The sequence below is a fragment of the Mustelus asterias genome, chromosome 24 (genome assembly GCF_964213995.1).
Source record: "Mustelus asterias chromosome 24, sMusAst1.hap1.1, whole genome shotgun sequence".
Classification (NCBI taxonomy): domain Eukaryota; kingdom Metazoa; phylum Chordata; class Chondrichthyes; order Carcharhiniformes; family Triakidae; genus Mustelus; species Mustelus asterias.
Window position 1 is genome coordinate 16,287,732 of NC_135824.1, and position 114,132 is coordinate 16,401,863.

General features: G+C 43.2%; 2 protein-coding genes across 3 annotated transcripts; both read right to left on the reverse strand.

The window, feature by feature from the left end:
* Positions 1-33,757: 33,757 nt before the first annotated feature.
* pdcd7 (programmed cell death 7) lies at positions 33,758-50,354 on the reverse strand. The gene is made up of 5 exons (XM_078241325.1): positions 48,472-50,354; positions 46,124-46,262; positions 43,150-43,386; positions 37,470-37,554; positions 33,758-33,972 (listed from the first exon to the last, which is right to left on the reverse strand). The coding sequence occupies exons 1-5, from the start codon at positions 50,317-50,319 to the stop codon at positions 33,843-33,845; spliced, it is 2,439 nt and encodes an 812-aa protein (XP_078097451.1). The 5' UTR covers positions 50,320-50,354; the 3' UTR covers positions 33,758-33,842.
* Positions 50,355-60,814: 10,460 nt separating this feature from the next.
* clpxa (caseinolytic mitochondrial matrix peptidase chaperone subunit Xa) lies at positions 60,815-108,331 on the reverse strand. 2 transcript variants are annotated; one of them, XM_078241328.1, is made up of 14 exons: positions 108,002-108,331; positions 101,015-101,175; positions 100,656-100,776; positions 95,064-95,218; positions 92,058-92,217; positions 82,653-82,694; positions 76,528-76,704; positions 75,845-76,009; positions 72,002-72,090; positions 67,037-67,201; positions 66,263-66,562; positions 64,128-64,220; positions 63,399-63,505; positions 60,815-61,254 (listed from the first exon to the last, which is right to left on the reverse strand). In XM_078241328.1, exons 1-14 carry the CDS (start codon positions 108,072-108,074, stop codon positions 61,164-61,166), a joined length of 1,899 nt encoding a protein of 632 aa, XP_078097454.1. In that variant the 5' UTR covers positions 108,075-108,331; the 3' UTR covers positions 60,815-61,163. The 2 variants fall into 2 exon arrangements, with proteins under 2 accessions (XP_078097454.1, XP_078097453.1); XM_078241327.1 differs by lacking the exon at positions 82,653-82,694 and having other exon boundaries at positions 108,002-108,330.
* Between the last annotated feature and the right edge of the window lie 5,801 nt (positions 108,332-114,132).

Below are 114,132 nucleotides of genomic sequence, written 5' to 3' on the forward strand. Positions count from 1 at the left end.
CGTTTGTATCCCTCCATTACGGGGTAGGGCACGGGTGGGATTGTTGTCGGTGCAGGCTCGATGGGCCCAACGGCCTCCGACTGCACTGTAGGGATTCGATGATTCTTAGCCTATTACTCTTCAACGTATGAAGGAGTATTTTTAAAGTTATGTTTTAAAACACTGCCTGGTTCATGGCACATGTTGTGTTCAACATGAGGCAAAAGAGATAGAGAGGATCAAAGGTTAGGGGGAAAAGGCGGGAGGATGGGATTGAGAAACATATCAGCCATAATCGAAAGGTGGAGCAGACTCAATGGGTTGAATGCCCGAATTCTGCTCCTATATCTTGTGGTTAAATGGTGTGAGCAGAAACATGTACAATTTTAGGTGCACTTTGCACTGATTGAGCCCAAAATGGAAACTCGCCCCCAATCAATTCACAGACATGTGATCACCCAATCACAACACAATCTTCCTATTTAAATTCAAATAAAATGCGCCTGATTGGCTTGGGTTCAGAAGCTAACTCGAATGCCCTGCATCTTGTTTGCACATTTACAACAATTCCAGCCTGAAGCAGATTTCCTATTCAAATTAGGCACAATATTAGATCGAGAAGTGCGTAACTTGACATGACATGTTCAAATTTCAGCACATCTGGTTTAACATCGCAGGAACCTTCTTTCTTCTTTTTGATGGAACTTAATAACTAGAAATAAAACTTTAAAGTTGGCATGGGTGAGTTGGGCCAAAGGGCCTGTTTCCATGCTGTATATCTCTATGACTCTAAGTGGGGAAGCTCAGCAGAACATCCGCACAAGCCTTAAATTAAGTGAAAGAAATTCCAAGCCATCAATCTTGACTATTCAACCCTTGACGAGTTACATTCTACAGATGGCATTCTTGTAGTCCCTGATGCAATGCTTCCGCATTGTAACGTTAAAGTGTGCCCTGTCCAAATAATCATTGATTCCTTTTATAATCAGTTATTTATTCATCCCTTTTTAAAGAAGGTAGTCAGAATTGTGACAAATTGAATAATCTTAGAATCATAGAATCCTACAGTGCAGAAGGAGGCCATTCAGTCCATCGAGTCTGTGCCGATCACAATCCCACCCTATCCCCATAACCACATGCATTTATCCTAGCTAGCCCCCCTGACGCTAAGGGGCAATTTAGCATGGCCAATCCACCTAACCCGCGCATCTTTGGACTGTGGGAGGAAACCGGAGGGCCCGGAGGAAACCCACGTAGACACGGGGAGAATGTGCAAACTCCACACAGTAAGAAGTCTCACAACACCAGGTTAAAGTCCAACAGGTTTATTTGGCAGAACAAGCCACAAGCTTTCGGAGCACTGCCCCTTCATCAGGTGAGTGGGAGTTGTGTTCACAAACAGGGCATATATAAACACAAATTCAATTTACAAGATAATGTTTGGAATGCGAGTCTTTACAGGTAATCAAGTCTTAAAGATACAGACAATGTGAGTGGAGAGAGGGCCAAGCACAGGTTAAAGAGATGTGTATTGTCTCCAGCCAGGACAGTAAGTGAGATTTTGCAAGCCCAGGCAAGTCGTGGGGTTTACAGATAATGTGACATGAACCCAAGATCCCGGTTGAGGCCGTCCTCATGTGTGCGGAACTTGGCTATCAGTCTCTGCTCAGCGATGCTGCGTTGTCTCCACACAGACAGTGACCAAAGCCGGGATTCGAATCTGGGACCCTGGCTCTGTGTCACCATGCTGCCCTTCTTCGAAAGAATTTCTGTGACCCCCATGTTCCCAGCACAGAGTCTCGAGTACAGGGAGCTTGAGTTGGCACACTGGGACTACACAATTGTAGAGCTCTCTTGGAGTGATGCACCCTGTCAGTGCAGAATCACACAACCTTTCATTCAATCTCTAATCTTTCTCGAGGTTGCCCGTTACTTTGCCTGCCATTTTAAATTAGGTTCTGCAACTAAGTTTATGGTGCATGAACATGATTTACTTCAACTTGCAATGAAATGTTCAGGTTGTATTTCACCATTTGATTATCATTGACAGCCACTTGATATTCACTGGAAGTATCCAGTCAATGATTGATAATCATTGCCATCTATTTCCTCTAACACTTTTGCCAGTAGACAACCATCGATTATGTTGATATTTCCCATTTCCTGCACTGATACGTTTTACTTCTTTTTAACTTGTTAAATGTCAGTTGTTATTCTTAAACTGACATATTTCAATTGGGTTAAATGCCATTATTACACCTACTATAGTGGTCACTTGGCCGTGTATGTCAGTAGCAAATGGGTGGCATGGGAGCACAGTGGTTAGCAGTGCTGCCTCACAGCACCAGAGACCTGGGTTCGATTCTGTCTGTGTGGAGTTTGCACGTTCTCCCCGTGTCTGAGTGGGTTTCCTCCGGGTGCTCCGGTTTCCTCCCAAAGATGTGTGGGTTAGGTTGATTGACCATGATAAATTGCCTCTTCCTGTTAGGGGGACTAGCTAGGGTAAATACGTGGGGTTCTCGGGATAGAAATCATAGAAATCATAGAAACCCTACAGTACAGAAAGAGGCCATTCGGCCCATCGAGTCTGCACCGACCACAATCCCACCCAGGCCCTACCCCCATATCCCTACATATTTTACCCACTAATCTACGCGTCCCAGGACACTAAGAGGCAATTTTAGCATGGCCAATCAACCTAACCCGCACATCTTTGGACTGTGGGAGGAAACCGGAGCACCCGGAGGAAACCCACGCAGACACGAGGAGAATGTGCAAACTCCACACAGACAGTGACCCAAGCCGGGAATCGAACCCAGGTCCCTGGAGCTGTGAAGCAGCAGTGCTAACCACTGTGCTACCGTCTCTGCTCATTTATCTTAATATTGCACATTATGCACCTATTCAACACAGTTCCCATTTTAGTCCATCACTAAAATAAGGAAAATAGTTTTCCTTTCATATATTTGTGCTTGTCTACATAGCTCCATATCAATCAAACAGCCTCTTTAAGTATTTCTGAAGCTGAATCTATGTCCAACAATGATATTAGGTTATTTCACTTGCTGAGTAAGGTGCCACTATGCGATAGGGCCTGGGTGGGATTATCATCAGTGCAGGCTTGATGGGCTGAATGGCCTCTTCCTGCACTGAAGAGATTCTATAATTCTATGAAATGTTAATAATTCAAAGACCTATTTTCCTTCACCTTAATTTTTCATTACCACAAACAAGGGATCCAGAATGAACATCTGCAGAACTGCACCATAGTCATCGATTCCTCTGTAAACCCCAGGATTGGCTTATGAGGAGAGAGTTAAGAAACTGGGCTTGTATCCGGTAGACTTTCAAAGAATGACAAGAGATCTCACTGAAACTTACAAAATCCTTACAGGGCATGAAAGGTTCAATGTGGATAGGATGTCTTCCTTGGCTGGTGAGTCTAAAACCAGGAGGCAGCTTCAGAACAAGGGGCAGGTCATTTAAGACTGAGGTGAGGATGAATTTCTTCACTCAAGAGGGTGGTGAACCTTTGCTTTCTCTACCCCAGAAGGGTCTGGAAGCTCAATCATGGAGTATATTCAGGACAGATCTCGATAGATTTCTGGATACTAGTGACATTAAGGACATTGTGATAGTGGAGAAAAATAGCACAGAGATAGATGAACAATCATAGAATCCCCACAGTGCAGTAGGAAGCCATTCGGCCCATCGTCTGCACCGACTCTCTGACAGAGCATCTTACCCAGGCCCTATTCTTGTAACCCCACGTATTTACCCCTCTAATACCCCTGACCTACACATCTTGGGACACTTAGAGGCAATTTAACATGGCCAATCCATCTAACTTGCACATCTTTGGAGTGTGGGAGGAAACTGGAGCACCCAGAGGAAACCCAGGCAGACATGGGGAGAATGTGCAGACTCCACACAGACGGTGACCCGAGGCCAGAATGGAACCCGGGTCCCTGGCGCTGTGAGGCAGCAGTTGCAACCACTGTGCCACCATGATCTGTTTAAATGGCAGAGCAGCTCGTTGGGTCTAATGGCCTGCTGTTCCTATTTTCTAAAACCGGTGCTCCGGTTTCCTCCCACCTTCTCAAAGATGGTTAGGTGCATTGACCCGAACAGGCGCCGGACCGTGGTGACCAGAGGAACTTCACAGTAACTTCACTGCAGTGTAAGTCTTACTCGTGATTAATAAATAAACTTTAACTTTAACTATGTTCCTTTGCAAGTCTAGCTTTTTATCATAACTAGCTTTTCTCTATTGCTAAAACATTTTTAAGACCCAACTAGGTTCATTACCATTAAATCCATGAGTCAACACCTTTTTACAAGGCTCAGATGCACCTCCTTTACTACGATATACATGACACCCATTTGGATATTCTTCAGCCATTAAATTAGCTTTCTGCTCAAAGACCCATGACAGATTTGTGAGGTGTGATTTATTGTTGCTGACACACTTCCCCATTATAGGTCTCTGTGTCTTAGATGAATGTTGACAGCATTCAATAAAATACCCGAGTATTCCCAATGAGCACTGCGTGTTTGATTGTTGCAAAACCTCAGAAAAATATCTCGCCCCTTTCTTTCATCATTGGTATTAAGTGTGCCTTAGGGTCAACCTTTACCTTGGCAATTCTAAACATATTAGAAATAAAATAATGTACTTTTCACTTCCGGTATAGGAACAGATACTCAAGAACTTTAATTTGTTGTTTCTCTTTCCAAATGTTTTTGCTGCAGTCCCCTTATTAAATTTATTACTAAAAATATTGGCTGGAATTCTCCAACCTCACCCATGGCTGGGATTCTCCAGTCCCGCTGCCCTGAATGGAGATTTGGCTGAATGCCAAATGTACCAGTCTCATTGGCAACGGTAGCAGGGCGTGCGAGACTGGAGAGTTCCGGCCATTATCTGGAATATCACCTAAATCTTTGGAAGTGGCATCAGGGTGGCACAGCGCCAGGGACCCAGATTCGATTCCCGGCTCGGGTCACTGTCTGTGTGGAGTTTGCCCGTTCTCCCTGTGTCTGCATGGGTTTCCTCCGGGTGCTCCGGTTTCCTCCCACAGTCCAAAGATGTGCGGGTTAGGTGGATCGGCCATGCTAAATTGCCCCTTAGTCTCAGGGGGACTAGCTAGGGTAAATGCATGGGGTTACAGGGATGGGGCCTGGGTGGGATTGTGGTCGCTGCAGACTTGATGGGGCGAATGGCCTCCTTCTGCACAGTAAAATTCTATGAAGTGGGAAAAAAAGGGCATGGGAAGGGGAGCGTAGGTAGATTTGAGTTCAATTATGTTGCTAAGGTTGCAATATGACCAGTTAAGAGTTCCACATTATTATAAATTTGTATTCATTCTTATTAGCTTATTGAACTCTGTTGTATTAATGAGTTCATGTATTCACTGGATGTGACATCTTAGTCCCTAGTGTGGGAAACAGGCAGAAAGACAGCTGCCACGTAAGAGAGCACACACCCATAAATAAAACGCAGTTGTTTTTAACCCTCAGTGCTCCCTGGCGTCATTCTCCAATGCACAACACGAATGTTCTTTGATTAGCAGGAGATTATTGGCGGCACGCTGGCACAGTGGTTAGCACTGCTGCCTCACATTGTCAGGGACCCAGGTTCAATTCCCAGCTTGGATCACTGTCTGTGTGGAGTTTGCACATTCTCCCCGTGTCTGCGTGGGTTTCCTTCGGGTGCTCTGGTTTCCTCCCACAGTCCGAAAAATGTGCTGGTTAGGTGGATTGACAATGTTAAATTCTCCCTCAATGTACCCGAACAGGTGCCGAAGTGTGGCAACTATGGGATTTTCACAGTGACTTCATTGCAGTGTTAATGTAAGCCTACTTGTGACACTAATAAATAAACTTATCATAAAAATCCATCTGGCTCACTAAAGTCCTGCATTGAAGGAAATCTGCCATCCTTACCTGGTCTGGCTTACACATGACTCCAGACTGATGGCGATCTTCCTGACTTTTAACCACCCTCTGAAATGGCCAAGGAGCTACTCAATTGTATCAAACCACAACTAGGCGCATTGTCCGTGCTTAAATTCTCCCTCAGTGTACCCGAACAGGCACCAGAGTGCGACAACTCGGGGATTTTCACAGTAACTTCATTGCCGTGTTAATGTAAGCCTACTTGTGATTAACAAATAAACTTTACAACTTTTTAAATCAGTACTGTACCTACAGTCTGGAGCCATTCAATTCTATATTTCTATTAAAGGGATCAAAGGATGTGAGGGGAATCAGGATATTGAATTCAATGATCAGCCGTGATGAATGGCGGAGCAGGCTCGAAGTGCTGAATGGCCTACTCCTCGTTCTAGTTTCTACATTTCTATGTAAAAAGACAGCTCACCACCACCTTCTGAAGGGAAATTAGGGAATGGCAATAAATGCTGCCTTTGCAAATGAGTTCCACATTCCCACGAATGAACGTATAGAAAATTCTTTGGAGTTCACATCAAGATCAGTAGGATTGTAAAGATGACTGGTTCAGGACTTTTGAAAATAGTCTAGGGTTCATTCATTCATTCGAATAGACGAGGGGACAGAACTTGGTGTGAGGTTTAAAATGGTTTTCTTTTACTGAACAAAATTTAAAAAACAATTAACATGACAGAAGCAAGAAGAGAGCAGACTTGGAGACGAGCTTCATAGCCAGGCCCTGTACAAAAACATGTGGTGAGATGAGTGAAATCTAAGAATTGAATCTCGAAAACAAACTGAAAAGTGAACACACAGTTCCAAACTATATTTCAATTCCTTTCTCGTTATTGGAACTGTTTTTCGCAGTCTGTCTCCGTCTGAAAAAACATGTCTTGCAGCTGCTGTTATGAAAAACTTGTTTTGCCTGCTGTGTACCCTTTAGGAATGCAGTCAATTTCTAGCTAACCCAGCATGCCTCCTGAGTTTTAAAATGTAGTCAAGTTAGCAATCAATTTTTTAAGCTTAGCAGAGTTAGTTACATAGGCAGAAATATCTTAAAATGAAATCTTTGCATGGATGAAGCCTTTGCATAGAGTGAAGCAAACAGGGCTAAGCGTACATAGGATCTCTCAATGTCATGTTGAAAATTGGAAGGGAATACTTTAACATGGAAACTATAGCATTCTAAATGTTGTCATGGTTTGTGCAACAATGAAACTATTCCATTAAAACAAATGCTGTGTTACACGGTTGACATTTAATCCTGTGTACTTATATCATGTTCAGTTGTAATAATTTACAAAACTATCCAGTTGTAACTGACCTGTGTTTGCATCAATATCTCAGAGTGATCGGGCAGAGGGAGAGACGGTAGGGGAGAGACTGGGTTGAGTTCTTCCGAACCAACAATCTGGAACGTCTCCGAAATTTTAAAAGGTACTTCATCCAAGAAAGTTGAGGATCCTCCTAAACAGTAAAATATTCAGGTAAATGTAAGAATAAAGCTCTGTATTACAGCAGGTTTCCCAGATACGCTGATGCTTTAGCTTATGGGACAATCGTCACCCTTGAAAAGCATGGTTGTGAAATAGAATTCGCTCTGAGAATCTCTATCCAAACTGTGTTCAGTATTTAACTGGTTTGCCAGCACCCAATTCATGGCCATGGAAATACATTTAAGTTAAAAGTAGTGCTAGTTTGACTCATTGCTGAAAGCTGGGTCAAAGCTGCGCTCGAGAACTTGATCACAAAGCAGTCCCGTTTGATTGGCACCACATCCACAAACATCCACTCCCTCCACCACCGAAGCTCAGTAGCAGCAGTGTTTACCATCGACAAGATGCACTGCAGAAATTCACCAAAGATCCTTAGACAGCACCTTCCAAACCCACAACCATTCCCATCCAGAAGGACAAGGGCAACAGATACATGGGGACATCCCTGTGGTCGGTGCAGACTCGATGGGCCGAATGGCCTCCTTCTGCACTGTAGGGTTTCTATGATTCCCCTCCAAGCCACTCACCATCCTGACTTGGAAATATATCGCCGTTCCTTCGCAGTCACTGGGTCAACATCACAGAATTCCCACAACCCACAACACGTGGACTGCAGCGTTTTAAGAAGGCAGTTCACCACCACCTTCTCAAGGGCAACTGGAGATGGGCAATAAATGCTGGCCAGCCAGCGACGCCCATGTCCCACGAATGAATAAAAAATATATCTAAGCTGACACATGTAAAACCTCAGCACACAAGATAAATACTGATCCAAAGGCATGCAAAAGAAAAAGTATTATTTGAAGATGGAGGGTGGGGAGGTGGTGGGAGCTAGTCACCATTTTCTCTCAGGTAATACCATTATAGAATCATTGAAATTTACAGCATGGAAACAGCTCTTCGGCCCAATTTGTCCATGCCACCCTTTTTCTTTAACCACAAGTTAGTCCCAATTGCCCACGTTTGGCCCATATCCCTCTATACCCATCTTACCCATGTAACTGCCTAAATTATTTTTAAAAGACAAAGTTGCACCTGCCTCTACTACTACCTCTGGCAGCTCGTTCCAGACACTCACCACCCTCTGGAAAAAATTGCCCTCTGGATTTTGTATCTCTCCCCTCTCACCTTAAACCTGTGCCCTCGAGTTTGAGACTCTCCTCCCTTTGGGAAAAGATATTGACTATCTAGCTGATCTATGCCCCTCATTATTTGATAGACCTCTATAAGATCACCCCTAGGTCTCCTACGCTCCAGGGAAAAAACTTCCAGTCTATGCAGCCTCTCCTTATAACTCAAACCATCAAGTCCCGGGAGCATCCTAGTAAATCTTTTCTGCACTCTTTCTAGTTTAATAATATCCTTTCTACCATTGGATTGGTTGAGCTGTTCACTAACCTCAGGTGCTGCTTGTGAGCTCTTGCTGTCCACTGACTGACTATTGCTTGTGGGATCTTGCTGTCCACTGACTGGCTATTGCTTGTGGGATCTTGATGTCCACTGATTGGCTATTGCTTGAGCTTATAGAACAATAATGAACACACTTCAAAACTAATTCATTGGTTGTGAAGCTATTTGGAACATGCTCAAGATATGAAAGGCATGTTATAAATGCAACTTCTTTCTTAAACAGAGCCCACAAAATGTGTGAATTTCTCCCTTAAACTAGGAGTAAAAAACACTACAAGAAACACTAACTATACAAAGATGACAAAGACTTGGGTGCTGGCCAACCAGTTCAATACTGAACAATGTTTGGACAGAGATTCTCAGAGTGAATGCTATTTCACAGCCATGCTTTTAAAGAGTGACTACAGCCTCAAAGGATAAAGCATCAGCATATCTTTGATTGATTTCATTTATTGTCACATGTATTAATATACAATGAAAAGCATTGTTTCTTACACGCTATACATACAAAGCATACCATTCATAGAGAAGGAAAGGAGAGGGTGCAGGATGTAGTGTTACAGTTATAGCTCGGGTGTAGAGAAAGATCAACTTAATATAAGGTAGGCCCATTCAAATGTCTGATGGCAGCAGGGAAGAATCTGTTCTTGGGTCGGTTGGTACGTGACCTCAGACCTTTGTATCTTTTTCCCAACAGATGAAGGTGGAAGAGAGTATGTCCGGGGTACGTGAGGTCCTTGATTATGCTGGCTGTTTTTCCGAGGCAGCAGGGAATGTAGACGGAGTCAATGGATGGGAGATTTGGCAGAACGATACAATTTGGTAGCAGGATATAGAGCTGTAGGACACAATGCCATTCAGTCCTTCTAGAGTAGTCATCCCCCTTGGATTGTCCATGAGTTCCTAGAATCCGGCAGGAATTTCCCAGCATTGTCGCTAGGAACCCACAATAATCTCATTCTTTAAATTTGTAATAACTTTATAATAGAGGGTGAGTGTAAGTTTTTTGTGAAGGGCTCATCAGGAGGGTTATTTTGCTCTACAACCACATTGCAAAGAAAGAGAAGAAGTCCATCAACCAGCGACCAATATTCCTCCCTATTGTCTATGTTTATTTCCATCCGCAGCAGCATTTTGTTTGTGGTTTTATTTTGCCGCCTTCCCCCAAACTGGCACAACATGTGCACTACAATTCTTTAATGATTGTTGCCTTGAATGGGAGACCAGTGGCTATTTTGGGGATTAAAAAAAAATTCATTCATGGGACATGGGTGTCACTGGCTGGCCAGCATTTATTGCCCATCCCTAGTTGCCCGAGAGCAGTTGAGAGTCAACCACATTGCTGTGGCTCTGGAGTCACATGTAGGCCAGTCCAGGTAAAATGGCAGATTTCCTTCCCTAAAGGACATTAGTGAACCAGATGGGTTTTTCCCAACAATCGTTTCATGGTCATCATTAGACTTTTGATTCCAGATATTTTTTATTGAATTCAAATTCTACCACCTGCTGTGGTGGGATTTGAACCCAGGTCCCCAGAACATTAGCTAGTGTCTGGATTAATAGCCCAGCAATAATACTACTAGGCCATCATCTCTACTGATGAATAATAAGCAGTGTGTTGGTGACCAGCAAACAATGCACAAACGCTGTTTTCTGAAGCTGAGAATACACAATAGAGGCAACAGCGGTCACTTCATGCAAGAGACTGCACCAAAACCCAGATACTATTCATTCAATGGTGGCCGAGTGGCATTACCGCTAGACCATTAATCCAGAAACTCAACTAATGTTCTGGGGACCCGAGTTCGAATCCCGCCACGGCAGATGGTGGAATTTGAATTCAGTAAAAAATATCTGGAATTAAGAATCTACTGATGACCATGAAACCATTGTCGATTGTCGTAAAAACCCATCTGGTTCACTAATGTCCTTTAGGGAAGGAAATCTGCCGTCATTACCAAGTCTGGCCTATATGTGACGCCAGAGCCACAGCAATGGTTGACTCTCAACTGTCCCCTGAAATGGCCTAGCAAGGCACTCAGTTGTATCGAGCAAGGGCAACTGGGGATGGGCAATAAATGCTGGCCAGCCAGTGAAGCTCACGTCCCACGAATGAATTTTAAAAAACTGTCCAATCTCCCACTGAATGAATGAAAGGATCCAAAATACACCTGACAGGTCCCAATGTAACTGCACTGACTGAGCAATAGTTCCTTCCAGTGGCATTACCTACTTGATTTGATTTGATTTATTATTGTCACATGTATTGGTATACAGTGAAAAGTATTGTTTCTTGCGCACTATACAGATAAAGTATACTGTTCATAGAGAAGGAAAAGAGAGAGTGCAGAATGTAGTGTTACAGTCATAGCTAGGGTGTAGAGAAAGATCAACTTAATGCGAGGTAAGTCCATTCAAAAGTCTGATGGCAGCAGGGACAAAGCTGTTCTTGAGTCGGTTGGTGCGTGACCTCAGACTTTTGTATCATTTTCCTGATGGAAGAAGGTGGAAGAGAGAATGTCCCAGGGTGCATGGGGTCCTTGATTATGCTGGCTGCTTTTCCGAGGCAGCGGGAAGTGTAGATAGTGTCAATGGGTGTGAGGTTGGTTTGTGTGATGGACTGGGCTTCGTTCATAACACTTTGTAGTTTCTTGCGGTCTTGGGCAGTGCAGGAGCCATACTAAGCTGTGATACAACCAGTAGGAATGGGTTCTATGATCCATCTGTAAAGGTTGGTGAGAGTTGTAGTGGACGAACCAAATTTCCTTAGCGTTCTGAAAAAGTAGAGGCATTGGTGGGCTTTCTTAACTATAGTGGGGGGACCAGGACAGGTTGCTGGTGATCTGGATACCTAAACCCTTGATGTTTTCAACCATTTCCACTTTGTCCCCATTGATGTAGGCAGGGGCATGTCCTCCACTACAGTTTCCTCATTTTAAAGCAGCATCCTCTTTTAAATTGGGATCATCAGAAATTGATTCAGAATTCTCGCCAGTTTAATGTTTAAATTGTGGTTCACATGAAACAAGTTCATTATCAATACATTGATAACAAAAGATTAGCATACAGGTACAGCAAGTAATTAGGAAAGCTAATGGAGTGGTGTCATTTACCATGAGGGGAATTGATTACAAAAGTAGGAAGGTTATGCTTCAATTGTAAGGGCGATGGTGAGACCACACCTGGAGTATTGTGTACAGTATTGGTCTCCTTATTTAAGGAAAAATGTAAATGCGTTAGAAGCAGTTCAGACAAGGTTTACTAGACTAATATCAAGGAATGGGCGGGTTGTCTTATGAGGAAAGGTTGGAGAGGTTAGGTTTGTATCCACTAGAATTTATAGAGTAAGAGGCGACTTTAAGATCCTGAAGGGTCTTCACGGGGTTATTGTGGAGAGGATGTTTCCTCTGGTAAGAGAATCTAGAACAGGGGGTCACTGTTTAAAAAGAAGGGGTCGCTCATTTAAGAGAGAGATGAGGATAAATCTTTTTTCTCAGAGGGTGGTGAATCTCTGGAACTCTCTTCCTCAAAAGGCAGTGATTTGATTTGATTTATTATTGTCACATGCATTAGTATATAGTGAAAAGTATTGTTTCTTGCGCGCTATACAGACAAAGCATACTGTTCATACAGAAGGAAAGGAGAGAGTGCAGAATGTAGTGTTACAGTCATAGATAGGGTGTAGAGAAAGATCAACTTAATGCAAGGTATGTCCATTCAAAAGTCTGACGGCAGCAGGGAAGAAGCTGTTCTTGAGTCGGTTGGTGCGTGACCTCAGGCTTTTGTATCTTTTTCCCGATGGAAGAGAGAATGTCCGGGGTGTGGGGGGTCCTTCATCATGCCGGCTGCTTTTCCAAGGCAGCGGGAAGTGTGGACAGAGTCAATGAATGGGAAGCTGGTTTACGTGATGAATTGGGCTACATTCACCACCCTTCATAGTTTCTTACGGTCTTGGACAGAGCAGGAGCCATACCAAGCTGTGATATAACCAGAAACAATGCTTCCTATGGTGCATCTGTAGTTCCCTTTTGTAGTGGGAGCACAGCCTTTGAATATGTTTAAAGCAGAGCTGGATACATTCTCGATGAACAAGGGGGTGAAAGGTTATCAGGATAGGTTATCTCATTGAGGTTACAACCAGATCAGCCATGATCTTATTGAATGGTGGAACAGGCTCGAGGGGCCGAGTGGCCTAACTCCTGCTCCTAATTCGTAAGTTTGTGCGTGTCTGCTGCAACATAGAACTCGTAACATCACCTTGCATTATTGGCCTAATTTCCTTACCGCCCTTTGATGTGGAACAAATTGTTTCAATTTCATTTCCATCTATTTCAGAATTTACAGTCTGCTACTTATCTAAATGGATGCCATGTGCTGGAGTTGGCATGGCGTTGCTGCATTGCTTTCTGGAATGTTGATACTGGCTTAGAGATTGCTTACCTTCTAACTGAGACTATGCTTGCATTGAACTAACTAATCATTGGATCAGGAGCACCAGACATGTTTTTATTATATGTGGATGCAGTTTGACATGGGATTTTTAGACTGAGTGTTTGCACAATTTGATTGGATTGCTATCAGTGCAAATTTTCCAGTGCTCCAAGATAATTAAAATAATTTACTCGCTCCTAATTTATTTATGTCCTTTGTTGCTTCGCCTTGCTAAACATTTCTCATGACATTTCAAGTAACGGTCCTTTTCCTCTGTTTAGTTGAGAAATCTAGATGAAGGCTTTCATTTGAAGATAAGATAAAAATAAATGACCTACATTTCTGAAGCACCCAGTCACATCTGAGATTACATTAGAGATACTGCACTGATGTGAAACTGATAACGCAGTGAGAATCTAATTAATCTGGGGCTGCATTTTCCAATTGGGGTCGGGATCAAATGTGCATTACCGTCCCCGCGCTGTGTTAGGAATAGCCACTTGGCGCAATTTTTACAGAATTGGCCAATCAATGTCCAGGGCGGTGGTGGGCAACCTGCCACCAGGGGGTCACATGTGGCTCATCTGGGTTCGGAGTGCCGCTTAGGAGACATTTTGTTGACCATTGCCCATCCGCCAGATTCCACTGATTTCCATCTGCGTGGGTTTTTTCGCCTGGTATGATTGAAGTGATTCACATGCAAAGCAAGGGCACACGAATCATTGAATCCCTACAGTGCAGAAGGAGGCCATTTGGCCTATCGAGTGCATACTGCCTCTCCAACCAAATCCCCCCGCCCCCCCCCCCCCCCCCCCCCCCCACTCTCGCACTCTAACCACATAACCCCATGTATTTACTATGGCTAATCCCCCCAGCCTACACATCTTGAGACACTAATGGGCAATTTAGCCTGACCCTTATCTGCACTTCTTTGGACTATGGGAGGAAACCAGAGCACCCGGGGACACAATTTAAAAATAAGAAGTCTCCCAGTTAAGACATGGATGAGAAGAATTTATTTCTTTCAGAGGTTCATAAGTCTTTGGAACTCTCTTCCCCAGAGAGCGATGACGCAGGGTCAATGAATATTTTAAAGGCAGAAGTAAATAGATTCTTGGCTGACAAGAGAGTCAGAGGGTATTGGGGGATGGGCTGGAACGTGGAGTTGAGGCACCAATCAGATCAACCATGATCTTATTGAATGGCAGAACAGGCTCGAGAGGCCTAATGGCCTACTCCAGCTCCTAATTTGTCTGTTCATATGCATGTTTGTATGAAATGCATGAGGTTAATTAAAGTTTACTTGTCAAATCATTGAATCCCTACAGTGCTGAAGCAGGCCATTCATCCCATCGGGTCTGTGCCGACCCACTCTGATTGAGTATCTTTACTAGATCCTACCCACGTAACCCTATGTATTTACACCATCAATCCACCTAACCTGCACATCTTTGGACTGTGGGAGGAAACCGGAGCATTAGGAGGAAACCCACGCAGACACGGGGAGAATGTGCAAACTCCACACAGACAGTGACCCAAGCTGGGAATCGAACCCTGGTCCCTGGTGCTGTGAGACAGCAGTGCTAACCGCTGTGCCACCGTGCCACCCAGTGAGGTACATGCTGATTGCTCACAACATTGACTGGGAGAGCTGAGCATTCCTTCTGTGCCCACGGCGGCACAGTAGCGCAGTGGTTAGCACTGCTGCTTCACAGCTCCAGGGTCCCGGGTTCGATTCCCGGCTCGGGTCACTGTCTGTGTGGAGTTTGCACATTCTCCTCGTGTCTGCGTGGGTTTCCTCCGGGTGCTCCGGTTTCCTCCCACAGTCCAAAGATGTGCGGGTTAGGTTGATTGGCCAGGTTAAAAATTGCCCCTTAGAGTCCTGAGATGCATAGGTTAGCGGGATTAGTGGGTAAATATGTGGGAGTAGGGCCTGGGTGGGATTGTGCTCGGTGCAGACTTGATGGGCCGAATGGCCTCCTTCTGCACTGTATGGTTTCTATGAAGTGTAAATAATTTTTTTCTACCATTTGAAGTTGATGACAATTCTATAAATATATACACGATTCAGCATTTTCTATAACTGGTTATGAAATGTGGATTAAATGTATTTAATCTTATTCAGGGGTCGTGGTGAGTGAACAATCTCAATTTCAATCTTGCGGCCCACTGAGATGAAGGAGGGCCACTCATGGGACCTAATCACTAGCCTAGGTTGCCTATTGCTGATCCAGCGAATGCGCTCAGTGAATTCAGGGCTGTGGATGGGTTCCCTAGAGCAGATAATGAGGCCCCACAACACAGGCTGCCATTACAGGCAAGTGAGAAGGTTTAAAATTGTTCAAATTAGAAATAGCCACAACTGCGACACTGAGGAGGAGGAACCCTTCCACAGGACGCCCTGCAGCCACAGATGGAGCAATTGGTAAGTGGAGAGTTTTGCCTCCTTTTGGTGGACAGAACATCAGCCATCACGGAGAGCCCCCTACCGCCCCCCCCCCCCCCCCCCCCACCCCACGTCTCCCACCCCTCCTCCCTTAACTAGCTACCCACGCCGCTTGATGTTGACAAATCAGCATGCGCTCCCTCCCTCTCTCACGGTGATTCTTCTGTCTGTCCATCTCTGGTCCCACCACCACCAGGTTTTGAAAATTCACCCCCTGCTGTTTTTAATTTATTAGTATCGCAAATAGGCTTACATTAACACTACAATTAAGTTACTGTGAAAATCCCCTGAGTTGCCACACTCCGGCGCCTGTTCGGATACTCTGAGGGAGAATTTTTAGCATGGTCAATGCACCTCTAACCAGCACGTCTTCCGGACTGTGGGAGGAGACCCACGCAGACATGGGGAGAACGTGCAAACTCCACACAGACAGTGACCCAAACCCGGGAATCGAACCCGGGTCCCCGGCGCTGTGAGGCAGCAGTGCTAACCACTGTGCCACCGTGTTGCCCCAGACAGCGGTCGGGATACAACTCCGAACAGAGTTTGGACTTTCGATGCTGACCTACATTCAAAAATCAACATCAGGTTGGGCCTGGAACCATTTTCTGACAATACTGAACTGAGTGTGGATGTAATGTCTTCAAGTGTTTCAGGTACAGCCAAGTACAACAGATAATTTACAATAAGCAAACACACACACCAGGAGGAGTCGATACCTCATTCCAAAGACATTTGCCCGAGTAGCACTGAAATCTCCACTGAAACCTCTCTGCATTATTTAACCCTTGGAGGCATAGGTATAGAAACATGGAACCACAAAATCCCGATAGTGCAGGAAGAGGCCATTCAGCCCATTGAGTCTGCCCCGACTCTCTGAAAGAGCCCTGCCACCCTATCCCCGTAACCCCACACATTTACCACAGCTACTTCACCTCACCGACATATCTTTTGACAATAAGGGGCATTGAAACTATTCAGTGACCCAACCTCCACTGCTCCCTGTAGAATTGAATTCCTCCTCATCCCCCCTTGGATAGGAAACCCTTTATCTTTAAACTCTGCCAGGCCGCTGGTTGGGGAGTGAGGATATCCATTCACGATGGACTGTGTGGGGCGGCACAGTGGCACAGTGGTCAGCACTGCTGCCTACACAGCGCCAGGGACCTGGGTTCGATTCCCGGCTTGGGTCACTGTCTGTGCGGAGTCTGCACGTTCTCCCCGTGTCTGCGTGGGTTTCCTCCGGGTGCTCCGGTTTCCTCCCACAGTCCAAGGATGTGAGGGTTAGGTGGATTGGCCATGGTAAATTGCCCCTTAGTGTCAGGGGGACTAGCAGGGTAAATATGTGGGTTATTGGGATAGGGCCTGAGTGGGATTGTGGTCGATGCAGACTTGATGGGTCGAGTGGCCTCATTCTGCACTGTAGGGATTCTATGGTGGACCAAATGGTTGCTATTTGTTAAAAAATTAGGTGATAGATCATTTAGAAGGGCCCACAGCTTGCAGGTCCCATCCACCAATGTTAACCAGGTACTCCGGTTTCCTCCCACAAGCCAAAGACGTGCTGGTTAGGGTGCATTGGCCATGCTAAATTCTCCCTCAGTGAATACGAACAGGAGTGTGGCAACTAGGGGATTTTCACAATAACTTCATTGCAATGTTAATGTAAACCTACTTGTGACTAATAAATAAACTTTAACTTTATTGATGGGAGCACAACTGCTAACTTTTAAATAATAGGTCTGGCCCACAATCGCCTTTCCATGCTCACATTCACCGGTGGAATTACTTACCCAAACTGCTGTAAGCCTCACTCTCGGAACTGCTCATGGTTACCGCACTCCCAGCAAGCACTCTGTAAGGAAACAATTGAGTAGCAAATTCAGCGATGAAATTGGGGAGATCCAATGTCCTGCTGGTGTACTAAAGTCACCAGGAATTTACTCAAACATCGCACATAAACATATTAAATCCTATAATAGATGGAAACCTACATGGTGATGATATCTCTTGTCAATCTGATAATTGTATTTCGGGTTTACTTCAGGTGATGTTTCAATCAGGTGAACACTTCCGATCTCCCTCTCTCTCCTGTTTGCTTTCCGTTGATGGGCTTATAGTTAAACTGGTGGGAGAACAGGTCAAACGTAGGTTAATCTCCAGAAAGATTATCCCTCATGGACATATTCCCCCCCCCAATGTGAGTACTAGTAAACAGATTTGCCCAGTATCACCATATGTTGCCACTGAAATAGGGACCAATAGGGAAATGCATATCGAAGCTTAGATCTGACACTGGTGATTAACAAGCACTAACTCCTCCCAAAACTGACCTTGACACATACACACGCACACCTACACTGACACATACACACACACACACATACACTGACACATACACACGCACACCTACACTGACACATACACACCTACACTGACACATACACACACACACACACACCTACACTGACACATACACACACACACACACCTACACTGACACATACACACACACACACACACACCTACACTGACACATACACACACACACACACCTACACTGACACATACACACACACACACACCTACACTGACACATACACACCTACACTGACACATACACACACACACACACCTACACTGACACATACACACCTACACTGACACATACACACCTATACTGACACATACACACACACACACCTACACTGACACATACACACCTACACTGACACATACACACCTATACTGACACATACACACACCTACACTGACACATACACACCTACACTGACACATACACACACACACACACACACACACACCTACACTGACACATACACACGCACACACACCTACACTGACACACACACACACACACACACATACACTGACACAAACAACCACTGGCAAATCCCTTCTCATGTCTACACATTAGGGTTGTATTTTTAACGCAGATTTGGTGTCGATAATCATGTTAATAACTTCTCTCATTGTCCCTGGAGTTAGATCCCGTTGTGTTCCTATTTCAGATGCTGTGTAAAAATAATCATCCAAACAGACACTGCCCTTGCCCAAGAACGCTGATTGGATTCTCGGGCTGTCGATCAATATTCATGGTTTTAATTCGGGTGGAAGCTCCTTGAGGAAATACCCAATTATCTGGTCTGGAAGTTAGATTTTAGAGGCAATTCTCTGCCAAATTGCAATAAGGAAAACTGATGCCACAGTTAAGGAAGGGTTGAGTTTAGTCAGAAATATAAACAGGTCCTGGAAACCCATAATGAGAAAGAGGAGGTTCCACATCCGATGTTAACTAAAACAAACATTAAAGGCAGTATTAAACATAAAGAAAAAGCATATATTTGTGCAAAGGCGAGTGGCAGGTCTGAAATCATAGAATCCCTACAGTGCAGAAGGAGGCCATTCGGCCCATCGAGCCTGCACCAACAACAATCCCACCCAGGCCTCACATATTTACCCTGCTAATCCCTCTAACCTACACATCCCAGGACACTAAGGGGCAATTTAGCATGACCAATGCATCTAACCCGCTCATCTTTGGACTGTGGGAAGAAACCAGAGCACCCGGAGGAAACCCAGGCAGGCACGGGGAGAACATGCAAACTCCACATAGACAGTGACCCAAGCCGGGAATCGAATCCAGGCCTCTGGAGCTATGAGGCAGCAGTGCTAACCACTGTGCCACCATGCTGCCATTGTAGAAGATTGGGAAGAATATAAAGCCAAAGTTTATTTATTAGTCACAAGTAAGGCTTACATTAACACTGCAATAAAGTTCATAGAAATCATAGAAACCCTACAGTACAGAAAGAGGCCATTCGGCCCATCGAGTCTGCACCGACCACAATCCCACCCAGGCCCTACCCCCATATCCCTACATATTTTACCCGCTAATCCCTCTAATCTACGCATCCCAGGACACTAAGGGGCAATTTTAGCATGGCCAATCAACCTAACCTGCACTATTATGATGAAATTCCCCTAGTCGCCACACTCCGGCGCCTGTTCAGGTCAATGCACCTAACTAGCACATCTATCAGATTGTGGGAGGGAACCGGAGCACCCGGAATAAACCCACACAGACATGGGGAGAACGTGCAAACTCCACACAGTGGATCCAAGCCAGGAATCGAACCCGGGTCCCTGGCACTGTGAGGCAGCAGTGCTAACCACTGTGCCACCGTGCCGCCCATCAAAGAACATCAAAGAATGATAAAAGGATTGGTAAGGAGGGAAAAACTAGATTGCGAGAGAAAGCTTGTTAGTAATATAAAGACAGATAGTTAGAGTTTCTATAGATATTTAAATAAGAAGAGTTAAAAGTGAGCATTGGTCCTACAGAAAGCGCGTCTGGGGAATTGGTAATGGAAAGTAAGGCTGTGGCGGATGAATTAAACAAGTATTTTGAAACGGTCTTCGCTACAGAGGACAGAAGTAACATCCCAGAAATAGCTGTAAATCAGGAGATGGAAGGGAGGGCGGAACCCAGGAAAACTACACTCACCAGGGAAGTGGCATTGAGCAAATTGTTGGGTCTGCGGGCTGACAAATTGTTGGGTCTGCGGGCTGACAAATCCCCAGGCGGCACGGTAGCACAGTGGTTAGCACTGCTGCTTCACAGCTCCAGGGTCCTGGGTTCGATTCCCGGCTCGGGTCACTGTCTGTGTGGAGTTTGCACATTCTCCTCGTGTCTGCGTGGGTTTCCTCCGGGCGCTCCGGTTTCCTCCCACAGTCCAAAGATGTGCGGGTTAGGTTGATTGGCCAGGTTAAAAATTGCCCCTTAGAGTCCTGTGATGCGTAGGTTAGTGGGATTAGTGGATAAATATGTGGTGGTAGGGCCTGGGTGGGATTGTGGTCGGTGCAGACTCGATGGGCCGAATGGCCTCCTTCTGCACTGTAGGGTTTCTATGATTTCTATGATGGACTTCACTCTAAAGTCTCGTGGCTAATGAGATAGGTGTTGATTTTAATTTTCTAAAATTCCCGAGATTCGGGGAAGGTTCCATTAGATTGGAAGATAGCAAATGTAACTCCTTTATTTAAAATGGAAGGGAGACAGAAAGCAGGAAACAACAGGCCAGTTAACCTAATATCTGTCAGAGGGAAAACGCTAGAAGTCATTATTAAAGATGTTTTGGCAAGGCACTTGGAAAAATTCAGGCAGATTCAACATGGTTTTGTGGCAAGGCAAATCATGTTTAACCAATTTATTGGAGTTCTTTGAAGGAGTCACCTGTGGTGCGGATAAAGGGGAACTGGTGGATGTACCGTATTTAGATTTCCAGAAGGCATTTGATAAGGTGCCACATCAAAGGTTGTTGGGGAAAATCAAAGCCTGTGGTAACATATTGGCATGGTTCGATGATTGGCTAACTCGCAAGAAACAGAGAGTAGGCATAAATGAGTCTTTTTCTGGTTGGCAGGATGTGATGCGTGGTGTGCCACAGGGATCAGCTCTGCAGCCTCAACTTTCTACAATTTATACAAATGACTTGGAAGAATGGATTGAAGGTATGGCTGCTAAATTTGCTGACAACATCAAGATAGGTAGGAAAATAAATTGCGAAGAGAACGTAAGGAGACTACTAAGGGACATAGATAGGTTAAGTGAATGGGCAAAACTCAAGAAATGGAGTGTTGAATGTTGAATGTTACTGTTATGCATCTTATTTTAATCCATTGCTAATGTCAGCAGTAGATGCTGTGTACTCATCAGTTGCTGCTGTTACCACCAGTGTTTATCTGTACATTCACTGCCATTAGTTCAGATTTTTTTCTGTTCCTGTTATTTAGCTGCTCCTAATTTTGAGTCTATATTTTATTTTAAACTTGGTTATTTTTATATAGTAAGTTAGATTGACTTTCACAATGCGTTACGACTACATTTCTGTGGTCAAGTTATCACAGTAGGCAAATGTGAAATTGTCCATTTTGGCAGGAACAATAAAAAAGGAGCTTATTATCTAAACGGTGAGAGATTGCAGAGCTCTGAGATTGCAGAGGGATCTGGGTACCCTAGTGCATGAGCTGGTATCCAGGTACAGCAAGTAATTAGGAACGTTAATAGAATGTCATCATTTATTGTGAGGGGAATTGATTACAAAAGTAGGGAGGTTATGCTTTAGTTGTACAGGGCATCAGTGAGACCACATCTGGAGTATTGTGTACAATATCGGTCTCCTTAGTTAAGGAAGGATGTACATGCATTGGAAGCAGTTCAGAAAAGGATCATCAAACTAATACCGAGAATGGGCAGGTTGTTTTATGAGGAAAGTTGGAGAGGTTAGGTTTATATCCACCAGAGTTTAGAAAAGTAAAAGGTGATTTGATTGAAACCTTTAAGATCATGAGGGGTATTGACAGGGTGAATGTGGAGAGGATGTTTGAGGATCTAGAATTAGGGATCTATGTTTATAAATGAGGAGTCGCTCATTTAAGACTGAAACAAGGAGAATTTATTTTCTCTCAGAGGGTCGTAGGTCTTTAGAACTCTTCCTCAAAATGCAGTGGAAGTAGGGTCTTTGAATGTTTGTAACACAGCTAGATAGATACTTGATTAACAAGGGGGTGAAATGTTATCGGGTATAGGTAGGAATGTGGGGTTGAAGTTACAATCAGGTCACTAATGTCCTTTAGCAAAGGAAATCTGCCGTCCTTACCTGGTCTGGCCTACATGTGACTCCCAGAGCCACAGAAATGTGGTTGACTCACAAATGCCCTCTGAAATGCCCTAGCAAGCCAAGGGCAGATAGGGATGGACAATAAACCCTGGCCCAGCCAGCGACACCCACATCCCATGAACGAATTTTTAAAAAGCCATGATGTGGAGATTGGACTGGACTGGACTGGACTATATCTGTATAAAGTAAGTCTCACAACACCAGGTTAAAGTCCAACAGGTTTATTTGGAATCACGAGCTTTGGGAGCACTGCTCCTTCGTCAGGCTCTGTTGGACTTTAACCTGGTGTTGTGAGACCTCTTACTGTAAAAAAGACATGATCTTATTGAATGGCGGAGCAGGCCCAAGGGTGCCAAGTGACCTACTCCTGCTCCTAATTGATATGTTCATACTATATCTGGAAAAGTGGGAACAGAACAAAATACTTTCTCAGGTCCGGACAAGATTGAGGGAGACGCCGGGTATTATATTTCTGATTTCCAGCTTTGGTATTTCCTGGTTTCTTTAGGGTTAGGTGATGTACTGTGCGGAGGGCAGCGATTAGGAATTAAAATGCTAATTAATGTGATTTCAGAACAATGTTGTGAGATTTATCCACAGATAACTATCACAAGTATTAACCTGCAGCTTAAAACATAAAACGAGAACCTTTAGTAAACTGGAGTTTCTTTAAAAAACAATGCAAGAATTAAGAATGATTTTCTGATCCGCATTACTGGAAAAGCTGACGTTTAATATTGGAAATTTGTCGCCTCAGGAGACATCTTAAAAATTCCATCGATAAAATATTTTCTGGGAAATAGTTTGGCATTTGCCCAAATGCTTTCCGTAAGACATTTAAAAAAAATACATAGCTGCTAATCTTATTTTTTTTAAATTGTAACAGGAGCAATCAGAGCAGAAATAGAGTCAGAGAGGTTTGCAGCATGAAAACAGGCCCTTCGGCCCAACTTGTCCATGCCAACCTTGTTTTTACCACTAAACTAGTCCCAATTGCCCGTGTTTGGCCCATATCCTTCTATACCCATCTTACCCATGTAACTGTCTAAATGCTTTTTAAAAGACAAAATTGTGCCTGTCTCTACTACTGCCTCTGGCAGTTCGTTCCAGACACTCACCACCCTCTGAGCGAACAAAATGCCCCTCTCTGGACCCTTTTGTCAGACATGCAAATACTCAGACACGCAAGTGATAGATACAATGGCACAGTGGTTAGCACTGCTGCCTCACAGTGCCAGGGACCTGGGTTCGATTCTGGCCTTGGGTGACTGTCTGTGCGGAGTTTGCACATTCTCCCCATGTCTGCGTGGGTTTCCTCCGGGTGCTCCGGTTTCCTCCCACACTCCAAAGATGTGCAGGTTAGGTGGATTGGCTGTACTAAATTGACCCTTACCGCAAGATTTTGCAGCCTCGCTCATTCCAAAGCCATAAAGTCCCACCCAAGGTCAACGGACCTTCCCATTGTCCACCCCTTGCCTGCTCCAATTCCTGTGGCGGGCAGGGCGGTAAAATTCTGGCTTTGGTGTCCAAAGATCTGTAGGTTAGGGGATTCAGCAGGGTAAATATGTGGAGTTATGGGAATAGGACCTGGGTGGGATGATCTGTCAGCGAGTGGGTGCAGACTTGATGGGCTGAATGGCCTCCCTCTGCATCGTAGGGATTCTACAATTCTAAGAAAGGTTTGTCCATTGGGAAACCCATTAATCACAATAGAAACACAAATACAATATGCTGGTGTGAAAAAATACTTTAGAATGGATAGCAGCTTTCTTTGTGTTTTAAACTCTAAATATTCATATCGGCCTTGGAACTTTGCCCTTCCATCCTGATGTTTTATGTCACAAAAGATCATTAAATTCTAAACTGTGGAACACTCAGATATCAAAGCGAGGCAAAAGGAACATTGTTAATTTCGATATTATTAAAATAGTGTTCCCTGTAGATAAGTATCACCTTTATAAATATCATGATTCCTGGAAGTGAATAATGTTCTACTGTGATTTTTATATCATTACTGCTGTTTCAGTTTGCTGAGTGTTGGGGTCTAGGTTTGGAAAAGGACAGCTTCCTCCCAACTAACTTCGTCACAGGTTGTTGTTGCAGAAAGTACTCTGTACATCCTGTGAGCGAGGGGTGTCACCTCGATGGTTAGCTGATGAAATCAGTGATTACCGATTAGAGTTTCTTAGCCTGGTGGACATCCTGATCCAGTGGAATATTAATAGAGCTCCTATCCCACGTCATTGTCCGACTCTTATATAATATCCAGCATTTCTATAATAAACCATAGAATCCCTAAGGGGCAGAACATAGAACATAGAACATTACAGCGCAGAACAGGCCCTTCGGCCCACGATGTTGCACCGACCAGTTAAAAAAAAAAACTGTGACCCTCCAACCTAAACCAATTTCTTTTCGTCCATGAACCTATCTACGGATCTCTTAAACGCCCTCAAACTAGGCGCATTTACTACTGATGCTGGCAGGGCATTCCAATCCCTCACCACCCTCTGGGTAAAGAACCTACCCCTGACATCGGTTCTATAACTACCCCCCCTCAATTTAAAGCCATGCCCCCTCGTGCTGGATTTCTCCATCAGAGGAAAAAGGCTATCACTATCCACCCTATCTAAACCTCTAATCATCTTATATGTTTCAATAAGATCCCCTCTTAGCCGCCGCCTTTCCAGCGAAAACAATCCCAAATCCCTCAGCCTCTCCTCATAGGATCTCCCCTCCATACCAGGCAACATCCTGGTAAACCTCCTCTGCACCCTCTCCAAAGCCTCCACATCCTTCCTGTAATGTGGGGACCAGAACTGCACACAGTACTCCAAGTGCGGCCGCACCAGAGTTGTGTACAGTTGCAACATAACGCTACGACTCCTAAATTCAATCCCCCTACCAATAAACGCCAAGACACCATATGCCTTCTTAACAACCTTATCTACTTGATTCCCAACTTTCAGGGATCTATGCACACATACACCTAGATCCCTCTGCTCCTCCACACTATTCAAAGGCCATTTGGCCCATCGAATCTACACCGACTCTCCCAGGCCCCTTCCCTGCCCGTAACCCTGCACATTTATGATAGCCAATCCACCTAACCTACACATTGTTGGACACTATGGGGCAATTTAGCATGGCCAATCCACTTAACCTGCATATCTTTGGACACTAAGGGACAATTTAGCATGGCCAATCCACCTAACCTGAACATCTTTGGACACTAAGGGACAATTTAGCACGGCCAATTCACCTAACCTGCACATTTTTGGACACTAAGGGACAATTTAGCATGGCCAATCCACCTAACCTGCACATCTCTGGACTGTGGGAGGAAACCGGAGCACCCGGAGGAAATCCACGCAGAACATGCAAACTCAACACAGACAGTCACCCAAGGCCAAAATTGAACTGGGGTCCCTGGCGCTGTGAGGCAGCAGTGCTAACCACTGTACCATTCCATATGATAAGGGACACATCCTGAGGTGCTTCACAGGAAGCAGAAGAGAACCAAAGTTGACACAGGAATATTAGGAGGACTAACTAGAAGATTGGTTAAAGATGTCGATTTGATTGGGGTCTTGCAGGAGGAAGGGGAGTTGGGGTGGCAGAGAGCTTTAGGGAAGGGATTCCAGTGTTTAAGGCAAATTAGGAAACCCACACGAGGGGAAGGAAGGCTGATTTAGAGGAAGGCAAGAGTTCTCAGAAGAGAACTGGAGGAGGGTACAGAGATGGGGAGGGGTGACGACATGGGGTAGGGGTGGGATTTGAGCACAAGGTTGGGAATTTTATGATCAAAGAGTTGTTGCACTGCGAGGAGCCAGTGTAGATCAGGGGAGATGGGTGAATGGGACTTGTTGCAGTGCAGAGTACAGGCAGCAGAGTTTTGGATGAACCTCAAGTTGATGGAAGGTGAAAGAATGGAGGCTGCACAGGAGAATGTTGGATCATTTTCGTGTGGAGGTATTGCAATTAGAAGAAGGTTTCAGATTGGCTGAGGCATGATGGAGACTGGGGATGTACAGAGGGGTCTTTGGTGATGAAGATGATATAGCCAATATGGATATAAATGTCATCAATTTAGCCAAATTAATAGTGTTAATCTGTAAACACAACAGCTCTTTAATAACACTGTTTTTACAACACCAGCCTCCTTTTGCCCACGATACAGATTCAACCCTCTCATTCATTCAAGCGATATGGGCATCATTGGTTAGTAAGAAGTTTAACAACACCAGGTTAAAGTCCAACAGGTTTATTTGGTAGCAAAAGCCACACAAGCTTTCGGAGCTGCAAGCCCCTTCTTCAGGTGAGTGGGAATTCTGTTCACAAACAGAGCATATAAAGACACAAACTCAATTTACATGAATAATGGTTGGAATGCGAATACTTACAACTAATCAAGTCTTTAAGAAACAAAACAACATGAGTGGAGAGAGCATCAAGACAGGCTAAAAAGATGTGTATTGTCTCCAGACAAGACAGCCAGTGAAACTCTGTGGGAGTTACAAATAGTGGGACATGAACCCAATATCCCGGTTGAGGCCGTCCTCGTGTGTGCGGAACTTGGCTATCAGTTTCTGCTCAGCGACTCTGCGCCATCGTGTGTCGCGAAGGCCGCCTTGGAGAACGCTTACCCGAATATCAGAGGCCGAATGCCCGTGACCGCTGAAGTGCTCCCCAACAGGAAGAGAACAGTCTTGCCTGGTGATTGTCGAGCGGTGTTCATTCATCCGTTGTCGCAGCGTCTGCATAGTTTCCCCAACCGGGATATTGGGTTCATGTCCCACTATTTGTAACTCCCACAGAGTTTCACTGGCTGTCTTGTCTGGAGACAATACACATCTTTTTAGCCTGTCTTGATGCTATCTCCACTCATGTTGTTTTGTTTCTTAAAGACTTGATTAGTTGTAAGTATTCGCATTCCAACCATTATTCATGTAAATTGAGTTTGTGTCTTTATATGCTCCGTTTGTGAACAGAACTCCCACTCACCTGAAGAAGGGGCTTGCAGCTCCGAAAGCTTGTGTGGCTTTTGCTACCAAATAAACCTGTTGGACTTTAACCTGGTGTTGTTAAACTTCTTACTGTGTTTACCCCAGTCCAACGCCGGCATCTCCACATCATCATTGGTTAGGCCAGCATTTCTCTGCCCATCCCTAATTGCCCTACAGAAAGTGGTGGTGAGTTGTCTTCTTGGACCGCTGGAATCCATATGGCGCAGGTACAACCACAGTGCTGTTAGGGAGAGAGTTGTAGGATTTTGACCCAGCAACAGTGAAAGGACGCTGATATTTTCAAATCAGGATGGTGAGTGGCTAGAAGGGAACTTGCTGGTGGTGGTAATTCCACATATCTGCTGCTCCAGTCCTAGGTTGTAGCGGTCATGGATTTGGAAGGTGCTGTCTATTGAGTCTTGCTGAGTTGCCACAGTGCATCTTGTAGATGGTATGCACTGATTCTACAGTACACTGATGGTTTTATTTATTTCATTTATTTGTGTCACAAGTAGGCTTACATTAACACTGCAATGAAATTACTGTGAAAATCCCGTAGTCGCCACACTCTGGCACCTGTTCGGGTACACCGAGGGATAATTTAGCATGGTCAATGTGCCTAACCAGCACGTTTTTCGGACTGTGGGAGGAAACTGGAGCACCCAGAGGAAACCCACGCAGACATGGGGAGAATGTGCAAACTCCGCACAGATAGTGACCCAAGCCGGGAATTGAACCCAGGTCCCTGGCGCTGAGGTAGCAGTGCTAACCACTGGATAGTTAGAAGCTTTTTTGGATAGTCAGAAGGTTTTTCCTAGGGTGGAAGAGTCAATTACTAGGGGGCATAGGTTTAAGCTGCGAGGGGCAAGGTTTCAAGGAGATGTATGAGGCAAGTTTTGTTTTTACACAGAGGGTGGTGGGTGCCTGGAACCCGCTGCCGGGGTAGGTAGTGGAAGCAGATATGATAGTGAGTTTTAAAGGGGATCTTGACAAATACATGAATAGGATGTGAATAGAAGGAATGGTCCCCGAAAGGGTAGGGTTAGTTAAGTCAGGCAGCATGGTCAGTGCAGGCTTGGAGGGCCAAAGGGCCTGTTGCTGTGCTGTAATTTTCTTTGTTCTTTGTTCACTGTATCACTGTGACACCTAACGTTTGAGTAAGGGAAAGGAAAAGAAGATTTGCATTTATGCAATGATTTACCAGGTCTTTCTGGAAAATTCTCAAGTAAAGACTTTGGAATTTCCATCCCAACGGCACTCTGGGTCTACTAACATCACATGGACAGGAGTGGTTCAAGAAGGTGACTTGCCAACACCTACTCAAGGACAATTAGGGAAGAGTAACCAATGTTGGCTCAACCAGCAAGAGAGACTTCATATGGACAAATACAAAAAAATACAATGAATGATCTTGAAGCCCAATGAGAAGTTGGCAAGCACAGCACACTAGATTCCACAAGCAACAGTCAACTGGTTGGTTAATTAATCTGCTTTGGGTGAAGGTTGGGGAAATGGTGGTCAGAAGTCTACATTGGCCTTCTTTAAATAGCGTCAGGAAATCAGTTACATCCAACTCAACCCTAGGCAAACTTGGCGCGATCCAAAGCATTCCTTCAGTACAGTGCTGGAGAGTCAGTCTAGGTGAAGCGCATGATTCCTGGCATGGAGGTTTGAGTCAGAACTAAGAATTGGAACTAACATTGGAACCAATCTGATTGGGACTAACAGCTGGAAAAAATCGGAGGGCTGGCTAAAAGAATGGAGTGAGTGATGTGCCCGAATGAACTGAGGGGTGAAGAAAGTTTGAGTGAGAGCCAGGATCAGAAACAGAAAATTGGAGAAATCTCTTTGTGAATCAAAATAGTACAGCAAAATTATAGAATCACAACAAAAAAACAAAAAGTGAAAATGGAGAAATAAAAAGCCTAAAAGGAATGAAGCAATCAGAAGTAACAGATATTAGAATTTATTATTCTATTATTTATCTTTATTAGTTTGCTATGTTAATTCAAAATGGAGATTTGGGGCAGCACGGTGGTTAGAACTGCTGCCTCACAGCGCCAGGGACCCGGGTTCGATTCCCGGCTTGGGTCACTGTCTGTGTGGAGTTTGCCCATTCTCCCTATGTCTGCATGGGTTTCCTCCCACAGTCCAAAGATGTGCAGGTTAGGTGGATTGGCTATGCTAAATTGCCCCTTAGCGTCAGGGGACTAGCTAGGGTAAATACATAGGGTATTAGGATAGGGCCTAGATGGGATTGTGGTTGGTACAGACTTGATGGGTCTCCTTCTGCACTGTAAAGATTCTATGATTACTTCAAAAGAGTTTTCATGCACTTGGTGAAAATAGGCTTCTGTGTAAAGTCTGATCAATATGTTGGGGCACTGTTTTCTTGTTAACAGACCATACAAATCAATCAGCGTTGTACTTACTGGAAGAGAGGAGGCTGAGGGGCAGTTTAATTGAGGGGAAGGAAATGAGAAGGGCTCTAGATAGGGTAGATAAGAGGAACCGAAGTTTCCTTAACAGAGGTAAATAAGAGGTGTTGTTGTTGTGTATGGGTGGGGCAGTGGGCAAAAAATTTAAAGTGATTGGTCAAAGGTGAGGAGGAGTTGAAGAGAATTTTTTTCACCCAGTGGTTGGCAGGGAACTGAAGCTCACTGTCTGAAAGCCTGGAAGAAATGCTCCTCACATACTTGGATACATTCTCAAAGTGCTGCTACCGCCCAGGCTACAAACCCAAGCGCTGGAAACTGTATTGGGCTAGGTGGCTTTTCTTTCCTCCGGATTTGACATGGTGGGCCAAAGAAGCCCCCTTTCGTGCTGAAAAATCTCCAATCTTGTTATTTTGAATCAAAACTCTGATTGTTCGAATCTGAAACGTGTTGTAATTTTCCCCTTCTCGAGTTCTCTACCCCAAGGCAGGGTGGACCCACGGGTGCTGCAACTTCCACCACGGGGAGGCCAAGGAGGCAAATCCTAGATCCACCCCGGCTGGAATGGGCGTTGTATTCAGTGCTGTTGGTGCTAATCAGATCCGCACCTCCTGTCCTGATAACTGAGTTGCACGTTGTAGTCCAGAGCAGTGGATAGTGATGGTCAAGGCGCCAAAGAATAAAATCATAGAATTCCTACTGTGTAGGAGGAGGCCATTTGGCCCATCAAGCCTGCAATAACTCTCCGACTACAGTCCCACCCAGGTCCTATCCCCGTCACCCCACAGTTTTAGGTTTTATTTATTAGTGTTACAAGTAGGCTTACATTAACACTGGAATAAAGCCACTGTGAATATCCCCTAGCCGCCACACTCCGGCACCTGTTTGGGTACACTGAGGGAGAATTTAGCATGGCCAATGCACCTAACCAGCACATCTTTGGATTGTGGGAGGAAACCGGAGCACCCGGAGGAAACCCACACAGACATGGGGAGAACACGCAGATGCCACAAAGAACTTGACCCAAGCCAGGAATCGAACCCAGGTCCCTCGTGCTGTGAGGCAGCAGTGTTAACCACTGTGCCACCCCGCTAATCCCCCTAACCTATACATCTTGGGACACTAAGGAACAATTCGGCATGGCCAATCCACCTAACCTGCCCACCTTGTGGGAGGAAGCCAGAGCGCCCGGAGGAAACCCACGCAGACACGGGGAGAACGTGCAAACTCCGCACAGTCACCTGAGGCCAGAATCAAACCGGGGTCCCACGCGCTGTGAGGTTGCAGTGCTAACCACTGTGCCACCCACATTTCTTTCCATCATGAGTTTGCTCTCTCCTCCCCTCACTGCCTGCCACTGACGTGTGTCGGAAGGATTTACGAGTTGGTACGCAAACCTGTTTGGCCACGTTACAAACCTTCCTTGGCCATTGATTTCCGATCTGCGACTCGAACCCGCAGCTTCTGGTTCAGAGGCAGGGGTGGTACCTACTGCACCATCCAATGCAATTTATCCATTTTAAACTGAAATTGTTCGATGCTACTCTCCAATGATGTGTATCTGAACGTCCCCACATCCTGCTACTCAAGTACCATACCTTTACTGAAGTATTGCAGCATCTTCATGCCCTATGTTGAAACGGATATGCACTGGTTGCAGTAAACAAAGATAATTTTCCAAGCGTTTGCATTCATTTTGAGGATAAAATCCACCAATACTGCTCGTTTCATTGCCAGAAAAATAGTAAAATATGCACAATTTTCCAGTTACTCCCTTGGATTTGCTGCCACCTGCTGGAGATCGGGAAGTTTTGCCGCAGCTTACACATATCCAAACGGATGCAGTACCAGAATCATAGAAACCCCTACAGTTCAGAAGGCCGTTTGGCCCAGCGAGTCTGCACCGACAACAATGCCACCCAGGCCATATACCCGTAATCCCACATATTTACCCTGCTAATCATTCTAACCTCCAGATCCTGGGACACTAAGGGGCAATTTAGCATGGCCAATGCACCTAACCCGCACATCTTTGGACAGTGGGAGGACATGGGGAGAACGTGCAAACTCCACACAGTGACCCAAGCTGAGAATTGAACCTGGTTCCCTGGAGCTGTGAGGCAGCAGTGCCAACCACTGTGCCACACATTGATGCAGGAGCACAATACAACATCTTCTTACTGCAAAGATATTACCTGAATTTCAGTCATCTTGATGGCACCAAAAATTTTAAATCCAAATCTATCCTTTGAAAGGAAATTCTCCCTCTCTCCGTAATCCGTCTCTCTCCAACTTGTATCAGATTCTGCCTCTCAAATCGACAGCAACCTCCTCACTCTCCCCGGCAAAGGCAACTTCAACCACTTCCAATTTAAAATGACAATAAATTGACCATCACTCTCTCCTGGATGCAGTAGCAGTGAATCATGTAATTTTCAGGACAGAAGGCCACTCAAACCAATTACACCCAACAGGCAGGTATCTTTCCAAGAAATGGCAAAGTGTCAGGGTCTGACTGAAAACCAGTGTTTCTCTCCAGAGAAACAGGCAGGTTCTCTCTCCAGATCTTATGACACTTTGTCAAGGGAAAACAGGGGGGGATGTGTTTTAGGCCATCATTTTGAGGAGCGGGGCCTAAACACACAGATAAATCCGGCTACGCTGAAATCAGGGCATCCCGATCAGACTAAATAACCCCCTCCCCCCACCAAAATGGGGTGTCACAGGCTCCACCCCTTCCCGATCAATGTTGGCACCTCTTCCACTCCCCCAGCAATCATCGTCAGTACCTCACTCCCCACTAAACATACATGCCACCCCCCGCCCCCCCCCCCCTTCCCCCCGAGGTTCCCGCTGGGGTCCGCTCCAGAACAGGTTGGCACTGTGCCAATCTGCGCCAGGGGTAATTGCCAGGTACTGCCTAGACATGCATCTTTCCCTCGGGTGCAAATCTCATCCCCACTAAAAGGGCCGGGGTGGGGGGGTGGCGGCGGGGGGGGGAAGAGAGAGAGAGAGAGAAGGGGTGGGGGGGGGGGGGAGGAGAGAGAGAGAGAGAAAAAGAGATCCTCATGACAAGTTCAGATCTGGGCGAACCTGTTGTAAACTTCGCTGATGTGTTTGAAAATACAGCAAGGGGCCTGATAATTAAATTAACATATATTAAAATACATTGAAATGAGATTCTTGCCCTTTGTGGGCCTGAGTCTCGCTACATCACTGACAAGGGGCAGGGAAAATATTACCCATTTTACAGATCCATAAGTGTTACTATTTGCTTTAGATGTCAACAGTAAACCCCAGTAAAGTTATTTGATTCAACTGAGATTGATGTATATTTTCAGGCCCAACTAGAGTTACAAGAACAAGAGGATATCAAACAAATAATAAATTCTGAACGTTAGTCAGCATTTGAAATGTTGCTATTTTCAGCTCTTAATTCTGAAACCTTCCATCTGTTTCCACTTCCTGCTCTTTCTACATCTGTTAAAACTTTCTATCTTATAACTTGTCAGGGCTGTGATCATATCTCATCCTTAGCAATAGTAGTATGTATAACCTTTAGAAGCAGACTAATTACTGCAAACCCTCTAACCCCATTTCACCTGAAGACCTTGGTTCTTTGTGTGCAGGAAATGCACGAATAAGATGCTGTATCAAATTCACTATGAGTGTCAAACATTCTTACTTGGGCACCACTATTCGGTGACACAGTCACACCTGTATGGTCCTACCAGGAGATGGAACTTCACATACTCCAGAAACTGAGGATACCTCTCCCAGCATCACTAACGTACTGAAGAAAATTTGCTTGGTCCTGTCTTTCCACTGGCAAAGCCACGAGGAATCCACCAAGTCTGATAAATTTAGGATGGTATCAAAAGAGTCACAGAACTCTAAACAAGGTGAATCCATCTTTATTAAATATAAAACAGATACTACTTAGCAACAAATACTTCAGCCACAGGGAACACTGTTGAACAGCATCAACTCTCATTCTGTTGGAGTGCAGTTGCCCATGTGTCAGTGGAGGGTGGATGCGGAAAGACCCAGCCCTGGGGAATACTGCTTCCATCAGGATGATCTTCCGGCACAAGATATCGATCCCATTCCTGTCTAATAAGGAAAGAGAAAGAGAAATATTAAACCCTATTTCTTCAGAACCGCACCAGTATGCATTTATCGCAGGTACAAATCAGTTCCTCTCTCTCTTTCTCTATACCCTAGCTATGACTGCAACACTATATTCTGCACTCTCTCATTTCCTTCTCTATGAATGGTATGCTTTGTCTGTATAGTGCGGAAGAAACAATACTTTTCACCGTATACTAGCACATCTAACAATAATAAATCAAATCAAAGTTCCTCCTGCTTTGCAAACAAAGTTTAAAACACCACCTGCAATATAACTTCACAAGTTTCTGACGGGGACCAAAACATCCTGCTTCATCTCAAGCGGAAAAGAAACAGGGATACCAATTAATCAGAGGAAAACCAACTGCTTTGAGCATGGCGAGCACAATGGTAGATTATTCAGTCATTCCATTAGCAGGTAGAACCTCTGAGCACAAGAACTAGGAGCAGGAGGAGGCCATCTGGCCCCTCGAGCCTGCCCCGCCATTCAATAAGATCATGGCTGATCTTTTCGTGGACTCAGCTCCACTTACCCGCCCACTCACCATAACCTTTAATTCCTTTACAGTTAAAAAATGTAATCTATCTTTGCCTTAAAAACATTCAGTGAAGCAGGTAACAAATGTTTGAGCCTCGATTGCAGTTCAGTAAAGGAGACATGAGTACTGCTTCTTCATAAACTACCTTTATTTCTTTGATTCAACTCCACATACAATTCTCCCCAACACCCAGTGCCACCTGTGTAACCTCTTTATAAATCCCAGTGACTTCGACTAAATGATTAACATCCAATTTAGAACTCAAGTGGAAGGTGACTGTTAACCCATTCCTAACACCAAACACGATAACTCCATCCTCTGGGAATCAACATAAAGAGTCTGGCAAATATTGAGTATTATAAGTGACCCACCTGAAAAAGAAACTATTTTACATGACAGATAACAAATGAACTGCTGCAGAGAAATATCCTGGAAAGATGAAGAGGTGGAGTTTGTTTGTCTGAAAGCATCAGAGTCAGATGGCTAATAATTTATTTTTATAAATAGCTCGGCCCTGGTCGAGGAGGAGGGGGAGACACATGACATGCATAGGCAGCTGGGATCAAGTGGTTCCCTTGAAATGTATAGAGAGTGTAGGAGAAGAGTTAAGAGAGAAATCAGAAGGGCAAAAAGGGGACACAAGATTTTTTTTGGCAGATAAGACAAAGGAGAATCCAAAGAGCTTCTACAAATACATAAAGGGCAAAAGAGTAACTAGGAGAGAGTAGGGCCTCTTAAGGATCAACAAGTGATGTCTTGAGGAGTGTACATATAACTTAGGAGGTGCTGGAAGTCTTAAAGCACATCAAGGTAGATAAATCCCTCGGACCTAATGAAGCGCATCCTAGGACACTGTGGGAGGCTAGGGAGGAAATTGTGGGTCCCCTAGCAGAGATATTTGGATCATCAATAGTCACAGATGAGGCGCCTGAAGATTGAAGGGTGGCAAATGGTGTGCTTTTGTTTAAGAAGGACTGCAGGGAAAAGCCTGGGAACTACATGCTGGTGAGCCTCACATCTGTAGTGGGTAAGTTGTTGGAAGGTATCTTGAGAGACAGGATCTACAGGCATTTAAAGACGCAAGGACTGATGAGGGACAGTCAACATGGGTTTGTGAGTGGAAAATCATGTCTCACAAATTTGATTGAGTTTTTTGAACGGGTAACCAAGAAGGTAGATGAGGGCAATGCAGTTGATGTTGTCTACATGGACTTTAGCAAGGCCTTTGACAAGGTACCACATGGTAGGTTATTGCATAAGATTAAATCTCATGGGATCCAGGGTGAGGTAGCCAAATGGATACAAATTGACTTGAAATCAAAAGACAGAGCATGGTTGTAGAGGGTTGTTTTTCAAACTGGAGGCCTGTGACCAGTGGTGTGCCTCAGGGATCGGTGCTGGGCACTGTTATTTGTCATTTATATTAATGATTTGGATGAGAATATAGGAGGCGTGGTTAGTAAGTTTGCAGATGGCACCAAGATTGGTAGCATAGTGGACAGTGAAGAAAGTTATTTAGGATTGCAACGGGATCTTGATCAATTGGGCCAGTGGGCTGACGAATGGCAGATGGAGTTTAATTTAGATAAATGCGAGGTGATGCATTTTGGTCGATCGAACCAGGGCAGGACTTACTCAGTTAATTGTAGGCGTTAGGGAGACTTTTAGAACAAAGAGATCTAGGGGTACAGGTTCATAGCTCCTTGAAAATGGAGTCATGGGTGGACAGAGTGGTGAAGAAGGCTTGGTTTGATTGGTCAGAACACTGAATATAGGAGTTGGAATGTCTTGTTGAAGTTGTACAAGACATTGGTACGGCCACTCTTGGAATACCGTGTGCAGTTCTGGTCACCCTATTATAAGAAAGGATATTATTAAACTAGAAAGAGTGCAGAAAAGATTTACTAGGATGCTACCGGGACTTGATGGTTTGAGTTATAAGGAGAGGCTGGATAGACTGGAACTTTTTTTCTCTGCAGCGAAGAAGGCTGAGGGTGATGTTATAGGGGTCTATAAAATAATGAGGGGCATAGATCAGTTAGATAGTCAATATCTTTTCCCAAAGGTAGGGGAGTCTAAAACTAGAGGGCATAGGTTTAAGGTGAGAGGGGAGAGATACAAAAGGATCCAGAGTGGCAATTTTTTCACACAGAGGGTGGTGAGTGTCTGGAACAAGCTGCCAGAGGTACTGGTAGAGGCGGGTACAATTTTGTCTTTTAAAAAGTGTTTAGACAGTTACAAAGAACAAAGAACAGTACAGCACAGGAAACAGGCCCTTCGGCCCTCCAAGCCTGTGCCGCTCCTTGGTCCAACTAGACCAATCGTTTGTATCCCTCCATTCCCAGGCTGCTCATGTGACTATCCAGGTAAGTCTTAAACGATGTCAGCGTGCCTGCCTCCACCACCCTACTTGGCAGCGCATTCCAGGCTGAGAAAAACGTCCCTCTGATATCTGAGTTATACTTCGCCCCTCTCACCTTGAGCCCGTGACCCCTCGTGATCGTTACATGGGTGAGATGGGTATAGAGGGATATGGGCCAAACGTGGGCAATTGGGACTTGGGGTTAAAAAAAGGGGGCATGCACAAGTTGGGGCCGAAGGGCCTTTTTCCATGCTGTAAACCTCTGTGACTCAGACATGATGACTTCATTTTAATAGCGCAAAATAGTCACTTTGAGTGAAAAATTACAGACCAATTTCTGTCATCACTTTCAACTCCAAGGTAATTTCCTTTCTCAATTCATCCCATTCTGCAGAAGGCCCTCCAGTTTAAGATACGTTTGGAAAGAGAGCTACCATTAAAAATCTCTGAGTTGTGTGAAACATTCAAATAGTTTGAGTAAACTTTCCATTTGTTCATTGTTTTAGAGGCACCAATTACACACAATGAGGCCAACATACACAAAGGCTTCAAACATTCACCTGTTCATTAATCCATACCTGATTTGCATAAGTACGTGAGAAGAATGTTCAGCTTGCAGATAATACTGGCGAAATGGCTGCAATGGGTGGTCTGAAGGTAATTCTATTGAATGAAGGAAAACACAAACAAATTGCTTTTCATTTGTTTTTTAGTATGCCATATGTCAATGTTATTTTAATATCTTGATTACGTTAATTGAGTTTGGTGTTCCATTGAGGTCCACTGGAGCACTTTAAATAATTTTTTTTCCAAAAAATCAATCAGGAGGAATAAATTTTACTTCAGACTGGCATAAAGCCACGTAGACAACAATCCAGCTCCTCAAAGATCAGTGCTAACCACTGTGCCATCGCGGGCGGCACGGTAGCACAGTGACTAGCACTGCTGCTTCACAGCTCCAGGGACCTGGGTTCGATTCCCGGCTTGGGTCACTGTGTGGAGTTTGCCCATTCTCCTCGTGTCTGCGTGGGTTTCCTCCGAGTGCTCCGGTTTCCTCCCACAGCCCAAAGATGTGCGGGTTAGGTTGATTGGCCAGGCTAAACATTGCCCCTTAGTGTCCTGAGATGCGTAGGTTAGAGGGATTAGTGGGTAAAATATGTAGGGAGATGGGGGTAGGGCCTGGGTGGGATTGTGGTCGGTGCAGACTTGATGGGCCGAATGGCCTCTTTCTGTACTGTAGGGTTTCTATGAATTCTATACTTCAGGTGGATAACTTCTACGCATTGTATTTGGGCTATTACAACCAAATGAAAAATAATCTTTCAGTTTAACTATTCCTCCACAATCAGTCACGAAACACTCTTAATTACAAGGGATATGGAGTACTAACATCTCCCATGAGAAAAGACAGGAAGAATAAAATCGTTCTCATGCATGTAAGCTCAGTGGGGGTCACAATTCTATTTGCAGTTCTGCAGCGGCTGAGATCTGCTACAGCAAATATCAACCGGCATGGGCAAACAGAAAATAAGCAAAATAGTTTTGGTCACAAGGTTATTTCATGGGCACAATGTGTTTTAATGAACCATTACCAGAAGCCCATATATTAACATATACCATATAACAATGTAAATACTCACTCAGAAATGATCAAATCATTGAGATCAGGATGATATCAGTAATTTAAGTTGTAAAATAAAATCGCAGTGGGTTCCTGCATGTCAACATATTAATTAGGAGCAGGAGTAGGCCATTCAGCCCCTCCAGCCTGCTCCGTCATTTTTAAAAATACTTTTCCAATTCAATCAAATCAAATCCAATTCAGAGTCTCAACAAGTTGAGACATTTCAGGTCCAGGCTGACAAGACAGGGCGAGCGACCAAACCACCCGGTCCTGGGCCTGATCTACATGAGCCAAGCTGATTGGAGGAGGGGGAGGTTCCTCCTCCAAGACTTGAGCTCATTTGCATCTTAGCCAAAAGGCCAAGATGCCGCTTTAAAAAATTGCTTCATATGAAACATATGAAGCTTCAGTGTAACCTAATGACCTCAACCAAGTGCGGCCGACCATGGGCTGCCGACCATACTACACTTGACCTTAGCCAAAAGGCCGAGAAACATCAGATTGTGGCCTCAACCCCACATTCTCCCAATAATCTTTGACTCCCTTGTTCATCAGGAATCTATCTACCTCTGCCTTAAAAATATTCTTTCATCCTGCCTCCACCGCCCTCCAAGAGAGAGAGTTCCAAAAATTCACATCCCTCAGAGAAACAATTTCTTCTCATTTTGGTCTTAAAATGGGAGACCCCTGATTTTTAAGCGGTATCCCCTAGTTCTAGTCTCTCCCACAAGGGAGAAACATCCTTTCAGCCTCCACCCTGTCAAGTAACTCTCAGGATCTTGCATGTTTCAATAAGATCACCTCTCAATCTTCTAAACTCCAATGGATACAGGCCCAATCTATCCAACCTTTCCTTGTAAGATAAACCCCGCCCCTGGCATCCCAACCCAGGTATTAGTCGTGAACCTTCTCTCAACTGCTTCCATCGCATTTATGTCCTTTCTTAAATATGGAGACTAAAGCCGTACGCAGTACTTCAGATGTGGACTCACCAACACTGTACACAGTAGCAAAACATCCCTACTTATATACTCCATTTCGCTTGCAGTAAAGAACATTCCAGTACCCTTCTGAATCCAGCTACTTCTGCCTATCTATGTCTCTCTGCAGATTTACATCCTCTCCACAAATTATTTTCCTACCTTCTTCTCATCAACAAATTTAGCAACCAAACATTGCTAAACACTTCCTAACTGCTGACTGAACCTGTACGTTAACCTTAAGGGAGTCTTGAACAAGGACTCCCAAGTCCCTTTGTGCTTATTTCCTAAGCATTTCCCCATTTAGAAAATAGTGCATGCCTCCACTCCTCCTTCCAAAGTGCATAACCTCACACTTTTCCACATTGTATTCCATCTGCCTCTTCTTTGCCCACTCTCCTAGCCTGTCCAAGTCAATGATATAAACTATAAATAGTTGAGACCCCAGTGGTACTCCACTTGTCACATCTTGCCAACTCAAAAATGACTCATTTATGCTTATTCTGTTTCCTGTTAGCTAACCAATCCTCTATGCATGCTAATTTTACCACCTACAGCATGAACTTTTATTTTTGCGTGGTAACCTTTGATGTGGCCCCTTGTCAAAATGCCTTCTGGAAATCTAAGTACAGTACATCCACAGCTTCCCCGTGATCCTTTGAGGAGGTAACAAGGAAGTTAGATGGAGGAGAACCAGTGGACGCGATTTTAGATTTCCAGAAGGTCTTTGACAAAGTGCCGCATAAAAGACTGTTAAATAATTTAAGAGCCCATGGTGTTGAGGGTAAGATCTTGGCATGGATAGAGAATTGGCTGATTGGCAGAGAGTGGGGATAAAGGGTCTTTTTCAGGATGGCAGCCGGTGATTGGGGTGTGCCTCAGGGGTCAGTGCTGGACCACAACTTTTCACAATATACATTAACGATTTGGAAGGAGGAACTGAAGGCACTGTTGCTCAGTTTGCAGATGATACAAAGATATGTAGAGGGACAGGTAGTATTGAGGAAGCAGGGGGGGCTGCAGAAGGACTTGGACAGGCGAGGAGAGGGGGCAAAGAAGTGGCAGATGGAATACAATGTTAAAATGTGTGAGGTTATGCACTTTGGAAGGAGGAATGGAGGCATTGACTATTTTCTAAATGGGGAAATGCTTAGGAAATCAGAAGCGCAAAGGGACTTGGGAGTCCTTGTTCAAGATTCTCTTAAGGTTAACGTGCAGGTTCAGTCAGCAGTTAGGAAGGCAAATGCAATGTTTGCATTCATGTCAAGAGGGCTACAATACAAGAGCAGGGATGTACTTCTGAAATTGTATAAGGCTCTGGTCAGACCCCATTTGGAGTACTGTGAGCAGTTTTGGGCCCCATATCTAAGGAAGGATGTGCTGGCCTTGGAAAGGGCAGTAAGAAGTTTAACAACACCAGGTTAAAGTCCAACAGGTTTATTTGGTAGCAAAAGCCACACAAGCTTTCGAGGCTCTGAGCCCCTTCTTCAGGTGAGTGGGAATTCTGTTCACAAACAGAACTTATAAGACACAGACTCAATTTACATGAATAATGGTTGGAATGCGAATACTTACAACTAATCCAGTCTTTAAGAAACAAAACAATGGGAGTGGGGAGAGCATCAAGACAGGCTAAAAAGATGTGTATTGTCTCCAGACAAGACAGCCAGTGAAACTCTGCAGGTCCACGCAACTGTGGGAGTTACAAATAGTGTGACATAAATTCTGATTCTAGGATCGCATGATAAAGACTCAGGAGGAAAAAAGCAGAAATATTTATGTGAAATAGTGTGACATAAACCCAATATCCCGGTTGAGGCCGTCCTTGTGTGTGCGGAACCTGGCTATCAGTTTCTGCTCCGCGACTCTGCGCTGTCGTGTGTCGCGAAGGCCGCCTTGGAAAGGGTCCAGAGGTGGTTCACAAGAATGATCCCTGGAATGAAAAGCTTGTCGTATGAGGAATGGTTGAGGATTCTGGGACTGTACTTGGAGTTTAGAAGGATATGGGGGTATCTTATTGAAACTTCCAGGATACTGCGTGGCCGGGATAAAGTGGACGGAGAGAATATTTCCACTAGTAGGAAAAACTAGAAACAGACAGCACAACCTCAGGCTAAAGGGACGATTCTTTAAAACAGAGATGAGGAGGAATTTCTTCAGCCAGAGAGTGGTGAATCTGTGGAACTCTTTGCTGCAGAAGGCTGTGGGGGCCAGGTCATTGTATGTCTTTAAGACAGAAACAGATAGGTTCTTTATAAATAAGGGGATCAGGGGTTATGGAGAAAAGGGGATGTGAAAAATATCAGCCATGATTGAATAGCGGAGCAGACTCGATGGGCCGAGTGGCCTAATTCTGCTCTTATGTCTTATGGTCTCATGATCCATGTTGCTTGTTACTTCCTCAAAGAACTCCAATAAATTAGTCAAACATGATTTCCCTTTCACAAGACCATGTTGACTCTGCCTAATTGCACTGATATATTTTCTAAATGGCCTGCTAAAACCTCCTTAATAATAGATTCTAGCAATTTTCCTACAACAGATGTTAAGCTCGCTAACTGGCCTGTGGTTTCCTGCTTTCTGCAATCCTCTTTGCTCGAATAGGAAGGTCACATTTGCTGTTTTCGAATCTATTGAGATCTTTCCCAAGGACCTTTCCTGCAATTTGATTTAACTCCTAATAACATAAATATTATAAAAATATGGTGCCCTGCAGAATATTTACATTCTATTAAAAATTCCTCTCTTGGGTCTCAAACCAATTGTTTGTTAGTCAGAATGCTCTTAGATCTGAAGTTAATTATGTGGTAGCAAGTAACACAATCAAACCTTCTGTATAATATTGTTTATGATATTTGAATATAGAATGTAGACATTGCACTATATTAGAGACCACAATTCAAAAGTACAAAGCACTTTGAGACGTTCTGAGGTCATGGAAGGTGTTATTTGAATGCAAGCTTTTCTTTTATTGATCTCATCTCTAGCTATAGTTAACAAACACAATAAAAATGTTAGTAATAAGTAAAACTTCAAGTAACTTTATAAAGTAATATCATGGATGGTGGGAACTAAATGAAAATAGAAAATGCAGAAAATACTCAGCAGGCCTGGTAGCATCTGTGGAGAAAAGAAGTGTTAATGCTTCAGGTGAATGTTCGGTCATCAGAATATTGAGGAGAGGTCATCAACCTGAAGCATTAACGTTGTATAATTGTATGTTGGCCTTCAGTTACTAGATCCTCAGTCAAACAAGGACCATTTATCTAACTTGATTGTTATAATAACAGTTTGTCTTTAAAAAATGAATTTATCATAGAATCCCTACAGTGCAGGAGACCATTCAGCCCATCGAGTCTATGCCCACAACAATCCCACACAGGCCCCACCCCCGTACTTACCCTGCTAATCTCCCTGGCACCAAGGGGCAATTTAACATGGTCAATAAACTTAGCCCGCACGTCTATGAACGGAAACCAGAGAATCCGGGAGGAAACCCACGCAGACACAGGGAGAACACGTAGACTCCACAGTCACCCACGGCTGGAATTGAATCTGGATCCCTGGCGCTGTGAGGCAGCAGTGCTAACCACTGTGCAGCCGTGCTGCCCCCAAATGTCAACTGGGAGAAACCGGAAAGGGGAAAATAAATACCTGGATCTCCAAACATCATGGATTCCACTTGGCGCTGCTGCTTCTCTAGTTTCTCTCTCTCCTTTTTCAGCTTTTTCTCATTCTCTCTTTTGCGTTCTTCTTCTTGTTCTCCTTCCAGCATAACCCTCAGGGCTCTTTCTTCTGCATCATACAATTCGCTGCGCTTTTTAATTAGCTTTCTCAGCCTCTCGATGTGACGTTCAAAGATTTCATCAGCAGAAGGAGGAGGCTGAACACCTGTACAAGCCACACAGATTGATTTCATTTTATGTTACAGTTGAACTGGTACAAAACCATAAGAAAACCTGTGCTCATTAGCTTGAGTCTTTACTTAGCAAACCTTGGCAATTTTTAAACTGTAATTCATTGCAGTGCAATCTATTACCACAATAGTCTAGGATTCAGAATTTATCAAAGTCTATGGCTTTATTATTTTATTCCACCAAAGTTAGAGTAGGAACTGGAAGTGTAAGACAACATTCCTACAAAGACTGTCAGAAAATGGTTCCTGCCCCAGTCTTGCATTCTCATAAAAAACATCAGAACATATCTTACTCAATCAGGTCAAGGTTTCCATATGCTAGAATATTCAAAATTCGTTGCATCTTTAATCCCCAACACAGGACTTGTGCAAAAACTCAGCATTTTTTCCATTCTTAATCTATTTGTAGAGTTTGTGTTCATATTCACAGGCTGCATAAAATCACATGAACTAAATTTATTAGCACCGCTGTGAAAATACCAGTACGTACTTATTTTTTTGTACATTTGATACTATGTTTGTAGAAAGGAACTGAAAAAAACAGGTAACTTGTGAAATTGGCTAGCTTTTGCGGAGATCAACTTACTAAATAATAATCCTACAGTACTGTGATTTAATACATGTTTTAGCCAGGGTTCAGTAAAGCATTGTAAACTCTGCACTGCAACCCTGTGTGTGAATCAGATGATAACACTCTCTGGGAGATGACCTGCGGAATGGTAAAATGGAATTTGAGGCAGAGGCCATCTTTTAAGGGGGCAGCATATAAACATTTGAAACGGTAAAATAAGGGACAAAGGCGAGAGCAGTCCGGTTAGATCTGAATTGCTTTAGCAAAGAACCGACACAGACAGATGGGCTGAATCACGACCATTTACGGTGTGAACAGCCGTGCTGTATATGAATATACAACATAGGAGAACTGGGCCATTCAGCCCCTCGAGCTTGCTCCGCCATTCAACAAGATTGTGGCTGGTGGTGTGTTTCAAATTCCACATTCTCATCTATCCCCAATAACCTTTGATTCCTTTGCCTAACAAGGATCTATCTACCTCTGCCTGATATTCAATGATTCCACCCCCAGAGAATTCCAAAGTCACACAACACAAAGTTTCTCCTTGTGTCTGTCTTAAAAGGGCAGCCCCTAATTTTAAAACACTGCCCCCCCGTTCTGCATTCACCCACAAGAGGAAACATTCTTTCCACATTCACCTTGTCAATGCCATTCAGGATCTTATATACTTCAATCAAGTCACACCTCACTTTTCTAAATTCCAGGGCAAACAAGCCCATAAGACAATCCGCTTCATTTATCAATCCAGTAAACCTCCTCTGAACCGCCTCCAATGCATTTACATCCATGCTTAAATAAGGAGACCAATACTGGTGCCCTGTATAACTGAAGAACAAAATTCTTACTTTCATGTTCAATTCCTCTCATAATAAAGGATAACATTCCATTAGCTTTTTAAATTACGTGTTGTACCTGCACGTTAACATTTTGTGATTCATGTACTAGAATATCGAGATTCATCTACACATTGGAATTCTGAACTTGTTTGATGTTTAAGCTGTACTCTACTTTTCCATTCTTCCTGCCAAAGTGAACAACTTCACATTTTCCCACATGATACTCCTTCAGCCAGAATTTTGCCCAGTCACTCAACCGATCTATGTCCATTTGCAAACTCCGTATGTCCACTTCACAACATACTTTCCTACATTCTGGCATTCTACATTCTGTGTACAATGTTGTATTACTGTAAAGATGTTGGCTGTCACAAAAGAATGACATATGTGAAGCAGCAATCTCAGGCACTGTGGAAAATATTTGTTGAATTGAAGTTGAAAATGCATGTCTATACGCGGACAACTCCCTTCTTACCTTTTTTAAAATGATTTCATGGGAAATGGACGCTGCTGGCAAGGCCAAAATTTGTTGCTCATCTCTCATTGTCTTGAACTGACTGGCAGTTAAGTGTGTGTATTTATTGTCACAAGTAGGCTTACATTAACACTGCAATGAAGTTCCCGTGATAATCTCCCAGTCGCCACATTCCGCCGCCTATTCAGATAGACCGAGGGAGAATTTAGCATGGCCAATGCACCTAACCAGCACATCTTTTGGATTGTGGGAGGAAACTGGAGCACCCGGAGGAAACCCACGCAGACACAGGGAGAACGTGCAGACTCCGCACAGTGACCTAAGCTGGGATTTGAACCAGAGTCCTTGACGCCGAGAGGCAGCAGTGCTAACCACTTGCTGTAGGTCTGGAGTCACATGTAGACCAGACCAGGTAAGGATGCCAGATTTCCTTCCCTAAAGGACATTAGTTGAATGTCCAAAGATGTGCGGGTTAGATGGATTGGTCATGCTAAATTACCCCTTATTGTTCCGGGATGCGTAGGTTAGAGGGATTAGCTGGGTATCAATGTGGGGTTATGTGGCATAGCGCCTGGATGGAATTGTTGTCGGTGCAGACTCGATGGTTCTGCACTGTAGGGTTTCTATGATTCTAGTGAACCCAATGGGGTTTTCTTTTACTATCGACAATGGTTTCATGGTCATCATTAGACTTTTAATTCCAGATTTTTCACTGTTTCACCATCTGCCGCGGTGGGATTCAAACCTGTGTCCCCAGTGCAGCAACCTGGGTCTCTGCATTACTGGTCCAGTGACAATACCTCCAGACCATCGCCTCCCCAACACACCTTTCCTAGCTGCAGCTTCCTTCCTCAGTTTCCGCAGCTTCTCCAGTGCCCGCAAGATATCCGTTAGTCGTTTTGCATCTGCCTGCTTTTTCCGCACCTCTGCCAGCACACTGTCTGCTGCAGCTTTGAGTTCACGTTCCTATAAACCAAAAACATTGTTGCTCTGAACATCAAGATATTCAAAGTGCTGTGGATACAAATCAAACATTAAACGAGATGAAACAGGGAATGTTTATTTTTTCTACAAACTATCCACATTATGATGACATCTCTTCCATTAATTAACCCAAGGAAGTTTATTGCAAATTTCACACCTCCATTGAATCATCATAGAAACCCTACAGTGCAGAAAGAGGCCATTTGGCCCATCAAGTCTGCACCGGCCACAATCCCACTCAGGCCCTACCCCCATATCCCTACATATTTACCCACTAATTCCTCTAACCTACGCATCTCAGGACACTAAGGGGCAATTTTTAGCATGGCCAATCAACCTAACCAGCACATCTTTGGACTGTGGGAGGAAACCGGAGCACCCGGAGGAAACCCACGCAGACACGAGGAGAATGTGCAAAACTCCACACAGACAGTGACCCAAGCCAGGAATTGAACCCAGATCCTTGGAGCTGTGAAGCAGTAGTGCTAACCACTGTGCTACCGTGCCACCATTGGTTTACTGAGTCAACAGGTATGTTTTGCAATTTTTGTTTTAAAAGTGAAATTTCTTTGTTGCAACACTTCATGGACTTGCTAATTTCCCCCAGCAATTCCTTAATTACTCACTGCACATATTAATTTAGTATATCAACCTCCCTTATGGCTTCTGCAAGTAGAATGTGTATAAGAATGAGAGTAGTAACGATAAAATAAGTTTCTTAAAAGGCCTAAGGTGGGTCACAAAGTTAAAACCGTTACCTGATAACTTGTCAATCCTTTGAATTTTAATTTTACTTCAAAACCATAATTGGTTAGTATAACATCACAAATTCATTAGGTTTTGACAAGTCCAAAATCTGGATATTTCTTTTTGTATGTAACAATTTGATAGAACAAGAAAACTAATGATTATGGCAAAACAGCTTCTGTAAATGACTGTGATAATGATATAATAGAAAAATGTATTTTTATACTGTGTAAGACAGAATTCTGAAAAAATTTTACAGTGACCATACATTTTCAGCAACACAACTTTTGACTACATATGGAAATTATTTTGCTTTAAACCAGATTAAAATGAGCAGTTGGAGTAACTTATAGCAAATCCCTGAGTATTTTGTACAATATTTATGCAAGTAAACTAAAGGTTCAAACACAGTACATTTCATTTTACTGTAACTTTAGCCATCTTCTGAAGAACCGTATTAAACGTTTTAGATCATATTTCAATGTTTACAACTGAACTAACTACAAATGTGTAATACAACGTGCTTCCATATTATATGAAGGATTCAACAGCTGAAATAACTGTAAATTCATCAACTGTCTGTTTACAGCTTACTTTGTGGTACTGAGTTACACAACCCAGAAGGAACTAGTTTCCATCCCTGCGGATCACAGAATCCCGACAGTGCAGGAGGCCATTCAGCCCATCGAGCCTGCACTGACAACAATCCCATCCAGACCCTATTCCCATAACCCCACATATTTACCCTGTTCTCCCCCCTGACACCAAGGGGCGACATATTATGGCCAATCAACCTAACCTGCACATCTTTGGACTGTGGGAGGAAACCGGAGCACCCGGAGGAAACCCACGCAGACACGAGGAGAATGTGCAAGTACCACATAGACAGTGACCCAAGGCTGGAATTGAAACCAGATCCCTGGTGCTGTGAGGCAGCAGTGCTAACCACTGTGCCACCCCAAATCAGTTGCTGGGGGATAATTCCTCAGAAATAGAAATGGAAGCTGCCTGGTCAGAGATTTGTGATCATTATCCAGTGGCCCTCGCTGCGAACAATGCATGCCAATGCTATTTGAGAATTGGGCTTGACTATGATGCCCCATACAACCAAATAGTTGATGAGGAGTTGCCATCAAGAATCATACACTGAGAATGGCCACCAGACAGTTGTCAGCACCTGGGAAACAGTGGTACAGTGCAATCATCTGAAATAATAACAAACTACACCATACCCAATATCTAATAATTAGTTCTGAATGGAGGATACTCCATGCCCAGTGTGACTTAACGTACTTGCAACACTGAGTAATTGGCACACTTCAAATCTGTTTGTATTTATCTTAGCATGCAATGTATTTTTGCCATTGGATCTTATAATTACTAAACTATGCAAATCACCGTGACCTGATCACACATGCAACACAATAAAGATGCAATTAAGTACCCTCTTTTTTTCTTCAACTTTTCGGACACACTTCATTCTCCATGCATCAATTTTTGCTTCTCTTTCCGCTGCCCTCGCCTCTTCCTCTTGTTTTTCTAAGCGCCACTCCTGCTTCTTCCTTTGAATGCTACTTCTTTTCTTTTTGATTCTTTCCAGTTTCTTTTTCACAGCGCTGAGGTAGTCGCTGTCATTTAACATCTTTAGTTTTTCCTGTAAAGCAGTCTTTATTTCAACCGCTTTTAGATAAGATTCAGTCCAAACTGCCTCATTTTCCACATTATGCCTCAACTTCTGACATAGGGCAGTAAGCTCAGTCACAAGTTTACAAGCACTCAGCACTGACTCCTTTACTTCACTAACTAACGGGGAAGATTTGGGCTTTGTAACCTCGGAAGGCTGCAACCTACGTTTTGACAAGAATCTTGTAAGCCACAACTCATCTTGCGCTTTTAGAGATTCGGTATATTTAAAATTATGAGAGAATTGGTCTGGTGATGACTTCCTGGTCATTAAGTCATTTCTGTGTAGTTGTTCTCCACTGGCGTTTTTTAAGTTTTGCGAGAAATTAGCAACACTGGGCCATGGTGCTGCCACCTTTTCGTTGTTATACTGCACGTTGTGTTCATTTTTCCAAGATGGTATCTCTCCCAATGAGTTTGGAAAGTTCTGTTGATTATTATGGATGCTATGGTTTATTAACTGAGAATTTTGAGATCCATACCCAGCAGGTAAGTTTCCAGTACGAAGCAGGTTTTGGTCCTGACAGGGATTGTTCTGATGCTGGGAAGGCGTGTTGTGATTGGGAGGTGCAACACTGTTGGCAATTCCAGCTCTCTCAGAGAAGGGCGGATGTTGCTCAGGATGTAAATGTTCATGGAATGGATACCGATGCTGAGGATCCATCTGTTCCTGTTGATATGGAGGGTGAGGGCGATGATACGATTGTCCCTGCTGAGGGTAATGTTCCCGATACTGATCAGTTGAGCGGTCCTGGTGTGAAAATCCCTGCGGGAAGCTAGCTTGGTCTCTGCATTCATATCCCGGCACTTGGGGCAACTGTTCCTTCTGCTCATGACCCTGAGGGAGGGGAGGGCAACCTTGGTGATGGTGATTCCACGGGTGAGGAGGACGCTCATGTCCTTGCGAGAGAGACAGATGATTCAGGTGAGGATGGCCCTGGGAGTGAGGTGGTTGGCTTGGCTGTTGCTGACCTTGTGGTTGCCGAAGATGGCTTAGGTGTTGCTGACCCTGTGGTTGAGATGGGTGGTCTGGATGCTGTTGACCCTGTAGATGAGGAGAGTGGTCTCTATGCTGTTGACCTTGTGGGTAAGGAGGGTGGTCTGGGTGTTGCTTACCCAATGGGTGAGGAGGGTAGTTTGGGTGTTGCTGACCCTGTAGATGAGGAGAGTGTTGCTGACCCTGTGGGTGGTCTCGGTGCTGACCCTGTGGGTGGGGAGGGTGCTCTCGGCCCCAGGGCTGCGGGGCACACTGCAGGTGCTTGGCTGCTGGGTGCTCCTGAGCCGCTGGGTGCTCTCGCTGCCCCTGATCCCACTGCTGGCTGTGCTCTTCTAACGCATCCACTCTGCCGCTGGCCGGAGCAGGCCCTCCCGGGCCCGTTGGCGGGAAGCTCTCTGCGGGCGGGCCCCAGTCTCCGCCGGCCGCAGCCCGGTCCGGGGCCAGGCCTCTCTCCGGCACAGGGAAGCCATGCTGCCGGGGGAGAGGAAACGCGGCGCCGGCCGCCTCCTCACTCCTGTTCGCGGGCTGATAGAAAGGGTGTCGGCCCTGGCCGTGCGGGGTGAAGGCCGCAGCGGGCGGCCCATGGCGATAAAATGGCGGCGGCCGCTCCATTGCTGCCTGGAGCCGGCTCCCTACGTCACCTGATAGACAGGGACTGCCGGCCAATCACCACGCAGAGGAGGGGCGGGGTTAATATGTAAATGACCAATCAGCGGGGGGGCATGGGCGGGTTTTATCAGGAGCCAATCGAAGTCTCGGCTTGCGCGCCCCCTAGAGCCGGGCTGACCATCCCCAAAATAGACTTTATTCATCAATCTGTATAACATTGTATAAGTTTATTTATTAGTGTCACAAGTAGGCTTACATTAACACTGCAATGAAGTTACTGTGAAAATCCTCCAGTTGCCACAGTCCGGCGCCTGTTCGTGTACACTGAGGGTCAATTTAGCACATCCAATACACCTAACCTGCACGTCTTTCTGACTGTGGGAGGAAACTGGAGCACCCGGAGGAAACCCACGCAGACACGGGGAGAATGTGCCAGACTCGACACAGACAGTATCGCTTCTCGGCCTTTCAGCTAAGATCAAGTGTAGTATCAATGTACTGCACTTGTTTGAAGTCATGAGGTTACACTGAGGCTTCATTTGAAGCAATTTTTTTAAAGAGGCATCTCGGCCTTTTAGCTCGGATGCAAATGAGATCAAGCCTTGGAGAAGGTGCATTGCCTGCTCCACTCAGCTTGGGATCATGGAGATCAAGCCCAAGACAGGAAGTGAGAGGGCTGTCTTGTCAGCTTGGATCTGGAATGTCTCACTTGCTGAGACTTTGGCCCTATTTTACCATTGCGTCATGCCTGTTTTCGGGCGCGAAAACATGGTAAAGTCGGGTGTGAGGCCATTAATCTCATCCGCGCCCACGTCCGCGCAGATAGCCACTTTACCAAGACCCGGGAATGGCTGCGATCTGATTCGCGCCCAAAACGGGCACAACGTCGATTTAAATGCATTTGCATGCATTTAAATGGAATTAATGAACAGCCCGCCCAACTTTATCAGCATTTCCCCCTTTACCACCGCGTTCGCCGATCCGGAATCACGCCGAAATGGACCTGCTGAATAAAAGTCTGAATCGGGCGCTCCAGCTGCTGAAGAGGCGAATTCAGAGCTTCCAAAGCTCCGTGACTCGGATTGGTGGTGAGGGGAAGGAGGGAGGCGGGCCAGATCATTCTCAGGGTGGTGGGGGGGGGGGGGGGGCAAGTGAGGCCAGATCGCTGTCTGGTGGGAGGGGGGGGAGGAGGGCGGATCGTTGTCTGGTGGGGGGGGGAGGGCCGATCATTGTCTGGTGGGGGGTGGGGAGGGAGGTGGGCCAGATCATTCTCTGGTGAGGGGGAGGGAGGAGGAGGCAGTTCAAATGTTCCTCTGGTGGGGGGGTGGGAGGGGGGGGGACTGAGGCCAGATCATTCTCGGGGGGGGGGGGGGGGGGTTGGGGGGAGTGAGGCCAGATCATTCTTGTGGGGGAGGGGGGAATGAGGTAGATCATTCTCGGGGGGGGGGGGGGGGGGAGTGAGGCCAGATCATTCTCTGAGGGAGTGAGTGAGGCCAGATCGTTCAAAAGCGGGGGGGGGGGGGGGAGTGAGGCCAGATCATTCTCTGAGGGAGTGAGTGAGGCCAGATCGTTCAAAAGCGGGGGGGGGGGGGGAGGCGGGTAAGATGTATCTCTGGTGGGGGGGGGGGAAGGCCCCATCGCTCTCTGGTGGGGGTGGGGGGGCTGATGCATTCTCTGGTGGGGGGGCAGAGGGGGTCCGCTGCCCCCCCACCAGAGGGGACCCCCTCTGCCACTCTGCAGGCCTGATCGCTCACTGGTGGGGGGGGGCAGATGTATCTCTGGTGGGGGGGGAAGGGGGCAGGGGGCCGCGATCGGTCTGGGTAGCGGATGGGTGAGTGGATAAGGGGGACAGTGATGTCTGTGGGGGCCATTGCTCCCACTTTTCGCTCCTGGGCCGCTTTCTCCGCTTTCTGGGGCCCGGGAGCGATCTGACACGGGCGCGCTTTTTCCATTTTTTTTCTAACTGCGCATGCGCAGTCCGGAGCTCTGATCATTTCAGGCGTGCTAAGCCCCCCCCCACAGCGCGATTCAGACCCGCGATTTTTTTTTCCAGGCTAAGCGCGTGAAAGCAGATTTCCAAGTCAGATCTGAATTGCGCCCAGATTCAGCACTTAGAATGAAAATGGTAAAATCAGGCTCTTTGAATTGGACTTTGATTGGATTGAATTGGATATATTTTTTAAAACTCCACACAGACAGTGACCCAAGCCAGGAATTGAACCCAGGTCCCTGGTGCTGTGAGGCAGCAGTGCTAACCACTGTGCCACCGTGCTGCCATATGGCTATCACACAAAGAGCAATAATATTCAGGCTCTTTACATACATCAAGTAACATTCTGAGAAACCTCATTTACAGTAAAGGAAATTTTTCAGACATTTTACAATGGTTTTACAAATGTTATTTTAAAGGTTGCCCACATAAAACAAATTGCACTCCGAGGTGCTTCAATACAACTGAGATACATAGAATATTCACTGTATGTATTCAGTGAGTCAATCTTTTATTGATTTTGAGGGATATTGCACATGAATAGGATTGAACAGCATGTTAAGCACGGAACATTTTTTTACTGTCCTACATTGACATTGTTTTTGCATAAATTAACAATGCAAATGATATGATTGATGCCAATTTTCTTGTCAGCTCTCTAAGTGTTTGCTAAGCTTTGCTACAGGATGAACTTTCACGGCCCGTCAAGGATCGTGGGATTATATTCATTGGAGTTTAGGAGGTTGAGGGGAGATCTAATAGAAACTTACAAGATAATGAACGGCTTAGATAGGATGGACGTAGGGAAGTTGTTTCCATTAGCAGGGGAGACTAGGACGCGGGGGCACAGCCTTAGAATAAAAGGGAGTCACTTTAGAACAGAGATGAGGAGAAATTTCTTCAGCCAGAGAGTGGTAGGTCTGTGGAATTCATTGCCACAGAAGGCTGTGGAGGCCGAGACGTTGAGCGTCTTCAAGACAGAAATTGATAAATTCTTGATTTCTCGAGGAATTAAGGGCTATGGGGAGAGAGCGGGTAAATGGAGTTGAAATCAACCATGATTGAATGGTGGAGTGGACTCGATGGGCCGAATGGCCTTACTTCCGCTCCTATGTCTTATGGTCTTATGGCCTTTTGATTTTGTTGAAGATGGAGCTTTTTATTCCCAATACTTTACATTCTGGTATAGATAAAACTCTGGCATCCTATTAGGCTAGGTTACAATCATTAGCTACAATATGCCTGAAGATTAGTATTGAGAAGCATCACGCTCTCCTGCAATGGGTCTCCCTACTCATAAAGAAATCAAACGTGCTGGCAAGTTACACTTGATCAATGTTTTGATTTTGCCCATCGGTTATATTGTCCTCTGGGAGGTATGAATAAACGAACAGGTCCAGTAAAAAGCAGATTGAAAGGGTCTCCTTGAACCTTGTCCATTTTATTGATAGCCATGTGCATGAAATGTGTACAGCTTGTTTCGGGTCACAGCTTTTGTTGTCCTTTTTCCAAGAAGTCGGATTGATCCAGGTTTTCCCAATTCCGGGTCCCCATGCCTGGTGTAAAAACTTTTATCATTACATTTCCTTAGTTTAGAGGGCATGTAACTCTTACACAAGTGTTACAATTTGGGTTTTCATAAGTTGTACAATCATTTCCAAAAAATGAGTTGCTTCCTACAATCTAGAAGCTGAATCTTTTCAATAAATTGCTCTTAAAAGTGAGCAGCGATCCATGAACAATTAAACGTACCCCACCTGCAGGAATCTGATCACTGAATTAAACGATTTTCGCACACTTTGGAATGGCAGACATTAAACACATTGGGTTTAGAAGACTGAAGCAACTAATATTGATGAACAATCAGTTAATTCCCATGTTCCTAAATATATGGAAATATGAGATATAAAATCTCAAATACAGTCTAGAATATATGGGATGATTAAAGAAGTAACGCTTACAAAAGTTTTGCTTTGACTGATTTTTAATAACAACTTACTTCTTCTACCATATGTTTTGTAACCCATCGTACAAGGAATAACACAAAGGTGGGGATTCTCCGCCCCAGTATTCAGCGAGTGGGAAAGCCAGTGAGGCGGAGAATCCAACAGGAAATCCAACCAAATGGCTTTTACACCAGTGACATTTCCCATTCCCATTTTCCCCACTCCCCACCAATGACATAATGGGGTTACCACCATGAGAGTTCAGTAACCCCATTACCATATATTTACATATCATTGTCCCCACACGTTAGGGCATCCCCATTATGTCGGCAGGGTTTACAAGGCCTTTTGACAAATGGGGACCTGGCGAGCAGTCCCTGCTGGGTGCCCCTGGGGTTGGTGGGGGGGGGGGGGGGAGCGGAAAGAGAGTCATGCCTGACCAGTACCCCTGGCAGTGATCCCTGTTGCTGCTCCCAGCAATGCCCAGGCACTTTCTCCTGCGGAGGGGAGGACTTCCATTGGCGAGGTCAGTTGTGGAGGGGAGGGGTGGTAGGGAATCCTTTTTGATTTTTTTTTAGCCCTTTAAAAACAGCCCTCTGATCTCCTGAAAGCCGAGTTTCTTGGTGGATGGGCACATTCAGTGCCGCCCTGCCAACGTGACACTGTAGGAGCCACCTCCAGGATTTTTTTCCAGCAGTTCAGCCAGTGGGCTACACATCGCTTTTCCCACCCGAGTCAAAAAATGATCGAAGTGCGCCCCGTGCTTTGACCATAAATGGATTCTTTGCCCATATCTGGACTATCAGAAGAATCAGTGAATTGAAAACTCTGAATTGCTTAAATTCTTTGAAAAAGGGACTTTGAAAGATGATAATGGTGCAGAGAACAATCCAGTTACATAATGCAAGTGTGACACTTGACAGCATTCATATAATCTGCTCATAACAGTTCACAAACTTGCCCATGGAAATACAAACCTCATCTTTCACCAATAAACTAAGTCACTTCATTTTTTTTTAATGAATGTTTTATTGGAAGTTTTCCTTTTTACATTTTACCATAAAACGCACAAATTCCCAAAATCTAGTAAAGTGCAGTGATGATTATTCCAGATGTACACACAGAAAAGACCGTTAAATATTCACACAAATGCTTCAGATTATCAATCATTGCAGTCTGCACCGCCTCTCACAGGGATAGTGAAAGGATACCAGAATGGGTCGGTGCAGGCTTGGAGGGCCGAAGGGCCTGTTCCTGTCCTGTAATTGTTTTTGTTCTTTGGGGGAGGGGGAGAGGTCTCAGGATAAAGCCATGAGCATACAGCACCATGGAGCACGCCCTCAAGATAACAAAGACAGAGCAACACAACATACAGGATCCCTCATCAGGTAAAACACAATCAATCGGGACCTAAGTCAGCATCCCGGGACCTCCAAGCAGTGGAAGGATACCCCACAAAAAGAACATCAGGATACCGCCATCGGTACAAGACGTGGCGTGGTGTTGGGACACTCTCATATGCAGGAGCCAGTAAGAACATAAGAACCTAAGAAATAGGAGCAGGAGTAGGCCATCTAGCCCCTCGAGCCTGCCCCGCCATTCAATAAGATCATGGCTGATCTGAAGTGGATCAGTTCCACTTACCTGCCTGATCCCTATAACCCCTAATTCCCTTACCGATCAGGAATCCATCTATCTGTGATTTAAACATATTCAACGAGGTAGCCTCCACCACTTCAGTGGGCAGAGAATTCCAGAGATTCACCATCCTCTGAGAGAAGTTGTTCCTCCTCAACTCTGTCCTAAACTGACCCCCCTTTATTTTGAGGCTGTGCCCTCTAGTTCTAGCTTCCTTTCAAAGTGGAAAGAATCTCTCCATCTCTACCCTATCCAGCCCCTTCATTATCTTATAGGTCTCTATAAGATCCCCCCTCAGCCTTCTAAATTCCAACGAATACAAACCCAATCTGCTCAGTCTCTCCTCATAATCAACACCCCTCATCTCTGGTATCAACCTGGTGAACCTTCTCTGCACTCCCTCCAAGGCCAATATATCCTTCCGCAAATAAGGGGACCAATACTGCACACAGTATTCCAGCTGCGGCCTCACCAATGCCCTGTACAGATGCTGCACGACATCTCGCCAAGGATTCTTACACCATGCCAAGATTCACTAAATTAAATGCCATCTTTTTAATTAATTATGTGAATCAATGCAATCAGTGAATCCATGACAGGAAATATGTCATATTGGCATTAAAATATGTTCAAACATTTGGCCGAGATCTCCTCTTTTGCTTAAATGATGAAGTTGGAGACTCTGGCATCCCAAATCAAGGTAGGAGAAAACGACCATAGCAATGACGATACATGCGGCATTCATTTGGCTCATCGGGCCTTTGCTGGTGTTCCATCTTCAACTGGTGTTAGCTTCTCGAGTCCCAATATAATCAGAGAAAATAAACTAATTGTGGACACACCTAGCATTTGTTCTTTCACCTTCCAGCTCATTTTCAATCAGCAACATGGGCAGTATTGACCTCTGAGAACTATTGGATCATTACTAGTGCAAGGTCAACTGGAAACCCGGTAATTAATGGGTAGCCTGCAGAGCATGATTTGAAATACTTTTAATGGATTGGGTGATGGTCATAAAATCTCACAACTGAATTGCTATCAATACTGTCCAAGTTGATGGATTGAATACACTGACAGCACAGACACAACAGGCCTCCATCTGTGCTTTATCTTCCTGGGATTCTCAGTGATGGTGCAGCTCTTCCACTAACCTCTGGCAGAATCCTCCAAAGTTCACCATTTTCATAGAGAGAACAAACAGAATGTCATCTGCAATGACTTCTATACCAGGGTAAAGACCCTGTATTTTAAGCTAGTTTAAAGTAAAGTTTATTTATTAGTGTCACATGTAGGCTTACATTAACACTGCAATGAAGTTACTGTGAAAATCCCCTAGTCGCCATACTCTGGTACACTGAGGGAAAATTTATCATGGCCTATGCAGCTAACCAGCATGTCTTTTGGACTGTGGGAGGAGCACCCAGAGGAAACCCACACCGACACGGGGAGAATGTGCAAACTCCACACAGTGACCCGAGCCAGGAATCGAACCCAGGTCCCTGGCGCTGTGAGGCAGCAGTGCTAACCACTGTGCCGCCTCTGATAGGAGTCAGATCCAACTGGTTTCTAACGCCAGAGCTTTTGATTTTAGTTGTTTTAAGATGCCTACAATATCTGTCATTACTTTTACAGCATTAAGGATTGTGTTTCTTTTGAAAATTCAAAATGCAAGGCAGGGAAAATGTCATTTTTTAAAAAAGTGTTTTCTCTAAACCCTGCAGCTTTACATTCTCTGCTTCAATTGTGTAATAACAGACAACTAGCCTTTTTGATTTGTTCTTTACATGCTACTGCTGTGGTCATAATGACATATATTGTGGCACATGTAGCCTTTTTTGACTCAAATTCCTCTGTTGTTTTCAGCACTGTTTCTTACCACATTGTTTGAAATGCGTGGCTTTAATTCCTGGGAGATTTATTAATTCCAGTATCTGGCTGTAAATACCCTCCAGCTTGTCAATATTTGCTCATCAGCAACTGGCCATCTTTTTGACGACTATGGTAAATTTACACTGAGCTCATTTGTTCCCTGAGTAACAATGAGGGTGAATTTAATTGCTTAAGCCTCCCTGTATTTCTGCTACCCAGTACTTGTTGCTTCTACAAATAATTCCAACATTCATAATTGAGTTGCCAGGTTTAAATATGTTCTACGGACACTGCTCTCACGAACGTATCTAGGAAATCTGAAGCTGCAGGGAGAACAGAATTCGTGGATTCCTATTCAGCTGAATGGCATAGACATCTTTTACACAAGGCTGGCATGCTAGTCATGAGAAGCACAAAGGCTCATAGTGGAGGACATTATCATAGTGAAAAGAGAGATGACCCATGAATCAAATCAAATTCTACCACCTAGATGAAAAAGGAAGCAGGTACACCGCAACCTGCATGTTCCCCTCCAAGTTACAAACAACCCGGACTTGGAAACATATCACCGTTCCTTCCCCAACACTAGATCAAAATCCTGAAACTCCCTGCCTGACAGCACTGGTGATGTACCTGCAGCACACAGGTTGAGGCAGTTCAAGGCAGCTGTTTCCCACCTACACAAGTGCAAGTATGAATGGGCAATATATGCTGGTCATGCCAGTGAAACCCACAACCCGTGAACAAATGAAATTAAAAAAGTGAAGAAAGCATTCGGCAGAATGGATACCTTCTGCCATGCTGCGTTAGTAACATCACAATTACTCAAAATGCTCTGTAACCATAAAGCTGAAAAGAAATTCCTCGATTAAGAGTTTCAATTTCACTGAAACAGCTTCAGGCCAATCCACATCCAACAACCTGCTCTGAAAACCCTGTTCACATCTTGACAGCTGTGACAAATCCCACCACTGCAAAGGAGACAGACAACATTTTTTAAAAAAACAATTCATTATTCTAAAAAGTCAATTTTTCCCCTCTCCCAATGTTAGCAGATACTTTTTTTTTTTAATTCCAGGATCCAGACCTGCACCTTTGCCATAATCTGATCAGTTGTTCCTTGGGCCATACCCCCATGTACTGAGTTTGGTTGAAATTCAGCCATTAGTTTTTGAGATTTGTTTACAAACAGACTAATAAACGTTACCTCCACCCTCCAGTGGCAGAGTGAAAAATAATTCCAAACTTCAGTTTTGTATTCCAAAATGGCTTTATAATCTTACCCCATTTTTAATATCATTCAAGTGTTGACAATTCTCGATTGTATAGCTCATCTTATGTACAAGATTACTGATGACGATGACTAATTGCATCTGTAGGTTCAATACCTCTGTTCTTTCCCAGGGTGCAGGAGACACAAAGGAAACTGAAAAGAAACCCAGCAAGAACGATTTAACTGAAAATCTAAACCCTCAATGATGGCGCAGTGGACAAAGCTAGCGTCCCGTGACGCACTGAATCATAAGACCTGGAAAGTCAAGTTTAATTCTGTACTCTAGTCTCCTGATCTCAGCTAGGATGAGTGTATAGATGCTGAATTTGCCTCTGAACTCCAGGATTATCGATAGGTATTCAGTGGTTCCTCCAAATGCACAACAGGCATCCGGCTGAAGAGAAAGAGAAAATGCTGGAAAACGTCAGCAGGTCTGGCAGCATCTAATTCCAGCATCTGCAGTAACTTGCTTTTATCCTGCTGAAGAGACTGGTTCAGCTGCTATGTACGTCATGACTGAACAGTTGATTTCATTTGTTAAGGTACCCTCTGTTCTCATCCGACATATAGTTAGGTAAGTCAGGACAAGGTGGAAAACCTCTACCTCTCATCTTCCTTCCATTAAGGGCAGCACAGCGGCTAGCATTCCTGCCTCACAGCGCCAGAGACCTGAGTTTAATTCCGGTGACTGTCTGCGTAGAGTTTGCACATTCTCCCCACGTCTGTGTGGGTTTCCTCCCAGTCTAAAGGTACGCAAGTTAAGTGGATTGGCCATGCTAAATTGCCCCTTAGTGTCGGGGGTAAACACATGGGGTTACGAGGATAGGGCCTGGGTGGAATTATTGTTGGTACAGGTTCAATGGACCAAACGGTCTCCTTCTGCACTGTAAGGATTCTACGATTTTTAAAAGTTGCTGTTCTAAATCCTGGCACTCTTAATTATGATCAGTATGGTAGAAGTTTCAATCCATTTTGCACCAAAATAGTTCTCCCCAAATATATTAAATGGAACACAAGGTGTCATCTGGCACTCTGTCTGCTGCAGATTCTATACATAGTACCAGTTCTGGATTACAAGTTTGTCTCTGAATATGTAATCAACTTCTGTGCTTTGTCCAGGCGTCTCCATCATTAGTTTAAATCATTCTAAGGTTGCCTGTTCACTGTCAATCTCTAACAATTGACAAAGTAAAAAATGTCACAATTTGTTAAGTGCTTAATTTATACACTTTATTTATATAACCAGAAATTTACAATAAATCATCTTTAAATCCTTTAGTGTTCCAATAAAGTAAATTTCTAAAGGATTAGAGCCAATCCTGTTTCTGGTCAGCAATAGCATAAAATGAAGTACAGAAAAATATGGTACAGATTTATTTCTTGTGCATGATATTAAATGCATCTAAAACAATGTTATATATACTTGAGCACTAGCAAAATGAAACCAAAATCATGTCCAAACTATTGTAATCAAGAATTGAAGCTGAAATCCCTGCAATACCTGTGTTAGTAAAACCTGTTTATTGTTTAGCTCCATCGACACTTGCTGTGACTCTTTTTGCCTCAATTTGATTCCTAAACCTTGAACTCAAACAGAAATTCTACCTTTTAAAAGGAACAATATACCTTTGTAATAAGACCACAACACATCTAGCCCAAAGTAGTAAGTGACATTTTCAGACACATTGGAGAAAATTAAAGGGGGACATCCAGTAAGTTTAAGTTTTTCTGTTCTTTTGGGGGTGGGTTGGGGGGGGGGGGGGGGGGGGGGGGGAGAGAGAGAGATAGAGAAGCGGGTGTCTCTTTTGTTCCTAAACAGTTACTGTAGGGAAGCAGCTGTTAAAAACTGTATCATAAACACATTCAGAATGTGTTTACAGTAAAATTCATAGACGGCATAATGTCCACTGTACAAAATGTTACTATCTTACAAATCCATGATCAGTTTCACTGCTCTGCTGAGATCATGTCAAAGGGGGGAGGAGACGACTTTTAGCCCTTTCCCAAAAAAAGGGCAACTCCCGCTGGCGAGAGTAATGGGTTAATGACACATTTAAAATTAAATAAAATAAAAATAGTTTCATGTTGTACGAGGCTCATCTTTGCATAAATTGCTCCAAATTGTAGCTGTTTAATTATTAGCTGCATCTGCTTGGCGATGCCACCGATCATCTTCCACTCCAGAATCATATTCTTCTTCAACAGGTTCCTTGGATGTGGCTCTAAATACAAGAAAATATCTAATCAGTTAAAAATGATTTAATTGAGGAATCTACGTGTTTTAAAAAAAGTCCTTCAAAATATGTGACACACCAGCAAAACATCTGCCAGTGAAATCTAACATTTATTTGACCCCTTTTATCTGGCTTTGTCACTTTCATAGAATCCCTACAGTGCAGAAGGAGGCCATTCGGCCCATTGAGTCTGCACCGACCACAATCCCATCCGGGCCCTATCCCCATAATCCCATGCATTTACACTAGCTAATCCCCCTGACACTAAGGGGCAATTTAGCATGGCCGATCCACCTAACCCGCACATCTTTGGACTGTGGGAGTAAACCGGAGCACCCGGAGGAAACCCACACAGACACGGGGAGAACGTGCAAACTGCACACAGACAGTGACCTGAAGTTGGAATTGAACCCAGGTCCCTGGTGTTGTGAGGCAGCAGTGCTAACCACTGTGCCACCGAGCCGTCCAAATACCTAAAAGCTACAAGAAAAAGGGTGCCAACAAAACTGATTTCTCAAGCCCAATGCAGTGGTGCCAAAATGTAGCTACCATTCATGATCGGATTCACGTAATGCTTGATAAAAAATTGTGCTGCTTACTCTATGTGGATGCATTTCAGCTCTCCTTTAGGCAAACAGGCTTAGGAGAAGGAATGATCCAAATCCAGCGTCAGCAATGTCTGATGTGTTCCCCCCACCCCACTCCCAAAAGTTTAGGTGCAAAGCTTGTGGGGGTGGGTGGGGTGAGCAGGGAGACACTATAGCAAATATTGATGTCTGCTTTCAGGACAGAAAATATTTTACAAGCTGTAAAGAGCAACTAAAAGCATGATAAAACACGGTCTCATAGCAACCAACTTCTATTAAGAGCCAAGCCGCCAGGTAAATGGAATTTTATCAACTGACAACCCACCCAAGACAACAAATGAAATTTGAAAGAGCAGGTACAATGACAAATGAGCTCAAGACACGTTTAAGAACCAAGTTTCCCCTTGGCTATTATGTCATTACCAGAATTAATGATCTTTCAGCTTGGTTGTTCAGCAGATCAGAGAACGTTCCACTGCATGACTCCTACAAAAGGATTTGGTCCCAGGTCCTGCAGGAGAAATTATCCAGTCTTCTGGGCTAATTAGTGGCCTTCAGATCTGATTTATGATATTTTCCCTACATGAATTCAGCATGGAGTTAGAGAAAATGTACTGCTACATTTCCTCAGGAACTGTACTCTACTAAATAAATGATGTTAAAATTACACTGTGGTAGAGTTATTTGCTGCGAGAAAGGACTTAGCCAGCCTACCCCACATGCTTGAGGGAGAAGGCAAGAAAATAAAGCACAGTCTTGCATTGCAGGCAAATGAAACAATACTTAAACAATAAAAGGGAGATGCGACTCAATAGTCTCCAATGCTATGAAGATGGCTGTTGTTATATGTTTGCAGGAATCTGAAATGCGTTTTGACTGCTTTTTTTTCTTTTCAGCAGCATCTGGAAACGTGCAAGGGTTACAAATAGCTTACTCCAGTTTGTCAGGACTGATAAGCAAGTGGGCATAGAACTTGCATAGTGCTAGATACTGCCATAGTATGGCTTTCAGGGAGTTCACTGGGAAAAACTGTATCCTTAAATGTGTTATCACCAACAATGATCTAGTTTAAAAAGTTTTTAAAAGTTTATTTATTAGTCACAAGTACGGCTTACATTACACTGCAACGAAGTTACTGTGAAGTTCCCCTAGTCACCACAGTCCAGTGCCTGTTCGGGTCAATGCACCTAACCAGCACGTCTTTCAGAATGTGGGAGGAAATCGGAGCACCCGGAGAAAACCCATGCAGACACGGGGAGAACGTGCAAACTCCACACAGGCAGTGACCCAAGCCGAGAATCAAACCTGGGTCCCTGGCACTGTGAAGCAGCAGTGCTAACCACTATGCTACCGTGCCATCTCTACTTCTGCAGATAATTAAAATTAGCTAAGTGTTAAATAGAAGCTTTTACCAATTGTAAAAGTGATGCGCTCTATATTCAATGACACCAACATATCAGAATCTTACACAAATTTTGTACCTCCCAAAGCAGATTCTGTCAGATCCACATTTTATCTGGAGCTACATGACCATTGAAAATTTACCGTATGTACGCAGGTGGTTTCTTTCCATCCACAATGTCTTTGTCCACTTCCACAGCTACAATGTCAGAATTTGGCACCTCAAACATTGGCTCCAACAGCAACTTTTCCTGAAAATGCATTTTTTTCTTTCATGAGTTGCAGTTTCACCTCACCACCCCCAGAAAACAAGTAACCAACCATCTAAACCCCCAGATTAGATTTGGTTCTCTTTGGAACTTCTGAATATTTCACTTAACTCTAACTTGAAGGACTAGCCCACAGCAAGGTACTTCTTTGATGCCTCATATCGAATAGGCCCTAACATCTCCAAGCATGGCTCCTTGTCAAATGTTGTTTGATAATGTCTTGGGACATTATGTTAAAGGAGCTACATAAGTGAATTTGTTGCTTCAATAACCCTTCCTTTCAAATAGAAGAATGAAAAACTTTAAAATATAACTTAAATGAGATTTCACAAAGCAGCAGGGATATTAGAAAAATCCTGTCACACACTGCTTACTGTATACCCCACTACAGTAATCTGCCCATGATAAATTTCACATTTGTATTTAAAATATGTAACTACTTGATGGATCTTTTTCATTCTGACATTAAATAGATACTCTACATTATCCAGTCAGGAGATTATATTTTCCAACACTCTCCCCAACTCCTCACTCTTAATTAAGTTGTTAAAGAACAATAACCTTGTAAACTAGACTTTTTTCAGTAATGTTTTTAGCAACTTACCATGATTGACCTAAGACCCCGAGCCCCAGTCTTCCTTTCCAGAGCAAGTCGAGCGATAGCTCTCAAAGCATCCTCAGATACATTAAGATCACACTATATAAAGTATATAAAAAGCAAGTCAGTAACACCAAAACAACTCTTCATTTCACAAATTATTGCCTCCAAACATTTTTTAAAAGTAAAATGGTTAGATTCAAATTGTAAGACTCAGGGGAAATCGTTTTTTTAAAAAAAGGCAGGTTTATATTTAGCTCAAGTCTTTCAATTATTACTTATCACCCATTGTTCACCCAATAACATTTCTGGTATCATTCGATGTACATTTTTAAAGTAATAACCTTTGACCGATTCAGATTATTTCCATTTATAACATGGCTGAGAGGTAAGTTTGTAACCCATTGCAATTGTATTATCTAGCAACATGAAAGTCATGGAATTCAATCCGGAGAGGTATGCGGTAATGTGTGTTGGGAGGGCAAACAAAGCAAGGGAATAGTCAATAAATAAATGGGAGGAAACTGAGAGGGGTAGAGGAAGTGGGAGACCTTGGAACGCATATCGACAGGTCCCTTAAGTTGGCAGGACAGGTACATAAGGTGGTAAAAGAAAGCATATGGAATGCTTTCCTTTATTGGACAAGGTATAGAACACAAAAATCAGGGATATAATACTGGATCTGTAAAAGACACAGGTTAGGCCACAACTGGAGTTTTAAGTACAGTTCTGATCACCATATTACAGGAGGGACACAATTGCTCTGGAGAGAGCGCAGAAGAGATTTACAAGAATGTTGCCAGGGCTGGAAAATTGCAGCCACGAGGAAAGATTAGGTAGGCTAATGTAGTTTTCAAAGAACAAAGAACAAAGAAAATTACAGCACAGGAACAGGCCCTTCGGCCCTCCAAGCCTGCACCGACCATGTTGCTCGACTGAACTAAAACCCCCCACCCTTCCAGGGATCACATCCCTCCATTCCCATCCTATCCATGTATTTGTCAAGATGCCCCTTAAAAGTCACTATTGTAAAACTTCCACTACCTCCCCCTGGCAGCGAGTTCCAGGCACCCACCACCCTCTGTGCAAAAAACCTGCCTCGTACACCTCCTTTAAACCTTTGAACAGAGAAGGCCGAGGGAGTGACTTGATTGAAGTGTACAAAATTGTGAGGCACCTAGGTAAAGTAGATAGTGAAGAATTGCTTCCCCTAGCAGAGGTCAATTGCCAGGGGGCACAGATTTGTGATAAGTAGAAGGATTAGAGGGGATATTAGGAAAACCTTTTTCAACTAGAGGGCAGTAGGTGTCTGGAATGCACTGCCCAGATTGGTGATTCAGACTCAACTCATTAAAAATGTACCCGGATCTACATCTGAAGTGCTGTAACCTGCAAGGGTGCTGGAAGGTGGGATCAGAACGGGCAGCGAGCTTTTTTTCGGCCAGCTCAGACATGATGCACTGAATAAGAACATGAGAACGTAAGAATTAGGAGCAGGAGTCGGCCATCTGGCCCCTCGAGCCTGCTCCGCCATTCAATAAGATCATGGCTGATCTTTGTGGACTCAGGCTGAATGGCTTCTTCCTGTGCCGTAACATTTCTCTGGTTCCACGTGCTTTTTGATCAGTGAACTGCTATTCTTGGCCAAAGCTACCTGAAACCTTGAAAAGGACAAGCAGTAGCTGGAGTCCAGATGGCATTTTTGTGCAGCAGGCACCAGAAGCAAGTTATATAGTTGCATTGCACAAGGAATTTTAAGGAGATATTTCACATGAAAAATATTCAAAAATCATACATAATTAAGGGACCAGTTAACAATGGAAATCTTTAATCATCTTAAATTTAAGCAAACAGTAGTTCTCAGATGTTTTAAATATTTTATGAGCAAGACAAATTGTAAAGGAAAATGAGAAAATCTGCATTCCAATGAGGAATGCAAAAATGATCCAAGGACGGTATATAAATGGACCCAAGTAGGTTTGTTAGATGGACTGAGGCCGTTTCATTTCTTCCCTCTAAATGTCCCGTAGCTGATGAAACAAAGATCCAGTTTAAAAAGGAAGCCAACGTATTTTATCAGGCAGAAATATTAAGTCACCCACTAGCAAAATCAGAGAAGAATCAAGATTAGCGGTTCCCACCTTATCCATACTAAATAAAGCCTGGTACTGTGGGACTACAGCGTTTCGAGGTTCTGTTAGAATTCGCACCAATGTGTCCTCATTTAAGCTATGCAGGGGAACTATCACAGGCAGGCGCCCTACAAATTCTGGAATCATTCCAAACTCTATCAGGTCCCGGGCCTCGACGTGGCGAAGTAACCTGTCCTTTTCTTCTAATTCTTGAACAGTATTATTATCACCGCTTGTGTTCGCTAAATCAGCAGCCGCCGCCGCCCTTCTCCCTTTGCCAAGATTTGAGGGGGTGCCAAATCCAAGGTACTGTAGAGATAGAAACAAAGTGTGAACGTCACACAGGAAACTTACTAATGCATGCAAATTATTTACTTTGGCAAAAAAAAAATTTCAAAAACTCCATTCATAATAATGAACAGTTTAATTATGGTTGTGTTGACAATTCAATCAGTGCCTTCCCTTAAATGTCTACCAAACGTCCTTGAAAGGTTAAGTCTCCAACATGTCACTATCATCATCTTCTTTACAAAATAAAATCAGTGGTTTCTGTACACACTTGTGGGGAGATTATTCAAGGACAGGATCAAGTCCGGCTGTGAAAAGTTACAACCAACTAATCTGCAGACATTAATTGTCTATAATCACACGTGTAGGATGACCATTTGTTAAAGATTGCAAAGAGAGGAAAGAAAAGGAGAAACGTGACCAATGGAAGTCCGACACAGTGTCAACGATTTCTCAAAGCTAAGATATATGGAGAACAAGTCATGGAATCCATACCTTTTCATTCTTTCTCCGGCTAATAATCCTGTCCAGACCATTGAAAGCACCAGATGCCACAAATAAAATATTAGTAGTATCCACCTGAACGGTCTCTCCTCGCAATTTCCTCGAATTCTTTTCTGGAACGTTTACAATTGTCCCTTCAAGCAGCTTCAGTAGCCCCTACATGGAAAAAACAAAATTAATTCTTTAAAACTATATACACACCACGTGAACTAACTTAACCAGAATTAATTTTTCATTAATTCATGAGTGGTGGACATTGACGTCTAGGCCAGCACTTATTGTCCATCCCCAATTGCTTTTGAGGTGGTAGTGGTGAGCTGCCTTCTTGAACCACTATAGTAGGTACGGCCCAGTGCTGTTAGAGAGGGAATTCCAGGATTTTTACCCAGTGACACTGATAGAATGATGATATAGTTCCAAGTCACAATGGCGAGTGGCTTGAAAGGGAACCTCCCACTTGTCTGTTGCCTTTGTCCTTCTCGTCAGGAAGGTGTTGTCTAAAGGAACTTCGCTGAGTTTTTGCAGTTGCATCTTGTAGATAGTACAAACTGCTGCCACGGTGTGTCAGTGGTGGAGGGAATGAATATTTGTGGATAGGATGCCAATCAAATTTGTCTGAGATGGTGTCAAGCTGCTTGAATGTTGTTGGAGCTCCATTCATCCAGACAAAGGAACTGTATTCCATCACACTTCTGACTTGTGTCTTTCAGATGGTTGACAGGCTTTGGGGAACTACTTGCTGCAGGATTTCTAGCCTCTGACCTGCTCTTGTAGCCACAGTATTTATATGGCTAGTCCAATTCAGTTTCTGGTCAATGGTAACATGGATGCATTTGAACCTGGACTGCATCTAAGGAGTCGTGAATGATGCTGAACATTGTGCAATCATCGGCAAGCATCCTCAGTTCTTCACCTATGATAGAAGGACAGTCATTGATGGAGTAGCTAAAGATTGTTGGGCCTAGGACATTCCCAGAGGAACTCTTGCAGTGATGTCCTGAAACTGAGATAAATGACCACTAACAAACACACCATCTTCCTTTGTGCTAGGTATGACTCCAACGAGCAGTCTCCAATTTTGCTAGGGCCCCATGATGCCACACTTGGCCAAATGCTGCCTTGATGTCTAGGGCAGTCACTCTCACCTACAGAGTTAAGCTCTTTGGTCCATGTTTGAACCAAGGCCAGGAGGTCAGGAGCTGAGTGACCCTGGCAGAACCCAAAGAGAGAGACAGTAAGCAGCTATTGCTGAGAAAGTGCCGCTTGATGGCACTATTGATGACCTCTCCTATCACTTCACTGATGATCAAGAGTAGACTGATGGGGCAGTACTTGGTCAAGTTGGACTTGTCGTTTTCTCTGTAAAGGTCACACTTGGGCAATTTTCCACATTGCTAGGTAGATGCCTGTGTTGTAGAATTGTTATTGAATTTTAAATATTTCAGCTGGTGTTTCCCTACTGTTACATTCTGATAGCACTTCCAACTTAAATGAAAAAGATACAAACATAGCTGTTAATCACTGAATAGCGCTCCCAGGCGACCATTTGGCTGATCAAATCTGTGCTGGCTTTTGAAGATAAATCCTGACAGTCTCACTCTTGCCTCATATCCCTGCATTATTTTCTCATTCAAATAATTAACCAAATTTGCTTTTGAAGCTACTATTAAATCTGTATCACCACCATATTAGGCAATTCATTTCCAAATCCTAAACACATGTTGCATGAAGAATGTTTTCCTCATTACTGCTGGTTCTATAACCAATCTTAACTCGGCATTCTGGTTATTAACCCTTTAACCAATTGGAATAGTTATTCTTTATTTTCTCTATAGAATCCTACAGTGCAGAATGAGGCCATTCGGCCCATCGAGTCTGCACCGACCACAATCCCACCCAGGCTCTATCCACCTAGCCCTATGCATTTATCCTAACAAGTCTCCCAGACACTAAGGGGCAATTTAGCATGGCCAATGAACCTAACCTAACGCCCACGTGGGAGGAAACCGGAACACCTGGAGGAAACCCATGCAGACATGGGGAGAATGTGCAAACTCCACACAGACAGTGACCCAAGCCAGGAACCGAACCCGGGTCGCTGGCGCTGTGAGGCAGCAGTGCTAACCACTGTGTCACCGTGCTGCCCTTAAAAAATGGCATGGGCTTGTGTGGGACGTGAACCCGGGACCGCTTGCATTCTTATAATATTCCCCAAGCAAGAGTCTTATCCCTAGACCAACGGGCCAAATGTAGCAGCGTGGTTAATCTAGCCTATCTTGATTTTAAAGACCTCTCTCAGATCACCTCTTAGCCATTTCTGCTCTCCAGCCTACCCCTATAACTGTAATCCTTCATTCCTGGAATCATTTAATAAATCACTTCTGTAGCACCTTCGAAGCCTGTATTGTCCAAAATTGGACACAATCCTCCAGCTGGGGCTGAACCAGTGTTTTACATAGGTTTAGAATAATACCCTGCCCTTTGTACTCCATATCCCTATTTATAAAATCCAGGATTTCATATGCTTTAGCAGCTGTTTTGCTAACACGTCTTGGCACCTTGTGCACAAACAAAACACACACTCTTACTCTCCTTATAAAATTCGACCATTTAGCTTGCATTGTTTTTCATCTCCTCATTCTTCCCGGCAAAATGTCACCATACACTTTTCCTTTATTGAATTTCATCTGCCATGTGTCTGCCCATTCCACCTGTCTACGCTCTCTTAAAATCCATTACTATATTTCTCAGTGTTTACTACACTTCCAAGTTTTGTCTCATCTGTAAGTTTTGAAACTGCGCCCTTTGCCCCCAAGTCATTAAATGCACATCAAAAACAGCAGTGGTCTTGATATTGAAGCATAGGCAATTCCACTGCATACATCTCCCTCCAATTAAAAAAAACCATTCAACACAACTGTTTTCCTATCTCAGCCAATTCTGTATTCATACGAACATGCAAATTAGGAGGAGTAGGCCATTCATCCTCTTGAGCCTGCTCTGCCATTCAATAAGATCATGGTTGATCTGATTGTGGCCTCTACTCCACATGGGGCGGCACGGTGGCACAGTGATTAGCACTGCTGCCTCAGCGCTAGTGGGTTTAATTCCGGCCGTGGGTCACTGTCTGTGTGGAGTCTCCTCGTGTCTTCGTGGGTTTCCTCCGGATGCTACGGTCTGCTCCCACAGTCCAAAGATGTCCAGGTTAGGTTGACTGGCCATGCCAAATTGACCTGAGCATCAGGGAGTTTAGCAGGGTAAATATATGGGGTTTGGGGAATAGGGCCTGGGTAGGATTGTGGCTGGTGCAGACTCGATGGGCCGAATGGCCTCCTTTTGCACTGATAACCTTAGAATCTTGACTAACAAGAGAGTCAATCGACCTCTGTCTTACAATTATTAACTGACCCTCTCTTGCTCTCCAGAGAAGAGAGTTCCAAAGAGTCCTCAGAAAAAAAATTCTTCTCACCTCTAAAATGGGTCAATCATTATTTTTAAACTGTGTCCCCAGTTCCAGTCCCTTCCACAAGGGGAAACATTCTTTCAGCATCCACCCTATCAAATCCCTTCAGGATCTTTTCGTTTCAATAAGATCACTTCGCAATATTTTAAACTCCAATCGATAAAGACCCACCTTTTCCAACCTTTCCTCATCAGATAAACCCCTCCGCCCAGGTATCAGTCGAGTAAACTTTCTCTGACATGTACATCCTTTCTTAAAGGAGACCAAAACTGCACACTACTCCAGATGTGGTTTCAGCAATACACTGTGTAATTGTAGCAACACATCACTGTTTTTATATTCCATTCCCCTTGCAATAAACAATTTTCCATTTGCCTTCCAACTCACTTGCTGCAGCTGCATGATTCATGTACCAGGACACCCAGATCCCTCTGTAACTCAGTTCCATTTAAATAACACGTGACTTTTCTATTTGTCCTGCCAAAGCGCACATGTTCAGATTTTCCTTCCACCAAAGTTTCACTTAACCCTGCGCAGATCCTTATATCCTCTTTACAACTTACTACCTTTGTGCCCTCAGCTAATTTGACAACCATACATTTAGTCCCTTTTTCCAAATCATTGACACAAATCGTAAATATTTGAGGCCGCAGTACTAATCCCTATGGCACTCTGTCTAATCTTGCCAACTTAAAATAGATGCATTTTTGCCTACACTCTATTCCTGTTTACCAATCAATCCTCTATCCATGCTAATATATTACCCACTACACCAGAAACTCTTATTTTGCATTGTAATATTTGATATTTCATCTTTCTACTTCTAAATCATAGAAACTCTACAGTGCGGATGGAGGCCATTTGGCCCACTGAGCCTGCACCGATACAATCCCACCCAGGCCCTATCCCTGTATCCCCATGTATTTACTCTGCTAATATCCCTGACACTACAGGACAATTTAGCTTGGCTAATCCACCTAATCTTTACATCTTTGGAATGTGGGAGGAAACTAGAGCACCTAGAGGAAACCCTCGCAGACACAGGGAGAACGTGCAGACTCCACACAGACAGTCACCCAAGGCTGGAATTGAGCCTGGGTACCTGGTGTTGTGAGGCAGCAGTGCTAACCACTACGCCACCATAACGCTTAGTCGAACATGTGGTTCTTTATTAAACACCCTTTGAAAGTCCAAATATACAAACTGTACTGCTCTCATTCAATATCTCTATTGCATCATCTAAAAACTCAATCAAGTTAGTCAATCATGATTTTCTCTCAACAAATCAGAGCTAGTTGTCTTATATTATTTCTGCCCAGATCATAGTATCATCTCCCCATTTAGTCAACTTCTTTATTCGCTGCAGGCAAAATCTAAAAACGAGAAACCAGCACATAACGATAGTCAATTATCTTGTCACACATTGAAAATAGTTTATATAAAAACATGTTCCCATTAGCCAATTTGTATAATTGAAATGACTTATCACTTGCCTGCTGAACACCTTCACCACCCACATCACGTAGTTGATGAATCCCTGGCACGCTGCCAATCTTATCTACTTCATCCAAGAATACTATTCCTGCAAAAGAATGGATATCGATAAGACAACAGCCAAATGAACACAAGGTCCCGCAAACAGCAATTAGCTAAATGACCAGAGCATCTGGTACAAATGTTGGCCAGTACACCAGGAGAATTAAAAGTGCTGCTGAATCCTTTACGTGAACCTGAGCAAGTAGGTGAGGTCACAGTTTAATATATCATTCCAAAGACAACAATAAAGCAGGATCCCTCACAGTATTGTACTGAAGAATAAGCCAAGGTTATTTGGTCATGGTTGCAATCGGGTTTAAACCCATAAACATTTAATTTTAAGCTCAATTCCAAAGAAAATTGGACAATGTAATTTATCTCCAGCTCCATCAACATACATCCAATAAATACCCTCTGAATTTTAGTTACTATTGTAATGTAGAAATTGTGGCAGCCAAGATTTGGGGCAAATAATTTGGAGAATTGAGAGCGCCCTGATGGAGCGAATACCATCCAAAAGGTAGATGAGCTAAAAATTGAATTAACAGCATTCTGAACCTGCAAGCCATAACAATATTTCAGGAGGAATTAACCTGCAGTAATGGACAAATTCAAATATCAAATATGACAAATTATCACGTGAATTGAGAGTTCAGAGATTATGGGTTTACTAGCATACAGGTTATCTTATTGAACTAGCATTGCAGAGTCCTGACCAAAGATTTGGAGACACCAATTCAAATCACACCACAGATGATGAGAATTTAAATTTAATGAGTTAAAAAATCTGGAATGAAAAGTAGCTCGCGTGATGGTGACAATGAAACTACCATTAGGGCGGCACGGTAGCAGTGGTTAGCACTGCTGCTTCACAGCTCCGGGGTCCCGGGTTCGATTCCCGGTTCGGGTCACTGTCTGTGTGGAGTTTGCACATTCTCCTCGTGTCTGCGTGAGTTTCCTCCGGGTGCTCCGGTTTCCTCCCACAGTCCAAAGATGTGCGGGTTAGGTTGATTGGCCAGGTTAAAAAAAATTGCCCCTTAGAGTCCTGGGATGTGTAGGTTAGAGGGATTAGCGGGTAAATATGTGGGGGTAGGGCCTGGGTGGGATTGTGGTCGGTGCAGACTCGATGGGCCGAATGGCCTCCTTCTGCACTGTAGGGTTTCTATGATTTCACCAGAATGTCAATAAAAACCCATAGGTCACAAATGTTCTTTAGCGAATGAAATGTGTCGTGCTTACCTCATCTGGCCTGTGTGTGACTCCAGAGCCACAGCAATGTGGTTGACTTTTATCTGCCCTCTGAAATGACCTAGTTAACCACTCTGCTCTATACAGAAAGGCAGCTCATGGCCACCTAAAGGGCAATCAGGGATGGGCAGTAAATGCTGACTCTGCCAGGTTGCTCTTATCCCATGAATGAATTTTTAAAAGTTCCAGTTTTTGATCAGATAAAACAGCAGAGAAACCTTGCCTCTGTTCTTTAAATCTCCCATGAATTTGTGCTTTGTATTTGTGGTTCATGAAATGACTCACATTGCTCAATAAGTTCCTACTTGAAAAGATGCCAAAGTATACCAGCAAATGCATCAAGTTTAATATGTCTGTTAAAGGATAATACAGTAAGAAGTTTAACAACACCAGGTTAAAGTCCAACAGGTTTATTTGGTAGCAAAAGCCACACAAGCTTTCGAAGCTCTAAGCCCCTTCTTCAGATGAGTGGGAATTCTGTTCACAAACAGAGTTTATAAAGACACAGACTCAATTTACATGAATAATGGTTGGAATGCGAATACTTACAACTAATCAAGTCTTTAAGAAACAAAACAATGGGAGTGGAGAGAGCATCAAGACAGGCTAAAAAGATGTGTATTGTCTCCAGACAAGACAGCCAGTGAAACTCTGCAGGTCCACGCAACTGTGGGCGTTACAAATAGTGTGACATGAACCCAATATCCCGGTTGAGGCCGTCCGCGTGTGTGCGGAACTTGGCTATATATATAGGATAATACAACCAAGGTCCTTTCATAATTTGAGAGAATAATTTGATGACATTAAATTGTAACGACTGTTTACTAATTTAATGAAAATGACTATGGCTGGTCTGCCTGAAGGCAAATCATTGGCTCACATCAGTTGTTCCATATTGCTCCATCCTGTGCCACTCTTTTCATTTGCCAATAACTTCCTTCAGTTATCAAGCCATCGAACATTGATATTTGCTTCCTTCTGCTTTTTTCTTGAAATCTTCCCTCCATAATGCTATTGTCAAGCCTGTTTCCTCTTAAAACGTGTCCTATCCAGTTTCTGTCTTTTCCTCATGTTTAACACATTTTTTGTTCATGCACTCTCCACAGCACTTCATCATTTGTTACTTCTTCTGTCTTGCAGAATCTTTCTAGCCTCCTCCAAACCCACATTTCAAAACTTTTAGCAAGTTGCTCTCCTCCTTCTATATGGTCCAAGCCACACATCTTTAAACAATGCTTTAAATCAAGCTCTTCAACCAAGTTGCTTTTTCATTTGTTTATTCAACTTTTCAGTTAACAAATATATCTTCTTTTTAACCAAATATAGCTTTCCCGTTGTTATCCTGGTTCTTGTTTTTTTTTTTTAGGTACTGTGCATCCGTTTCCCAAATACTTGAATTCTTGCACCTGTTCTAGTTTTCTTGTATGAGTTTTTATTAGTGATTTTGAGATATGCATCCCTTTGGTTTTGTCAATGTTCACTTTCATTCCTAAGTTCAGACCTGTTGGCCGCGATTCTACCATCCCACTGTGATAATTCTTTAACGCAGCAGGCCGGGAGAATCGCGCGCCGGCCGATTCGCGGAGTTCACGTGGGCGTTCCAGGCACGCTTGTGTCTTCCAGGCCCGGATATCTGGCCGTGTCACCGGAAATCGGCTGGGAGGCAGGGTCAGCATTTAAATAGTATTTTGCATACTATTTAAATGCTATTAGCAGGCCCGGGACTGAATTCTCCGTGCCCGCTAGCATCTCCCACCCCGCCAGACTGGCTCACTCCAGCGGGTTTACAGTAGCTCCCTACTTTGGGGGAAGCTAGCGGTCTGACCCCGCTGGAGTGAGGGGGAGGGGGGCAATTGGAGCCCCTCCAAGGAGTTGGATGGTGGGGAATGGTGCCCCCTGCGAATTGGCACCCTGGCAGTGCCAACCTGTGCCCCCTGGCACTGCCCAAGGAGCAAAGTGCCCATGCCCAGGGGACATCTTGGCACTGCCACTGGGCGTGGGACAGTGCCAGCTGGGAGCGATCGGTGGTTGTGGGGGGTTCTGCTACCACCCTGCCATTGGGTTCGATGGGGACAGAAGGGAGGCCAGCGATCGGGCCGGGCTGGGGCCTGCACTGCGGGGGGATAGGATTGAGACGATTGCAGAGTGTGGGAGATTCTAGTCTGAACTCCCATTGGAAAATACCAGCGTGAATTATTCCAGTTTTCCCATGAATTCAACACTTCGAATTTTTGGGGGAGAATTCCGGCCGTTGTTACTAGTCCAGATACTAATTTTTGTAATCCTTCTGTGCTTACTACCAGAGCTTTGTCATCTGCAAATCTAATTGATATTTATCCCTGCCCCATATTAACACCAGATTGTGTGTCAATATCTGATAAAAAATAGCAATACGTACACAATGACATGCTGTGGGGACACTACTTCTATTTATTTTGATGGGACAGTACGAATATTTGAACACAAAATGAAACTTGGCCTAGACAGCAGTAAACTGAATGATTCAGACTTGAAGTTTATGATGGATAAAGTTAATTGCCCACAAATCCTACCTTGCTGTGCTTTATCCACATTATAATTGGCATCCTGCAGGAGCTTAGCCACAACTGATTCAATGTCTTCACCCACATATCCAGCTTGGGTCAGCGTAGTACAGTCACAAATGGCAAAGGGTACCTCTAGGCATCGGGCAAGAGTCTGGGCTAGCAAAGTCTTGCCTAAAATAAGAAAAATCTTTTATTTTTACTATGTCTACCAACTTTACAGTTAACCACCACCATCCAAAGGATGGATGGAACAAATGGTACTACATCATCAGTTCTAATACATATGCTGCAACAGGAAAGAACACAGAGTGCACAAAGGAAAAACACCATATAAAAAGTCTACTAAGCACTCAAAATTATGCATTGATAAAAAATGTTGATTTTCAACAATGTACTTTAATCAGGAGGGGATGTCAATGCAATGGTATGGTGTTTAAAAGGAAATGTAAAGTAGTCTGAGATTACAACCATCCATCTGCAAGAACAGCCATGGACACTGAAATGGTCTGATGCAGAATCAAATCCTTTCCCTCTTGAGAAATCTGAGTCCTCACTTGGTCTTTAAGAACTCAAATGATGTACAATTTTGACAAGACTCGTTGAACTAAAACAAGAACATTGCAGTCTATGGGGTCACTGTAAAGCCTGCAGCAGCACTGTAATGAATTAGCTCCCTTTATTAAACTGACCTGATCCTGTGGGACCAAGTAACAGAATGTTGCTTTTCTCCAACTTAATGTCATCGTGAGTGGAGTCAAGCACCTCTCCTCCTCGCTTCTCTTGGGGAATTGACTGACTTGCCTGTTGCTGCATGGAAGCTCCGAGTGCATTGCCGTGTGGACTGATACCTGCAATCTGTAACAACTCTATAGGAGAGAAAAACAAGTGTTCACGTAAGAACAAGAGAACCTCAGTATTTTACAGGTATTTTCAAAGATTTTATATAAATTGGGACTGTGGTAACATACTTGTGAAATATATATTGCAATGTTAATCACTTGCTGATTTTTCTAATAAATTAGTAACTGTATCAAATGTTAAAATTACACGAAGCAAGTGATTTAATTAAGGTATTACTCTGAGCCTGAATACTTCAGCTGGCATAAATAATAAGCTAAGTAAAATGAAATAGGACAGATTATAAAGAGAGTACAGAGATCACTATCTGTTATGTTATAACGCTAGCACTTTCACATGAATTTGAACCTCACATCTGTATAATTCTCATAAACATTATATTTTTCAAACAGTCTTACTTGGTGTTAAAAAAAAATGTTTTCTACTGATTTGGCCAAAAACAGAATGAAGAAGAAAAAGAACTTCCAAATTTGAAGGAGGCAGGATGGGTGACCTATGTCAGTGACAGGGAAACAACAGGCTTTCCAATTGTATGCCCAGTCTCAGTATCAAGTACATCAAGGTCAGGAATAACACAGGCACAGTAATGCCCAGTCTGAATAAAACACATTCGGAGAAAAAAACATGCTAGTTCACTGCTGTGAACTTTATTCAACTCTTGACAGTAAATATGCTTCCATCTCATGAGATTTTTTTAAAAATCTGAAAATGCTGGAACTCAAATAAAAAGATTGCTGCAATTATGGTTCAAATCAACTTCAATCTCGATCTATAATCCCCATCTGCTTTTCGCATTTCCAGGATGACACCGAGGGAAGATTTTTTTTTCTTCCCACAACTCGTGCATTTCCTCCTTTTAAAATTCCATCCTTTTCTCAGGCAGGAAGCTTGTGACCAGCTATAGGACCACTTGGAAATGGACCTCAGCTCTCTGACCTTGATGTGCTTACTGCACCAGCGTGGTAGTTGAGCTAGACAGACCAGGAAGGGACAAGATTACTTCATTTTGTGTGGAGTTACCTCTAACTAGGTGGAGCAATAATCAGGGACACAAACGTCCTCAGTACCAAAGGCTGGTTACAAAAGTTATCTTTACTTGAATGCTCTTCAGCTCACCTACATATTTGTGAAAAGACTGGGGCTATTGCAAGGTAAAATTATTATATACTTTTGGATACTTAAAGATACAGGGTTTCAAATATAATTGTGCTAACTACCTATAAAACTTTAGCAAACCTGTTCAAAATAAGAGACACTGGATTTTCTTCCCCAAAAAAATCTCTTCATGTAGCATTAGATTATAATTTTCACTCTTGCTTTACCTACCTTGAAGTATTTGGCTCAGATGCAAGTATTTTATTATCTGCACCCCTTTGCCCTCACAAAAACCAATCAACTTCTTATCAGTTATTTACACAATGAGGTTTTTATTTTTCTCCCTTACTTCTCATGGGAGAACCTCAGGCTGAAACCGTTGTTGGTGTACAGCAAGTCCCCAAATAACCGGATAGCTGTTTGTCGTACTCTGACCCCTAAATAATGATCTGACCAACCAACTCAGACCACAGTGTCTGAACTCTGCTCTGGCACAAATACCTGCAACCCTCAGTGACACAGATAAAGCCACATTCAAACCACACATATCGGGTTTTTTAAATTAATTGTTTAAATTGAGTAGAAGATACTCTAAAGTAATTAGAACTCCTGTTTGAAAGTATTTTTTCTGTAGAATTTTCACTAGGCATTGGTTTGCAGGATATTATCTGCCTATCCTCCACAGGGGAACAAGAAATGAACCCCCATGTTGCATTTGATGCACAAAGTCTGTGCACTGTGCATCTTTGGGAAGATCTGAAACTCCCCCGCCCAGGATCTTTTTCCATCTGGCTACTTTGAGATATAAATTAATTTGGTATGCTCCAGGTACTGTACATCCACAATAAATGGTGCAACTTTTACAATTTCACTCTCACACAGAGAATTTGTCAGCACAAGTTGACGATTCACAGCAAAGGCACAAGTGAAATTTGCAATCACGGAACAGAAACATAAGTCTCAAGGCCAGGAGAGATGGACAACCATCCAAAGCCATTGCCCTAACATTGAATGGCTAATTTTAGACTATCATTTAATGATTCCACTGCCGTGGCCAGTTGTTTATGTTAACAATGGAACAGTAAAATTTATAACTGTTTATACCAACTTTAGAATCTAAGTGCTGATTACAAATAACTTGCATTTATACCTTTAACTGAGAAAATATCCCAAACTGCTACATATAGATGTGTAGCAAAAATTTCAGAAAAGATGACTAAAAGCATGTCTAAAAAATTGGCTTTGTGGAGTTCTTACGGATTAATTAGTTGGTACATCTTTAGAAACAGCGCAATTACTATGGATGTTCATCAAATAAGCTGAGTAATTATCTGCAGAACAGTGAATAGATTGAGACTCACCATAAATAAACTTATTCACGCAAAATGATATTTGTTATTCCTACTGGGAAATGAATTAGTAACTAGGTCAATCAAGCAGCTGTGCGCGCATTTAAAGCTGTGCGCGTAAGCCTTTAAATAGACCTAATCTCTTATTTCAAATGTACCCACATGTACAAAATGTGTGGATTCAAAATTAGATTTATTAACAAAACATTAAAAACTAACGGCATAAGAAAGCAAATGGAACAAGATGAATGGTGTAAGAAAAATAAGAGTTTCAGAGCGCAACAGTTATGCTCAAGTGGCGTGGCCTCACATTTCATCCTGTTACTATACGACCATTTGAAGATACAAGTGTCATTACTGCTCTCAAAATGTGTACATCATATGCACCAGTTGCTTTTTTGTCATATATTTGACATATATTGTCAAATATTGTGTCACATTTGAACTAATTTACTAAATATAATAGAAATAAGAAAATATCTTAACAAATTAATGAGATGTGATAAAATCATTTAAAATAGGTGATTGATTATTTTGGTATATAATAAATGTACTATTTATATAAATATAATCAAAATAAGTAACATATATAAGGCCATACACAGTTATAGCTTTCAGATGAACCAAACTGACTCATTTGATCCTAGCAGTTACTGACAGAAGGTGCGCTTGAGATTTCCCAGAGGCTGCACGCACCAGGATCCCTCATTCAACAAAGAGTCAACTTTACAACCTGGCCTTCTCTGCCTAAAGAGAGGAACACAGTAAGAAGTCTCACAACACCAGGTTGAAGTCCAACAGGTTTATTTGGTAGCAAATACCATAAGCTTTTGGAGCACTGCTCCTTCGTCAGATGGAGTGGAAATGTACTCTCAAACAGTGCAAACAGACAACATGTTTGTGGAAACTTGATGTCTGTGTCGATATGCGCGATCTTCTTGGAGATCCTCTCCACTTGGAGCCAGCAGTTTGCGGTGTCGATGGAGCACATTTCCACTCCATCTGACGAAGGAGCAGTGCTCCGAAAGCTTATGGTATTTGCTACCAAATAAACCTGTTGGACTTTAACCTGGTGTTGTGAGACTTCTTACTGTGTTCACCCCAGTCCAACACCGGCATCTCCACATCAAAGAGAGGAACTCAGGGTGGTGATGCTGTCTAGGAGAAACCTTGACAGATACAGGCAGTGGAGAGATGCTGTGCTGGTATGATGTGCAGACTGCTTAAAAAACTGACATGGAACATTGCAGCTACCTTTGAACTGGGAGCATAAAATGTGGAGGTTAGGTTGAAGTGTCAGCAATTCCATGGTGCTATTGGAGTCATGGCTTTGTAAAGGAGATTATAGCTGCCACTTCACTTTGATATTGAAGAAAATTGGTCAATGCTAGATCCAAGTAGTTATCACCTTTAGCTGAACAATTAGTTGGACAATTACACAGGTGGTTGAATGATATCAGGACCAATCTGACTCAAAAGTTAACTTTCAATGAAAACCCAGAGTCAGATTCATACTGACTTGCTGGTGGCAAGAGCCCGCACTACTCCATTTTGACATTAACAAGTCCTGTGTAGTGCCAAACTTGGCTTACAATGCACTTATTGTACAAATAAACACGATTCTTCTTCCCCATCTGCTGCATTGTAGATATACTCACTGTGGCCATAACAATTATGCAGCCAAGTTTTGTTGTTTCATTGCTTGCCATTCATAATTAGGAAAATTAACTTAATTTAGATGACTGAATTCTGACGGTGGAGTAGACAACAGAGTGAAAATTCTCTCATAAGCAGTTGGACCATCATGTTGTAGATGATATCAAGAATTGGGAGAATGTGCAAAGTTAAGAGGTAACATACAGAGGGTCTTACCAACTCATGTAGAAATGTTAGCCAATATATAGGTACATAAAGCAGCAAGAGAATTGTAAGTTGAAGGGTCCATTAATGAAGACAAGTCACTAAAGAAACTTAGATGCAATAAACAAAGAATCACATGATGGCGGTTACAAAGAAAACTATGTTCAGATACATGAGCAGATTCAAAGAATATGATGTTGTCTGAGAACTTAATAAAGCCTCAGGAATATTTATTTGAAATCAAATCATAATGTAACAGATGCACCAACTTTGTCAGCATAAAACCTTAGTCAGGGATTTCTTCCCACTTGGCTGATAACAATAAAGAGGTCATCCCCAATTGTCTCGAATGGAAACATCAGGACAGACCAAGTGTTGCTGAGGCCATTGAAATAATGTTTATAGGCTGAGAATACAGATTTGCCATTTGAGTGGTTTCTTAGATTGGACTGTATATCTGGTTAAAGATGCATGTTCACTGCTTGCAATGAAGCCCCACAGGACATTCCTGGAACTGATATCAGTAGACATTATATCAACTTCTGATCCAGCAAAGAGGAGAACGACAGAGGCTTGTAGGAGAAAGGAAAAAAAGAGTCGGACCAGATCCTAAAGCAGGACCTGAATGACAGGGTGAATTGGAAAGTCTGAATGACCTTTACTCATTCCGACATTTTCTTAAAATCTGTCAAGTTTCAAAAGATACAGCAGTTATTTTAAACACAACAATACAATATTAGCTTTCGCATCATGCGGGTGCAGACACATACATATACAGACAAAACGCACAAATGCAGCACTGCAGATTGGAGAGTCACAGGCCTTTTATGAAAAAATGGCTTTACAGATGAAGAAATAAACATTAATGCCAATTTCACCAGATGTAACAAAGCAAAAGGTGAAACGTGCCATTTTCCCATCTTTCAGAAGTTACATTCTGTAAAGGCTAGTATACAGATTATAACACCATCAGGGTTTTTATAAGGTACATGTGCTGATTCAACTTAACCTGATTATCAAGTTTTATTGGCTATTATAAAGACTACGGTTGGGATTTTCAAAATGCAACAAACTTTGAGACGACTACCATAGTTCACCAGCACAGTGCACCTCAGATATTGTGAAACAAGCATGAGGAAGTCTCTCTCAAAATCAGGCTTCCAATTAATATCACATCGTGAAAAATAAAGTCGTAAATCATAAATTAAACCTATTTTGTTCCAGCAGAGATAGAAGGTGGCAAATTGAAAAGGAAAAATTGAAATCAGACAACTTTAGAGACTTACAGAAAATAATAAACTTGTGGAAATTAGGTGAATTTAGCAAGTGCCCTCTTCCTAAAATTTGTTTTCATTCCAGTTTAAAATGTTGTTCAACATGTTTTGTATAATTTTCTATTTAATGAACACACAAGTCTTCTCAAAAACACCACTGCACTTTATATTTATTGTCCTTTTGAAAGGATTTTGGAAGAGGCCTCAACCAAATTACAAATCTGTATGATCACCTGTGTCCATTTTTAGACCACCGATGACTATCCGAGTGGTTGGCTACACAATCCAGTTAACAATTGAACTGTTTGCAGTTTCAAACAAAAATAAATAAAGAGAAACCAAAAAAAGGGCACAGGTGAGAAGATGGAGTCAACTTACTTGTAAATCTGTACTCATCCTCTCGTCTTCGGATTTCTAACTCTAGAGAAAGGTTAGAAATATTATCAAAGAACGAACTAACTAGATGCAGCAACAGGCATAGATGAACTTTCAATCTGCACATTTAATAAATATCTGTTGTATTTTACTTCTTCACACTGGTCTACAAATCTTTTCTAATCCACAGAACAGATACTGATTGGAGTAGTGCAAGTGTACACTGAACCCTTAAGTGGTAAAGGGTCTTCTATTTAACCACTCCACATCCGACAAAAAAGTTAAAACATTACATACAGTTGAGAACTACATAAAATGGACATTTTGAGGAGGGGGAGGTAGAGTAATGCTTTCTATTGCAACAAAGTGTAGACAGAAATTGCCTCGGTAGATTAACTATTTTAAAATGTACGCTCTTTATAATAATTAGTGTGGTACAGCAAACCATCAGTTAATATTCTACTTCACATAAAAGGCAATTCTTCTGGGGATTGAAACTAAATGGTTTGTTTCCTCTAAGTGTTACAACAGATTATGTCACTGTAGTTATCCACAACAAAATCATTTACAATCAAGAATTTTTAAAATTCTACATTAGTTGTATTTTTGTATTGAGGTTCACCCCAATTAAATTTTTGTTGGGATTACAAATAACACAACTTTACGGCTGAATGTTCAGTAGCTTCTGCTTCAACCATTGCTTTACTCCACTCAAGCCACTTGCACTAATATGCCAATTTTGGAAGAGCAATTTCAAGTACATTTTGATGCATGAAAATAAAAAAGTGGATTTTTTTTAAAACAAGAAATTATCTTTTGATGTTTGTTTTTACATGATACTAAACTGGTGGATTGGAGCTACAAAAATGGAGATAAAATCTGCACATTGGCAAGTGCTTAGCAGATGAAATAGAATACTGACACGGTCTTACACACTGGAAAGGAGGATATTGCAAGCAAGCAGTGCATGGCACAGCTGAAACTGAAACATAAAGTTAAGAAGCCAAAGCACAAGGCAGAGACAATAAACACAGCATGCAGAATGTTGCAGCATACTGCTAATTCAGTTGATTACAAGTCAGAAAATTACATGGTAAACTTGTACATTTTCCCAGAAAATGTGGCCACTGAAGGTTCCAAAATGGCAGGCAGGAAACAGGCTGCACTGCATATTATTCAAGGACAAATAAAGGGGCATTCTTCATCCATGTTTGCAGCAGGCGTTATGCCTGTCACTTGTATATCCCTCACCCACTCAAGAATGGTTGGCTGTTGTAGGCTGCACAGGGAAATCAACCTGGAGGTCAGTAACCTCCCAGAATGTGGATCTGGGTGAAACAACTGTGCTCCTCCCAACCCTACATTAAAGGACTTGATCGCTGTTCCCGACTTACCCATTACCCTACTACACAAGCTTTCCCCACGCTGTCCAATGCCAAAACAACATCTGATACTTTATACAGATTAGTCGGAACCTGTAGCAAGGGCCACTGCACCGAGATTACATTTTACAAAATAAACACCAGTGGTTGTTTTATTAGAGCACTAATGGACAGCCTTTATTGCAATGCATAATCCAAGAACTCCGGTTTAGTAAAAGGTGGTTTATCACATTTCATTTTCTGCAAACAAGGGACAAGTTCCAGGTAAATGACCACCAAGAATTCCACAGACTGAAACTTCGCTATGAGCAATCTGTGTACGTGTCTCGACCTGAAACTAATACCGTATGCTGAAGTAGTGATAGCAACTCATGTTGCTGACACAAATATGGCAGTCTTAAACTTGGACAACACACACGTGGTCCTGCTTCAGTTGCAATTCTCAAGACAGTCTCATCACATCTCCACTGAATATCAGATACAATAACAACAGTTTACTACGTGAAACAAATATTACAGAAATTAAGCATCAACTATTTAAATCTCCAAAAATATTTATGCCCCAAAATACTATGTTGATGTAACACTATTTAAAACAGTAATTTTAATTGTCAATATTATTCAGCAACAATCCAGCCATAAATATATTTCATTGCTAAAATAGGTTGACAGTATTTTTGAAAACTATGCTCACAAGGATGGTAAATGCATTATGTAATATGCCTGACAGGAATAGAAACTGCCATTTAAAGCTTTGATGTATAGTCGATTACATGAAAACATAAACACTGCAATGGAATGTATTACAGCCCATTAACAAGAGGGTAATTTAATTAGATGACTCATAAAATACTCAACATAAACAGATCTGTTAAGGCAATTATACCCATTAGAAGTATTATAGAACAGATTTTACCATCCATACAGTTCCATAGCCAAACAGATTTGACATTTTTCCGGCTGTTGGTTTTCATGGAAGCCAAATCACTGGAGTGCTCAATTTTGAGTCTTTTTTATCTTGCACAATAGCATTTGATTTCTCAGCATATGGAATTATTTAGTTTGAGGAAACCTCTGACACAAATAGGAGTCCATGAATTCTTAGAAAAGTAATCAGACAGCTGCTTGAAAATTAATCATCAAGGGAAGGAAACTAGAAAGTGGGATCTAGCTTGTGGAAGAAAAACAGACACTTTCATTTATAGAGCAGCTTTAACATATGAAACCTTCCAAGGCACTTCATAGGAGCATTATAGAGCAAAGTATGACACCGAGCCACATAAGGAGCTATTAGTTCAGGTAACCAAAGAGGAGGAAAGCAGGGTGAAGAGGCAAAGAGGTCAATGGAAGCCCATTCGAGAGATTAGGGCCCAGGCAACTCAAGGTACGGTCACCAACAATGGTGTGATTAAAATCGGGGATGCTCAAGAATCCAGAATCAGAAGAGCGCAGATATCTCAGAGGATATGGGGCTGGAGGAGATTATAGATCTGGAGGGGTGAAGCTGTGGAAGGATTTGAAAATAAGGATGAGAATTTTAAAATCAAGATGTTCTTTGACAGGGAGCCAACATAGACCAGAAAGCACAGGGATGATAGAGGAATGGGGCTAACTGTGAATTAACATGCAACAGAGCTTTGCATTACCTCAAATTTATAAAGGGCAGAATATGGAAGACTTGTGCAATGGAATCGGAGTCTTGAGATAATGAAGACATGAATCAAGATTTTAACAGTGAGCTGAGACAGGTGCAAAGTTACTCAATGTTACAGGTGAAGATGGCTGGTCTTAGTGCTGGCACATATGAGGTTGGAGCTCATCTCAAGAATAAAATATGACATCAAGTTTACGATGTGGAGATGCCGGCGTTGGACTGGGGTGAACACAGTAAGTAGTCTCATAACAGCAGGTTAAAGTCCAACAGGTTTATTTGGTAGCAAATACCATAGTGCTCTGAAAGCTTATGGTATTTGCTACCAAATAAACCTGTTGGATTTTAACCTGGTGTTGTGAGACTTCTTATCAAGTTTACGAACTTTAATCTCATTGTTTCAGGAAGTGGGATGGAGTCAGTAGCTAGTGCACAGAGTTTGGACTGGGAACAGAAAACAAGAGTTCCAGTCTAAATTAATATTTAATTGAAGGAAATTTGTGCTCATCCAGTACGGAATGCTGGATAAGCAGTCTGATAATTTAGCGACAGTGAAGCAGTCGAGAAAGATCCTGTGGCACAGTGGTAGCATCCCTATCTCCAGGCCAGTAGCTCTGGGTTCAAGTTTCACCTCAGGGCTTATTGGTCATGAAGGTGCATTCGTAATGTGGCCAAACATGCTGATTATTGGCCTGTAAATCCTTCTTAATGGCAGGCAGAGAGAGTTTTCTTGTCAGCCATATGCAGATGGCAACGGCAAACCACTGCAGTACTTCGTAAAGCAGAATCATGGATCAATTTAATGGATGTCCATGGTCACTAACACTCTCTTAAAAGCACGGTACCTGAAGGAGGAGGAGGAAGCAGTCCAGAGAGGCAGTGACATGGCAGTACTGGGTGTCATTAGCTACACGTGAAAGCCAAAGCTGTGTTCTCGGTTGATGTTGCTGAGAAATAGGATGGGTCCAAGGATCAATCCTTGGGGGACACCAGAGGTAATGGTGCAAAAGCAGGTAAAGAAACCATTGCATATGATTTGAGGGAGGCAAGAATGAAGCCAGGTGACAGCAATCCCACCCAGCTATAGCAAAATATTTTCAAAATGTATCTAAAATACAAGATTAGATTTCTAATACATTGTCTGTTTGGAAAATTGGAAACAGTCTGCATAACAAATATTTTATCACTGGATTCAACAGTTAGCAATTGTTTTCAGTACCCCACCAGCCCCATTATTTCAAAACTGAGGAGTTTGTGTCCACCGAGAATATCCAATGTGCAATGGCAGGGCCCAAGTTTTCAACATAATGGAAATAATGAAAAAAAAACTTGTGCCCTACATAGACTGATAAAAACAAAGCACAGAGCAGGAAATTCTGCAGAGCGGGATCTTGCAAAAGGGACCAGTGGACATTCAGCAACCACTCAAATATTTTGTATCCTGATCAGCAAATCTCAAGCAGGACCGAGAAAGAGATTCTTCTATTGGTACACAGAGCACACACTTTGCTATTACAGGCAGGTCTCATCAGGCTAAAGTTTATCTTTAAATTCTGAAGTTTTAAATTTCCCATATAAGTGCATCGTACTTCAATATTGGCAGCTGGGTGAAGGAAAAGTTGTGTATCTAAAGTAGGTGACACTATACTCCACCGTGCCAGAACCTCCCATGTTCTTTCCCCCTACTGGGCACAGCTATTACTCTGTGCCAAATGCTTACTTGTGGGCTTGGTTAGATTCCTGCTGCACTCAGTGCCTCACTCTCAAGACCAAAAATATGACTGCATTCCATATCCTTCCATTCTGCTGGCAGCCCACAAGAAACCTATGACTTGCCAGCTTTTGATACTGGCTGGATTATTTCCCACCTCCACCCCACAGGCACTTTCAATTGCCAAAAAAGGTCACGACAGCCCAGGAGTACAAGGGGTTCTACTGTTTGAATGTAGTTTATTATCCATTTTGTTAAGACTATGGGTACAATAATTAAACCAAATGCAAAACCTTACTTTTAAAGAACTTGTTCTCACTGCAGCCATTGATATAAATTGTCCACACGTCACCTTACAACAGGAGGGTTGTGATCTCTGATCGATACTTAGTTCTTTTTAATGGATCAAGTCTATAACCATGCTTAAATATCAAAACCGGAGAGTCCAAACACACCACAATCACGTGCACAGATCAAATCTAACTGTACTAGGTGATACACCTTTAACCTGACAGATGTAGGAACTTGCAGATGTGCTAATCCATCTAACCTTTATTCACACTGAAGTCATAAGGCAAACCATTGTTCAGCTTTGCAGAGGATTGTATTTCTGATTCCTTGAATCGCAGTGCGGTTCAAATGCTAATGGAACCACTTAAAATATTGTTGCCAACTTTCAACAGCCAAATTTAAACATGAGGTTAACTGCCAAAATAATTTTTTTAACACATTAACCTATTTCATTGCAACAATGCAAGATGCTCTGATGACGTTAAAGTTTATTTATTAGTGTCACAAGTAAGGCTTACATTAACACTGCAATGAAGTTACTGTGAAATTCCCCTAGTCTCCACACTCCAGTGCCTGTTCAGGTCAATGCACCTAACCAGCACGTCTTTCAGATTATGGGAGGAAACCGGAGCACCCGGAGGAAACCCACGCAGACACAGGGAGAACGTGCAATCTCCACACAGACAGCCAACCCAAGTCGGGAATTGAACCCGGGTCCCTGGCGCTGTGAGGCAGCAGTGCTAACCACTGTGCCACCGTGCTGCCTGTAAATGCTGCCAAAAAGTTGTAAAACTCACAAGAATACCAAAAGCTCTGCTTTAGTGCCTTCTTTAAGCTCTTCACAGTATGTGAAGAAACATTATTTGAGAACTATTCACTGTCCCCTCTCCTACCGAATAAGTTGTGCTTGGCTTTTGCTGTGCCCATGTGATTACTTTGCTGAGTGATGCGTACAAAGTAACTTTCTGTTGTTCTAGGCTTATATGTCTGCAAAACCGAGATTACACAGACAAAATTAACCGGTGGTTTTAACCTTGATGGTTCATTGACATCCTTTTAGTGAAAGATTGCACACATTCTTGCCCAAGAGGAGCAAATATATACATAAAATACAAACAGAAAATTGGCAACAACACCTCAAATTCTTTGAGATTCGAATATCAGATTACCTATATTTGGTACTGTGTTCCTCATTTTTGATCTTTACCATATGTCAGAGGACAGATCTATTGTTCAACTAAAATAAAACCACAAGAACAGTGTTCCTGCCAGAAATTTGCTCTTTGTAGATGTGCAAGAGCCACATACATGGCTTTCGTAGGTTTTCACATTGGCTCAACAAAATCCTGGTTTGGAACAATTAGTTCTAGGAGAGGCACACTTTACAGTCGATCAAGCTGTCAGTGTGGAATACTTCCTCAAATTTACTGAAACTTTATAAATTGCTGTGTGTCTTTTTGTATTTTGAACATGGAGCTTACCAAAGAGTGAATACTCTAACCTCTTCCTTGTTTATTCTTCACAAATATCAGGATTTCTTTCTTTTATTCATTTACAAGATATGGCCAAGCCAGCATTTATTGTCCATCCCTAGTTGCCCTGGAAAAGGTGGCGGCGAGCTGCATTCCCACGGTGAAAGTACACCCACAGTGCTGTCAAGGAGGGATTTCAACCCGGCGACATGAAGGAACAGTGATATATTTTCAAGTCATGATGGTGAGTGAATTGGAGGGGAACCTTCAGGTGATCGTTTCCCCAGGATCTGCTGCTCTCGTCTTTCTAGATGGTAGCGGTTGTGGGTCTGGAATGTAGAGTCTCAGGAGCCTTGGTGAGTTCTGCAGATGGTAAACACTGGTGCCAAGGTTTGTCGATGGTCGAGGAATTGAATGTGTGTGGAAGGGGTACCAAACGGGCTGCTTTGTCCTGGATGGTGTCTAGCATCTTGACTGTTGTTGGAGCTGCACTCATCCAGGCAAGTGGAGAATATTCCATCGCACTCCTGACCTGTGCCTTGTAGGTAGTTGACAGGCTTTGGGGAGTTAGGAGGCGAATTACTCACCACAGGATTCCCAGCCACTAGTCCAGTTCAGTTTCTGGTCAATTGATGATGATGGTGGGGGATTCAATGATGAAATGCCATTGAATGTCAAGGGATGAAGGTTAGATCCTCTCTTGCTGGAGAGGGTTATTACTTGGTGCTTGTGTTGGTGAATGTTACTTGCCACTTGTCAGCCCAAGCCTGGATTTTGTCCAGGTATTGCTGCATTTGGAAGTGGATTCTTCAGTACGAGTCGTCGCAAATGGTGAACACTGCAGTCCATAAGACCATAAGTACCTCTAATAAGAGGTAATCAGTCATCAGCAAACATCCCCACTTCTGACCTTATGATGGAAGGAAGGTATTGATGAAGCAGCTGAAGATGGTTGGGCCAAGGACACTTCCCTGAGGAACACCTGCAGTGTTGTCCTGTAGCTGAGTTGATTGACCTCCAACCACACAGCCTTTTGTGCCAGATATGACTCTAACCAGAGGGTTTCCCCTCGATTCCCATTGACTCCAGTTTTGCTAGGTCTCCTTGGTGCTACACTCAGTCAAATGCTGCCTTGATGTCAAGGGCAGCCACCCTCACCTCACGTCTGGAGATCAACGCTTTTGTCCATGCTTGAACCAAAGCTGTAATGAGCCGAGTGATCCTGGTGGAGCCCAAACTGAGCTGCCGTGAGCAGGTTATTGCTGAGTAAGTGCTGCTTGTTAGCAATGTTGATGACTCCTTCCATCACTTTAGTGATGATCATGAATAGACTGATGGGATAGTAATTGGCAAGGTTGGATTTGTCCTGTTTTGTGTATACAGGACATATCTGTGCAATTTTGCACATTGCCAGGTAGTTGCCTGTTTTGTAGCTGTACTGGAACAGCTTGGCTAGGGCATGCGACTAATTCTGGAGCACAAGTCTTTAGTGCCGGAATATTGTCAGAGCCTATAGCCTTTGCAATACCAAGTGCTTTCAGCCATTTCTTGAAATCATGTGGAATGAATCGAATTGGAAGAAGACTGGGAGCTGTGGACCTCCAGAGGAGGCTGAGGTAGGCACTTCTGACTGAACACTGATGCGAATACTTCAGCCTTATCTTTTGCACTGATGTTCTAGACTCCTGCATTATTGAGAATGGGGATATTTGTGGAGCCTCCCCCTGCAGCGGGTTGTTCAATTATCCACCACCATTCACGGCTGATGCAGTAGAACTCAAGAGCTTAGATCTGATCTGTTGGTGGTTCAACAGCGGTAATGGATAAAACATATTGACCTATTTACCATAATTTATTCTAGGAACTGAAGTTTAAATTAGGTTACGCTGCAAACATAGAGCCCGACAATGGTGATGAGTGACCATCTTACAGATAGCACTCTTGATACTTACCCATGAAGCAGTCATGGATCAAAGTAATAAGGATTTTACATTCATTGGAAATTGCTGACCCAGTGGTCAGCTCATAACATGACCCACGCTCCATAAATAATTTAATAATGCAACAAACATCTTCAACTCAAGTTGCATGAATAAACTTAAGTGGGGAATTGCCTAGAGTGACAGATAGTTTGCAGTCAGACATGCTTACAAGAACAGAAAAGAACTATCATTGCCCTGCAGCTGTTGCACTTTTATAATGTACCAAAGAAACATGACATGGCTACCTTGAGATTTAATTAGCAAGAGATCTTGCAAGGACACAGTCCTCAAGATGTTTGACAATGGGCCTAACCCAATATATCTATATGGAATAAATATATCAATCTAATGGAGATACAAAAACAAGTGTTCATTCACACCGTAATTTCAATTCAGTCTAAATAAGTTAGTCATATTTTATTTGCTGAATGTATATGAAGATGATTCAACTCTTTCAATGCCACATGCAGATTCACTGAAGTATGCACAATAGATTGCAGGGTCACTCATAAATATATATATATATATATATATAAAAATATACATATGCAAGTGACTTAAGATTATTTTTCTATTTAGGATCATCTTTTGCTGTATAGCATTTGTTATCAGTATGGTCAGATAACCTAGTCCTTAAAACTATTGGCTGCGTTTAATCTACTAGTTCATAATCTTTGGCAAGTATCTTGCTTGCAGTCAATTTCTTGAGCTATTGGTTTGTGAAACAGTAAATGCATTGCTGCACTACACTGATGCCATGTCTTTTGAATGGAAAGAATATACATTCTACTAAAACAACAGCTTTATATAAAGGAAATTAACCAACATGATTGATAGTTCTTCATCGACCCTTTCCAATAACGTTGCTAAAAATGTCTTAAAATTAACAATGTGTCCATAAAAATGGCAAAATACTAACCCCGAGGTGTCAGAGAGGCCTGCTTTTCCACTTCTGTTTGCTGTCTCAGACTGGTCGGAATATTGTTGTAAATGCGCTTGTAGTGGTTATAAACAGCAACTGAAAGCACCTTTTTGGCATAGGACTGGCCAACTACATATTTGTCAAGATAACTGTATATCTGAAACAAAATAAAAATCAAACTATGTCAAGAATAGTTCAATGAGACTTTTGACCAACAGTACATAATGAGATATGAGTATACAAGGCAGTAAATAAGTTGAAAAAAGTGAATATGAATAGAAGTGAGCCACATAAAGATGGGTGTGATGAGGAGTCAAATAATTTAGTTCAAAAATAAAAGGATAAATGAATTGGTAATATTCTATGGCATATACACGCACAAGCTGAATATTATGGTGTAACAAAGATACCAAACAGTAGTCAGGAAAATGTTCAAATCTATTATGTACAAGTTTCAGCTCACCCATACCTGCCGCAGGATGATTTTACCATCTACTGTGGTGGGATTCAGGCCAAGGACCCCATAGTATTGCTGTAGGTTTGTGGCTTACCAGTTCAGTGACCTAGACCACTAGGCCACAGGAGTAAGCCAGGATGTGATAAATGGACATTAGACAATCATGATCTGATTCAGCACAGCATGGATTACTAATGACAATCATGCTTGCTAGGACTTGGGAGTTTTTTGACGATGTTACTAATAAAATTGACAAAGGAGAGTCAATGAACGTAGTATATTTGGATTTTCAAAAGGCTTTGGATAGTAATAGATCATAAAATCCCTATAGTACAGAATAGGCCATTTGGCCCATCGGGTCTGCACTGATTCTCTGACTGAGTATCTTATCCAGGTTCTCTCCCCCACCCTATCCCTGTAACTTCACACATCTACACTCCAAAAAACTCACATTTACACTGGCTAAACCATCTAACCTACACATCTTGGGACATAAGGGGCAATTCAGCATGGCCAATCTACCTAACTTGCACTGTGGGAGAAAACTACAGCATCCCCAAAAAACCCACGCAAACACAGGAGAATGTACAAATTCCACATATAGTCACCGTAGGCTGGAATTGAACCCAGGTACCCCACGGTAGGTTGATTAACAAAATAAAAGCACATGGGATAGGAGAGAATATACTGGTATTGATTCAGGATTGGTTAACAGGTAGAAAGCAGAGTAGGAATAAATGGGTCATTCTCGCTTTGGTAGGTTGTGGCGTACCACAAGGATCAGTGCTTGGGCCCCAGCTGTTCACAATATGTATCTCAATGATTTGGATGTGGGGACCAAATGCAACATTTCCAAGTTTGAAAATGATACAAAGCTAGGCAGGAATGTGCGTTGAGGAAGATGCAAGCTGAATGGACTGCTCTTGTTCCTACGTATATTGGTACAGCTATACCAAAGGAATCATACTTAATCCAGTGATTTTTCTAATATATCATCTCAAATTATGTAACCAGTGTTATCACTTTTCGCTATAATTATATAACCAAAAAGCCTAATTTCCAGACTTAACATATGTGGCGAAATAATGGCAGAAGCTAAGGAAACCATGTGGAGTTTGCATATTCTCCTCAAGTCTGCATGGGTTTCCTCTGGGTGCTCTGGTTTCCTCCCACACTACAAAGGTGTGTGGGTTAGGTTGGTTGGCCATGCTAAATTGCCCCTTGGTGTCAGGGAGACCAGCAATGCAAATATGTGGGGTCACGGGGATAGGGCCTGGTTGGGATTGTTGTCAGTGCAGGTTCGATAGGCTGAATAGCCGCCTTCTGTGCTGTAATTCCATGAGCAGTTTCATAGAACCCTACAGTTCAGAAAGAGGCCATTCGGCCCATCGAGTCTACACCGACCACAGTTACCAGCCTATCCTTGGGTTAGAGAATATTCATGAAGAAAAAATTATGGTGGTCATATCCAAGTTCAATGGAATGGGATTGGTGTGGTTGAGATTTCAATCATAAAGGGCCATGTAGCCACACAAAATATTTCTAATGGAAACAATACCTTCTCTGGATAAATGATTGAGTTGGAGATGGGCCAGATGTGTCTTTTCCATCCGGGAACAGTACATGGCAAATCTCCATGAAGCTGCTTTCTCTTTTGTTTTGTTTAAATTGCCAAGAGAAAAGTGGACCATTTTAACTAAGTGTGTTACCAATTTTCTACTCCCTTCCTGAAAACACTTTAAAGGATATGTCAATGGAGATCTCTGAACTCTCCAGTACTTTTCTTAAGTGACCGTTATCATCCAATTGGAAATCCCATACTGTTGCTCTTGGAAAGTCTTAGGTCAGGATTATGGTTGCAATACTTAGTTGCTAATTTGGCCTTTGCCTTCAAGACCAGCTCTGTAAATGGGCAAATCTGGTTAATTATATAATATTACACTAAATAAGAGAACAGGTGCAACAACTGTAATCTCTCACTTATTAAAAATAAAATTGTTTTACAACTGTAGAAGTGGGTAATATCTGGTCAATGGTGGGTTGCGTCTGAATTGCAAGACACTTCAATAAATGCACAAACATATACTTACTCACTAATGGATCCCCAATGGCAAGATAAATCAAGGTCAACTGGTTTAAAATCGATTAACGCAATGTGATCACGGTTGAAGGTACAATAATTACTAATCCTACAATGTCATATCCCATGTATACACTTCACCATATGAAAACAACAATACTTACACACTCATCAGAAAAAGAGAGCAGCATGGTTCAAGTCAACCTTCAGCTAGCTTTAGTTTTCCAAGTCAGAATACAGCACCTTAAGTCCCACTACGGTTCATAATCGAAGTTGACACTTGCAAGCAGTGCTATGGAAGTGCTTCAAGGAGAAAAGTCCAACATCTCTTCAATCTAAATGAATAGCTGTAACACTGTCACTCAAATTGCGTTCGAGTGTCAGTATCATTTTGGTTTGGCTTAACCTTGGGGAAGCTTACCACATAGCATTTGTAGTACTATTACAGCACAAGGATAGAAGTTACCTTTTTTGGAGGTGGTGGTGGTTTCTGTTGGAAAGCTAATTTCACAGCTTCTGCTGCTGATTCTGGTTCTTTGTTTAAGTTCTTCTTGGAGTCTGCTTCAGACAGCACCACAAAAAAATGATGGCATTTTTCACATTTCACAAAGCGTGTTGAAGCTGCAAGAAAGAATGTTTCCTAAAACATGTTTCTGTAACATCAGCTTTGTTAATCAGCTTCAATTGGTGTCATGGTAAAAAGTTGTTGAATATTCTGATCTAGGTGAAGTGCATCAACTATAATTACTATTCAGATTTTTAACCAGCTTCAAAAGTTTTTCTTCCTGTTTCACCAGGAAGTTGTTAGATTCTCAGTGTTCCCAAATATAAAAAATGTCGGTCATTCTTAATTTGGTAAACTACTTCTCAACTTAACAGAAGAGAAACTAGGAACTAAATCACAGCTTGACTCTCAATAAAAATGTCTACACAACAGCATTGTCAGTAGAGAAAAATTACTTGCAACAGGCAGATCTATAATGGCACAATACAGGAAGAAGGTATCCTCCAAACATTAGGCAAATTCCCACCTCTTCAGATAGAGCCCCGAACCCATTGCATCTATGTCTGATTTTCATAGAATACAAACAAATGTTCCCTGTAAAAAGGTATTTCAACTTTAATTCCCAACACAGACGTATACTGAAGTTTCAATAGCTTATAAACCCCCTTCTCCCAGCACCACTTTCTCCTAATGAAAGACACCTCTCTGGGCAGTAGGGTGAACAAGCACACCCAGCCCTCCACCTCATCCACTACTCCACCAATCTTGGTGTCATCAGCAAATTTACTGATCCACCCTTCAGCCCCCTCCTCTAAGTCATTAATAAAAATCACAAAGAGCAGAGGACCAAGCACTGATCCCTGCGGCACTCCGCTAGCAACCTGCCTCCAATCCGAAAATTTTCCATCGACCACCACCCTCTGTCTTCGATCAGACAGCCAGTTACCTATCCAATCGGCCAACTTTCCCTCGATCCCACACCTCCTCACTTTCATCATAAGCCGACCATGGGGGACCTTATCAAACACCTTACTAAAATCCATGTATATGACATCAACTGCCCTACCTTCATCAACACACTTAGTTACCTCCTCAAAAAATTCTATCAAATTTGTGAGGCACGACTTGCCCTTCACGAATCCGTGCTGACTATCCCGGATTAATCCGCATCTTTCTAAATGGTCGTAAATCCCATCTCTAAGGACCTTTTCCATCAATTTACCAACCACCAAAGTAAGACTAACCGGTCTATAATTACCAGGGTCATTTCTATTCCCTTTCTTAAACAGAGGAACAACATTCGCCATTCTCCAATCCTCTGGCACCATCCCCGTGGACAGCGAGGACCCAAAGATCAAAGCCAAAGGCTCTGCAATCTCATCCCTTGCCTCCCAAAGAATCCTAGGATACATTTCATCAGGCCCAGGGGACTTATCGACCTTCAGTTTATTCAAAACTGCCAGGACATCCTCCCTCCGAACATCTATTTCCTCCAGCCTATTAGCCTGTAACACCTTCTCTTCCTCAAAAACATGGCCCCTCTCCTTGGTGAACACTGAAGAAAAGTATTCATTCATCACCTCGCCTATCTCTACTGACTCCATACACAAGTTCCCACTACCGTCCTTGACCGGCCCTAACCTCACCCTGGTCATTCTTTTATTCCTCACATAAGAGTAAAAAGCCTTGGGGTTTTCCTTGATCCGACCCGCCAAGGACTTCTCGTGTTCCCTCCTAGCTCTCCTAAGCCCCTTTTTCAGCTCATTCCTTGCTAACTTGTAACCCTCAATCGAGCCATCTGAACCTTGTTTCCTCATCCCTACATAAGCTTCCCTCTTCCTTTTCACAAGACATTCCACCTCTTTCGTGAACCATGGTTCCCTCACTCAGCCATTTCCTCCCTGCCTGACAGGGGCATACCTATCAAGGACATCCAGTATTTGTTCCTTGAAAAAGTTCCACTTTTCATTAGTTCCTTTCCCTGACAGTTTCTGTTCCCAACTTATGCCCCCTAATTCTTGCCTCATCGCATCATAATTACCTCTCCCCCAATTGTAAACCTTGCCCTGCCGTACGGCCCTATCTCTCTCCATTGCAATAACAAAAGACACCGAATTGTGGTCACTGTCTCCAAAGTGCTCTCCCACAACCAAATCTAACACTTGGCCCGGTTCATTTCCCAGTACCAAATCCAATGTGGCCTCACCTCTTGTCGGCCTATCCACATATTGTGTCAGGAAACCCTCCTGTACACACTGCACAAAAACTGCCCCATCCGAACTATTTGACCTACAAAGGTTCCAATCAATATTTGGAAAGTTAAAGTCCCCCATGACAACTACCCTGTGACCCCCACACATATCCATAATCTGCTTAGCAATTTCTTCCTCCACATCTCTATTACTATTTGGGGGCCTATAGTAAACTCCTAACAACGTGACCGCTCCTTTCCTATTTCTAACCTCAGCCCATATTACCTCAGTGTGCAGATCCCCCTCGAAGTGCCTTTCCGCAGCTGTTAAACTATCCTTGATTAACAATGCCACTCCTCCACCTCTTTTACCAGCTTCCCTACACCTAGTGAAACATCTATACCCCGGAACGTCCAACAACCATTCCTGTCCTTGTTCTACCCACGTCTCCGTAATGGCCACAACATCGTAGTCCCAAGTACTAATCCACGCCCCAAGTTCATCTACCTTGTTCCGGATGCTCCTTGCATTGAAGTAGACACACTTCAACCCACCTTCCTGTCTACCGGTACCCACCCTTGACCCTGATACCTTCCCCAATACCTCACCACCCTCACTGACTTCTGGACTACAACTCCTTTTCCCACTCCCCTGACAAATTAGTTTAAACCCCCCTGAAGAGCCGTAACAAATTTCTCTCCTAGGGTATTGGTGCCCCTCTGGTTCAGGTGCACCCCGTCCTGTTTGTACAGGTCCTACCTTCCCCAGAATGTGTTCCAATTATCCACGTATCTGAAACCCTCCCTCCTACACCATCCCTTCAACCACATGTTTAACTGCACTCTCTCCCTGTTCCTCAACTCGCTATCACGTGGCACCGGCAACGTACCAGAGATGACCACATGTTTCGTCTTGGCTCTCAGCTTCCAGCCCAGCTCCAGAAATTCCTGCTTTAAATCCCTGTCCCTTCTCTTACCTATGTCATTGGTACCAATGTGTACCACGACTTGTGACTGTTTCCCCTCCCCCTTCAGAATCCGGAAAACACGGTCTGAGACGTCACGGACCTTGGCATCCGGTAGGCAACATACCATCCGTGAGTCTCTTTTGCTGCCACAGAACCTCCTATCTATCCCTCTAACTAACGAGTCCCCAATTACTATTGCCCTCCCGCTCTGCCCCTTACCCTCCCGAGCCACAGAGACGGACACAGTGCTGGAGATCCTCTCACTGCGGCTCACCACTGGTAAGTCATCCCCCTCAACCGTATCCAAAGCGGAATACTTGTTGCTAAGGGGAACGACCACCGGGGATCCCTGCACGTACTGCTTCCTCCCAGCCCCTCTCACCGTCACCCATCTGTTTTCATTCCTCGGAGTAACTGTATCCCGAAAGCTTCTGTCTATGGCCATCTCTGCGTCCCTAATGATCCTAAGTTCATCCAACTCCAGCTCCAGTTCCCTAACATGGTTTTGGAGGAGCTGCAGATGGGTGCACTTCCCACACATGTAATCAGCAGGGACACTGTCGTCGTCCCTCACCTCAAACATAGTGCAAGAGGAACATAGCACTGCCTGCACACCCATCCCCTCTAGATACCTTGCCAGTACCAGGTAGAAACAGCAAAAATGAATTTAAACTCACCCCTGCTCGCCCTTACTGCCTAAGCCCTGTGAGCCAAAGCCTTATAGCTCACACTCTGCTTCCCACTCACTCCTCTGCCCGCTCCCGACGCTGCCCACTGTATACTGCAGCCTACCTTTTATACTTCACGCGCTTAAAAAAACCCTTCCCAGACTCCTTAGCAGCCCACTTCCAGTTTTCACTTTAAACTTAAAATACAACTGCAAAAGTAAAGGCCAAAAAAAAACACACACTAGCTGACTAATTAAACAAATAAACAATTCAATTAATCTCTCACCAGCACTGCTGCCTCCAATCACTCCCTCTCAGCTTGCTCCAGTGGAACAATGTTTGTGATTTGGGTGCCATTCTAGCGGCTGCTGTCCTGGATGGTGCCAAGCTTCTTGAGTTAGGTGGTGAATTACTTGCTGCAGGATCCCTAATCTCGGATCTGCTCTTGTAGCCATAGTATTTATATGGCCACTCCAGTTGTTTCTGATCAACGGTAACCCTAGGATGTTGATAGTGGAGGATTCTGCAGTGGTAATGCCATTGGGTGTCAAGGGCGGATGGTTAAATTCTCTCTTGTTGGATGATGGTCAATGTTGCGTGGCGTGAATGTTACTTGAAAGAGCCAATCGTTTAAAACTAATAAGCCAGACCTCACACTGTTAACTTTACCATGTTATTAAACACAATAAAGTGTTGGAGCCACCCATTGATAATCAAGTCCAAATTAATTTTGTATTCAATGGCTTTCAAATGTTACCATAATGGCAACATTTTGAATGTTCAGTTCTAATTCAATATGAACTGAGCAAATGTTTATTCTATTATATAAATACAGATCCACAAAACATGGGACATATTATTAGTTGTGTCTGATCATCCTACCAGGCATGACAAGAATTCAACATATTGGTTACTATGGGATATAAATAATGAATGTTGTCAAGAGTTCCAAGATGTGTTACAAAATCCAAATATTTCATAAACAACTCGCAGACAGCATGTAGGTGCAAAGAGTGACCTAAGCATTAAACTTTGAGATGCTCCTGAGGTGGCTGTGTGGAGAGAGAAGTCCTTGCTACATGCTCTCCCCATGCGTGGTTCGGTAAAAGTGCAACCAAGCATAGGACAATCCTACTACTGAGCTGCGCTAGACAACAGACAATCTGCAAAAGGCTGTCAGGGTTGAATGCATCAAATGTTTCAGATAAGTTAAAGAGAAAGATGAGAGATAAGCCACTGCAGTCACAGAAACAGCGATTGCCCTGCATGACTTTTCTTAAGATTTTCCTCTGTTACGTGGGAGGGACAAAGGTCTGATTAGAGGAATTCAAACACAGAATTGTGGGAGAGATGGGCAGGAATGTAGAAAGTGAGATATAGATTTTTAGAGCAGAAAGGGAGTTTGGAGATGGAGGTATATACTGCAAATGGCAGAAAAGTTGATGGTGGGGGCATATTCCTTTAAGAGTAGAAAACATTGCACAAGGGAAAATCATCACAATGCCAGAATGCACAAGAGAGCAGTTAGGAAGGTTGGATGGTCAACAGCTTTGTAGAAATGGGATGGGGGGGAAAGAGAGGGAGGGAAGACTAAAACTAACAGAAGAGGTAATGTAGGGTTACCAATTACAATGAACACCAATATGCCTTTCAGTGATTATTATTAATGTACTGTGTACAAGGTGATCAGTATCTAAAGATAAAGTCAGGTTTATATATTACTTACAAACAAAAGTCTCCACGTGAGTGCATGGGTCACCACACTTTGGGCACCGTAGCTGGTTTCCACCTTTCCCCGAACCACCTGACCCTGATGATCGTTTGTTGCCCCCTTCACTGACAGACTTCTGCAAACATTTTAGTAAATCAGCAATTACAAACACTATGTTAAAACATGGATCACTCCATCTGGAGAGTTCAGTCCAAGTTGACGGCAGTTGCAGAAGTTTCACAAGTTTATATATTTGGTAACTAAACAACAGGGAAATCACAGACAAATTCTGTTCTGCTGAGAGTTGTATATCAACAGAACAGGAAAAAGAATTGAATAAAAAGTCAAGTTTCATCCATAATTTGGAAGATTACCTTGTTACTATCTCCAGAAGTGTCTTTAGTACCTCCATCTTTTGATGCAAGTAGAGCAATAGTCTCACAAAATGTCCGACAAGGAACTTTTCTTCCTCCCTGTGTTTCAAAACTCGCCGAGTGTCCCAGGAGTGGAAAACTGAATCGTGTAGATGCAAATCCTGAAATAGAAATGTAAATTTTTGACCAGAAACTGAACTAGAGCAGCTATAAAAATACTGTTGCTACAAAAGCAGGTCAGAGGGTGGGAATTCTGTCAACAGTAGTTCATCTCCTGAGTACCCAAAGCCCATTTGCCATTTACAAAGCTTAAATCAAGAGTGTGATGGAATACTCTCCACGCACCCTGGATGAGAGGCAGATGCTCCAACAGCACTCACCAGGACAAAGCTGCCAGCTGGTTTGGCATCTCATCCAAAACCTTAAACATTCATTCTCTCCACTGCCAATGCATGGTGGCAGCAGTGTGTATCATTTACAACATACACTGCAGGGACTCACCAACATTTGCTCAACAGCACCTACCAAATCCACAACTGTCTCCATTCAGAAGGACATGGGCAGCAGACACCTGGGAAGGCCACCATCCGGAGGTTCCCTTCCAAGCCACTCACAATCCTGATTTGGAAATATATTATCACTCCTTCAATGTCGCTCGGTCAAAATCCTGGAACTACCTCTCCATCCAACAGCACTGTGGGTTTGTGGGTGCACCTACATACATTACAGCAGTTCAAGGAGGTAACTCACCACAACCTTCTCAAGAGCAATTAGGAAAAAAAAAATGCTGGCTTAGCCAGCGATGCCCACCCCCTTTGAAAGAATTTTTAAAAATTCACTCTTAACAATGACACACGACAACGCAGAATGGCTGAACAGAAACTGATAGCCAAGTTCCGCACACGAGGACGGCCTCAAACGGGATCTTGGGTTCATGTCACACTCTCTGTAACCCCCACGACTTGCCTGGGTTTGCAAAATCTCACTAACTGCCCTGGCTGGAGACAATTCACACCTCTTTAACCTGTACTTAACCCTCTCTCCACTCACACTGTCTGCACCTGTAAAGACTTGATTACCTATTAAGACTCGCCTTCCAACCATTGATTTTGTGCCACCAAATAAACCTGTTGGACTTTAACCTGGTGTTGTAAGACTACTAACAATGATATTGTAAAACTTCATATTTCAGCGTCAATATTATTTCTTATTCCCAATTATATTCCATAATATATCATTTGTTAGAAACTGACTTTTTAAAATGGAAAATTGGACAGCCAATTCCTCAAATAAGATTAATTACTGCACAAATTATATTCCATGTTTGGGCTCAGTGCAGTTTGATTTTCTGCATCTATCTTTTATCAAATGCACAGAGTAATACAGATTTCTCAGTAACAGGGAGTTTGGCAGCAACTTTCTCATGAACAGAATTACAGAATGGTTACAGCACAGAAAGCCACCATTCAGCCTACTGTGTCTGTGCTGACTCTTTGAAGGTGCAACTCACCTACTGCCACCCTCCAACCTTCTGAGCGTTTTGCATTGGGTGCAGCTTAATTGCACTTGGTACAAAAATGATATGAATTTTTTGACAACTAGTTCCAACTTTCACTATTCAAAAACTGGATGTGCAGATAAGTCCTTGGCTGCCTGCTCTTGCTTTCAAAGGTGTCCCTAATAATGCAGCATCACAGGGCAAAGAATTCTCGTAAACAGCCCAGCAACAAGAATTGCTAACAACATCGGAATCAATGCAAACTTAATACACCAGTCAGTTAAGCTATAAGCTAGTCTTGTAACTTATGAACCAATCCATTGTATCTGGCTGTTTCACTGCCTGATGCAGTCTCATTATTCATTTTTAATAAGCTATTCTTAAATATGCAAATTGGCAGAAACAAAAGTTTTTTGTCTCTGTGCCGATTAGGTAGAGACAGAAAAATACAGGCTTTATTTCTTTTTCCTGGCACTGGTCAATCTCATGGCAGCCTGGAAGAAAATGTGAGTGCATCCTGCGCTCAGAACCCCTTCACTGTTGCTGGATCAAAATCTCATGTTTCTCTACAGTACAGCAGTGGTGATTATACTTCGCAAGTACTTTTGTTAACTTTAAAGTGCTTTGGGACATCCCATGGTTATGAAAGGCACTTTTGCAATAATGGTTGATTCTTTGCAGCCCTCAGAAGCTGAGTGTAGGTCTTTTCCTTGAATTACTGCAGTTCGGAGGGTGATGGCCAGCCACAGTAGTTAAGAGGTGGCAAACTCCAAGACATTGATCAAGCAACAAATGAAGAAATACTAATATACGTCCAAGTCAGAATGGTGTATGACTTGGAGAGGAACTCGAAGGTGATGGTGTTCCAACAACATTGCTGCTCTTTTTCTTGGTGGTAGAGGTCACATGGCAGGGGAAATGTTAGTGGAGTAACCTTGGTGGGTTGTTGCAGTGCTTCCCACAGCTGGCCCAAATAAATACTGCAGGTAGAGGGTGCTGGCGTGATTCCAGTGGCAAGGGCACAATCATCAACTCCCCTGCATGGGACAATGGTATCAAGTTTCTCACGTGTTGCTGTGGCCCTATCCTGGCATGTGGCGCGTATTCCTGAGGTCACTTGAATACTCTTCCTGATTTCAGCCTGGAGATGTTGGAGAGGCTCTGAACGGTCAGGAAGTGAGTAACATGTCACTCGGCATCTGTCCCTCCAGAACACTGATATAGATATTCAAGTTCATCTTCCAATCAATGATGACCTCAAGATGTTTGCACAAGGTAATTCAACGATAGTGGTGTCATTAGAGGTCAAATGGTCGTAGCAGGACTTTCTTCTTCAAGGTGGTCTTACCTGGCACGTAATTACTAGCGATCATAATAATCACAGGGTAATTTGGATGAGGAAGGCTCATGGCATCTTCCATGGTGTCAACCAGGCAGGGATACAGATCCCTCATCCCCAATTCCATTGGAGCATTGTTACTTCTACTACTCTATCTGGAAGTTTATTCTACATGTTGAAGCTTGAAGAAACCTTTCCGGAGGAAGTCTGCTATAAAGATTTAGCATTGTGTAGCATGAATGTTACCGTCATTGACACTCCAATCCGTTTCTCATTTTCAATTAGAAGATGGATATCGTCAAAAGTGATCAACTTTGGTGATAAACCACTCTCAATTTTCAAGAAAAGTGGCAGAGGTCAATGAAGAGAAATGCACAATTTGACAACATGCAGCTAAATAATGTTCCACTTTCAGTGTGGAGATTACCAAATCAATACAAGTTGACCAAAACTGGCACATATTGCCTTTTGAGACCGTACTTGTCAAGACTTTTGATTTGGTTATAAACTTTTAAAATGAATCAAGTGATTATATATTTATTTCCGAAAAGCAGTTGATAACATTCCACACATCAGACTTGTGAGCAAAGTTAGGGCTGATGCATGTGAAATTAGCTGAATGACAGGAAAGAGAGAGGACGCAAAGAAATTGATGTTTTTTTTGAACTGTTCGGAGGTTTGAGTGTTCTCCAGGGGTCAGTGTTAGGACCCCTGCACTTCCTGATATAATGACCTAGACCTCGGCATACAGGGCACAATTTCAAAATTTGCAGACAATACAAATCTTGCAAGTATTGTGAACCGTGAGGAGGACAGTGTAGAACTTCAAAAGAACAGACAGATCGGTGGGATGGGCAAACAACTGGCAAATAAAATATGATGCCAAGAAATGCGAAGTAATTTGTTTTAGTACGAAAAACAAGGAGAGACAGTTTGTAAAGTGTACAAATTTAAAGAGGGCATAGGAGCAGAGGGACCTGGTGTATATGTGCATAAATCAATCATGGTAGCAGGACAGGTTGAGGACAGGACAATGGAAAGCAAATGGAATCCCAGGCTTTATCAACAGATGTGGAGATGCCGGCGTTGGACTGGGGTAAACACAGTAAGAAGTTTAACAACACCAGGTTAAAGTCCAACCGGTTTATTTGGTAGCAAAAGCCACACAAGCTTTCGAGGCTCTGAGCCCCTTCTTCAGGTGAGGGTGAGTGGGAATTCTGTTCACAAACAGAACTTATAAAGACACAGACTCAATTTACATGAATAATGGTTGGAATGCGAATGGAATGAAAAGCTTGTGTGGCTTTTGCTACCAAATAAACCGGTTGGACTTTAACCTGGTGTTGTTAAACTTCTTACTGTGTTTATCAACAGAAGCATAGAGTATGAGTATAAAAACGAGAAAGTATGAGTATAAAAACAACCTGAATAAAACACTGGTTCGACTTCAACTGGAGTATTGAGCCCTATTTGGGGCATGACATTTTAAGGAGGATGTGAAGGCATTAGAGATAAGGCGGCAAATGGAATGTTGGCATTTATTGTAAAAGGACTGGAGTATTAAAGTAGATAAGTCTTGTTGCAACACCCTGTTGGTGAGACCACATCTGGAAAACTGCATTCTGTTTTGGTCTCCTTATTTGAGGAAGGATGTGGTGGCATTGGAGGCAGTTCAGAAGACATTCACCAGATTGATTCCGGGGATGAAAGGGTTGATGTACGAGGAGAGATTAAACAGTTTGGGCTGATACTCACTGGAGTTTGGAAGGATGAAGGGGGAATCTGATCGAGGTATATAAAGTTCTAAAAAGGATTGATGTTTCCTGTTATGGGTCAATCGAGAACAAGTGATCTTAGGTATAGGTTGAGAGGTGGTAGATTTTAAACTGAGATGAGGAGGAACTACTTCTCGCAGAGGTTGGTAAAGTTGTGGAACTCGCTGCTCCATAGCACGGTGGAGTTTGAATCATTAAATGGTTTCATGAAGGAGATAGATAGATTTTTAATAAAAATGGGTTAAAGGGATATGGAGAACAGGTAGGGAGGTGGATTTGAGACCAGGGAGATCTAATTGAATGGCAGATCAGGCTCAAAGGGCTGAATTTGCCTACCTCCACTCTAAATTCCTATGTTCCTATAATGCAGAAAAGATTCTCAAGAATGGTTCCAGGGTTGAGGAGGAGTTTGGGACTGTCAGCCCTACCAGCCTGCGCTACCATTCAATAAGATCATGACTGATCAGATTGTGGCCTCGGCTCCACTTTATTGAATGCCCCCACAACCAATAACTTTTGACTCCTTGTCTACCAAAAATCTATCTAACTCAGCTTTGAATAAATTCAGACCCAGCCTCCACTCCTTTCTGGGGAAGAGCATTCCACAGATTAATGACCCTCAAGAGAAAATGTTCTCTTCATCTCTGACTTAAAAAGGAGACCTGATTTTTTAAACCATGCCCCTGAATTCCAGTTTAACCATTAGTGTAAGTTAACAGTCCTCTGTGTTCATGTAAACCCACCAATATTTTTAATTCAAAATATGTGTATTCATATATTATACATACTATATGGTTGCTATGCTGGTATCTGTAGTCTACGGACATTCCACAGCTAGCAGGTTTTGTTAATGAGATGTTGAGGGTGCAAGCAGCTACTTTAATCCAAGAGAAGAAAGGGGGAATTAGAGGCCAGGGTATGACGTTTATGACTGGGATCAAAGACAATGGCTTGGGTCTTTCCACGGTTTAAAACAACTTTTTTTTTTATTCTTTTCCAATTCAATTCAATCAAATCCAATTCAGACTCTCAACAAGTTGAGACATTTCAGATCCAGGCTGACAAGACAGGGCGAGCGACCAAACCACCCTGTCCTGGGCCTGATCTACATGAGCCAAGCTGATTGGAGAAGGGGGAGGTGCCTCCTCCAAGACTTGAGCTCATCTGCATCCTAGCCAAAAGGCCGAGATGCCGCTTTTAAAAATTGCTTCATATGAAACATATGAAGCCTCAGCATAACCTAATGACCTCGACCAAGTGCGGCCGACCATGGGCTGCCGTCCATACACTTGATCTGAGCCAAAAGGCCGAAAAACAGTGATTCATCCAGGATCAGATACCAACCAAACAGGTTGGCAACAAAGGAAGAGGAAATGCTTTAAGAGTATCAGGAAATCTTGAGCAGACCCTATCACCATGATAACACATGCTTGGTTACCATTGCATCATATACGCGACACAATAATGCTTTATGTCACTGCATTGTTCACTTTTTTCTCAAAAAAATAGCAGCCTTCAGTAAAATACAGGGGTCCAAAGGGCAAAAAAAACTTTACATTTACATGAAGTACATTTATGACATCCCAAAACACTTTACAGATTTGATTTTAATCCAATTCAATCAATTCAAGGGGCTAGATGGCCTACTCCTGCTCCTATTTCTTATGTTCTTATGCAATTCAGAGTCTCAACAAGTGAGACATTCCCAATCCAAGCTGACAAGACAGGGCTCTCACCTCCTGTCTTGGGTTTGATCTACATGATCCAAGCTGAGTAGGCATTGCACCTCCTCCAAGGCTTGATCTCATTTGCATCTAATGCATGAAGAATCCTTAAAAGTGAAACATTGGGGGGGGGGGGGGGGGGGAGCCAGCCAATTTGAGTACAAGCTCCCAGAGGCCAAAAAAAATAAACAAATGACCTGATCACCAGTTTTGGGAGTTGGTGGAGGCTAAAACGTGGGGAACTTTTATGTCCACCTGACAGAAAGCAGACAGGCCTGGTTAGCTTACAAATAAAAACAAAGGGCAGCATCTCCGACAGTGTAACGCTGAGTTGGTACTTCCAACCGAAAAAAAAATCAGACCCTCTCGATCCAGATTTGAGTGACCCAGGGAGCTTTAACTGAGCCAACAAGACTGAGACAAATTATAACTGGTAGCTCTGTAGAAGAGTTACACGGAATGGAAAGGTTAAGTCTTGTTTGTCTCTATCTAGTAACTGCCGAGTTTATCCAGCATTTTGTTTTTATTTTATAACTGACAGCACCCTCCCCCCCCTCCCCCCGGGGCTGCTAGTCGAGCTAATGGATTGATTAACCTGGTTTTTTTTAATTGAAGATCATATTCTCTGTCCCTCAGAAGCCCGACTCTTACCCATCCCGGTTATGGAGGAGCGGAGGAGCCGTGCTGCCGACGAGCAGGTACACATCACCAGGACGCAGGACATTTCGGGCCTGGGCCTGAAGCAGGCCCTCCTCCTCCTCGGGCTGGCGCACCGGGGCCTCGGCGGTCCCGAGCTTCCCCTCACTCCCCGAGAGAGGCCCCGATCAGAAATAAACTTCCGAGTCCGGGAAAGCGGAGCCGGGATAGGGGAAAACTTCACGCCCCTTTCAATCTGTCCAAAACCCCGACAATAATAAACTCCCACAGTCAGATAGAGCAGACTCTCCGCCAGTGCGCGCTGACGCACCGTTACGCCCCCGGCAGGAAGCGCTTCCGGTGTCAGGCCGCACTTCCGGTTGGCGCCATTAGAGCGCGGTCCCGCCGTCCGCACGAGCCGCCATGTTGGATGGGCAAGTGGTGGCGATGATGGGCAAAGACGTGGGGCATCCCCCGGGCAGCCTGGACGGCGCTGGACTTCCTTCTGGCTGCAATGCGTCGAATTAGGTACATTCACATCTCAGGAAACCCCACGGTTTAGAACTTCCATGATATGTATATATTTAAAATATCCTGTGCATTCATCTACATACTACATGGTTGCTATGCTGATATCTGTAGTCCAGGGACAGTCCACAGCTTTTGTCAATGAGATGTGGAGGGTGGGGGGGAGGTGCAAGAAGCTACAAAAGGTCATGAATGAAGCTAATCCATCACGCAAACCAGTCTCCCATCTGTTGACTCTGTCTACACTTCCCGCTGCTTCGGGAAAAGCAGTCAGCATAATCAAGGACCCCACGCAACCCGGACATTCTCTCTTCCACCTTCTTTCTTTGGGAAAAAGATACAAAAGCCTGAGGTCCCGTACCAACCTTCTTCCCTGCTGCCAGACTTTTGAATGGACTTGCCTTGCATTAAGTTGATCTTTATCTGTACCCTAGCTATGATTGTAACACTACATTCTGCACTCTCATTTCCTTCTCTATGAACGGTATGTTTTGTCTGTATAGCGTGCAAGAAACAATACTTTTCACTGTATGATAATACATGTGACAATAATAAATCAAATCAAATCAAAACTTTAATCCAAGAGAAGAAGGGGGATTAGAGGTCAGGGTTTGACATTTATGACTGAGATCAAAGACAATGGCTTGGGTCTTTTCTTTTACAGAAACCCCACAGAGTGAGAGAAAATAGGATCTTTTTCTTCTGGAAATGGCAGCTTGGGATTTTTTTTGTAAAGGCGGCATCTCCGACAGTACGACATAGTGGCACAGTGGCAATGTCACTGGACCCGTGACTAAGGCCCACCCTCTAGGGAACATAGGTTCAAATTCAACTGTAGCAGCTGCTGGAGTTCAAATTCAATTAATAAAATCTGGGATTGTACGATAGTATGTGGTCAAGGGCAGCATGGTGGCACAGTGGTTAGCACCGCTGCCTCACAGCGCCAGGGACCCGGGTTCGATTCCCGGCTTGGGTCACTATCTGTGCAGAGTCTGCACGTTTGCCCTGTGTCTGCGTGAGTTTCCTCCGGGTGCTCCGGTTTCCTCCCACAGTCCGAAAGACGTGGTGGTTAGATGCATTGGCCATTCTAAACTCCCTCAGTGTACCCGAATAGGCACCGGAGTGTGGCGACTATGGGATTTTCACAGTAACTTCAGTGCAGTGTTAATGTAAGCCTACTTGTGTCACTAATAAATAAACTTCAAAAAACACTCTCGGGGTGACCAACTGTCCTGAATTTTACGGGGCATTTGGAGTCAGTTGTCTTGTGTCCTGGGTCTTTTATAAGGTTTGCAGTGATGACAAAATGTCCATTAAAAGTTTTCATTGGGAGTTGGTTACTGAGCACTATTCCAGTATAGCAGTGGAATGGGAAGTCTCTGTGGCTGGTGGAGGTTGCAGAGATCTGGAGGGGATTGTTGCTGAAACTGAAAGTGCTTCCTATGTCTGCAAGGTTAATTCTGGTGTTCCCCCATATTTCTCATGCTGCCCCTTCATTACATAATCTAAAAACACATTGGTTTCCATTTGTACATTGACAGTACCCACAATTCTCACTATCGCACAGCAAGGTCCCGCAAAAAACAATGTGGTAATAAACAGATAACCAATCTTACTGATGTTGGTTGAAGGCTGAATATTGGCCTGTAGAACAGACTTGCTGCCTTGCTCATTTTCAAATTAGTCCCATGGAATATTTTACATCCATCTGAGGTTTAATATCTCAATCAAAAAAAATTCACCTCTGTAAACACACTCTTCCAGTACTACACTGGAGTTAAAAGCTGAATGGGAATTATGGGGCTGGAGAAGGTTGCAGAGAACAAGAGGGGGAAAGCCATGAAGGGAGTTAAAACTTTGCAGAGGTTTTCAGCAACAGGAGAGCTGTGATTTGAGTGGAGTTTAGGTGATGTTAGAAAGGAAAATGCAGCCTTTGTGATGGAGAGGGTTTGGAAGGTCAGCTCTGGGTCAAACAGGACACAAAAGTTACAGCGAGAGTAAGTTAAACATTGGAAGTGATTTTGATGAAACTATCAAGGAGGAGGGACAGCAGTAGAGACAGGTGACCAGGTGGCTGCTAACTCCATAGAATCCATAATAAACACAATTTTTGTTAGGGGTGAGTTGGGAAAAGGGGATTTAGCAAGATAGTTGATCATAGGAAAATGAGAATTGGTTTATGAATGGCTGTAAATTGGGAGAGGGGAATGTGCAGCGGGACCTGGGTGTCCTTGTGCACCCGTCACTGAAGGTTAGCATGCAGGTGCAGCAGGCGGTAAAGAAGGCAAATGGCCATTATACAAGGCCCTGTATAATTGCAACAATGATGTGGAGATGCTGGTGTTGGACTGGGGTAAACACAGTAAGAAGTCTCACAACACCAGGTTAAAGTCCAACAGGTTTATTTGGTAGCAAAAGCCACTAGCTTTCGGAGCGCTGCTCCTTCGTCAGGTAAGTGGGAGTTCTGTTCACAAACAGGGCACGTAAAGACACAAACTCAATTTAGTTTGTGTCTTTATATTGTAGAACAAACAGGAGTGATAGTGAGAGATTAGGTAAGAATTTTATAATGGAATTAAAACTGGTTATTACATTAGACCAAATCCATAAATAGTTAAAACATGTTTGTAAAACAATTATTTGTTTCACTTTTGATTGAATGTATTCAGGGTGTAGCCTTTTAAAAAGTAGAGGCAACTTGCATCTTGTGGTTTAATTCAAACTCAAGTTTGATAAGTATCAATGCAAAAAAGAGCTTTGGAAAAGTATTTTTAAAATTAATGTGTGAGCCACATCAGTAGATATTAGGGCATGAATGTTTAACCAAAGGGAACACCTTAAAGGAGAAAAGAGAGGTGGAAAGATGAAGACATTTAGAGAGGAAATTGCAGAGCTTAAGGCCTTTACAGCTGAAAGCATGCCTGCCAAGGGTGGATTAATTAACATTTAAGATGCTTGAGATACCAGTGTGGGAGAGGAGAACTGAGCTCAGAGGGGGTCAGCCAGGGGGCCAGGACAATTCGCACATCAGCAACAGCACCCTCATTGTAGACTGGCTGTCTCTGCATATACATGAAATAGACAGCGCAGACAAAAGGTGGATGCTTTACTATATCTGTTAACAGGACAGAGCTAGATGTCCTTGCTAACAGCACCAAAACTGTAATAATGACATGATTAAGTGACCATTGTCTGAATGGATGTTCCATCCATCTACCACTAAAGATTATTACATTACTAATGGGACGCGATTAAACAGCTATTGTCTCGGGCCCACCTCTTTGTATCATATGTAAATGATTTACCAGTGTGCATGACTAGAAATAACTATTTTTACTAGAAGTTGTAAGTGCCGTATAAAAAAGGCTGACTGTCAGCAATTGAGCAAGAGTAGACTGAAGAAGCCTTAGGAATTCTTCATTTCTCTCCTTATCGAGAAGAAGACAATAAAGGATCCATCACTTGCAAACGCGGTGTCCAAATATCTTTCGAGCTCCAACACCAGAATTGGAGGAATGTGGATATCTTGGGAGGGTTATAGGACTGGAGCAGACTAGGGGAGATAGGGAAAGGTGAGATCTTTGGAGGGATTTGAAAATGAGAATGAAAATTTTAAAATTGAGGCATTGTTTAACTGAGAACAAATGTAGATCTGCAGGCACAGAGGTGATTACCGAATGCAAGTTGTAATATGGGCAGAAGAGTTTTGGACCACCTCAAATTTATGGAGGCTGGCCAGGAGTGTGTTTGAGTAGTCGAGAACCTTGATTTACCAGTATCTTATGGACTCACCATTGAAACACATAGATCATGTGTAGTTGCTGTATTTAACAATTAGAAACCTACTAATCTCACCAGAAAGGGTTGATGCTATCTATTCTAGCATAAGTGGATAATTAATGGTGCGGTAAGTCTTATACTGCCAAACAACCTTTTGGCACTGAAAATTAACTTTTTACAAATGTGCCATCTAATTTCTTCCAATTTGTGAGATTTAAAAATAAAAAAATACAATTTAACTTTTTATTTCTGCCTCATATCTGTCTCTGATCTTTACGTCTCTATTTTGTTTTCTGTGCATGATTAATGTACTGAATGGTCTTCTGTCTGCAAGTAATTTGGCATTGGTAATATGAAGCAACACCTTCTGGATTAGACTCTATGATTTATTAACCATTCTTCAGTCTGACTTAGAACTGGATCCCTGTTACTTTACTGTTGCTGGAACTCCCTCCCTAACAACAGTGGATGTACCTACATCACATGGCCTGCAGTGGTCAAGAAGGTGGCTCATCATCTTCTCAAGGCCAATTAAGGATGGGCAATAATTGCTGGGCGAGCCAGTGAACTCCATAAAGTTTGATTAGCTAAGGAGTTACATTGTTGTTTGTTCTATTCCTACATGTCCCAGATTCACTGTAGAGGGAGCCACCCTGAAATGGATCCCTAATTATGACAACCTCCAGTGCAAAAGCCCTTAGAAATTCTGTTGTCATCTCATCCCAAAAAATGTTAAGTCAAATTGCAGCAGAGTCTCTCCATTCATTATAACTTTTCAATAAACTCTTCCTATCATGCATATTCTATGTAAATTTTACACACACATATTTTGCTATGTGTATGGTGTACCTAGATGCTGATTACTGGAAAATTAAAAGGAAATGCTGGAAATACACAATAACGGTGAGGATTTCTTTTTTCAAAAATAAACTTTATTCATAAAACTTATAAAAGTACATTACTTGACCATTTGCATTACATAAGGTGCAAACCCAAATGTTTCTTCCAATACCACACGGTTACAATTTACTACATGCGTTGCATGTGAAACATACAGCCTGAGGCGTTTTACCCCCTTTCCAGCCCCTTAGGCTGAGGAAAGGACAGGTCATGGTAAAGTGGGGCCAGACTCTTGGCATTGAGGAGCTGCTGGATTGGGCAGGGGGAAGCGAGTCTCATGTAATTCAGGAGCTGCTGGATTGTCCTGTGTGGGGGAACAGGTACATTCTGTACTCTCCTCTATGAACGGGATGCATTGTCTGTATAGCAGGCAAGAAACAATACTTTTCACTATATAATACATGTAACAAATCAAATCAAATGTTCGTGTCATTTAGGATCTGCTGGATTATTCTGACGGCCATAGAATCACAGAATCTCAGAATGAAGCCCATTGAGCCTGCACCAAGAAAGAAACAATCCCTCCCAGGCTCTATCCCCATAACCCTATGTATTTACCCTACTAATCCCACTGCCACTAGGGCAATCCACCTAACCTGCACATATTTGGACTGTGGGAGGAAACTGGAGGAAACCCAGGCAGACACAGAGACAACATGCAAATTCCACGCAGACAGAAGCCCAAGTTGAACCCGGGTCCCTGGTGCTGTGAGGCACAGCAAGAAGTCTAACAACAACATACCCGATAAGTTTATTTGGAATCACGAGGTTTCAGAGCGCTGCTCCTTCATCCCTTCCTTCTGCATTGTAGGGATTCTATGATTCCACACAGTCAGCCCAGGTCGAAATCGAACCCGGGTCCGTGGTGCTGAGAGGTAGCAGTGCTAACCACTGTGCCACCTGAGGCTCATGTTATTGAAGATTATATTGCTTCTCGG

Bases quoted from the DNA above. Each gene is read 5' to 3' on its own strand.
- pdcd7 (XM_078241325.1), bottom strand. From the start codon at position 50,319: ATGGAGCGGCCGCCGCCATTTTATCGCCATGGGCCGCCCGCTGCGGCC. The intron at 43,387-46,123 runs GTGTGTTGGGGA...TGGCTTGTACAG, and splicing joins GGAAGCTGCAGCTAGGAAAG to GTGTTCAGCCTCCTCCTTCT. The intron at 37,555-43,149 runs GTATTTATTTTC...TTCATTCAATAG, and splicing joins CATGATGTTTGGAGATCCAG to AATTACCTTCAGACCACCCA.
- clpxa (XM_078241328.1), bottom strand. From the start codon at position 108,074: ATGTCCTGCGTCCTGGTGATGTGTACCTGCTCGTCGGCAGCACGGCTC. The intron at 67,202-72,001 runs GCAAGTGATAAG...TTTTCCATGTAG, and splicing joins GTGGTGAAGGTGTTCAGCAG to GGGCTACTGAAGCTGCTTGA. The intron at 63,506-64,127 runs GTAAGTTGCTAA...ATGCATTTTCAG, and splicing joins GGGGTCTTAGGTCAATCATG to GAAAAGTTGCTGTTGGAGCC.